The following is a 144,179-nucleotide window of genomic DNA, read 5'->3' as shown; positions in this document are numbered from 1 at the left end:
GTCGCTCTCAATTTCGAAGCGAAAACGAATGTATGGAGAAAATAATGAAATTGAATTTACCCGCATGCTTTGTCGTAGGCCGTTGTCTCATTTTCGGTTTCGTAATGTTCTAGTGGTTTAGAAAGTAGCATCGCTCGCTCGTCATTTTCGTCAGATTTTGGTAAACGAAAAAAACATTTTTTGACTCTGCTATGGAGTGATGCGCAGCTATGTTTGAATTTTTTACATGCACAAAAAGGTAAGCTTGGCCTGGCAGGCCCGGTGTACATGCAATATTTACTAGGAATACCACGGGTTTTATACATTAATATTTATCTGAAATTTTTTTTTTATGAGTTCAGCTTCATATTAGCAGGAATTTTTTTCATGTTTTGATTGATTTTATCTTTTTACCTTTTAGAAAAAATCTTGAAAGTTGTTGTTGATGATGTTGTTTATTATAGAGGATTTAACCCTAAGGGTCATTCTCCTCCGTTAAATAAAATATAAAATATAATACATTTGACCTAATTTTAAATCACTCATTGGCATTGACATTCTTTTAATTTATATACTGTCGAATAGGTGTGCTTCCTTCAAGAAACAGATTAAGGTTGTTTCTCGGACTTCGTCGTTACTCAACATCTCTCGTATGGACCCGGGAAGGCCGTATGTTCTTCGAAGTTCGTCGTAGATGGGGCAGGTGATTAGGATGTGGTCTATCGTCAGGCGGACCAGGCACGACTCACATTCTGGGGGATCGGCTGTTTCGGTGTAATGTCGGTGTGTGATACGAGAATGACCAACGCGTAGCCTGCTCAATACCTGTTGTTCTCTTCGGTTTTTCCGTTCGTTCCATTTTTCAGTTGAGCCTTTTATTTTCCGTGTAAATAGCTGACGGCATCCCAGCCATTTAGTTTGTCAAGTATCCCAGATAGTTCTGTCGATAAAGTTACGGACGTCTGGTCCGGGAATGTCTTTAACCCATCTAGGTCCATTTCTCCCCAGACTAGCGAGACGGTCGGCCTCCTCATTTTCGGGGATTCCACTGTGTGCCGGAATCCAGCAGAATGTGATGTTTCGATACAATTCCAGAGACTGTATCCAAGGGTGCTTCTTTTTTCCACTTTCAAGAGCGGCGAGGGCACTGGCGGAATCAGTGAAGATAACTGTTTGGTTGTCTAGGGGAGCCATACTAGCCCCCAAGTTTAGAGCAGCTGCTTCGGCAGAAAATATGGAGCACTGGTTCGGAAGTTGGCGGAATCGACTCTCCGATGGGGTAGTTACTCCTACACCCACTCCACTAGTCGCTCGAGATCCATCTGTATATATATGTATATAATCCTTGTACGAACTGTCTATGTGTTCTCTAAAAATTGCCAGCACTCTTTTTGGGTTATCACCTGCCCTGCATGCTTTTTTGATTTCCCAGTCGACTTTTGGTATTTTCTCATTCCACATCCTGTCTATTACGCGGTGCAAAGATTCCGCGACAGGAAGCTGTCTTTCGGTGTTTTTTTGAAAAATATTGTTGGCCAGATCTTGGGTCGAGTTTGAATTGTTTATGGTGCTTTCAAGGAAGCTTGTCAGTCGTTTACTGGCAGCCCTTGCAACCACGGCATCGAATGGTAGAATCCCAGATTCAGCACAAGCGGATAGAATCGGAGAGCTAGGAAGTAAACCGGCGGCATTCCGCGTAATATCGTTGTAGACAGGAGCTAGGATCTGCACTAAAGATGGGCTTGCACGACAGGTTAACTCGATTCCGTACAAAAGCTTAGTAGTAACGATACTGTTTCCAACTTTTAGGATTGTTCGGCGGTTGCTGGTTTGGTGACGGCTACTGATAGCTCGGACGAGCCGGCGTCTACCCTGCGTCTCTTCTTTGATCCGTCGGAAGTGTGGAACGAAGGACATCCTCCGGTCTAGTGTTATTCCCAGGATCTTTGGTTCCTTTCTGTATGGAATCTCTATATCATTTACAATAACTGGGCGGATCCACGGATGATGGCTTTCGTTGCATATGTGGGAAACGCAACATTTTTCAGTAGCCATGCTGAACCCGACTGATTCAGCCCATTTAGCGACGTGTCGAACTGCACTTTGCATTCGTATTCGTACTCGGGCTGGCGTCGCTCCTGTAACTAAAAGGACTATGTCATCTGCATATACGAATATATATATTCCTTTGGGAAGGCATGTGAACACAGAATTCATCGCTATCAAAAAAAGAGTTACTGCTAAGACGGACCCTTGCGGGACACCATTTTCTTCTTGGTAGACCCCGGATAGGATCCCACCGATTGCCACTTGGAAGCTTCGGTTGGTGAGGTATCCTTGTATGAATTTGATGAGATTCCCTGTAAAGCCCCATTCATGCAGCTGCTTCAGTACGCCTTCTCGCCATACCCGGTTGTATGCTTTGGATAGATCTAAAGCCGCGATATCCACGTGTTCTCTTGATCGCCTGGCGGCGTCGAGTGTTTCTCCGAGTGATGCCAAATAAGTACCAACTCCCTTTCCTTTCCGAAATGCGAATTGTCGATAGTCTATTAGATTTTTGTCTTCTAGAACTCCGACAAGGCGGCGGTTTACCATTCGCTCGAATACTTTTCCGGCACAGCTGGTTAGACTGATTGGACGGTAGTCGCTTGCTTTCCTGACTTTCGGTCCTGGTTTTGGTATTGGCACAACGATGCTTTTTCCCCATGTTGCTGGGAAGGAGCCCGAGGACCAGATCTTGTTGTATGAGTTCAGGAGGGCGGTTTTAACTCGCAGAGGGAGATGTTTCAACATAGGATATCCGATTTCATCTGGACCGGATGAGGTACCTCGTCCAGTGTCCAAAGCTAGCAATAGTTCCTCCATCGTAAATGGTTTATTATAGACCTTCAAATCTCCGTCGTCTTCGAATACGGCCGGACTCGCTTCACTCCTGGCCTTGATTACCTGGAAACTTTTACTGTAGTTTCTAGTCGCTGATAAGCTTTCAAAGTAGCGACCGATCTCGTCCGATATTCTAACGGGGTCGTCAGTCACGGAGTCATCGATCGCAACTGAATACCCGACGGTTCTACGCTTACCGCTAAGTGCGTTTACCCGACGCCATAGTTCCTGTACAGGGGTTTTACTGTCGATACCATCTATGAACTGTTCCCAACTTCGGTTTTTAGCTTCCCAAATCACTTTGCGACAGTTATTTCGGGCTGCTTGGAAAGCGCCCAAGAGTTCTGCTATTTTCGGATGATTTGGTGGTGTCTTTCTGAGCTTCCTCAGTGCTTTTCGACGTTCCTTGATAGCTGTTCGCGTTTCGGGGTTCCACCAGTGAACTGCGCGTCTGCCCGCTTTAGTGCTTGACCTCGGGATGCTTTCTTCTGCCGCACTAACTATTCTTTCTACCAACTCCTCTACGGAGTATTCTACATCTCGTGTGATTCGCTCCAAGCAGGAATCTTCGAATGCCTCCCAGTTCGCCTCCTGGTACTGCCATCTTCTCCTTCTCGTTGTGGTGGGTGGGGTGTCGTTGGTGGTTATCTCGATGGGGTGGTGGTCGCTACCCATTGGGTCAGGATAACTACTCCAGTTCAAGGCATTGATTAAATCGCTAGTGCAGAGCGTGACATCAATAGCCGTGGCAGTGGCTCCTCGGCAAAAGGTTCTGCTACCGTCGTTCATTACTATCAGTCCTTTCTCCTCCGCAACGTGCATTATTGATTTACCTCTGGCGTCATCACGATTGGATCCCCACGCCGTGTGATGTGCATTGAAGTCTCCTGCCAGAATGAAGGGGCGATGTAGTTGGTCGATTAAGTTTGATAGTTTGGTTTCAAAACCATCAACTCGATGGCTCGGTACGTAGATTGATATTACCGTTAATCGAAAGGTGCCTTCGATAATAGCCCCTATAGCAAGTAGAGGGGTATCTAGCTCAATGATCGTATACGGAGTATCAATGTGGATTCCCAAACCGATTGATTGGTATATGTTTCGACCGGATTTGAGAATCCATTTGTATTGCCCGCTGAGCCAGTTGTCTGGACATCGACCTGGTGCTAAATGTGTCTCCTGGATCGCCAATGTAGTTGGGGGGTTGTTTCGTGTGAGTATTTCCAGGTCGTTTATATTATTCGATAACCCGTTGATGTTCCACTGCAGGACGATTCTTCGCAGCGGGTTGGGGTTATTAGTGCTTGCAGGGAGGAAGCAACTGCTTTGACTGGTGGTCCTATTTCGGGATGCGGGCGCCGCTCGAGTTTCTGGGAATCTTCTGTTTGAAGGGTTGTCTATTGGTGATGAGCGCGATCGCTTTTTGTTGGCAGCAGCATCGGAACCTACGGGGGGCCTTTCGACGTGTCTGGATGAGTTGGAATGAAACGTTTTACGGTTATTTCGATGCGCTGGGTTGTAGTCATCGTCACCATTGTCGTAATTCGAATTGAAGTATAGGAGTGCCGCTTGTGGGTTCTCCCAAAAGATGCTGGAAGAAGTGGCGTGTGGTGTGGTGCTGCTATCGGTGCTAAAGTAAGGTTGGTAATGTTCTTCATACTTACTGCCGTTCGTCGAAAGCGCGGGCATCTCGCTAAAGTTGTAGCTGCAGCCTGCAACGGAGGTTGTTTCGTTTGTGCGACGATCACAACTGTAAGACGCGGTGTCTCCATTTTGTCTGCTAGCGTTGTCTGGAGCGCAATGTTGTTCTATTTGACTCATATTTTCGTTTTCCTTAGCATTGGTTGTCATGGTCAGCATGGGGTTCGTATCGGCCACACTGGGAGGTCCTCCATCAACGGGTTGGGGTATGGCGTCCCGGATGGATTCGCTCGCCAGTTGCGCTCCCATTAAAGGGAGTGAATGGGGTACTGCACTTTCCCCGCCTTCAAACCGATTGGTGTTATTGTTGATTTGGTTGAATGTTACGGGTGATTGTAAGTTGAATCAGTTTTGTGTTGCTGAGGAAGGAGTTTCGTTACATACTGTCTTCCTCGAGGTGCATAGTTTGGTCCACTGAAATGTTGTACGATTCTCGATCGTCGTCCGAGTCCTCAATGGTTACATTCTCATCAGAATTTAGTTGGCTATTGATAGGATCAATCTTAATGGTTTGCCTTTTTGGTGGCGGACTTTCGCCAGCTTGCATTACTGTATAGATGGCCGGGCAGATAGCATTATTTTCAGTTGTGGTTTTAAGATTTCGTGATCGTTTTGGATTATTTTGTAGTATGTCAGTGTTCATTGTGGAGTTCGCCGGAGAAGATCGTCTGGTATGGTTTCCTACCGCGGCACTATGTGATTTTTTCGCGGCTGATGTCATCGTGATGTTTGGTTTTGAGCTTCCTGTTGGTTGACTGGCCTGTGCGATAGTAGTATTTGTTGCTTGTTGTTGGCTGAGATTTGATTGCTTAGATCGAATGTGGTGTTCCAGTTTGGCGATATAGTCTTTCATCTTCTGTAGCTCTTTGTCCTTTTCATTGATCGCCTGAATAAGTTTATCCATTTGTTCGTCCTTCTTAGTCATCATCTTGAAGATAGCATCGATCTTGTTTTGCTCGCAGGACGGCTGAGCTGGTTGGGCTGCCGTTGATGCGTAGCTCTTGCTGCCCGCAGAAACTCGTTTTCTCGCTTCCAGGAAAGGTAGATTATGGTCGATCTTCACTTTTATCACCTCCGTCTCCTCCTTATACATAGGACATTGCCTGTCGCGTGGTCGATGGTCTCCTTTGCAATTATTGCAATATTCTGCATTTTCACATGGCTCGGCGTGATTGTCACTCGAACATTTACCGCACCGTGCTGGGCCAGGGCATCTTGCTTTTGTATGACCGTATTGGAAACATCCGTAACACAACATGGGATTCGGGTAATACGGTCGGGTTCTTACGCTTAATATACCAACCTTCACGGATTGCGGGTAGGTTGTCTTTCCAAACGTCAATATGATTGTTGGTGTGTTAACTTCTGTGCCATCTATTTTCCGTTTGATTCGGCGAATGGCCGTCACGCCCTGGCTAGACAGATGGTCTAGGACCTGTTTGTCTTCGACTTCAATCAGGTCAGCGGAAGAGACTACACATCTGGTAGAATTCAAAATTGGGTGCGGAATTACAGACACGGGAGTATTGTCGATTAGTTTCGTCATATTTAGCAGTTTGGTCACTTGCTCGGGCTTCCTTACCCGTAGAGTGTAACGAGTACCTTTCGCCTCGGACGAAGCACTCTCGATGGGTCCTGCGGCATCCTCCCCACTTTTACCGACGACAAAAGGATTCTTAGGTAGAACAGCATCGCCTGTTCCTTCCATCATCAGGATTGTTAGCGCACCAAATTCGTTTTGCTGGTCCATATATTCTGGTAGACGCCTACCCAATGGCGCGGGCGGGCCCCCGCTGAAGGAGGCCATCGCACTGTGCGGCCTTCCTTCTCTACCGGTTTGTCACCTTTACTCGCTTTCAGAAAGGATTCGACTTCAGATCCGTAGAAATGTGGGCAACAGTTGCCTACCCCAGACAGATTCTTTTTAGCAGTTTCGCTGCTTATTCCCAAGTCTCTTCACGTCACGTCAACGCGCGGTTGTTAACTAGTTCTCGGAGGGAACGCTCGGTTACCCACAGTCCGAGTTTTTTAAAATCGACTGATCACGTGATTTGTCAAATGAATGGAAACGCACGGTGGTCCACTTTTGAACACTATGGTAACGCACTGAAGTCCACTTTACAAGTCTGTTCTCCTGGTATGTAACCGAATAAGCAGTCACAATTTTATTTTTCTGTTTTCCCCGCGGTGGTCGCGGGGCGGGTCCACGACCCTCCCCAATCAGTGGTAAGTGTACACGCGTGTTATAGGATAGCTCAAGAACTGGTAATTCGTCCGGATGGCGGAGTACCACTTCGGGGGCGTAACACCCACGACAAATACTGGAGCACTTAACTGAGTACCAACTATTATATTCTATTAGCGTACACGGAGCGATGAGAGATACGTCTTTTCGACCCGAGTTTTGCTTTCGAACTGATCTTGAAAGTTTGAGCGAATTCTATATATTTCTTTTATAGGAAATGTAAAAATAGCTTACGATAATGACGTGTGCCATATTTTTTTGGGTAAATACTTTTATTTCACCCACTGTGGTCTACTTGACAATTATTTAGATACAACATAACCTAACTCTGTCGTTATTGTCTATTTTTGTTGTCTATTCTTTGTGTTATAGTTGCAATTATTCAAGTTGTAGAATCTAAAGGAACAAAAAATTGAAATGGCTATAAGACGATATGCCCATGTTTTCAATCGTCTCAAAGAATCTGAAATAATGGAAGAAATTCGAGCAAATTTAACAGCAACCGATTCCGTAACTGATTTACAAAGCGAGGAAGAAGATGTGAATGATCCGACGATGAATCTGATGGAGACTCGGAAGAAAAATCTAAATTTGCACTCCGGTTATGCATCATAAGAAATTAATAGCAACATTTATTGGTCGTGTTCAAACGAAATGGAGCTCAGAACCAATCGACAGTCGACGTGATCTTCCGAGTACTCCCCTTTTGGGAAAAAATTACCTTTTTATATCCATCGCCTTATACGCAGAAATCGGGATTTGCTGCGTGTTCGTACTCATCATCCTGTAATTCTGGAACCGGAAGTCGAATCAATTAGAAATTCAACAGCAGCCAATGGGAATGCTGTACCTTTCATTTCAAACCAAGTTTGTAAAAATCGGTAAAGAATTCGCTGAGAAATAGGTATGACATTATCTTAGGAACTTGGTACGTTCCCCCCGGGGCATCAAGAACCGCCATAGCTGGCCAATGTGGTCGAAGTGCCTTCGGTGGGTCATTAATGATCTAGACATGCAAAGCCAAGTAATGTTGCACATATTTGAATAAATATTGCATCATTTGGACATCATCAGTAGTATCAGTTTCTATGGAAATTTGCTGTGTGATTGTACTCTTCAACATGTAACTCCAGAACCGTCGGATCAATAAAAAAATCAATAGCGACCGATGGGAAGGTTGTACCTTTCATTTGATACTAAATTTGTACAAATCGGTCCAGCCACCTCTGAGAAAAATCGGTGAGATTGTTTGCCACATACATACATCCATACACACATACACTCACATACAGACATTTTACGATCTCGACGAATTGAGTCGAATGGTATTAGAGATTTGGCCCTGCGGGTCTCGGTTAAAAAGTCGAAATTTCGACCGATTGAATAACCTTTCTATATGAGAACGGCAAAAGGGAGCTTGAATTTATACGGGCCTGAAAGGCCCGGCTTGCCCTTTAATGTTAGGTTTTTAGCTTGCCTTCACAAGGGTTAAAATGGCACTTGGACAGTGTTTGCCAAAAGGAGTTAAACCAATTAACTCAAAATGGGTTTTCTCAATGAAAGAAGATGGAAGTACGATTGGTGGCAAAAGGGTGTTCACAGCGTCCTGGATTCGATTACTGTGAAACATTTGCATCAGTCGCCAAACTGGAGAGTGTTCGGTTAGCCCTAGCCCTTGCTAACCAGCATAAATTGCTACTACATCAAATGGATGTCAAAACTGCATTTCTACATGGGAAGTTAGAAGAAGAAATATATATATATATATATATATATATATATATGTATGTATATATATATATATATATATATATATATATATATATATATATATATATATATATATATATATATATATATATATATATATATATATATATATAGATATATAACTTCCACCAAACGTAAATGGGCAAAGACAAATTGTTCGTCTACACAAATATTTGTATGGATTGAAACAGGGCAAGCAGATCTTGGAATAAACATTTTGACGATGCAATGAAAATACTAGGTTTTGTCCCTCTCAAAAATGACAGCTGTATCTACAAGTCAAAATCTAGCGGCATTATAGTAATACTTAAGCTGACCAAATCTGTCGAAAAAATCCGTACACCATACTGCAACGAAGCGCGATCGCTCACCACGGTCAGCATGGTGTACAGATTTTTTCGGCAGAGTTGGTCAGCTTAGTAATACTATATGTAGGCGACATTTTACTACCTGCTAAAACATCGAAGTAATTACGTGGATTGAACAGAAACTTGGAAAGTTATTCCAAATGAAAGACATGTTAGAGGTTAAGCACTTCCTGGGAATGGAGATAAATCGTGATTTGGAAAACCAGACTATTGAAATTTCTCAAACTATATACATAGAGAGACTTCTTAGTAGATTTGGGATGGCTGATTGTAAACCAGTGGGGACACCATTGGATATCAACACGAAATGGTCAAAATCTGAGGCAAAAATCACTGAAGAGCCATACAGAGAACTGCTGGGATGCCTACAATATCTTTCACTAATTTCCAGACCTCATATTTGCTCTACGATTGGCACTGGTCAGGATTAAAACGAATATTGCGATATTTGAGGGGAACGAGCAACACAAAAATAATTTATTCATCAAATAGCGAATATCCTGCTTTAGTAGCATTTGCCCATGCAGATTTTGCAAATGATCCTGATGATAGGAAATCAGTTTCAGGATACGCATTTCTACTATACGGTAATCTTATTTCGTGGTCAACGAAACGACAACCGACGGTAAGCTTATCAACAAGTGAAGCAGAACTAATAGCACTTTGCGCTGCTACGAAAGAACAACAACTTCTCAATGAATTGGATGTAAACATAACACCATTCATCATAATAAAAGACAGCATCCCATGTATCAACATAGCACAGGAGCCAAGATCACATCAACGGATGAAACACTTAGATATCAAATACCTTTTCATCCGGGATCTCATCAAAAATGGTAGAGAAAAACTACAGTTCATCCCGAGCGTCGACCAACCTGCAGCTGCCTTCACTAAGGGGTTACCTAAAAATATACACAGAAGGTTATTCGGTGTATTGAATGTGCAAATTGCGGGGAAGTGTTGAAAAAGAATATTTCTCAGTGATATACGTACGAAATATTCTTTGTGTATAAACAATTTGCCATTCATACAGAACGGCACTTGACAGTAAGAACTGTCATACGGAATGTGCTATAAAAAGCTCTGAGACATCACCTGACAGAACGTCATGTGACAAAAGCTTCAAGTGGGAAACTTGCTTTTTTAAAAGCTTGTCGCTTGACATACCTTGTATATGATTGGTAAATGGTAAGTAATAACTGTGTTGGACAAATGGTCAATAAAAACCAGTATTTTATTTCTTGGTTGTCTTGCCAATTTGCATGCTGTTCCAAGCTATTGATAATATTCATTTGTGGGTCTCCGGTTACCGTTGGAGATTTACTCGATCATCTTATTAAACTTTATTTTGTAGTTAGTTAGGGTGCGAATTTAATGGTATGCTTAATATTTAATGGTATTGCTGTACTTTTTAAAGGGCTCTTTGAATAATACCAAAAATTCCAATCATTGACCAGTTCCTCCTCGTACTCGGGAAGCTATCTCAAGGTAGAATTTTAGCACTTTCAAACGCCTTTCGGATATCGTGAGTTCGGATTGTTTTTGAACTAATAACACTTGTCACAAGAGTTCACGTAGCAACTGTGCACTGCAATAGAGTGATACTGTTTTATTTTCTACAATTTTAAACTATATATACATGAATTCCTTATAACTAATGTTTACCTATCCTCTTTCAGCCTACTCTATCTATCTCTGCCTGTACACGTTTTATTTTCCTTTTCCCTTTTGTGGTGCGCTGATGAAAGCACCCGCATTATCCCTCTTTTCATGTTATGACACGTAGGCGTACCAGACAGACGATCGTATGAAAATTTCCTATATTGTTTTAACCGTTTCCCTCTCTACAGGCTTGGATAAGAAGTTTTATTGCCTTTTTTCCTTTCGTCTGTACAATATCAGTGCATGCGTCACAATCTTTATCGCTATGCACATTTTTGGAATAATAAATTTGGGATCCTTTGGCTAGACTGAAAGCAAATAAATAAATGTTGGGTGGTTCTGGCTTCTAGAATGATCATTATTTGCTATTCATAACATTCCCACCCTGATAAATCTATCCATAGATTTATAAAATTTCTAATTGAATTGTAATTGTACGTTAAGCCTCTTCCTTTGATATAACATTTCTAGTTCCATCATTATAGGCCACAGACCTAAATTGTCTACGTTGAATTGGAGTGTTCATTTCATTTAGTTGTATGCTTGCTTGTGTAGCGGGTTGATTTGTTCTAAAATATTTACAATAAATCTAGATACAGAGAATTATAATCATTAATAAAATTAAAATCATTGCAACCCATGAATACGGATGATATGTATGAAAGGTAGGGTTACTATCGTTAATATCTTTACATCTTCAATCTCGTCGTAAACTGTAGCTTTTTGTTCCTGAATGTTTTTGATTTTGATATTTTTATCGTATTGAATTATAGACTTTGGTTGAAAAAATGTTAATGTCCTTTATGATTCATTCCTCCTATTTGCAAATATTGTGTTGGTACTAGATATAATCTTACAATCTGAATCCATAGTTACAATTGCAACTTCATACGGCGGAGAAATTACTGCATTTGAACAGTGAATGATCATTTCTTTAGGATTATTCGTATAGTATAAAATAGTGTTAACCCTCGATAATTTAACAAGTGAAGAGTATCTTTTTGGTAACTTTTCCGTTGAACATTTTTCGTCAATTTTCAAGTGTTGTAAAGTTACTGCTATGCAATCTGGCTTACGTATAATTTCAGGTTGGCTTATCATAGAATGTGTTTCATTTACTTTCGTTAATTTTGCAGATGGATAAAAATATTCACCATTTGAATTAATAGCTATCATTGGATTTGTTGTTACGATTTTTGTTCGAGAGATGGTGTTTGGAATGGCTATCACATGAAATATATCAAAATTTTCGGTGCCAATGAGAATCGAATTCATCACAAGAATTATAGTATCATTTATCACTTTTGTTTCAAATTTAGTGGAGGACGGATGATTAAATAAAACGTAACCAACAGGTAGTGAGCTTGTAATATTTTCTTTAACTTTCTGAATTTCATTACTTGTTAGCGGAAATGTTCTAACCCTTCTATACTTATTGACTATCTCTTCAACCATTTCTTTTGCTAACATGGCTGCTTCCATTAATCTACCATGCAAGAGCTCTGAGTCATATATAGAATAACTGTGATCTAGAGAATGTATACCGTCATAAACTTTGTCTATTTGGCCTTTGAGTTGTTTGCTCATCGCTTGAATTTTGACATTAAAAATGTCTTACTCCACTATCTGGGGCTAGGTGTCATTCTAAAATCTAAACTATCTCCCATGTAACGAAACTATGTAAGGTTTGCACGCTTATAACTCCGATATTACTAGATGGATTTTAATCATTCATACACCAACCGATTCAGAAACACCTAACTTAAATATTGGTAATAATTTAATATCTCCCCAATAAAAGTAGACTTTTGGAAATTGGTAAAATTAAAAAGTTCACGAAAAACGGGAAAATTACCATTCGTGAGGCAGATTTCTCAGACACAGCCGTCAAAAGAGGGCAGCTTAGTGACTCAATGAAAGACGAAAAGTCATAAATAGAAGCGACGCATGTCCGTTTAAATCAGTTGTTGCTCTTGTCTCATACGAACAACATCGTCTCCGGGCGATGCAATAAGCGCTATCGATTTTCGGCAACGTTGGCATTTGCACACACTCGCACCTATGTGACTAAACCATATACGGTTAGTTTATAAATAGAGGTGACGCGTACCGTACCCGTTTGAATCAGTTTTTGTTCTTATGTCGAACGGGTAAGATCATGGCTGCAGCGTGTGGGCACTACAATAAGCGGTAGACACTATGCATTTTCGGCAGCGGTGGCCGTGTGCGGATTTTTCGGGTACCAGCACGGTGTCACAGAATGATTTGCAAAGTGGGTGGGTGGGGTGGTTTGGATTTAATTCAATACGGTGTGTGCTGCTTAAGAGTGTTGCGTTTGAAAAAAATATATTTATTTTTATGCATGCGTGTGCGTTGTAACTTGTTAATCCATGTTTACGGCGCATTGTAGCTGCCTAGGGTAAAGAGCCTATTGGTTTTCATATGTTTCATATTTTGGTTATATGTTTTTTATCAGTAAGGCATCTGACAACGTGCTTCTGTAGTTATTGCACTGTTCAGCAGCGTAGTATTTTATATAGGGGAGTACACTCAGGTTTTATTACGCGGTATTTTTTACGCGAATTTTGAAATTTCCGCGGTTTTCATTTACGCGTTTTTTTTTTTTAAATTTAGGCGGTTTTCATTTGCACGGCCTGTATCCCCTGCGTAAAAAAACCTGAGTGTAATTGAATCGGAAACAATCACATTCCCAGCAGAACTTTTTGTTTTCTAATTTCAAACACTTTTGTTTCGTACTGTACACAACGGAAAATTTTAAAACAGAACTTACCGTCCCAGCAGCAGTTGAAGCGGGTGTTCTTTTTCGATTCAAATTCAAGCCATGTCTTAATCGTTACTGGACTTAAAATTGTTTTCCCAGTTTATCCAGTCAGAGTATCTGTCCTGCCCTATGTAGTTAAAACACAATTCTAATTGCGTTTTAAAGTATACAACAAATAGAACGGTTAGGTATACTAATTTAAATTTTAAAATATATCTGTTTGAAATAATGCAACAAACCGCTGTACTGAAGATATAATTATGTCAGTCCTATTACCACATAAAACACCTATATAACATAAAACGCTGCAGAATTGGTTTAATAATACAATGTTTACACTACAGAGTTATAACACGTTTTAATAATTAGCAACAAGAGAAAATGTCACCAAGATAGCATAAAACCCGTTTTAACTGGTAGTGCGAACGTTGCATAACAATGTAATTTATCAAATAATTTCATTTTTTTCACCACTAATCGATCAAGAAATACTTAACCTTAAGATTGTTTACTTAAGTTCATTAATACATTATTGAAAATTTAAATGGAAAATGAAATTTCATATTTCATGAAGAATCTGTATATTTCCGTTGCTGGGCGTGGGCTTCCTCGTCACGGTTCTAAATATGGAACTTTTCTTTTAAATATATTTTCTGGACAGACCAGCCTATTTTTACTAGATGGATTAGCCAAATAATGCCAATCACCTAGTGAGATACTTGATTAATTCATAGATTACCGTTAAAAGACCTTCAATAAATTATGTTTTAATGGGGAGGGTATATAGCAAATTGTAACATAAAAAACAGGCGAGTGAGCAAGAACTTGAGTCGATATGTGTGATAGATAAAATACATTTGCACGCTCTTGAAAAAAGCTACATTTTTAATGTCACCGTGGTCGTGTCCTGTACACAACCCTTTAATTTTTTAGCGTATACCTTTTGTATTGATTCCGATACGTGATGAATTTTGTTGTCTTCTTGTGTCCTCATCGCCCCTATCGCTTCGTCGATATCGTCTCCTCCGAAGAATATGTCCTTAAGAAAACCAAAAATTCCCTTGCTTCGGCGCGATCTAGCTGATTGTTGTATTTCCTGGATTGCTTCGTCGCACTGATGTCCGATAGATATGGTCAGTTGATGTAAAGTTTGGTCCTTAGTTTGTTTCTCCATTTCCTTAAGCGCCATCGTAAGATTTTGGTGTATGTGATTAATTAACTCGACGTCTTTTGTTGGAGAAATTCCGGTGTTGATGTTGGTTTTCCACAAGCCTCGTTGTAGAAGGCATGTTCCTTCGTGATCGAAAATTAATCCTTCTTCTTCGATCGGTTTTATGTTGATCGCGTTAACAATAGATAATAGCGTGGTTGTTGCCAGCATAATTTTTCCTAACGAACTTAGTGATTTATTTCGGGCTCGTTTCCTTGAACTATATTTGTCTCTAGTGGCTTTAATCTCTTCTTCGTCTACCGTTTTTCGTTTACCCCAATTTGGAAATTTTCGATCTACTTTGGGCGATTCGCAATGTGATGCACGAAGAACAGTTGCCTTTTGAATCTTAGTATCCATTGTTTTCTCAGGCAATCCAGATACATCCAAAAGTGCAACTTTTACCGACGGTCTTTTCATCACACCTTTGGTAGTTTGAATTTCTACCGATCGTACTTGTCCATCGGTTGCAGTATTCACTTTAATGACTTTTCGTTTTAGCCAGGTATTTGGTGCTGCGTTATCATCGGTGATCAATACAATGTCGTCGATTTTAATAGGCTCGGTCTTGTTGGTCCATTTATTTCGTTTGATGAGAGTTGGTATATACTCGGTTTTCCAACGATCCCAAAACTGTTTTCCTGCGTGTTGGATTTGTTTGAACTGTTCTCTATCGAATTCTTTAGCATCTTAAGGAGTATGGTGGAACATATTCTCCGGAGCGTCCTAAAAGTGCATGAAAGGGAGTTAATACTTCATCATCAATATTTTCGACTGGTATGTGTGTTAGTGGTCTTGCGTTCAGGAAAAATTCAGCTTGTATTAATGCTGCTCTTAGTGTTTCCACTTTGGGAGTCCTTTTTCCCCATGATTCTACTAAAACCTTTAACGCTGATTTTATTGTCCTTATTAGCCTTTCCCAGACACCTCCGAAGTGTGGTGCGGCTGGAGGATTGAAGGTCCCTTTTATCTCCATTTTTGCTGCCTCTCCGTTTCCCATTCTAGTGTTGATATCAGATACCAATTTCTGCATCACGTTGTTTGCTCCAACAAAAAATTTTCCATTATCGCTATACAAATGAGATATTTTTCCACGTCGTTTTTGGAAACTCCTTAGGCAAACGATAAACGAATCAGTGCTCAACGTTTCTGCCATTTCAATGTGGACGGCCCTTGATAAAAGACAAGTGAAAATTACACCCCATCTCTTTTCGGTTGATCGTTTTACTGCTACGTCGAATGGACCAAAGTAATCCACTCCTGAGTTAGTGAAAGGATGAATGTATGGTTTGGTTCTGAAATCTGGTAATGCTGCCATCATAGGTGCAACGGATGTTGCTGACGAAATAATGCACTTTTGGCAACATTTTTTATGTTTTTTACGACTGCTCGTACATTAATTATCCAATACTTCTGCTGTAATGCGGCAATGATACTGTTTTCTCCCTGATGCAAATACTTTTCATGTACTGATCTCACAAGTAGTTTTGTTATGTGAGTTTTCTGGGGAAGAATCATGGGCATTCTAGTATCCAATTATAATTTCATTGCTTTCTCCAGACGTCCTTTAGATCTTATAACTCCAAACTCGTCTAAAAAGGGGTTTAGATTGCGAATATGGCTTTTGTTGCTAACTTTACCATCCAGTAATAAATCCTCCATTTCTTCGGGAAATCCTTGCCACTGCATTTTCAGCTGCTCTTCGGGTTTTAGTTGAAAGTCCTTTGATGAAATTGCTTTTGTCCTTGATCTACTCGGTGAATTTTTTCATTATGCAGAGGTGTTTCACTAATCTCCACCAGTTGGAGTAGTCTCGTTCTTCGATAAATCCTTGTTCATCGATTGGAATGAAGCGCCAAAAAGTCGTGTATTTCTTTATTTGATTTTGCAGGCCACTCAGCTTCATTTAATTTCAGTAATTCTGGTCCGTTTAGCCACATAGTTTGGTTTGTGGTTACTTTTGTTGCTGCATCAGCCGGATTTTTCTCGGAAGGTACCCATTTCCATTGATCCATTGTCGTTGTGTCTAAGATTTCTCCTATTCGGTGTGCAATAAATGGCTAGAACTTTGCATTGATCTTCTTAATCCATGATAGAACTGTCTGAGAGTCCGACCATAAGAATGTTTTTGATACCTTGAGTCGTAATTCCTGACTGATTGTATTTGTTAAACTAGTACCAAGTACAGCAGCTTGCAGATCTAGACGCGGTATTGATAATCCTTTTATCGGGGCAACTCTAGCCTTTCCGGCAATCAATATTATGCAAGTGCCATGTTGATTAGTGCTTCTCGCATATACTCCTGCCGCAAACGCTTTATCCGATGCATCTACAAATGTGTGAAGTTCTATTTCTTCTATGTTTCCATTTGTTATGCACCTTGGTATTGATAAATTTTCTGCTTCTTTTGTCTTTACTCATGTTTTCCATAGATCATGAAGGTGAGTTGGAATCATGTCATCCCATTTAGTAGTAGCTTTATGAAGCTCTCGCATTAGAATTCTTCCGTGGATCGCTAGGTGTGATATTAGTCCCAACGGATCGTAAATACTCATGATGCAGGCTAATACTTCTCTCATAGTTGGGTTTTCGTTTTTTAGCAGCTTATCTCCGTATTTGTTCCATTTTATTTGATATGCTAGGCAGTCATCCTTGGTGTTTCAATATATGCCGAGAACCTTTTCAGCAGCCGAATCCTTATCCTCCATTGATTTTACAGAAGATTTGTGTCTTCTCTCCGCTGGAATTGATTCTAATAGTTCCTTGTCGTTTGAGATGAAGTTGCGAATATAATATCCTGCATGCTGATGTATTTCGATCACTTGATGAATTACCTTTTTGCCTTTCTCATATAGAAAGGTTATGCAATCACTCTGAAAAACGTCAACCTAATCCCGGCCCGGAGGGCCGAGTGTCATGTCCCATTCGACTCAGTTCGTCGAGATCGGAAAAAGTCTGTACGTGTGTGTGTATGTATGTGCGTATGTGTCAAATAATGTCACTTTTTCTCAGAGATGGCTGGACCGATTTGCCCAAACTTAGTCTCAAATGAAAGGTGCAACCTTCCCATCGGCTGCTATTGACTTTTGGATCGATCGGAAGTCTGGTTCAGAATTACGGGTTTCAGAGTGCGGCCACACAGGAATTTCTCATATAAACTATAGGAAAAATTCAAAATAGAATTTTTATTTTTGATGCTTAATGTGTTCAAGGTGCATGAAACGTCGAGATTTGATGCAAACTCAAAAAAAAAATTTGACGACGATTCACTTTTTTGGATTTTGGCACATTTTTGCCTTTCTCATATAGAAAGGTTATGCAATCACTCTGAAAAACGTCAACTTAATCCCGTCCAAATTTTTTTTCGACTCGCATAAGGTTTCTGGATTTTAACAGGGGCGTAGTTTATGGCGTTTACGGAGAGGGGTTACACCCCCCTCTACTATTCACTCCCCTCCCTTAAAAATCTCCTTAAATCACCCCTCAGACCACCACCCCATCCAGCCCTCATACCCCTCCCTTTCAACCCCATCATCTTTAAACCACCACTATATCACAAAGCATACCAATTTAAGCTGGGGAGTCGTTCGTTCATGGGACTTTCGCCCTCCTCACATACCCACCCCCGCATGACAAAATGAGTTAGCAAGCAGATAACATTGATCTAATGCTGATTAGGCTAATGGAGTATGATATTTTTTTGTTTCAAGTGTTTCACCGTCGACACGTAGCTCATCAAGTTCGTGGCTGGCATGCCATTGTGTATAAGTGCAAAGTGTACTAAGAATGTAATGGACATTTCCACAATTATGTTGAACATAAAAAGCCTCCGTGCCATAGTTTAGAGAAATGAGAAAGGCACGATTGCACCGCTAGGTGGATTAAAACAGGTTTTTGCTTCATGGGTTGATGAAAAGCTATCGAGGTAATCATCAACGTAGTGTAGTTTTTTTATAGCTTTGGCAGCTTCTGGATATATGTTTCCAAATGCATCTGCATTTTTGTTCTTAACGTACTGGGCACAGAATGGGGAACACGTTGCTCCAAATGACATAACTTGTAAAACGTATACGTCAGCTTCTTGATCTTTTTTGCAGTCTCTCCAAAGAATCCGTTGTGAGTCTTGATCATTTTCTATGATCTTAACTCTGTGGAACATCTCTTGTATATCTCTACTGATTGCAGTTTTTCCTTCTCTGAAGCGTAAAGCTACTCCTTGAATCGGCTCATTTATATCTGGTCCTGATAAAAGTTCAGAGTTAAAGGATATTCCATTAATTTTTGCTGCTGCGTCAAACGCTAGACGGGGTTTTGCCTTGTTTGGATTTATAACTACGAAGTGAGGTAGGTAGAATGTCCTTGGTGATGTTTTTTTTTCTAATTTCAGTGGGCGAAAGTTTACGTATGTATCCTTTGGACTCGTAATCCTTGAAGGTTTGTATAGCCCAATCTTTGAGTACTGGTTCCTTTTCTAACTTGTTCTCCATTATCTCGAGACGTTTTTTGCTGTCGGATAACTCTCAGGAAAGGTGACGTCTGATTTCCAAAGAAGTCCAACTTCATATCTACCATTTGTATAATTTAGTGTTTTTCCACGACATGTATGGTGTGTCTTTCTACACCCGTCGATGGTACATTTTTGAGCTCGTCGGCAGTTTTTTAGAAAATGAGTTGCTCCAAGGCAACCCATGCATAACTTGTTGGTATTTACAACCTCAAAACGCTCTTTTGGAGTCATTTCTCTGAAAGGTTTATAATCAGTAATCCAAAGGTAATCACCTTTGCATTCTCCACATTTTGGTGTATTTAAATCCCTCAATGTTGCGACTGGTCCATTGGCTTGACGTTCCTCCATCCATTTTACCTATAGACCATATGGTAGTTTTCTTACTGTTTCTTCCACCAATCTTGGATCCTTCAGATAATCTTGTAAATTGATTACTTCTAGATTACTGGCGAGACTGTCGAGTGCCTCTGAGATTTCGACTATAGCAGTTTTGTTATCTTTTCTGATCCTTGTTAGATCCGCAATTAGCTCGTTATAGACAAGTTCTGGTCGACCAAAATTCTGTTATAATCTCGTTATGATTAGGTCAATGTTGTCTGCGTGCATTAACAAGTGACTAACACTTTTAGCAGCGCTTCCTCTTAAAGCTTGCTGGAGTCTGTTTAAATTATCCATATCGTTGAATCTTCCTTCTAACGTTGTGTCTTCGAATATTTTTTTAAATCTTGGCCATTTTTTTGGCGATCCATAAAAAGTTGGTAATTTTACCAACGTTTGTCTTTTGAGATAGTTTGTCAGTTCTTGGTTGTTCTGGTCTTGTGTTGGCTCAATTTTAATATTTCTGAGCGCATTGGCCATAATGATGATACATACACTTGGCGCAAATCCAAGTTTCTTCCTTGGTTGGCAACCGCTTTAGCTTCGCACATGTGATGTGATACCATCGATCACACTCATCACATGCTACAATGTCGTCTTTGCTGTCCTTTTCAGTGCAAATCCAATAATGGCCGTTTGGATTTATAATCAATTTGGACATTTTTCTTTTTCTTTTACTCCTCTCTGGAGTGCACCAATGTACTCTTTAAAGGGCTCTTTAAATAATACTAAAAATTCCAATCCTTGACAAGTTCCTCCTCGTACTCGGGAAGCTATCTCAAGGTAGAATTTTACCACTTTCAAATGCCTTTCGGATATTGTGAGTTCGGATTGTTTTTTAACTAATAACACTTGTTACAAGAGTTCACGTAGCAACTGTGTACTGCAATAGAGTGATACTGTTTTATTTTCTACAATTTTAAGTACATGAATTCCTTATAACTAATGTTTACCTATCCTCTTTCAGCCTACTTCATCTATCTCTGCCTGTACAAGTTTTATTTTCCTTTTCCCTTTTGTGGTGCGCTGATGAAAGCACCCGCGTTATCCCTCTTTTCATGTTATGACACGTAGGCATACCAGACAGACGATCGTATGGAAATTTCCTATATTGTTTTAACCGTTTCCCTATCTGTCAGCTTGGATAAGAAGTTTTATTGCCTTTTTCCTTTCGCCTGTACAATATCAGTGCATGCGTCACAATCTTTATGCACATTTTTGGAATAATAAATTTGGGATCCTTTGGCTAGACTGAAAGCAAATAAATAAATGTTGGGTGGTTCTGGTTTCTAGAATGATCATTATTTGCTCTTCGTAACAATTGCGTTGGATAAATTTTATGTAGGTTTTCATTTGTTGTTATATTTTTCTACGAGCATTTGTGCTCGTTCTTGGTAATACCCTTGAATTGGGTATTTTTTCTCATAACTTTGTTTGTATATTTGCCTTGTTTCTGGGCAGTCTGGATATAATACTAGAGGTAGTAAGAATTTTTTTCGCCAATTTTGGAACGATTCTGACTTTTCTGCAATTTTACTAACACGGTCTATTTCGTTAAAGTGTTCTACCATGCTCGAGATTTCTCTTTCGAGCTCTTCGTTAATTCTTTTCGTATTTTTTGTCATTGTCATTTTAATATTTTTGATCATGAGATATAATAATATATTAATCTAGTCGTGCTTTTTGTCATTTTAATAATTTAGTCATGAAATATAATATGATTCTAGTCCCTAGCTAATACATTAAAAAATTTAATTCTAGTGATGCACAGTACCTTACTCCTTGTAGCTGGTGTTGTTCATCGCTGTTTGATGTCTGCTTCCATTTCCTCTATTTGTCAGTCGCTACGCATCACTGGCACTAATCCTTCCTCGGAATAGATGAACGCCGATTGCAAGGAGCCGGAACTCCACTTATGCTTTCAACTTGATAAACACTTTATTTCAACGCGTGGAAAGCTTATTCACCATGTAAGGAATGGTTTCGGTCCTCTCAATCTAACAACTTGATAAACACTTCACTTCAAAGCGTGGAAAGCGTATTCACCATGTAGAGAATGTTTTTCGGTCCTCTCAGACGAAGTGCATAATTTTAATCGCTTCTGATGTTCACTTCACCTCACACTTCGATATGATTCTAACTTGGACACTCAAAGTTAAAACGTGATTGCTGTATTTATGCATGCCGTAATTTCAATTTGCTGAATTCACATCACGAAAGCATTCACCAGTAACACCAGTAGTTATTGATGAGCAGAAAACTCCTTCGAAGGTGAGCCTGTTAATTTCACACTTTCACTCCGTCGACGGCTAATAGCACGTATAAAATTACGCAGATTACAGTATCCAACATTTTACAATCACCCTCGGGAAAAATGACATTCTTCTCTATTGCCGATTTAAATTTTACTCTTCGTGCCACTGATTACGGTCTGCGGATTAAAGTTTTGCTCTTCGTGCTACTACGATCTTAATTTTTACGGTCGCCATGATAGATTAAGATGTTACTTGATATGCTGTTCAAACAATTCTGTTTTATTCAATTTAAAAGTCTTAAGAGCTAACCTATCTAACCTGACTTTACTATTCTATATACATAATGATGGGAGGAGTCAGTTACAATTCTAGTACATAATTGTGTACGGTAAGCGTAAGAGGGAAAAAAATTGCAGATGAGTAAGTATGGGAGCTTCGGTTCCATCGATTGCGACCGGCGCTTGTTTGTTACACAAAGCCTTTTATTTGTCGCCTAAGCATAATAATGACCTAGTGAGAGTGTTTCTATAACAAGTGGTGTGACCCAGAATGGTTTAACTGGAATGCGCCCATCTGGTTGCGCAAGTTGGATTTGAAAACGATCGTTCGAGTAATTTACGATCTGTGGGAAAATTTGAGTATGGCTTCGTTTCAAGTGGCCTGATTAAAGGATATGTTAGGTTTGGGTTTTATGACCTGTAACCTGAGAAGGATTCACATTGGTACATGTAGGGATTGGATTTTATGGCTTGTGATTTGAGAAGGATTTGTTTTGGTTCAAGGGCATTTTGACTGGTGATAATATTTTGTGAAGTTAATTTAGGGTTGGTTTTGTTCGTCTTAAAGTAAATCCGTTACAAGTGTTCGTTCAAGCCATCCGTGTAGACGATAGTTGAACGGTTAAAACGACCTGCTAGGAGCTCCTGAAAAGCAGGCCGAACAATTTCCGGGGGGTCTCCAGCTTTCACACGATTCTTTATGTCCCACACGATCTGGGGCTTGGGTTCGTACCATCTTCATGCAGCTAAACGCGTACGAGTGCAAATACAGTAATGTTTCGATCATACCACGGTCGGTCTGTATTTTAGCGTGATATATGTGAAGCGTGATATTTTCAAAACAAAACAAAAAATTTCATTCAAGTATTAACCCATGTTTTTCTATAAACAAAAAGTAATAAAAAGTTAAAGTTAGTCAAAAAGAATAAATCATGATGGGTAATGAGCCTATTTTGCCATGTTTCTATTATCACACTACCCATTTGAAGCCGTTGGTTAGAGCAGCGTATGCCATCTTTGTTCAACGCGTTGGGTCAAACGATATGGCTCTTTACCGTTTCATAAAGTTGTTGAACCTCCCAAAGCTAAACTTGAAGGAATCTGGCACGTTAAGGTTTTGGACAAATATCATGACTATTAAAATCAGTGTATTCGAAGAGGCTACGATTCAGTTCTCGTTGTTTCAACATCCATAGAAATAGTCCCATCTCCAATTGTTGATGTTGTCCTTTCAAAAGAAAAGGTAATCAATTCAAGAGAAAATGCATATCTCGGCATATCTACCATATCGTGCGTATTTTGGTTTTTCATTATTTTGTTAGATTTTCCTGCGGATAACTAACAATTAACCGATCAAAAAAAGAAGTAGATTTGTTCACCCAATACACCAGACGGCCCCTCAAGGACACTACAAATAGGAATTTAAAAATAAAATTGGAATCGGCCGAAAGATATTTCGGCACTCCTAGACATTACAACAACATTTTTGGTAAAAAATGATTTCAAGATAATTCACGTTTAAAGTTTCGCGCCACGCCTTCTGTTCATGTAAAGGGACAAGATGAACAGCGCTATAACTTTGCTTCTATTGCTTAGACCTCTATAAAAATTTCAGATACTTTTTTAAGAATCTATACTTTAAGATAAAAAAATAAAAAAGCTCGACTTTTTGACCGACCTCATCATATATAAACCCTTAACGAAATAGTCCGAAACCCAATAATATGCTCATTACCCTACATGTAAATAAGCAAATCAATTGTAAAAAAAGATGGGTAGGTAATGTCAGAGACCTAACCAAAGTGAAGTAGAATACATATAGGCTGTTAATTCGAATGCTGCAAGTTTTGCTACCTTCTGCATTAAAATCAGCTATTTCGATATTTGTTATGATGTATTGTGCCCCGTTGTTGTGGTGCATTTTATCCCTGCACAGGTGTATTTTGGCCTGCCCATTTTTCAAAGGGCATATTATAATGATTTTGAAAAATTGAATATTTTTCATGTTCCTGTATATTTTGCAAAGCGATTGTGATTTCAGTGTAACATGTTGGCTAAATGATATCATTAATTAAATTCTCCCAATTGATGGTCTTTAGCTAAGTTATAATTATATTTGCTTAGGGGTTATCCCATCTACCTCTACATACGCTTGCATTACATTCACATAAATCACTTGCGACGCGTTTGTACAAATGGAATCTTGATCATACCTTGAAAATTTCAAACGTGCACCCGAGACACATGCGTTGCAAAATTCAAATGTTAGGTTTGTTCCAATGTTTCGAGTGGGTAATAGACCTTTCTCGTCCGACCTAACCCCCTTTTTTCTTATTTTTATTCAAAAGACTACACATTTTTAAGAATATTTCCGCTGAAATGAGACTTTTTAGAGCTATCGTGATTTTTTAATGATTTTTTTAAATTTGAAAAATGCAAGAATGTTGAGTATTTTTTTCACCTTTGCAAGAATGGTGGGACTCAAAATATGTGTTTGGGCAGCACTGTTTTGTATATTTTTGCTTGGCTTCCTGGCAACGCGGCAAATGAAGTGGTGAGTCGCGGTACAAAGTTCATTGGTTATGTAAACAAACTAAAGTGAACCTCTCGGTGGAGAACGTTGCATGGTAATGCTTAACCTCACTTTTTTGACAGTTCAACGAGATTGTTTACATGATCTTGGAATTTTTGTTGATTCGATCATAGTATGAGAAACTTGGTTTGGTTCGCTGCCAAATGTTAACACTTTCCCAACAAGGTCGCTCAGCTGTATTTTTTAATTGATGTCGGCATCATACATTGTTCCGTTAAATTTAACATTTTTACTTTTCTTGTACATGATTCATTGAAGAAGCAAGGAATTTCTAGCCAAACATTTGAAAAAGGCCTACTGCCAAATGCAAACAAATCGAATTTTGATGTTCTCTATTAAAATCCTGGGACAGAACCTGTGGATAGATGTTTTCTTTTTCTTTTTTCTGTTCATTTTATCTCTTGTCTTGCATAGCCACTCTTTCTTCCTCACATATTTTAAATGAACTGGCTACATTTGACAGTCCCCCCTGACTGCATTTGACGGTTCCCTTTGGCTGCATTTGACAGCTCCCCCTGGCTACAATTGACATTAGGTTTTTTCGTATCCACACGTTCCGTCCCAGTTAAAAACTATCTACCTGGCCAGGTACATAAACATAACGCAACAATGGATTATGAAGAATTTTGATAATGATTTTATAACAAATTATAAAAGAGCCCGGCTGATATAAAAGTCCTAACTAGCAATACACTTATTATAAAATGATTATAAAGGATTATTGTAACTGATTCCAAAAGGATTATAAAGGCAGTGAAATACGTACTCAATGAATTAAGGGGTGTGTCTGATGTAAACAATATGCGCAATCAAACTAAATAAAACAGTATTCAATTTTTAAATAGAATTATAATGAATTCGACCAAAACTTCTTTTGCCTTTTTCTCATTTTCAAATGTTTGGGTAGAATTTAGATTATTTTATCGTTGTTGTGATCAATTTCGTTTGGTTTGTTTTGTTCACAATGTTAGTCGCAGAGCATTTTGGTGATCTATGGCAATTGATGACCTTTACACCTCATACTAGGTCCGCTCCTATTGCAGCTGTTTCGCCCTGTCCGGCACCGAGTCAACCGATGGTCCAACCTGCGCCGCACTCGTCTGTCGCTATGTCAATGGCAGGGACTTGGATTAAAGGCCAAAATTTCAGCTACGGTTGGTGGTGTTGCTGCAATCGGTTTGCCTTCGGCCACGTTGGACATTCGGCTAACGGGAATATTCAGCGATTCCGATTCGAAGGAAGCAGCGCCAGTTGCAGACTGCTTCGGTTCAGCAGAACGCTCCGGTATCGAACGAAGCTAACACTCCGACAGGACGAAGGTTTCAACGAGGGGCTCAGGCATAAATAGCAGAGTCCTTGCACTTCCTGCTTGTCGAGTGAACAATTCCGACGAAACCACTGCCGCTCTCGCCAAGTTTGATCACCGTAATAAGTGCGACGTCAGCGGTATAGTGCCAGGATTAGTCGAGAACAGTGCCAGGACTGACTTGCCAACAGCTACAAGATTAAATAGCAATGCGTTTTTAAAGTGACCATAGTATAACGTAGAGGCTTTAGCCAGATGATTTATTCAGCAGAATAAGATAGCAAAATTACCCAAAACATAAGACCTGGCTGCCGAAGTGAATACACACACATCATCACCTACAGAGGCAAGCGTGTTCAAGTTCCATTACAGCAAAAGTTTCGTCGATAGACGATTATCGCATTGTCGTTGATTTAGCCGGCAAATGCAAAACAGTGCTCGGCACTGACGATAAGGAGTAAGAAGGATTTGATAGGAGTGATAAGAATGCAGAGCATTATACATTCTGGAAGAATATCAGGGAGGAGAAATTATATGTAAATTTATATTATATCCCGAGTTGCCATCATTTTTGCACCGCAATAAAGCTTTCTGCAACTGCTGTCTTGTTCAAATTGGCAGGAAATAACTAGGCAGCGAATGATAAATTGAATAGTCAATTTATTTACATTTTCGGAAGGATAAGTAATTAGTATGTTGTGAATATATATGTGTCACCGGTGCCGTGTGTTATGGTGGTACCGGACGGAACCGTTGGTCAGCAAACCGTCCTTGTCGTACTGGACATAGATGCGATGTTTTTTCTCATCTGATAGCACTTGACATGTTTCGGAGATCTGTCTTAACGCTCTCTACTTAGCGCAGGATACGCGAAACCGCTGCTAGCTTTCGAAAGAAAATTCCTAGCTGCTGCTACTCTATCAGTCTTTCTCTCGACTGAGGACTACAATTTCGGTCGACTAAATTGTGCTATGAAAATTGTACTTCCTGGAATTTCACCTAACGAGATCAATTCATTGTGAGGAATTTCGCTGCGTTCCAATATTGCTTGCCTCTGTAGGTGATGATGTGTGTGTATTCACTTCGGCAGCCAGGTCTTATGTTTTGGGTAATTTTGCTATCTTATTCTGCTGAATAAATCATCTGGCTAAAGCCTCTACGTTATACTATGGTCACTTTAAAAACGCATTGCTATTTAATCTTGTAGCTGTTGGCAAGTCAGTCCTGGCACTGTTCTCGACTAATCCTGGCACTATACCGCTGACGTCGCACTTATTACGGTGATCAAACTTGGCGAGAGCGGCAGTGGTTTCGTCGGAATTGTTCACTCGACAAGCAGGAAGTGCAAGGACTCTGCCATTTATGCCTGAGCCCCTCGTTGAAACCTTCGTCCTGTCGGAGTGTTAGCTTCGTTCGATACCGGAGCGTATTGCTGAACCGAAGCAGTCTGCAACTGACGCTGCTTCCTTCGAATCGGAATCGCTGAATATTCCCGTTAGCCGAATGTCCAACGTGGCCGAAGGCAAACCGATTGCAGCAACACCACCAACCGTAGCTGAAATTTTGGCCTTTAATCCAAGTCCCTGCCATTGACATAGCGACAGACGAGTGCGGCGCAGGTTGGACCATCGGTTGACTCGGTGCCGGACAGGGCGAAACAGCTGCAATAGGAGCGGACCTAGTATGGGGTGTAAAGGTCATCAATTGCCATAGATCACCAAAATGCTCTGCGACTAACATTGTGAACAAAACAAACCAAACGAAATTGATCGCAACAACGATAAAATAGTTTTGGTCGAATTCATTATAATTCTATTTAAAAATTGAATACTGTTTTATTTAGTTTGATTGCGCATATTGTTTACATCAGACACACCCCTTAATTCATTGAGTACGTATTTCACTGCCTTTATAATCCTTTTGGAATCAGTTACAATAATCCTTTATAATCATTTTATAATAAGTGTATTGCTAGTTAGGACTTTTATATCAGCCGGGCTCTTTTATAATTTGTTATAAAATCATTATCAAAATTCTTCATAATCCATTGTTGCGTTATGTTTATGTACATGGCCAGGTAGATAGTTTTTAACTGGGACGGAACGTGTGGATACGAAAAAACCTAATGTCAATTGTAGCCAGGGGGAGCTGTCAAATGCAGCCAAAGGGAACCGTCAAATGCAGTCAGGGGGGACTGTCAAATGTAGCCAGTCCATTTAAAATATGTGAGGAAGAAAGAGTGGCTATGCAAGACAAGAGATAAAATGAACAGAAAAAAGAAAAAGAAAACATCTATCCACAGGTTCTGTCCCAGGATTTTAATAGAGAACATCAAAATTCGATTTGTTTGCATTTGGCAGTAGGCCTTTTTCAAATGTTTGGCTAGAAATTCCTTGCTTCTTCAATGAATCATGTACAAGAAAAGTAAAAATGTTAAATTTAACGGAACAATGTATGATGCCGACATCAATTAAAAAATACAGCTGAGCGACCTTGTTGGGAAAGTGTTAACATTTGGCAGCGAACCAAACCAAGTTTCTCATACTATGATCGAATCAACAAAAATTCCAAGATCATGTAAACAATCTCGTTGAACTGTCAAAAAAGTTAAGGTTAAGCATTACCATGCAACGTTCTCCACCGAGAGGTTCACTTTAGTTTGTTTACATAACCAATGAACTTTGTACCGCGACTCACCACTTCATTTGCCGCGTTGCCAGGAAGCCAAGCAAAAATATACAAAACAGTGCTGCCCAAACACATATTTTGAGTCCCACCATTCTTGCAAAGGTGAAAAAAATACTCAACATTCTTGCATTTTTCAAATTTAAAAAAATCATTAAAAAATCACGATAGCTCTAAAAAGTCTCATTTCAGCGGAAATATTCTTAAAAATGTGTAGTCTTTTGAATAAAAATAAGAAAAAAGGGGGTTAGGTCGGACGAGAAAGGTCTATTGCCACGTATGATAATAACCCAAAACGAATATAGTGCCAGGCAGTGATGCCACATGTTTTTTATGAAATGTCTGCAGAAGAATAATTAAAATGTCTGTAGATGGTTGTGTAAATCCTAGTTACACTAGAATATTAATTTAAAAATAGATTGAAATTAGAATACTATTGATGAAGGAATCACTCGTAGTCGAATACAGTTATTCTAGTACAATTTTGCTAAATACTATTACTCTTTTAAAAGTCTGTAGATTTCTTGCTACGTCTGTAGGAAGCTATAAAAAGTCTGTAGAATTTCGACATGTCTGTAAATCCCGTCATACATGCAGCAGTTATACAATTAAACTGTGTTTATAACAGCATATACATAGAAGATATGTAAAAAGTTATCCCAGTTTGCCCCGAGTATCAAATCAACGGCAGAAACATATTATATCGGTATCCAATAAGCCAACATTATCTCCTTCACACAACACAACAACCAATGCTATTAAAATCGTTATCGTTAATCATTCTACCGCTTGCCAAAAGAAAATTAACCAAATGATGATTTATCTGAGCCCGCCACGCATAATTTAAAGAGCAAGAGAGCTGGGTCTTTCGCACTCAACCACCCCCTCGCACGCGCCCACTTGCAATCCGCATATTGAACTCCGAAAAAAGAGCGTTCTGCTTTTTCTGCGATGTGCGCTGTTCATTGTATGCACGCCAAGCCTGTGCATCATTGGATGGAATGATGCCTGGCGGCAGTCATTGAATAACCGAAGAGTTTGAGCTGACACAAAACGTAGCAGCTACTACGAGGTCAGAAAGCAAACTAACGAATTTTCTCTTATGTGCCGTTTTTATACCTGGCGCAGTTCGTTTGATAAAAAAGAGGCAGTCCTAACAACGCTCGCTGCTTGGTTGAATTGTACGGACCAATCAGCGCAGATAATTACCACCTTTACAAATTACATTATTTTCGTTATCTATAATAGACGTACATTTTTCGGAATCAAATACAATATACGTGCACATATTTCCGATCAGATAGTGCAAAAAATAGCGATTTCGATCAGTACAACGGAAGTTAATCACATTTGAAAACTGGGAAAATATCTCAGCAGAATTTTTTGAAAAGGGACCCCCATATTGAAACGTTAGAAGTATTCTACTTCAAAAATCCTAAAAGTGCCAGGACACAACATGTGGCTTAATTGGATCAAAACTTAGTGTGCCTTGTCTGTTTTTCAAAATCCGTGATATAATCGAGACAAAACCGTGATATAATCGAGGGTGATATAAACTAGTATTGATATAAACGCATAGTGATATAATCGAAACATTACTGTATCTAGAAGAGGGATTCCGATCACCTCTGTCAGCGGCCTATACTTTGAAGAACGAGTAAATCAAATGGTAGGGTTCCTGCTTCTGCCATAATTGCTAGAATTGGACTCGTGACATATGCACCGGATGCAAACCTAATCATCCTGTTGTATGTAGGAGCGAGCGTTTGGATGTCGGCATCTCCTCCTCTGCTAACAAGTCCCATTCCGTAGGTAATAATTGCGGACCCGATTTGCAGTAAAGAAGCGTTGACTGCGGGGTAGCTTGGCACCGATCATCTTCAAGATACACAACCTGGATTCACACGTCTTCCTCGTCATTTTACAATGCGCTTTAATGTTGAGTGATCGATCGAGAGTAACACCGAGCGATCTCAGTGCGTTTGGGTTGGAACGGCTACACCATCTACCTTTATCGCTTGCATGGGTTCACGGCGTACGTTAGGACTGCAATAGAAGATGCTGGATTTCGTTGCAGATGTCGCAAATCCAACACTTCTCGACCATTTATCGACGGCTTTCACTGCGGCCTGAAGTTTTCGTAGGAGCGACTGGTCTTTCTTCACCCACACAAGAAACAGAATATCATCAGCGTACAGCAGCACTTGTACGGAATTCGGAACCACGCGGAAGATGGGTTAGATAGCCATGAGAAATAGTGTAACAGAGAGCACTGAGCCCTGCGGCATACCGTTTTCTAGCGGATGTGCTGGCGACAAATGCCCCTCTACGTTGACCTGTAACGTTCTTTCTGTCAGAAAACTTTTAACAATGTTTATCATCCTTCCGCGTATTTGCCATTTCTGCAGTGTTCGACGCTATCAGACAGTACTCGTCACTGTCGGGTAATGACCTCTCCAACTCCGCAAAGTACGTGTCAGTACCCTGACCAGATCTGAAGGCATGTTGTCGTTTGTCGAGAAGCTCGTTCGACTCTAGTTCGGTGGTTAACCGTTGGTTGACAATTCGCTGGAAAACCTTCGCCATACAACTAGATAATGTGATTGGACGAAATGAAGCTGGACCCGCATCATCCGAGCTTGGCTTTGTAATTGGTACGATGATTCCAGTTCGCCAACAACATGGCAGTTTTCACAGACAATGGCAGTCGCTGAAGCATTGGATAACCGATACAGTCCGGTACTGAAGAGCCACTTCGTCCTCTGTCGAGTGCCCACAGCAACTCATTCAGAGTGAAGTCCGAATTGTAAATATCATCGCTATCTGGCGAGAAGTTTATGCGGTTTCGTTCGGCCTTTTCTTTCTCTCTCTGGAACAACGACGAATAGCTGGAGGTTGCGGATCTTTCGCTGTAGTGTTGCGCCAATTCTTCAGCTATTTCTTCTGACTTATCCGTGTAACCACTGGACCGCTTGATGACTGTTGGGAGGTGTTGGCGTTTCCCTCTAAACGTGTTCACTGTCTGCCACATCTCCGACGTAGTTGTACTTGGAGATATCTTCGCGACGAAGTCTTCCCATGATCTTTTCTTGGCGTCATGGATAGACTTTCTCGCTGCTGCCCGTGATTCCTGAAAGCTTTTAAGTGCATCTGCTTTACGTGGGTCCTCTGCTGGTATACGCTTCAGTAGCCTAAGCTCTTTTCTCCGTTTTTTAATGGCTACTTTCATCTCCGGACACCACCACGGAACCGCTTTGGGATCGACTCTGCCGGTAGTGCGAGGAATCGCGGTGTTTGAGCTCTAATCAACCGGTTAACGAAATAGTCGATTGATATTTCGACGCCTGGTCGAATAGCGTTGGCAGTCAATCGCTTGTAGACATCATTAAGTGGACTTAAAGTGAATTCTACTTCACTCCGGTTATGTCTCTGGCATTACCCACCCATCTTTTTTTTAAATATTGCTCATAACGTCGGTTCTAGAAGTGATATCTGGATTCTTCTATTATGACAAAAATTGTCTTGATGAACTTTAAAAGTTGTCTGAAGACACCGTTTACGAGAAGAAAAAAATAAAAAAGTTGCAACAAAAAAACAGTTTTTGTTAGGCGCACCCTAAGTTGCTTAATTAAAATAGCTAGAAAACGAAAACCTTTTAAGATACAATTATGACGTCTTCGGCAAAGTTTCTTGGTATAAGTTCTTCTACAATATTTCTGAAGACTATAATATTCTCCACACATTCAGAAAACAATTTTTGAAACACCCCAACAATAAGAGCCACCCTAATACCATCTACATCTGGTGAAGGCTCATTATTTGTTCTGAAGACGTCGTAGCTCTAAAATATAAGGTTCAGCTACAAACATTTTTGTTTTCATAAATTGTGAATTCGGACCAATGTACACTGTTAGAAAGATTAAAAGTGATTTTAGATTTTACTGATGACGACGCAAGCAATAATAAGGTAGTGAGGAGTATATTTCTTATATTTTTATATTTTTTATTTTGTTTTTTATATTTTTATTTTTTTATTTTTATTTATTTTTTTCGAAACAACAGATTTGTTCATATCAGATATAATGAACAATATATCTCGTATAATATATTTTATTTATGGGTAACCAGAGATTTATGTTTGTCTATTTCAGGATTTCCAGCGAGAAATTTTAGCATTGCGAAATTCTTCGGGTAAAGAGTACATTGCTGCAAGTTATGAGGTAAGAACGTCTATAGGTAAGCAAACGAGAGAAAAATTAGAAAATATGCGTGCAAGTATCAAATAAATGTAAATGTAATAATCCTACCGTGTAAGACCCATCTACCGATCAATTAACAGCCATTTTTACTTTCAACGCCCATTAAAAATAATATTGAAATGTATTTCAACTATTTCAACTATATATATATATATATATATATATATATATATATATATATATATATATATATATATATATATATATATATATATATATATATATATATATATATATATATATATATATATATATATATATATATATATATATATATATATATATATATATATATATATATATATATATATATATATATATATATATATATATATATATATATATATATATATATATATATATATATATATATATATATATATATATATATATATATATATATATATATATATATATATATATATATATATATATATATATATATATATATATATATATATATATATATATATATATATATAGGGTAAGGTGGGGCAAATCCGACCGTTGGGTAAACCCGACCCCCCTCTGTTACCGAAAATCAGAAGCACTACGCGAACTAATATCAATGTTGTCGTGTAGAGCATCGAAGATAATCATAATGGTGGTATGACAGCATTTTATTAGTCTACATTGAAATGCTCATACGACAAAAAGTGTGTTTTTACAACTTTTGATTTGACTTTTGTGCTCCATTGACTACAGGATATTTCTGATTGTTAAAGTGATTACATAATAAATGTAAGTGGATTTAAATTCTTTGATTTAAGTCCTACAAAGTGCATAGATGAATTCAGTTCAACCTTTTTCATATATTTTTTAATTGCATCGTAATGAAAAATGACGCGGTGGGGCAAATCCGACCTCTAAATATTGGGGTAAATCCGACCGCTTTTTTGCTAAGAAAATTTTTATTTATTAAATTGAAATATATTTTTATTGTTATGTTTTATTATTTTTATGCAAAATGGTACATAATTACAAACGAAAGACACAAAAACTTGATGATTATAGTATTCGTCGAGCAATTGCTCCGATGCAAATGGGAATATCATTACGTGCTACTGCTCGTGATTTTAGCATTCCAAGATTGATATTGAACTCCATTTTCTTCAAGTTACAATTCAATAGCACAACATTCATTGATTTATCATTGAAAAACCATAAAATTTGAGTAATATCTGCACTAAATCAACCAAAAACATAGGGGGTCGGGTTTACCCCACTATTTTTGAAAACAACAAAAATGAACATTTTTGTAAAACGCTTGTATCTCAAGATATTCCGAAGATCCAAATAAAATGCTATGTACAGAAAGTTGCCTAGGAGTCTAACCTTTAATTTGGTATATAAAACGACTTGATCCGTTGTAAAATCAGCATTTTACAGCCAAAACCATTTACTAGGTCGGATTTGCCCCACCTTACCCTATATATATATATATATATATATATATATATATATATATATATATATATATATATATATATATATATATATATATATATATATATATATATATATATATATATATATATATATATATATATATATATATATATATATATATATATATATATATATATATATATATATATATATATATATATATATATATATATATATATATATATATATATATATATATATATATATATATATATATATATATAATTTGGGTAATAGATGTACTAAATCAACCAAAAACATAGGCGGTCGGGTTTACCCCACCAATTTTGAAAACAGCAAAAATGAACATTTTTGTAAAACGCTTTTATCTCCAATTTTTTTTAAAGATGCAAATAAAATGCTATATATAGAAAGTTGTCCAGAAGTCTACCCTTTAAGGCAGTACCGGAGCGAAAAAAATCGGATGGCGACCTTGTGCTGGTTAAACTCATTTTTCACAAAAACTATAGCAAATTTCTTCTCCAGAATCACTCATTCCCTAAGTTAGTATATTGTGCAATTTTTGAGATCTTTTCCGCATAGATTGGTTCAGTATAAGTCCTGGCGTGTTGTCGCGAAATTTGAACATCAATAGTCAAAATCCAAAATTCTGATTTTGTATGGCAAAACAGGACAGCGCTGTGTTTCGATCGCCCTAGCTAGTAAACGGCAGCTCAGATCCACACCAAAATGCTTCATTCCCTAATTGAGACATTGGGGAATCCGATAGAGTGAATATCACATCGATATATTGTTCCGAATTCAAGATTTGTTGTCGCGAAATTTTGTAATCAAAAGAAAAAATCTCTGCGGACATTGGCAACCATTATTTCAACAGATTTTGTTGCGAGCACCATGCGTGAATTACGATAAATTGGTCAAAGAAGTAGTCAACCAGAGCAAGCCATGCTTTTTATCGCTTATTTTAGTCATAACAATGCACGTGTATTTTTGATTGTATGCAATTAGTAGAAGGTGGGATATGGCATCCATTACTGACTTGAGAAACATTGATAAAATAAAGAAACAGAAAACATTTTGGCTTGGCCAATTGTACAGAATTAATTTTGGTGTGCATATTATGTCAGATTTCATGCGTGCTACATCGCAGAGTAACATTGCGCAGTTGTTTGTGTCGCATTGTTATGTACACAGAAAAAATGTTTTGTGATTTTCAATTTATTTTCATGCACATATTTGGAGCATGAATATGGGTCATTCCATGCGAAGTGATCAAGGCACGTGTAATCGACCTCCATGGATTTGAACAAAATTTAGAGGAATCTAGGGCCAATATATAAAAACCCAAATTTGTGTGATAATTGAATCATCCCTCGGGTCATGGTAGCACCCCCCGTTTTGGCAAATTGCCAAAACCCTTGATTTTCTTTTGATCATATCACCGGTTCCATTTACTCTAGAATCAAACCACAAGATGGCTTTTGAAGAAAATTGTTCAAGGAGTCTATAAAACATATTTTTTGCCGACAGTGTTGCCAACTATACAATTTTTTCAGTTAAATATTAAAAGTTAAGTTCATTTTTTTCGATACAAAGATTGTTTGTCTTTTCAGTCCGGCGCCACATCGAAATCGTACGGAAAAAAGCAATGGAACCTTTTTGTTGTGCTTGTACTCGCATTATTGACGAGGCAGATGAAATAGTTTGCAATGGCTTTTGTAAATCATATTTCCACCTCAAATGTGCTCACCAGTCAGCGGAAATTGGTGACGCTGTATCTGGATGTTCACAATTGTTTTGGATGTGCAAAGTTTGCACAAAAATGATGGCAAATGCTTGTTTTCGTCAAGTTTTTTTTTTATCGACGAACAACGTAATGCACTCAATGGTTGAGGAGCAAAACAAGGTGCTGGACGAACTGAGGAATGAAGTTTCACTGAACACCACGAAAATCAATACAATACTTCAGCGAACGCCCTTTCCCACCACACCACGTAGAACACAACTAAATCCAAATTCACGCAAGAGACCACGGCTGTTAATCCCGGATGAACCACCGTATCGTTCAAAGCTGATATTGATTTGCAGCTGAAAGATTTATCCCTATCCAAATCAACATGGCAGAAGGGAATTGTTTTCCGACCATTTGATTTCCAGCCCTCGTCGAACACAAGTAATATTTTTCGCTTCTTACCAGCACCAGCAGACACTAAATCACAATAAGCCATTCTTCGCACGTTCCTACTGTCACACAGAAAGTTCTACTGATGCTCAAAACTTACCAGCGGATTTACCCTGCATCCGCACACCTCCGTCTGCACATCAGTTTTCTGCTACCAACAGACGTGGTCCGAATCGTGAAAACAGTTACCTTCCAATCCCGCTTTATTAACAGAACACGCGCGGAATCCGGACTAAGACAAATAAGTTACTATTAAATATTTCTCAGTGCGATTATGACGTTATTGCCTTTACTGAAACTTGGCTGAATAACGACATTTCAAACTCTGAGCTAGCTCTGAACTATACTATTTACCGTTGTGATAGAAACTTCCAAACCAGCCAGCACAGACGAGGAGGGGGGGGGGTCCTGATAGCAATAAAAAACGGCCTTCAGACCTCTGCTATTTGTTTGGCTGACTGTGATCAATTGGAGCAAATTATCGTTCGCATCTCATCACCAAACTTTGATATGATAGTGTGCTGTATATATCTGCCGCCCAACAGTGAGCCCCTGTTGTACGAGCAACATGCAATAAGTGTGAAAAAATTAATTGAGCTTGCAGGTGATCGTGGTGTGGTTTTGACTGTTGGGGATTATAATCTCCCTCAATTACGCTGGATGTCGGATGAAAGTTTGAACTGTATGCTACCGGTAAATGCTTCGTCTGAACAGGAAATATCCCTGGTTGAGTTGGTTATGGCCGACGTAATGTCTCAAATAAACGATCTCAAAAACGTAAACGAGAGACTTCTTGACTTAGCGTTCATTAGTGACACTGATTGCGTTGAATTGTGTGAGACACCGTTACCATTGCTGAAGATCGACCAACATCACCGACCTTTTATCTTGCTATTTGAGCTTGACGTTGTTAAGCAAAACGCTCCTGGTATTGTTGTTGATTCCCTTGGCTTTGATTTTACCCGCTGTGATTTCGAGAGGCTCAACACATTGTTCGCCGAAGTTCATTGGGAGGAATTTCTTGTTGGTTGCAGTATTAATGAAGCTGTGACAAATATGTATGACAAAATGTATGCTATATTTCGTGATGTTGTTCCTGTGAAGCGACCTCGTCGTCCGCATGGTAAAAAGCTGCCTTGGTGGAATAACGAGCTACAGAATCTACGGAACCGTCTTCGCATGGTTAGGAAACGATACTTTCGCTGGAGAGATGATCGGCACAAAGCTGAGCTGCATGCCATTGAGAGCGAATATAACTCTTTGCTTGCGCATTGCTTTCGTTGCTATATTCATCGCACGGAGGAGAACTTGAAGCAGGACCCCAATTCATTTTGGTCATTTGTAAGAAGCCGTAAGCAGTCGTCCGAAATCCCACAACATGTTAGTTACAACGCAATTACAGCCGAATCCCCGATTGAATCGGCAAATCTATTCTCATCCTTTTTTCAAAGTGTGCAAAGTAATAACCGACCACCTTTGTCTGAAGCATATTTGAATAGTCTGCCGTTGTTCGATTTGAATATGTCGCTATTCAATTTCTCGCCGAGTGATGTGGAGCTGAAGTTGCAGTCTATTAATGAGTCTAAGGGTGCTGGTCCGGATGGCTTACCGCCTATCTTCTTCAAGAGCTGTGCTGTAACGTTGGTTGTTCCTACGAGTATAATTTTCAACAAGTCATTGTCCGAAGGAATTTTCCCGAGAGTCTGGAAGACAGCATCTATTACACCGATCCACAAGGCATCCACGATGTTGAAAATTATCGAGCCCTTTCAATTTTGAGCTGCTTACCGAAAATTTTTGAAAGCCTCGTTCACGATTTGCTGTACCCGAAGGTTCACCACACCATTTCCGAGTGGCAGCATGGATTTGTGAAAAAACGTTCGACGAGTACTAATCTTATGGCGTACGTTTCGTCACTTAATAGCGCGCTTGGAAAACGTCAGCAGGTTGATGCCGTTTACGTTGACTTTGCAAAAGCGTTCGATAGGGTGCTTCATTTGTTAATCGTGGCCAAATTTGAGCGCATGGGACTTCCTGAGTGATTGACACGGTGGATAATGTCATACCTCACCGAGCGTAGTGCATTTGTGCGCATAGATGAAACGAGATAATCTCCGTTTGTGATAGAGTCGGGTGTTGTTTATTTTATTGTTTATTTTAATCGTAAACGATTTATGCTCCGCTATACAGTCTCCTAAGTATATGTTTGCTGATGATCTGAAATTTTTCCGTGTAGTTGCGTCGGCAGTCGATTGCTGTGCTATTCAAGCCGATATTGATATGCTGCTAAATTGGTGTACTCATAACGGGATGGAAGTAAATGTGCAAAAGTGCAATGTGATATCGTTCTGTCGAAACAGGCACGTCCTGACATTTGATTATAGAATGGCAGAAAGCAGTATCAACCGAGTTAATACGATAAAGGACCTAGGCATTCTCATCGATAACAAACTAAATTTCGCGCAGCACATTGACTACAGGCAAGGCTTATGCCGTGCTGGGGTTCATTAAACGAAACACGCAGCAATTCAGCGATATTTATTGCCTAAAAGCGCTCTTTTATGCACTCGTGCGTATCATCCTGGAGTACGGCGTGCGTGTGTGGGCACCCTATCATGCTGTTCAAACACGCAGAAAAATGTATTGTAGTTAAAACAATGTTCTGGTTCAAGCTCAACAATAATTATTATTACCTCAGAGCTAATAGTATGTATTGTTTAAATCAATCAGTAATATTGTTATTTTTACAATAAAATCAGCATTTGAGGTTTCTTGGTTAAAATCACATTTTTGGTTGAATCAACAATATTATTATTGAAACGATCATCATTATGATATTGTTTTAATGACGTATACACGGTATGCTCTACAATATATTCTTGTTGAAATAACAATGTAATTAAATCAAAATATGTACTTTGCGGATTTATACTTATTTATTTTTCCGTATATATAAACACTAATTATATTTAGCATTTTAGTTTTATTTTCAAATAAACACAATTTATTTTTATTTATGTTGCAGCATTTTCCGAAACCCATAGAATCGGCTTAAAACAAAAGGGACAGCTCCTTCATTGTTCGCCAACGAGCCAGTAATAGGAAGTTGTACTATATGTTTCAAAGAAAATGTTACATTTAATATTAAAAAAGAAGTATTAAACTTACGGTTGACCGATTGGTGCCAGCAAATAGGTAATTCTAATTAATTATTCGCATTACAACATGTCTGTCTAAAGTTACTTCAATCTGAATAAAGCAAAAAATATACTACACGCTGATTTATTATTACGCAAGATCAAAATAAATCCAAATGTGGTTGAAATCCCAATTGTTTCCGCACATCAACGTCTGTAGAGCTGTCGGATTTTATGACGAGGGAAAACTGTTCGGTTCCGGTTCAGTAAGAACTCGTGGTCACATTAACTAAATTCAGTAGGTTTATTCAGTAGGACTCGCCACTTATTGTAAGCCCTACTGCTCAGTATAAAGCAAGAACTGTGTAATTCGACTGTAATCCATTGTAGGTATATTAGATAATTGTAAAGACTGTTTCTAGTGGTAGTAACGATACTAATTAACTATGGATAATGACTTTTGATACTAACTCGTTCTGGTAATAGTTTGAACTATATATAGGTTGCTACAACTATTAGATGAACACAACTGTACTGTCTCGGAAGTGAGAAACTTCTACAAAACTGACTGCAGTATGAGTGGTGAACGCAACAAACTGTTCCGTAACGCCTAAGCTAGATGGTTCAATATGCGATACCTAACTGTCCTGTACTACAGTGAAGTCTCACTTCCTCGAATTTATGCGATCCTAAAGCTGGCGCAAACATACCGCCCGCCTTGAAAGATGGATCTTTCAATGGATCCTGAGATGTACTATTGAATCCTACACTAAGATATGAAATACTGCTAATAAATTCACTTCTTATATGGTAATATATGGTAATATTATTGATTATGTTAACTCTGCTGCTGTTGAATACCTTTGCCCTTTGCTGTTGCTGCTTAATTGATTGCTGTGCTGTTATCATCTGACCAATGCGTTGCGTGTTGTGGCGGTCCGTGCACGTGTCCGTATGCTATCGTGTTGCTTGATGATCAGTGGTGTACCGTGGGCGTCGAGGACGGGAGACTTGAGTTCGACTCCGTCAACTGCTATGCAGCCGGCGTCGATAAAACAAGACCCGAGCGACTCAGCTGGTCCTGTGGTTGTCGTCATCATGTTGTTGATGTAGACTATCCGCATGCCATGTGAATAGAGACTGTTTGATGCTTTCTCCGATGACCCTTTTCATTGTCCTCCTCCACTTCTAGTAGTACCGATCCAAGTACGGAAGCTGTAGCGATGAAGTAACAATTATGTATGCCCTGGTGTGCTGATATGTCGCCGTCCGTTTCACATGGCAAGCCTTGACGCTATTTTAGATGTGCTCCTCTGCAGTGCTCCGTACTATATTATCTGCTGCAATCCTCTCGCCGATGAATTCCTCCGTTGACCATCTCCACCCCTCGTATTATTGATCCAGATGCCGAAACACTAGGTAACCATGCTTGTCGCTCTGACATACTGAATTTTCGTCATATGTAACAGTTCCTGTTTGGGAAAGCGGATCAGTTGCTGTTGCATTAATATCGATTAAAAATACTTAACATGGGATTAAGTTGGGATGGCAGTTCTAGTCGCTTCAACCAGAACCGCGCCATCCCTAATTGCGTTGTTGCTGGTACCTCGAAGCCACTTCTAGCATGTGGCTGTAGACTAGTAAATGGTGTGCTGTGTTTGGTGCCGGTCGATAACTAGGTCGTGGCCATCGGGTAGATGCGGTGGAGGGGTGGAGTGGTATTAGCCAGCTTCGCTGATACTGATTCGCATGAGGAGACTGTTGGCTGAGTGCACTGCTGAGTTACTGTCCTGATTTAGCAGGTGTGGTGATTAGTCTTCGAAGGAGTGATTACTGGACAGGTTGATATGGTGGGCTGAAAGATGCTTCGTAGTATTCAGCGGGCCTATGCCGCTGACAGGCTGACGTTGATTTCGATGATTCAGCGGGCTAGTGCCGCCGACTGGCTGATGACGTACTCAACGATAACGATGTACACTGGAACATAATATAGGGTGCTTTTTAGAGGAACAATAATGTAATGAAAAGACTTCCCTGAAACGGAGGCCCCATGGCCTCCGCGATCGCCCTTGGCGACGATGACTCCGTCGGTTGTGCTGGCTGCATATCCGGAGTGAGGGCCGGATTCTGCCCTGTGGTATATTCTGCTGTTGGAATGATTCCGCTCCTCGCAAATAAAATCTTATAGCATTTGCGATCGTTCCTTGGTGATGATGATATGTAATGAATATGTTGTATAATTTCCATCCAGTACGTTCTCCTTGTATTTTCTTAAACTGATTTGCTTGCGAACCCTGTCTGAATTGTATCTGCTGAATCTTGCGAGTTAAGCTGCTGGTATCTTCATGACGAAACTGTGCGCTGTGTATCAGTGTAGCCGACGAAGTGAACTGTATCCTCATCTAGTGTGTAGACTGAGGTGCTACCTGATCTGTCCCCGCTGCTGATAAGACTTGTCTCCCAAAGATGGGCAGACAGACGAGCAATCTCTCCCGTGATCGTCCGGAAAGAGACTGTGCTTGCTACGTTACAAGCTCGAATGACCTTCTGTCGCGCACCGCAGTAAAGTCATTGCCATTCCACTGAATGGACCTTAATGTTGCTCCCGAATATCGTAGGGGTGCCTGGCTGATTGTGAGCAGGCCTGGTTGATGTCATGAAGCTACAGCGAACGAAGACCGAATTCGCTGTTGAAGTTAAAGGGTCGTTTCCCTTCCTGAAGAATGATGTTGAAGTAACTGTGCAGTACCCCAATCCAGTAGATCCGCAAGCGACTGATCGGACAAGATGGAAAACTGTCTCTTCTTGGTTTGTCTCCGCACAATCAAATGGATGGATGCATGTAGGAAATCCGTGTCCGTCAGGTTCAGGTTCTGATGGAAGTTGTCTCAGACGAATGTGGTCAGCGGTAGAAAAAGTAAAGCGAATTTCGAAGAGGATTTAATTTCAGGTGCAGTGATCTTGCCTAAACTCAGCCGAACATATACCCGTGCAACTCACCTGACCAAGAAATTTGAACGACCTCCTCTTCGCGCCTTCCTTCGCTTCCAATAAGCAGATTGTTTTGATGGGTGGGTGGATTGCTAACAGGGCTCATTATTATGCATGAAATATAAAATAAGAATTCATTGATTTATTTAATTCAACCAAAAATTAACAGTGGCTTCGTGCCACTAAATGATAATGGTATTTTTGTTAATACTGTTCTTGACGACTTATGCATCGTGCATCAATGTGTGATGCTTGCGGCTGCATCGCAAGCACCGCGAATCCTGAGTGCAGGTTTTCATCTGGTGATCCGCGCTGAAGCAATTTACGCATATACGGCGACGGTTGACAAACTCCAGTCTCGTTGTTGACGATTGTTGTTTGAACTTCACACATCTACACAGAAAGTGTTGGTCCCCGCAGTAGTGGCATTTCGGCGGAATTATTTTGTCGCATTGTTCTGCCTTTACCTTCGCTGTCACTACTGTCTTAGAATAGTCTTCCTCCGCCTGCCGTGCCTGCTGAAGAAGCTGCAGAAATGCGTTCTCCACAAACTCGTCGTGTCCTGTACCGAGTCGAAGTGCGCTTTTGAACCACCATTTCCGTACCAAGGTCGACGATGCCTTCAACCAAACCGCTTCCTCAGAACCTGTCGGACCGGTGAGCTGACTAGCCACGGCCAGCAAATGAGTTGCCGCTGTTCTTAATGATATAGCACGATCCGAACAATGACTGTCCATCACGCACGTGGCAGATACTTTTAATAACGACAAATCAGCGCAGAAAAACAGTGGTAGTCGCACTCCGATTAAATTTCTCACGCGACAATTGAATCCCGCACAACGAACGATATTTCGACAAACGTTTCCAGTTATTAACCCACGCGAATCGACCGACGAACATAAATTGCAATGGCGTGAGCCAAACTGTGTACTTTCACCGATAGAATGACGAAAAAAGATGACGTTTTGTTTCGTTCGTGTCATATTGACATTTTTGCGCGGCGGAGACGGATTCTGGTTCTGATGCCAAGATGGTTGTTGGCACTTGAAAGGTGGGCGCGTTTTAATTTACGGTGATTTGTTATGTTGGGCAACTATAAGCATTCTATCGTGTACTTTGCAGTGCAATTCCAATTATTGATTTTTTCTAAGTATAATAAGGTACACAAGGATGGCAAATTTTGCCAATTGCACACGGTCGACACTGGTGTGGCACATATCTTTCCGATAGCTGCAAACCACTAGAATGTCGGTTTCACTATGCCATACTGTTTGTTCTTTATGATGGAAGATTTTCGCCCGATGGGCACACACACACATAGTGACGCGCTTTACCAGCCGATCATGATTTGCAATGGTTCTGTTCTGTTTTTATTGGTGCAAATACACTTTTCCATTAGCACATGGTGACGCGCGTCGTCACATAACCTGGCTTCTTTTCGCCAGCTGTTTATTTGTTCGCACAGCATTATTCTGTCCTGTTCAGGACTATCTTAATCATTGCATGAGATTTAACGACATTGTTCGACATTTTTCACGTTTCGCGACCGAAAGGAACGTGTTGAAATCCGACAGCGGATAAATCCGGCTCGAAGGACCAAAATGTTTCCGCACATCAACGTCTGTAGAGCTGTCGGATTTTATGACGAGAGAAAACTGTTCGGTTCACGGTTCAGTAAGAACTCGTGGTCACATTAACTAAATTCAGAAGGTTTATTCAGTAGGACTCGCCACTTATTGTAAGCCCTACTGCTCAGTATAAAGCAAGAACTGTGTAATTCGACTGTAATCCATTGTAGGTATATTAGATAATTGTAAAGACTGTTTCTAGTGGTAGTAACGATACTAATTAACTATGGATAATGACTTTTGATACTAACTCGTTCTGGTAATAGTTTGAACTATATATAGGTTGCTACAACTATTAGATGAACACAACTGTACTGTCCCGGAAGTGAGAAACTTCTAGAAAACTGACTGCAGTATGAGTGGTGAACGCAACAAACTGTTCCGTAACGCCTAAGCTAGATGGTTCATTATGCGATACCTAACTGTCCTGTACTACAGTGAAGTCTCACTTCCTCGAATTTATGCGATCCTAAAGCCGGCGCAAACAACAATAATATTGTAAAATTAACTATAAAACAATGTTTATTTAACAATCCAATTGTTTGATCCAACGATAGAATGTCGATCAGAATTAAAAGTGATAATTGTTGGTTTAATCGTACGAAATTTCGATGCGTGAATCAATCACATCGAACGAATTCAGCGTCACTTTGTTCGTTACGCTCTGCGGTTACTACCTTGGACTGATCCTATTCGTCTACCGCCCTATGAACATCGATGCAATCTTCTACGTTTGCCAACTCTTGCAAGTCGGAGGATAATGCTGCAACGGCTCTTTGTGTTCGATCTTCTGGGAAACAATATAGATAGCCCGGAGTTGCTGAGCCAGCTCCGATTCAACGTACCACATAGACCCACCAGACGAACTGATTGCTGTCGTAATTTTAATGATGTAGCTGACAAGTATGCTTTTAACATTACTAAAACTACCTTCAAACATAGAATTATTATTAATTAAGGAGCTGTCTGTACGAGAAAATCGAAGACCAGTATAAATAAGTAAATAAATAACTCAAAATCTATTGGACCAAACGTTGAGACATTTGCACTGTTGTTTTTCACTGCATTTCACAAGTAATTAAGGGAGTTGTTAATTTTTTGGGCGATTTTCGATTTTTCGTAGCACTTTGAAACCAAAGTCCGATTATTGCTAAAAGAAGGATTAACATGTTATTGTAAAATAATAATAATATTAAGCAGTTTGTAAAAAGCTCTTGTAGTTGCCTGTGCATTGATGTGAAGAAGAGAAACTGTGCAAAATTCAGAACGATTGGTCCAAGAAATTTTGAGATATGATTTACACCGCATTTCGTCGATGTGCCTCCTGAAGATTCACTGTCTGCATCCAGTATCAGGTTTAATTTGTAAATTTATAATTGTCAATTCATTATCAGATAGATCTCAGACTATAGGAAGACTGTAGGAATTGAAATTTTTTCAAATTAAATTTACTGGACTTTTGGTATTTCATCTTTGATTGGTTAATCGTGCTGATAATATTTGAATTCCTTCATATTCAACAAAGTGAGTTTGCCAAATTCTATATGCATGGTTAGTAGAGTAGTTGGGTAGGATGGTATAATAAGCCCCATCAGGCTAAAATGTCAGATTTCTATTCCATGGACGACATAATTATCTGAAGCAAATAAATAATTTTATATGGCATTTCAGGAATGGCATTTGCAGAACAGCAACTGATACAAACATTTCAAAAGATGTAAGATTCCACTCTTTTTCTATAAGCATTTGATTTAATTTGAAACAATCAGATTTGGCTGAACTGTCTGACTACTAAGTGTAATGTTAGAGAAGCTCTCTAAGTCCTTGGAGTGGCTAGCGCCTAACAATGCAACTCTATAACGTTCTCGATAGTATGCACCATTATTAGCAAAATAACGTTTTAGTCAATTGTGGATCTTAAATAATAAATTGTTTGAGCGGTTACACCACTGTAGAATTTTAAAACAATCGATTTTCTATTTATTAGTCAAAAATGTGCTTTAGGATGTAAAAAATGATATCCCAAAACATGGAAGATGAAAACAATTCATAAATATGTATACAATTTTTCAATTCTGCCGCAACGCCTCACTTAATGCGTAGAAAACTACGCATTTTCAATAAAAGTATATAAGCCATTAACTGGGAAAATAGTTCGTACCCATAAATAAATACAGTTCTTGTTAGGCAAACTGAGATGTTTTACCCTTTATTTTTCGTAGAACTGTTACAACAGAATGCGTAAAAATGCCCATTCATGAAAATCGCGCCAGAATGAAAAATACTGTCAATAGAATTATTTCTGAATTTAAATAAATATAAGATAACTTTCATTTCACATTATTGTCTCCTTAATTACTTAACAAAATAAAACCGCCAACTGGATATATTTTTGATGGCTGGATCTTTTGGCTGCTCTAAAAATGCGGAACTGGCGCATATTTGCAACATCCTCAGTAGTCTATACAGCCGTTGTTTTATGAGCATTGCCGAAGTGTTCCGTTTCCTACACGGACTCAGATGCAGGTCGATAATTTGCATGTTCCGCTACGAACCATAGTTTGCAGGTTAATTCGCTTAAAATAATTCTTAATGATTTTTCACTCATTATTAAGATCATATCCATTGACGTTACCTCATCGAGTAGTTGTGAAATGGATAAAAAGCACTCATTGTTAGAAGCAAAAAATACCCATTTTTTGACAGCTCGAACAACTTCCGAAAATGGGCAGGTTGAATGTGTAAAGTTTTTTTTTACCGTGTATATCTACTTGCATTTTCGATCTCCTCGTTCTTTCCATCTCTCTACACGCTTGATTCCAATTGCACATCAAACGGTTACAGTAGAGCACGTTTGGATAAATTGAATCGATTCGAATCGAAATTCAGATCAAAGTTGTTTTTGTGAATTAGAAACAGAACTGCTATAAGAATTGTTTTGATTCTTTTTGCTTATCGCTATGAGAATAAGTAGGACCCTTTAATTCTTAATATATTATAATTCGTTAATATAAATCAATAACATATTTTCAAGAATTATTGTCCATATATCTATCGTATATCACATCAATGAAAGTAAATGACGGAAGAAAATTATTGTTTTTGGGGGATAGATCCAAATAAATGATAATTGGATATAGATCCTAAAAATCAATATTTTATAAATTTTCTTACACTCGTGGTTAACAAATTGAATCTGAATGATAACAGCTTAGAAATTAGCTCCACAAATACCCTAATCTAAGATTAAATAATTGATTTTAAATATGTGCAATGTTCCAATAAGAATAAAATCACATAAAACATCGAAATACAAAATATTTTGAAATTTATTGCGAACACAATGGTGATCGATATATTTATTTCGATTTTTGGCATATGCATCAATAGTTCTGAACCACCGCAAAATGGGAAAAAACGAAGAAAAAAATACATTTAAATCAGTAACTTTGAAACACCTCATCGGAACATCATCACTTGTACCATTTTAGAAAGAATCTGAGAATTCAAATGGCTTTATTCTTACATTGGACAAAATAAGGGAAGTTTGGGTTTTGGGGTATTTAAACACCAAAATCACCTATTGTTTAATAAAAAACCTTATATCTATGATCCACGCTGGAAAACGTACATGAATTGTACTGATTATTACGTAAAAAAACTCAGGAATCTAATGAAAGTATTTCCATTTTTGGCAGAATACGGGGATGTCCCAAATTCCCGTATTCTGCCCAAGATGAAATTACTGCCATTTGATTTCTGAGTTTTTTTACTTAATAATCAGTAAAAACGTGAATCAGAGAAATAAACTGTTTTATAAAAAAATGTGATTTTGGGGCTCGAGTGTCCTGAAGCCCTAACTGCCCTTTTATATTCAAAATCAAACTACCTCAGTTAATTTACCGATTTTTTGCATTATAGATGATATTTTACATACGACTTCATACGCAAATAATAGCAATTCAGGTATTTATTAATGCAATAAGATTTCTAATGATATGATATTTTGCATACGACTTCGTTAGTAAATAATAGCGATTCAGGTATTTATTAATACAATAAGATTTCTGAATCAAAAGGTCCCAAATCCCAAACTTCCTGTATTTCACCAATAATGAAACAACTTTTGGATCAGTTACTGAGTGTTTCAACATTAAAAACATTGCATTGCATGTACATTTATTGAAGAATAGTCGAGATAATACCAAGAATAGTTGAAATACTGTAATACGACAAAATGTCCCAAAACCCCAACTTCCCGTATTCTGCCCAAGATGAAAATACTTTTATTAGCTTCCTGAGGTTTGTTTACGTAATAATCGGTACAATTCATGCATGATTTCCAGCGATATCAGGATCAGATATATAAGGTTTTTTATTAAAAACTACAAGGGACAATAGGGTTGTACGAATTGCAGACGTAGGACTGCAATACGTGAAATATTTAATTTCTTATTACATTTGGATTAATAATTAATCAAACATTTCTTTCTACAGTTCACTTCATGAATCACACCGTCTTGCTCATCAGGTCATTTTATTTACAATGAGCGATCGAATCCGATCAAAGAAATCAGACAGAAAACTGTGATGGAAAACCGAACTAATATCTGGAACTGCTTTAAAACATAAAAAAAATTTTTTTTGTGTGCGGTAAACAACCAGACCGATGCTTAAAAATCATGTTTTAGACAATACAGTCACAGTTCTTGTATAGGACAAGCTTTATAGTATTATAGTTGTAATTTTCCTAAAGTATACATAAATGTAGCGAATGCAAGGGAACATCTTAATCATATATCGAAGCAAAACATATACAAGAATCGAAAATAGTTTTATGGATGGACTTAGATGCATTTTTTGCAGCAATTTTTTGAGTAACAGTGCATCCGTTCATAAATAGGCTTTGTAGTACCTATGTATTGGTAGAATCAAAGTGGGTTGGGTTGAGTGGAAATGAATCTCGTGGAATCAATAAATTGATGAAACGTAAATAATAGACCTTCGTTGCACTTTCTTCTATCCATTCGCGTGAATTTGTTGCTAAGAATGTTTTCGTCTCCTTAGTCTGTCATGGAGACGACAACGCAAAAAAAACCGAAAGCTTTCGCTTCGCGCAACGAAAACTCAGATTTCTATCATACGCGCAATACTTGGATATACCTACACATTCGCCTCCCCCAGAAGTAATACCGAGAGCTAGTTCCTGGGGGGAACGGTGGCGGAGCCCAATGGAGTTTAGCCGGTATTAATGGCAGCGTCACCATTCGAGCCCGACTCGCCCCCAGTACACCCCATGTGGTAGCTTGGACACCTACCAATAGCACGTGTACTGAGTTAGTACGTAAACAGTTTTTAAACATTTTTTGAGTAACAGTGCATCCGTTCATAAATAGGCTTTGTAGTACCTATGTATTGGTAGAATCAAAGTGGGTTGGGTTGAGTGGAAATGAATCTCGTGGAATCAATAAATTGATGAAACGTAAATAATAGACCTTCGTTGCACTTTCTTCTATCCATTCGCGTGAATTTGTTGCTAAGAAAGTTTTCGTCTCCTTAGTCTGTCATGGAGACGACAACGCAAAAAAAAAAACCGAAAGCTTTCGCTTCGCGCAACGAAAACTCATATTTCTATCATACGCGCAATACTTGGATATACCTACACATTCGCCTCCCCCAGAAGTAATACCGAGAGCTAGTTCCTGGGGGGAACGGTGGCGGAGCCCAATGGAGTTTAGCCGGTATTAATGGCAGCGTCACCATTCGAGCCCGACTCGCCCCCAGTACACCCCATGTGGTAGCTTGGACACCTACCAATAGCACGTGTACTGAGTTAGTACGTAAACAGTCTTCTCCATTGTAAAAAAATAAACACATTCGCCTCAAACAATAAACCCAAGCGAACGGTGTACCGTGCTTGAATCAAAAGGCTGTGCCAGTCCATCGTGTCCGTACACGAATGGAAGATACGCACCAAGCAAAATGAGTCAACGCTGGTGATGATGGGTGGTGCGAAAGAGACAACTAGTACCACGACGCTAGCCTCTGCTACACTGGCTGTGGGAGCATGCAGTGCAGTGCTCTGCCTGCTGTCAAAGAGTTAACTGAGCTTGTCCGACCAAATGTGCTCTTTAAATAGTCGATGGTGACGTCATTCATAGAAGCGTTGCGCGTTAGGTACATAAATCTGTCGTGCCAGACTAGGAAAGCGCAGCCTTCTGTGTGCAAATGCGTGGTATTTTAACTATGTTGAACATTATTTAAAATTTTAATGCCATTATATCAAAAATAGATCAGAACGCAGCCATATAAATGACAGCATCGTTTGATTAAAGCTTACCAAATATTTAGGCCGGTTTAAAAGTTAGTCTGGTTTACAAACCTTTGTGCTTACGGCTATAAATGTTTTTGGTCTTGTTTCTGGCTATGGGAAATGATAAAAATCTTTCGTCCGCATTTAATTTTAAATATCGCTTTTGATAATAGCCCGATTTTAACAATCTATAGTTTGTTTGAAAGGTATTCTATAAGCTTTCTAAAAATATAAATTGTTTCGTTACGTCGTCAATTTCGGCAGCAAATTTCAAATAAACTGCGAAAAACGTGATTTTTGTACCTTCAAACATTCATATCTTGGAAACTAAACAGCAGAATCAAAAACCATTCGATAGTGTTCTGTCTGGGTGATAGGCCTTTTTTTAAATTGGTTTGGATAAGATCGGTTCAGCCATTGCTGAGAAACACGAATGAGAGTTTGTCCGTTACACACACAGATATTGTCGCAAATCGTCGAGCTGAGTCGATTGGTATGTAAGACTCGGCCCTCCGGGCCTCGGAAAAAGTCTTGAAAGTTTGAGCGAATTCCATACATTTCTTTTCTAAAAAATCTAAAAACATCTTATTTATTACACTCTGCTTTCTAGGTCCTGTGCTGCGGCGAGGATTGTTTATGGACTGGCATCTTCGTGATCTGGTGTCGAGGTGATTACATCGGGTTCCGTAGGCAGCAAACAAATTTTTACTACCGATGCCTTTGCTTGTTTGCAACGTAACAACACGGGTGAGATCGTCCTGCCCAGAGTGTAGGTTGACTATACGGGCCAATGGCCATTTCAATGGAGATTGGAACTGATCAAGAACAACCACCAGTTTTCCAGGTTTAAAGTCGTTGTTAGCAGAGTAGATGACAGACTCGCGCTGAAGCTCCTGCAAATATTCGGTTTGCCATCGATGCCAGAATTGTTGATGCAATGATTGCATCCTTTGATAGTGATCTAGTCGATTCTTTGGGATGCATTAAATGTCAGGATTCGAGATTGCATGCATCGTAGTGCTCATAACAAAACGGACAGGTGTTAATGCGCTTAGATCATTGGGGTCTTCGCTAAGGAGAATTAGAGGGCAGGGGTTCATACTGGCTTCAATTTGTGCCAGCACAGTGGACATGTCCTCGAAACTAGGGGCAGATCACTTGTGATGCATTTTTAAAAATCAGCGAAATTAAATGCATTTATTTCCATCAAAATAGAAATTCATAATGTATTTTGCGTTGCGTGCAATGTTTTTGCGTTGCGTGCAATGTTGTTTGCGTTGCGTGTAAGACGTCAAAACCCCACAGAAAAACTATCCCTACATTTAACAAAACGTCGAACAAAGTGGATCAGCGTAGGACGTTTGTTAAGCAAACTGATGCAAAAATGGAAATTAAATGCGTTTTTTTCAATTTGATGCAAATTTGTTATACATTCTTAGAGTGATCTGCCTCTAGCCTCGAAAGATAAGCGTGCATTCCCTAGTACACGATGCAAGTAGCCCTTTTGCTACCTTTTTGTTACCTTTACTGCCGCCTCCCATAAACCTCCAAAATGAGGAGCTTTCGGTGGGTTCATATGCCAGGTGATACCATGATGATGATGATGATGATCCCACCTCATACCCCCACAAAGGTGTGAGCTGAACGATTTATCTAGAAGATAATTAATATTTTAACTCATGACAAGACCAGTTAACAAAAAAAAAACGGACTGGTTCAATTTGCAGACATAACCTTTCCTTCAATTTAAATTGTATTGTATTGTCTTCGATTTAAAAAAGTTACATCGCACAGACTTAGACTAAACACTAACTTAATCCTATTTTTAATTTAAACGATTCTCTACTAATATTAAAATCAAACAAATGATAGACACTGTTGAAGAGTTGACAGCAAACATCCAAAAGATTATTCTGGCCGTACTGCGTGCGATGTGTTGAGCGTCGGAAAAAATCAATTCTCCGGAAAGATCTTCCCGGAACGTTGAGGTCGAGTTTTGCTAGAAGCGCATGTTGTCCGTCAGAAGGTCGAAAATGAAAAGTCGTTGCAGGTTTTGCCAGGGTAACCGACGAAGTGTAAACCTGATAAAGTTCTTCTGTACCCGTTCGATACGATCAATGTGTATGGTGTGATATGGAGCACAAATAGTAACGCCATATTCTAGAATACTGCGTACCAGTGTAATGTATAGTGTTTTTAGACAATACACATTATTAAAATCACGATTGTTGCGTTTGATGAGTCCAAGTACAGCGTAGGCTTTAGCTATAACGGAAGAGTAATGTGCGGTAAAGCGTAGCTTACAGTCGAGAATGACACCAAGGTCCTTGACGGATACAACTCGTTCTACGGGAGTAGAACACATTGAGTATTCGAACTTAATTGGAGTATGTACTCGTGTAAAAGTGATTGTACTGCATTTTTGAATATTCAAACTCATTCCATTTCTGTCGCTCCAGTCAATAATCTTATCGACGTCCATTTGCAATGCACAACAGTCTACCATAGTTGTTATGACACGGTAAATTTTCAGATCATCAGCATACATGACTTTAGAAGACGATAATTCACTGCAGAGGTCGTTCACAAAGAGTACAAATAGAAGAGGTCCGAGATGACTCCCTTGAGGAACGCCCGATGAAATGTGGAAAGGATCCGAGAGTGTAGTTCCAAGTCGCACCGAGGCGCTACGGTTCGCAAGATACGAGGAGATCCAATTAGTCAGCCAGTCCGGCAGTCCAGTCCGCCTTAGCTTTTCCACAGCAAACTGATGAGGAACACGGTCGAAAGCTTTCGAGAAGTCGATGTACACCGCATCGATCTGCTGTCGTTTTTCCAATTTATCAATTAGCGACGACACGTAGCTCATCAGATTTGTAGTTGTCGAGCGCTTTTTTACAAAACCATGCTGGTCCAAAGTGATGATGTGTTTTAACGCGGGGCAGATAAAATCTATCAACATACTGTCGAAGATTTTAGGGAGGCAGCTTAAGATTGAAATTCCTCTATAATTGGTGACATCATGTACGTTGCCTGTTTTGTGGATTGGAGTTATCAAAGCTTCCTTCCACTTCGTGGGGAAAACATTTTAAGCAAGAGAGTGATTGAATAATAGAGATGCTGGTAGCGCCAAAGATGAAGAGCAATTCTTGATGAAAGATGGTTGTAGCCCGTCGGACCCCGGGCCCTTGGAACTGTCAATCCCCCGAAGATTAATATGTACCTGATGTTCGGTGAATGATGTTGCAGGCAAATTTAGAGTGAACATTGGCAAACTAGTCAAGTACGATTCAGACAAAGGTGGTGAGTTATTACTTAGCACGTTTTGAAAGAATGACGAGAATAGATTTGCTGACTCCGCTGGTGACGTTGATGTCCTGTCTCGATAGTTGACGCATTCCGGAATTCCACTGGAGCACGTTTTGTTCCACAGGTAAGACCAAAACTGCTTTCGATTGTCCTTCATGTTGCATTCAATTCGGGAAACATATGAGCGAAAGTATGCTGCATTCACGAGCTCGAATTGGCGTTCTAATTCCCGCACGGACGTTTTGTCGGTTTCGCCTCTTGTTCTAAAAAATCGTTTTCGAGCCTTCCTGAGACGATTTCTATGATTTCGTAACAGCATTCCACCAAGGTCGTTTATTATCCGGGCGGCGCGTGCTTTTCCTCCTAGGCACAAGTTGTTGAAATATTGATTCCAGTTCGTGATAAAATCTATTCACAGATTCATCCAGAGTACCCTGCGTTAATATCTCAACCCAATTTATTCGTGAAATTTCAGTGTTTAATTCATCATAATCGCATAAATTAAAATCGTAGAATAAATCAACATCGTCATTCATAGACACGGAAAACACAGCGTCAACTTTCAACACAAACGGATTGCGGTGACGATCTAATTTTATTAACGGTGCGGGTGGCTCCAATACTTCGCATCCGCCAGTGTTACTAACAAACGCTAAATCAAGCAACCTGCCATTCTCGTTCGTCAAATAGTTCACTTGTTGTAGGCCAGAAGCGATCATGGTTTCGACTAACAAAATTTCATGTTCCGAGGAGGCATTTATTGGAATAAAACATCCAACTTCGTCATCGAAACTCCAACGTAACTGAGGTAAATTATAGTCGCCTAAAACCACCACCTTATCGTTGGTACCAATTTGATCGCACAGTCGATTGACACAGGCAGCATGCTGTTCATACAAAGCGAGATCAGAATTCGATGGTAGGTAAATCGCACATACAACGAGAGACACTGCCCCGTAATATATACGAGCTGCTACTTGTTCTAGACGGGCGGCTCCATCGACGGTCACAATATTGCTTCGATTTCTCTTTTTGATGCCTATCAATTCACCACCACTACGAAGGGCACGGCTGGTAGAGCAATTTCGATCGCACCGATATATTTCATACTCGTCGGTCAGTTCAGCATTGAGGATATCATCGTTAAGCCATGTTTCTGTTAATACTACTACGTCATAGTCAGAAACAGATAAGGCTCTAAAGATCTCTTGAGTCTTCGTACGTAATCCACGGACATTCTCATAGACAATCGTGAGTGAGCGCTTCGTATAATTAATCACATTATCGGTAGACGGGTCGGATTCAGAGCACTGTGATTTTAATTGCGAGTGTACCGTCTGATTAGTGTTAGCGATTAGTGAGAAACATGCAGTGAGCGGGGTAGTGCTGATTGTTGTTGTTTTTTCTATCTGCTGTTGTGATTGAAACCGAAACGTAGATCGCGTGTGAAAATCAAACTCACGGAAGATTATTCCCTTCTGCCAGGAGGATTTTAACAGGGAGACCGTTTTCGGTTGTAATCCAACTCCGACTTTGAACGACACGAAGGAAAGTTCTTCAAGATTTTTGCCCTTGGGAACTAACTTACGGACGTCAACAGTCTCGCTGGTGTTGAGGTTTTGCTGCACTAAATTTCGTATGTCTTCCTCTGTAGCCTTCGGGTCAAAACGAGACAGGTAAAGCCAAAACAATTCTTCGCCTGATTTTTTTTACTGCCAGTGGAATTTTCACGTTGGAATCGATGTCTTTGGTGCCTTCATTAACATTAGGAGAGGACTGATCACAATCGCCGTCCAAGCGGGGACGTTTTCGGGAGCTGCTGGAGCTACCCTTACGGCCGATTTTTCGTTTATGTGCTGCAAAATTTTATTTATTTTTGCGCTATTCTGCTCCATCTCATTCCTAAGCTCCAACAGTGCCTTATTGTGTTCAACACTAATGGCATCCATGGCATTGTTGGTTGATGAGATGGTTTGCCGGAAAGTAGCATTTTGCATCATTTTCGAACAGGCATTGCACATCCAGAAAAGATTGGAAGATTTTGTGATTGAATCACGTATGACAGTAGATTGTTTTACACACTTTAGATGGAATGAAGATCTACAAAATCCGCTGCATACGATTTCATCCACTTTATCCAATTCGCAAGTGCAAGCAAAACAAACCGAAGAGGCATCCATTGTTTGAACTTACTCAGGAAAAAGCAGAAATATATTTTCGTTGAATTCGTTTAATTTGTGGCTCGGGATAAGTGTACTCCGGATGTGACGGGCGTAGTACAGGTTGAGGTGTAGGATTAAAACGTCGAACGTAGTGAAACCGGTTTAAAACACAGAAAAACACTGATTAGAACACGGGTTAGTTACACAATCAACAATATAATTTACCTTGAGTCAAAGAATGAATCAAAAGAACGTAACCAGATATATTTCGAATATTCCATCGACAACCAGGGTCCATCAAGAAAATTTCCATTCCGGGAAGATACTTGATAGAATCGGGAATTGAACTCAATAGCTTCCATTTCTGATAATTCTCTGTAAGACTCCTCCCGCCTGACCAAGAAATCGGTGCTACCACCTGCTAAGGTGAGAAGTGACGAGCCTAGCGGCAGTGCAGAGTCCAGTCGAGTTATATCATCCACATCAGGACCCTTTATTGAAAGTTGCGTACCACCAACCCAAGGCAATCCAGGGATATTCCTTTCTGGGAATGGATTGATCAGGAATTGAACCCGATATCTTGTTATATCAGAAGAAGTCACCAAGCCCCCCACACAACGAACCAACTCCGTTATTGCCGCTATCGCAGCTATAACCGAGATTAACTCTATTGTTGAGCAAAGCCAGCTAAGCAACTCCATCATCAAATCAGACCCTGATCACAACAAAAGTCTAAAAGCTTCGATTCAACCCGATGAGCTTAGTACTGGTCACCATGTTCGATTTCAAGTTAGTCTCTATCTGCTTATCGCACGCGTGGCCCAGACTTCTGTAGACATCTCATTATTTTTAAAAACTTTAATAAACAAGTAACAAAAATCCATCATCATCATAGCGAATAGAATAACTTAGTGTGACCAAATGCAAACAATAGAAGAGAAAAAAATACAATCTTCGTGGTATTAGTATTAGCATAGTTCTTCAAATAACTCCAAAATATAAAAATCCAAAAAATCTGTCTGCAAAGCAGATTTTACGTGTGAAATACATAGTGTTTTGAACTCCGCCAATGTTGCCGCACGTTTAATATGTCTAGGCATCGAATTGAAAAAACTTATTTCTTTGTACAACTAGGAGTTCTGTGATCTACTAAATAAAAAGTTAGGTGTTCTTGCATCAGACGCGTTTCTAGTGTTGTACCTATGCACATCACTTCCTCTTTCAATTCGATCGCACAAATATCGAGGCAGCATTCCATTAATAATTTTAAAAATGAACACCATAGTCAAGTAATAAATTCTTTGCTTCACAGAGAGCCATTGTAATGCACCTAGCATGAAACTAGAGGAAGTGTATCTGTTACATTTTAAAATTAATCGCATGATTCTATTTTGCAATCGCTGTAACCTCAATATTTACCTACCTTACGGCACTCCAAGAAAAATTTTCGAGAGGACTAGATACAAAATCGTTAAAACTAGTTTTCTGAATTCTATCACATAAATAGTTTTCAAACCACTTATGTGCTATCCCTCCGATACCAAATCGCTCTAAAGTTTTCAAAAGTAAAGGTCTCGAAATTGTCTCAAAAGCGCGTTTCAGATCCAAAAATACAGCAAAAATAGTCTCTTTAACCTCGATTTTCTTTTTCCATTTTGCCAACACTAGATTAAAAGCGGTTTCTGTTGTGTCCCATAAATAAGAACGCGGAATATAGGAACAACTTATTCATTATTATTTTAATTTTATCACGAGATAACTCTTTCGTTCTAGAGCAATCGATCTAATCATCTTTTCTTTTTATTCATCGGAAAAAGGAAATCTCAGTTGGTAGGAGTGACTAGTCTGCTGTTACTTTTCGCTTAGCACCAATGTTAGATAACTGTAAGGTGGTGCTGTAGCATCTCCCTCTTTATGACATAACGTAGTGTTCAAATCTGGGAGGAAGTCAAATTGGTCGTCCTTCCTGCGGCAGCTTGATGTAACAGCTCCGCATCCTGTATCGGAATTAGCGGTTGATGTCCTTGGTACTCATTCGGCTGGCTTGAGTCAGCGTCAGGAAGGTCTGCCGTTGGATGAATGTTGAATTCATCTAACAGTACTGCCAACGGTAAGGTATCATTTTGCTTCGTCGATGACTCTTCGCTCTCGTTTGGCTGCACTGAGTCTTGCCGTGAACGAAGTTGATTGATATGAGATCTGATTAGTCCGTGACGTTGCCCATTCAGCCAGACGTTGTAAATCACCGTTCCAACCTTTTCAATAAGTTTTCCGGTTTCCCAGTACCAATCATTCCGTTTGTACACCTTGGCGTACACTAAATCACCAACGTTAAATTGTCTTGATTGCTGCTTCTCTGATTCCAAAGTGTTTGTTAACGAACTCGATGGTCGCAGCATGTCGAGTGCTGTTCTCATCTGCCTCCCGAACATTGCTTCACTGGGTGACTTTTGTCCGATGGCTCCGCATGGTGTTGAACGATACGTAGTCAAAAACACGTCTAAAGTTTGCTGGAGGGGTTCCCCCTTGTTAATCTTTTTCAGTGCACGTTTCATTGAATCAACGAACCGCTCCGCCTGACCATTGGATTGCGGATGATAGGGCGCGGTGAGCAAATGTACAATACCGTTTACCTTGCAGTACGTTTCAAATTCGTCGCAAGTAAATTGGGGAGCGTTATCAGAAACAATAGTCAATGGTAGCCCCAACCGTGCAAAAGTACTTCTAAGCGCCTGTATGGTAGCTTTGGCCGTAGTTGTGCTTGTTCGAGCGAGAGACTAAATGTTCAGTCAGGGAAACTTGATCATCCCCAATGTGATCCACACGTTGCGATCAGATCGTTCTCGCTTTCTCCCATAGGATCCTTTGGCCTGTTTCACTCCACGAGTGCAGGTAGTAAATGGTCGAGTGCGAATAGGCCTTCTGCTATCGTGCTTGACCCGGCAGCCGGCCAGCCGATCTATGTACTATCAGATCAGATCAAATAAACCACTGTGACGATAAGATCGTCTACCTTTCGCTCCGTGAAAATAAAATTAGTGTTTCGTTCGCGCAATGAAATTAGTGTTTTCAGTAGTGAAAAATTACTGTTTCAAAGTGTCCGAAGAACCCGGTATTACGCGCGCGCGAACATTGGTCCTTCGAGCCGGATAGTGAATCAGTGCAGTGGTTTTCGGACACTTTGCGAAACAGACAGAAAACGTGGTGAACAGTTCAGAAACAAAAGCGGTCAGTGAACTTTTAACAAGGGCTGTGACCCCAAAGCAAGACCACCAAAGTGTATTGAAAGCGGATTGAAACAGTGCGGGAAAAATAGCTTCGCCATTTTCGACGCCGGTCGACGTCATCGTACAGACGCTGTGGCGCCATCGCGAAGTGTACGGTTCTGCTACATCGGACGACATCGCAGAAATGGATCGGCCGCAGCAGATCATCGGACGGAGACAGCCAACGGAAAATACAGGGAGTAGAGTGCATGATTGTGGTGGCGTACTTGCATGTCTGGTGTCTGGTTCATGTTGGTTGGCTAGATTAATAAATTATTCAAGCGTTTATGCGAGTATTTTTCTTGGCACGTGTGTCCCTGATTTTTAGTTGGTCTCGGAATTTTCGCTGGATTTTCTTTGCTGGTTGCTTTCCACCTTGTTTTTCCCTGCTGTAACTGTCAATTTCGGTTCGCGTAGTAACAGTGTGGAACGTCGAGTCGATCGGTCAATTTACTTGGTGAAAGTGGAGAGTGCTGTGAAATATCCGTGATTAAAATTTGATAGTATAGTGTAGTGCAGTGAGTCAGAATGGCAACCGAGTTACGATCCCTGCGGAAACGGGAACATCAGCTTGTAAAATCCTTAGATGGTGTGCGTCATTTTGTCCAGCATTATGAAGTGGCCAGAGATGGCGGACAAGTCAGCCTGCGAATGCAAGGACTGGAGGAGGTCCACAAGGAATATTTCGCAGTTCGTAGTAAGCTTGAGTTGTTGGTTGAAGACGCTGAATTGACGAAACACGCCGATTCGGATCCAGATGTGAAGCAAGAGGCATTGGAACACCTGGACAATGAGAACGATCGAGTATTGCAGGAGTTTGAGGATCATTTTTATGCGCTTAAAGCATCGATGCTGACATTTTTGCCGAATTTCTTACCACCACTACAGTTGGGAGGACATCAATCATCGATTGCTGGAGATGATGGTTCTGGTACGCACCAAGTAGCGACATTTTCGAAGGTCTGAAATCCGTCTGCCGTCATTCAGTGGCAAAATTTTTGAGTGGGTAACCTTCCGCGATTTCTTTCAAAGTCTGATTCATAGCAATCCTCAGCTGACTGATATGGATAAGTTTACATATCTGAGGTCGTCGTTGTCTGGTGATGCAATGCAAGAAATCAGTTCAGTAGGATTGTCTGCCGCCAATTACTTTGTTGCGTGGGAAATATTGGAGAACCGATATGAGAACAAAAAACTCATCGTGAAGGCTCACCTGGATGCACTTTTCGCCATTGAAGGTCTCAAGAGGGAGAGCTACGATAAACTCAATTAACTCATTAACGACTTTGAGAAAAATCTCCAAATGTTGGACAAGATAGGTCAGAACACTTCGGAGTGGACCACCATTCTCGCTTATATGGTGTGTTCCAAGCTCGATTCCGTTACGCTACGCCAGTGGGAGACTCACAACTCGAAGGAGGTTCCCACGTATGCAGCCCTTCTCCGTTTTCTCCGCAACCACTGTGATGTTCTCCAATCAGTCGCTCCTGCAAAATCCCAGACCATCGATCATCGTTCTTCTAAATCAACCGTCTGTCACACTGTTGTAAAGACGTCGAACAGATGCACATTATGCAGTGAATCGTGGCATCCTCCTTCCCAGTGTGCTATGTTTCAACGAATGAAGGTTTCGGAGCGCATCGAAGCTGTTGCTAAGCACAGGTTGTGTCGTAACTGTCTGCGTCCTGGACACTATTCAAGTTCCTGTGAGAGAGGGGTCTGTCGTCATTGCCAACAGAAGCACCACTCCATGCTACATGGAGCACCCAAATCCTCCGTTCCACACTCGCAGCCGAATCCTCTGTCTCAAGACACGCAACCGAGACAGTTACAGACTAAGCAACACAATCCGAACCAACACATACACACTAATACTGCCAACTCGCAGCGCACAAACAACACACAGCCAACCACAACCACACCCACCACAAGTCAAAATTATGTTGCACTCCCCATCACACTAACACACAACATACTCCTGTCAACCGGTCTCGTGACAATCAAGGACCGTTTTGGCAGAACAACGCTCGCACGAGCCCTGCTAGATTCGTGTTCTCAGCACTGTCTAATGACAGCAAGTTTTGCGAACAAGCTGCAGTTTCATGAATCCCCTACATATTTGTCAGTTCAAGGAATCGGTTCATCTCGATCAGTTTCCACCAAATTGATCAGTGCAGAGATCAGTCCCAGATCCAGGATTATATCATCCTTCATCGCAGAAATGCAGTTCCATGTACTACCGAAATTGACTGTTCTTTTGCCTACGACGAGTTGCAATCCTGCCGAGTGGGATCTTCCAGATTCTACTCTGATAGCCGACCCCGGTTTCCACGAGCCTGGCCCAGTTGATTTGATCATAGGGGCGGAGTATTACATGGACTTGCTGAAGAATGAGCGACAGAGAGCAACACCGTCAGGACCGACTCTGCAGAATACGGTGTTTGGGTGGATACTTTCGGGACGCATTCCTAACAGTTCAAGCGGCGAACTATGCTCACTGGTTCACGTATGCTCGACAGCGGAGGTCGAAGAGCAGCTTACTAAATTTTGGAATTGGGAGATTCAAAGGCAACAGCACTTAAGCGGTTCGTGGGACTCGAACGGCGATTCGCAGCTAATCCGGTCCTGAAGACGGTATATTCTGAATTCATCCACGAATATCTAACTCTCGGGCATATGAAGGAGGTGATCGAGGATATCGACGGAGGCAAGAAGTATTATTTACCGCATCACGCTGTTCTGAAGCCGGACAGCACCACCACGAAACTCCGAGTAGTTTTCGACGCTTCCTGTCGTACATCAACAGGAATTTCATTGAACGACGGCTTGATGGTCGGTCCCGTTGTTCAGGAAGATCTCCTCAGCATCACGCTACGTTTTCGTACGCACCGATTTGCAATTGTTGCCGATATCGCCAAGATGTATCGAATGGTTCGAGTACAGGTAGCGGATCAATCCCTACAGCGAATCTTATGGAGAGATTCTATAGAAGAGCCAATCCGTATGTTCGAGCTAACCACAGTCACGTACGGAACCGCGTCTGCACCGTATCTGGCCACGAAATGTCTGCGAAGTTTGGCGGAAGAAGGAGCAGAAATGCATCCAGAAGCTGCTAAGGTGCTGAAGCAAGATTTCTACGTGGATGATATGCTCTCAGGTGTAGACGACGTAGAGGATGGAAAGAAGCTGATACAGCAGCTGGTCGAGCTTCTGGAGTCAGCTAGGTTTTCACTACGTAAGTGGAATTCTAACAACAGAGAGCTGCTACTAAATGTCCCTGAACACTTAAGGGACGACAGTTCGATTCTGGAGTTAGACTCGTCTAGCTCAACTATCAAGACGCTAGGACTTGTCTGGGAACCCAGTACCGATCGCTTTCGATTCACTACCCCGGTCTGGAGCTCTGCTGCGGTAATTTCCAAGCGCACAGTGCTGTCAGACGTCTCGCGATTGTTTGACCCCCTAGGGCTCGTGGGGCCAGTCATCATCCAAGCGAAAATCTTCATCCAAGAATTGTGGAAGCAGGAGTGTTCTTGGGATGAACCGCTGACTGCAGAGTTGCAAGAGTATTGGCACGAATATCGGAGAAACCTCGTCGGTTTGGATAGCCTCTCGGTCCCCCGGTGGGTTGAAAGCATTAGCAGCAGTGCAGAAGTGGAAATTCACGGATTCTGTGACGCATCTGAGCTAGCGTATGGAGCCTGCGTGTACATTAGAACAGTTACAGAGGCTGGGTCCGTAGCTGTGCGGCTGTTGACGTCCAAGTCGCGGGTTGCTCCGCTTGAAAACCTAAAAAAGAAGAAGAAAAAGCAGTCTATACCCCGCTTGGAATTATCGTCCGCGCTTTTGCTTGCTCATTTGTACGAAAAGGTCGTACAGAGTCTCCGCATTTCTGCAAAATCGTTCTTTTGGACAGACTCGATGATCGTTAAGTGCTGGTTATCATCGTCGCCGTCAAGATGGAAGCAGTTCGTCGCAAATCGAGTTTCTGAGATTCAGCACATCACGAAGGACGGCACTTGGAATCACGTCGCAGGTGTAGAAAATCCAGCAGACATAATCTCCCGTGGGATGACCCCAGCGCAGCTTCAGTACCAACATGCTTGGTTTGACGGACCACACTGGCTGTTATTGGAAGAAGCGTATCGACCTGAGACCAAGGAGATAAGGGAAGAAAACATCGAGTCAGCAGATTTGGAGGAAAAGACTACAACGTTGGTTCTCCAGTCAACCACTCCCAGTGAGATTTTCAAACTACGATCGTCACTGTCGGAGCTAGTTCGTATTACGGCTTACATTCGCCGTTTTCGGTTCAACGCTCAAGCAGTCAACCGCAACTGCAGAAGGCACAGTCCTATCACGGCATCAGAACTCGATGAGGTATTACAAATGCTAGTGCGGCTAGCTCAACAAGAAAGCTTTCCGCAGGAGCTTGCCGATTTGTCCAAGCAACCCCACGTGCGAGATTCGTCGCGCATTATTTCACTAAAGCCTTGAGAATCGGCTTTAGTGAAATAATGCGCGAAGGCATACTGTGCGTCGGCGGCCGGTTACTGCATGCAGCTGTGTTAGCGAATCGCAAGCATCCGTATATTCTTGACCCTCATCACCCGCTGACAAAAATCGTAGTAGTTTACTACCATCGAAAGCTATTCCATGCGGGACAGCAGCTGTTGATTTCGGCCATGCGATAGCAATTCTGGCCAGTGTACACCAGAAACCTGGTACGGCAGGTAATCCACGAGTGCGTCGCTTGCTTTCGAGTAAGGCCCAAGGCACAGGATCAGATCATGGCAGATCTTCCACCCGAGAGAGTAACTCCCTGTTCACCGTTTCGAAGAGTCGGAGTAGATTACTGCCGACCATTTTCTTTGATTTATCCGCATCGACGTTGCCAGCCTGTAAAATGTTTTGTCGCAGTTTACGTTTGCGTAGTCACCAAGGCAGTACACTTGGAGATAGTCGCAGACCTCACCACACAAGCGTTCCTAGCATCGTTGAAGCGATTTACATCTCGACGTGGTAGACCCGATTTGATTATGTGTGACAATGCTAAGAATTTCGTCGGTGCAAAACGGGAGCTGGATGAACTTCGCCGGCTGTTTCACAGCCAACAGTTCCAGAACGCTGTCACAAAGGACACAGCAGACGACCAAATAGAATTCCGGTTTATTCCAGCACGTTCACCAAACTTCGGTGGGCTATGGGAGTCGGCGGTAAAATCCTTCAAAACGCTATTCAAACGTACGATCGGCTTGCACACCCTAGTGTATGACGAAATGCAGACGGTTTTGGTTTAGATCGAGGCGATTTTGAATTCCCGACCGCTCACCCCAGTTAGCAACGACCCAGACGATTACGAAGCGCTAACACCGGGACATTTCTTGGTACAGCGACCTCTGACAGCAATTCCAGAGCCCGATCTCGAAGCGATACCTGAAAACCGACTATCTGCTTGGCAAAAAACACAGCGGTTCACGCAGCAGTTGTGGAAGAAATTGTCGACACAGTACTTGTCGAATCTTCACAACAGGACAAAGTGGACACGGCAAAGAGACAACATACGTGTAGGCACTATGGTTGTTCTCAAGGAAGAGAATCTACCTCCGTTAAAATGGCAACTAGCGCGAGTGACGGAGATTCAGCAGGGACCAGATCAAAACGTACGAGTCGTCAAGGTACAGACGAAGGATGGTAGTTATAAACGAGCGATCTCGAAGATCTGCGTGCTACCCATCCGCAATAACTTCATTTCATCAGCCGAGGAGAACTAGACTCCTCCAACGGCGGAGGCCAGGAGGCCTCCGCACACCAGTTAAGTTATGCATTTCTTGAACTTTCAAAAACCTAATTGAATTCTCTTTCTCAGTCATTATACATCCCTGAGCGTCTTGTAGACCCGTCGCTCCGAACGCTTATTCAAGCCGTTCATCTGAGAAAAGGTAACTGTGTTGTTTTCGGTGGTGGTTGTCATGCATGCCTTGTGCATCTGTTCGTGCAAAATGTTCCAGTTCGGTTGACCGTTCAACCACAGCAGCGGCGCTCGACGCCAGCTCGTGCTCACGGCCGCGCCACGTTAGAATTAATACTAACTCAAGTATTACGCTTGATTATTTCGAGGTACGACACCAGCAGAACCATTTCCGAAGGAAGAACTGCGCAATTCTACCTTCCCGCTCTACGCCGAGGTCGTCAACGAGCATGGCCAGCTCGCTTAGGCGGTTTCACCAACGTAGTAGCTTCGTCGCAATCATCGTAGATCAATCTGCCCAGGTCTACCGTCGAGATGCCAAGAGTTATCTTCAATCAGCACGAAAGATGGAGTTCATCGTCACCAAGGGGTGACCGCGGAGGCCATAGGGCCTCCGTTCCAGGGAAGTCATTTCGTTGTATCATTTTACCTTTTAAAAAGTACCCGTTTTTATCCCAGCATGTATCATCACCATCGACGATGACATCAGCCAGTCGGCGGCACAGATCCGCTGCACTTTCGAAGACGATTCCAGCCAGCCGGCGGCACAGGTCCGCTGTACCATCAAGGACGACATCAGCCAGTCGGCGGCTTAGTCGCTGAACCAACACAATCGTTAATTCATCCAATCGAGTCTACCAGTCCATCCGTCCATCAGTATCCATGAGAAAAGCTTCAAACGCATCCAACATCGACGATCAACCGTTCCAGTAACAGGAAATATACACATCCGCGAGCAAGCGGTGAAAATGATAACAGTAGTTCCAGCACAGCAAGATGTTCAATCCGTTGAGAAACAACAACACCAATGTCACCGTTAAAAATGCAGCAGTCAAAACACTAGATCGACATCCCGACACAGTACGAAGAAAATCAGCTAATTTACGGTGCAGTTGCAGTATATAGCCATCGTAAAAAGTAGGTCACTAGGACTTCATCAGCAATAGTATATAACCCGCATCGAAATTGGGTCACGGTCAACGTTCCCAGCAGTAGCAGTAAATTATAATTATATGTATATATAGTAGCAGTAGGAATCAAAACAAATCAGAAAAATTGAATTTATCTGGAAGTAGTTAGAATAGGAGGTAAATAGTTTGAAATCGTTGAGATTCCAAGGCGGCCGGCATACGTTCGAGCGAGAGACTAAATGTTCAGTCAGGGAAACTTGATCATCCCCAATATGATCCACACGTTGCGATCAGATCGTTCTCGCTTTCTCCCATAGGATCCTTTGGCCTGTTTCACTCCACGAGTGCAGGTAGTGCGAATAGGCCTTCTGTTATCGTGCTTGACCCGGCAGCCGGCCAGTCGATCTATGTACTATCAGATCAGATCAAATAAACCACTGTGACGATAAGATCGTCTACCTTTCGCTCCGTGAAAATAAAATTAGCTTTTCGTTCGCGCAATAAAATTAGTGTTTTCAGTAGTGAAAAATTACTGTTTCAACGTGTCCGAAGAACCCGGTATTACGCGCGCGCGAACAGTGCTCATTGGGTATATCCACGATGATTAACAACCAGAGACCATCGATTGGCCCCGCAAAATCTATATGCAGACACTGCCATGGTCCGGATGGAATTGGCCACGCTTCTGGAGTGGCATGAGCTGGAGATTTGGCTACAGACGCACAATTATTACACTGCTTTACGAAAGATTCAATCTGCCCGTCTATGCCAGGCCAGAAGACAAAACTTCGGGCTTATGACTTCATTCGAACAATGCCGGGATGTCCTTGGTGTAGTCGTTGAAGAATCCACTTCTGGCAGGGCTGGGGAACAACCACACGCTATACATCTATATACAAGAATACATCCTTGAACTACAGTCAGGCTTTCCTTCGGATTGTAAAATACCTTCAGGTCCGAATCATCTGTTCCGGATGACCACCCACTATCAATGCTCTGAAGTACCCGTTTGAGCACTTTGTCGTGTTTGCTAGCAGGTGCAATCATAGCGGATGTGATAGGAGTATTTTTGACTGAATCCTCCAGAACAGCTATAAGATCTTCCTCTAGTTTCACCGAAGCAATTATATAGTCTTCCTCCGGTTTCGCTGCCCAGTTAATCAGTCTCGAGAGAACACCTGCATACCCGAACATGGTTGTGCTGACAAATTCGATCTTGAAATCATAACATAGCATTGTCAACGCGAAACGCTGCAGTCTGTTTGACGTGTGTATTGGTATTCCCTTGTGCGAACCAAATATACGAAGGAGTGGTTGGTGGTCGGTTTCGAGGATAAAATGGCGTCCCAAGAGCATTCTATGAAATTTGGTTACGGCATAAACGAGCGCCAAAGGAGTTAATGACCTCGACGCGTGCTGAATCACCTTTTCGGTACCATCAGTAAATCGATGGCGAATGTTCGCTCCAATACCAGTGCTGGACGCATCTGCTGCAAAAACAATCTGCAATTGAGGATTATAGTGTGTAAGCATCAGATGTGTTTGTAACAATTCTTTAAAGCGCAAATACGAACGCTGACATTCGTCGGTCCACTCCCAATGTTTGTCTTTTTGGAGCAACTGGTCCAACGGTTTACGCAGGAAGTGCATTTCCCTGATGAACTTTGCATAATAATTTACGGCACCCAAGAAAGAACACAACTCTGACATTTTTAGGTGCTGGCATCTGAGTAATAGCTGCAATCTTTTCCGGATCTGTGCGAAGGACATCGCGATCGATGATGTGGTCTAGATACTTGACCCGAGCGACGCAAAATTTGCACTTCTCAAGCTTCAGTCGAAACCCAAACTCTTGGATTCTTTGAAGAGTATTGTTTAGATTACGATCGTGTTCAGCTCGAGTTTTACCGAAAACGATCACGTCGTCGAGAAGAGATTCCGGTCCTGGCAAATCACCAATCATGTTATCGATCACTTTTTGGAAGGCCCCTGGAGCCGACTTCACTCCTGAAGGAAGCCGCTTGTATTTGAAGAGCCCTTTGTGGGTGTTGATCGTCAAGAGCTTTTGTGAATCCTCTTCGACTTCCAGCTGCAGGTAGGCGTCCGATAAATCCAGCAAGCTGTTATACTGACTACCGCCCAGTTTCGCAAAAATCTCATCGGGTGTTGGTATGGGAAATTTAATTGCCTCTAACACTGCATTGAGCCCCGTGGAATTATCCGCGCATATGCGGACCACAGGATCGCCGTCTGCGTCACATTGTGCCTTCCGAACCGCAACGATGGGTGCAGCCCAGTTCGAGAAATCTATTTGTTCAATAACGTCAAGGTTCTGCAGTCTTTGTAGTTCCTTCTCAACCAGTTGTTGTGAGTGAAACGGCACTGGTCTTCTAGGTTTAAATACCAGTTTTACACCCGCTTGAAGAAACAGCTGTACCTTCGTCATTGTGCATCGTCCAAGACCTTCTTGAAAAACGGCTGGAAATGTTTGCTTTAGCTTATTGCTGTACGTGTCTGATTTCCTATCGGTTGCGGTTAGCTTGCAGAATGTCATACAGACCAAAGATATCCACGAGATCACTTCCGAGCACGTTGAATCCTTTCACTGACGTCACGTAGCACACCGACGATCTCGTCATTCCTCTCAACGTAATTTGACACTCAAATTCCGCAATTAGTGAAAGCGGTTTTCCTGATGCACTTTAAGAGCTGTGGAGCGTTTCTCTGGATCACCTAGCTGTTGTAACGATTCGTCCGAAATAATCATATAATCTGATCCGCAATCGATTTGCAACTCAATCAGAAACCCGTTAATACTAACTTCGATGTATTTGCGCTTTCCGATAACACCAGTTGTGTTGACCGCATAAACACTCTTCGTCTGAACATTTGGATCGAACTTCTTCTTATTCTTGGCCTTCTTTTTCTTTCCATTGGATTCCTGTGGTTGTACTGGAACTGCTGCAGAATTCTCAGGTTTGAAAAAGCATCCACAATAGCCATCTTTATGTCCCACTTTTCCGCAGCTACGGCAGGTGTGAGTGGAGTAGAAACAGTCAGCAACAAAATGCATTTGTCCGCACTGCCAGCACGGTCTTCGGGGAGTTTTAGTTGCATTCTGTTTTGACATTGAAAATGTCTTACTCCACTATCTGGGGCTACGTGTCATTCTAAAATCTAAACTATCTCCAATGCACGCTTATAACTCCGATATTACTAGATGGATTTTAATCATTCATACACCAACCGATTTAGAAACACCTAACTTAAATATTGGTAATAATTTAATATCTCCCCAATAAAAGTAGACTTTTGGAAATTGGTAAAATTAAAAAGTTCACGAAAAACGGGATAATTACCATTCGTGAGGCAAATTTCTCAGACACAGCCATCATTAGAGGGCACCTTAGTTGCTCAATCAAACACGATAAGTTTTCGTGACGAATGAAAAAAACACTTTTAAAGTCACGTTAATAAAAATAAAGTAAAAAAAAAACACGATAAGTCATAAATAGAAGCGACGCATGTCCGTTTAAATCAGTTGTTGCTAATATCCCATACGAGCAACATCGTCTCCGGGCGATGTAATAAGCGCTATCAATTTTCGGCAACGTTGACATTTGCACTCACTCGCACCTCAGTGACCAAACCATATACGGTTAGTTTATAAATAGAGGTGACGCGTACACGTTTGAATCAGTTTTTGTTCTTATGTCGAACGGGTAAGACCATGGCTGCAGCGTCTGGACGCTACACTAAGCGGTAGACGCTATGCATTTTCGACAGCGGCGTCCGTGTGCGGATTTTTCGGGTACCAGCACGGTGTCACAGAATGATTTGCAAAGTGGATAGGTGGGGGTGGTTTGGATTTACTTCAATACGGCAGGATGCGACTTATGTGTGCTGCTTGAGAGTGTGCGTTGAAAAAAATATTTATTTTTATGCATGCGTGTGCGTTATAATTTGTTGATCTATGTTTACGGCGCTTTGTAGCTGCGTAGGGTAAAGAGCCTATTGGCTTTCATATGTTTCATATTTAGGTTATATGTTTTTGAAGTAGAATATTTCTAACGTTTCAATATGGGGTCCCGTTTCAAAAATTTCAGTTAAGAAATTTTCCCAGGTTTGAAATGCGAATATCTTCCGTTCTACTAATCGAAATCGCAATATTTTTGCACTATCTGATCGGAAATTCGTGCACGTGTTTCGTATTAAATTTCGAAACTAGCTCGACTACTACAAATAAACCAAAACAAGGCTTTTTAGAAAATCCTTCGAAAACAGCGAGGAAAATTTGCAAGCACATCTCGCGCAGAGCCGTCAAAAAGGAGCATGTAAGCGTTTCATTACATACGGGAATGTTATATATACAGGTCACGCGAGCTTGTTTTGTATCAGTGGGTGCTCGCTTACCACACGAGTAACATGCTCGTCCGGACGGTACAATGAGCGGTATCATGTTTGCATTCCCTACCAAGCGTCATCGCAAGGTTCTTCGTGATAAAATCCAGGGAATCACCAAATTCGGCGTCTGGCTCGTCGTGGTGGTGTAAAATGCATTTCCGATTTAATCTACGAATGCTGATGGTGTGCAGGAAAATGTCATCCGAGATGCCGTGATCTACACTGAACACGCCAAGCGCAAAACCTCAATGAATGTCGTCTATACTCTGAAGCGGCAGGGACGCACTTTGTATGGATTTGGAAGTTGAAAAGGTAGAACTCACTTGTATCATTATAAAAAAGGCCCTTTTCAGGACCACCAAAATCATTTCTTTTTTTGCATTTTCTGTTTCTCCCTGGAGAGCAATTTGGGTTAAACCCTAAATTATGATTTATTTCAGTACGCAAATTGCAAATATGGTCAGAAACAAACTGGAGTGAACATTTATACTAGGCGCATTCAAAAAAGGTTTCAATTCTCAAACATTTTACCAAGGTGCCGTATTACATTATTCTCTTTATCCTGAGTGTTCGATAATCTCCGTATTGGAAACACAATTTCAATTTTGTTCTTGGGAAGCAGTACGGCTTGGATATTTGGCAACACACCGCCCTGAGCAATTGTCACTCCGGAGAGCAGTTTGTTCAACTTTTCGTTGTTACGAATCACCAGCTGCTGAAGACGTGGGATAATTCGTCTTTTTGTTGTCACGGGCAGCATTTCCTTCCAATTTAAACACTTAAGCAGCAAGGTATTCCATTACCGCTACTAAGTAAACGGCACTCCGACGCGTTCAATACAATTTTCTCTTGTGTATCGACCAACGAAGGGGAGGAGCTGCGAAGAATACATATTGAGGACAACACAAAAAAGGACGAGCTTACGTTGTGCTGTAATCAGGTATAAAAACTCAGCATGCCGTGGCTCACGCTCAGTTCGTTTGCAACATCAGCATGCAGCAGTTCGTTTGTAGCATCGTAACTGAAACTGTACATCTACATCTACAAGGTGCTGAAAGAGGTCCATCCAGATACCAGAGTCTCGTAGAGCATCATAAACAGATTTATTGGACATTTTCGAATGCATTGCAAACGAGGTCTCCCGCCCGACTCATTACAACAAGCGCTTGACAATGACCTCCCGCGAAATTCAAGCCGCCGTCCGTTTGCTGCTGTCAGAAGAGTTGGCCAAGCCGTCTCAGACGGCACCAAAGATGTTATCAAATACACCAGCTCCAACTAAATGCCGAGCACTGCCCAAACAAAAGGCCCTTTTCAGGGCCATCAATTTATCAACAAAGAATCGAATTGAAATTTTGTTATTACAAGCATCCGAAAGTGGCTTGCCAAGAGCGTTCGATGGCAAGTGAGCTACTTGTGAACAATATCGTCGATTTCATGTAGAATGACAGAAAATAAAGTTATCATTTGTGTGTTTGTTTACAGTTTAATGTTTACTAGGCGCATTCAAAAAAGATTTCAATTCTCAAACATTTTACCAAGGTGCCGTATTACATTACTCTTTTTACCCTGAGTGTTCGATAACCTCCGTATTGGAAACACAATTTCAAATTTGTTCTTTATCAAAAATATGTGGTCGACCAACAAAGGGGTGGAGCTACGAAGAACACATATTGAGGACAACACAAAAAAGGACGAGCTTACATCGTGCTGTAGTCAGGTATAAAAACTCAGCATGCTGTTGTTCACGATCAGTTCGTTTGCAGCATCAGCATGCAGCAGTTCGTTTGCAGCATCTCCTGCGAAATTCTAACCGCCGTCCGTTTGCTGCTGTCAGAAGAGTAGGCCAAGCACGCCGTCTCAGATGGCACCAAAACTGTTACCATATACACCAGCTCCAAGTAAATTCCGAACACTGCCCAAACAAAAGGCCCTTTTCAGGGCCATCAATTTATCGACAAAGAATCGAATTGAAGTTTTGTTATTACAAGCATCAGAAAGTGGCTTGCCAAGAGCGTTGGATAGTAAGTGCGCCGCTTGTGAACAATATCGTCGCTTTCAAGAAGAATGGCACAAAATAAAAAAGTTATTTGTGTGATTTGTAGACAGGTTAGTGTAATGATTCAATTTACAAAAACGTTTTCTAACGTTTCGATATAGGTGCTCCGTTTCAAAATTTTCGGCCAGAATGTTGCCTGTTTTTCTAAAAGTGAAAATCTGCTGTTGTACTGAATGAAAACCTTCGACTTTTGCGCTGATTGGAAATAGTTGTGACTAGTTGTGTAGAATGTACAATTACTGAAAATAACAGATTTTGTGAAACCAGTGGTTGGTCCGTACAATTTGATTCCAAGCGAGCCAGACTAGTTTTCGTTGGAAGGTCCATCTCTGACAATAGAAATAAACTATTTTATTTTGAATTCAACTACAACTTCCTTGAAAACAGCACAGCTAAAAAACTTTTTGGGGAAAACGCGCAAACCTAAATTTTCCACTATAATAAAAACTAGTGCCCCCGCCGCACAGCATCATGAAGATTGATAGTATTTCAAGCCAGGAGGGAGGTTGTAAGGCAAAGGAAAATTTCATTTATATCTTACTTTATAATTGGCTGGTCCTGAAAAGAACTTGTTGGTTTGTGGTTTATTTTGGGTCACAATTTAGGCCCGCTCGATTTCTGATAGCTGTGAATTTTTCGCAGGGCGACAGTTTCTGTTCGGTAGCGATGAGGCTTCTTAACGCCAACCGTGACTGGGACACTTTTACACGGCCTTCGTTGCCAACTGCTTGCGGGGAGCCTTTCCTCCGGTGGACTTACAAGCGGTTTATTTGGTACAGGCCATGTAGCGAAAAATGCTGATCTGCTACTTCTCTGATGCTGGTAGTAGGACGATGCACAGTGATTCCACTCCATACAGAAGTTGGCAATAACCCAAAAGGTGTACAAAAACATTTATTTGATAACTTTTTTCCATGATTTCAGGTCTCTGAATCGATTTCCAACATAATCTTATTCGAGAAATGTATGATTATAATCATGCTGAATGAGCAAACAATTGCAATAATCGCTATCTGTGGCAATCAGAAATTTTAATTCCGGTAGTCGATAACGATACGAAACTCACCAAAACAAATAGCTGTGGAATTTTTTTGAATGATTAGGAATCAATCTTTCATAAATATTAATGCAGTACAGTAATAACACGATATTATTAACTAACCGTAACTTCTTTGTTAATCGAATGGAAAAATTAATAAAATCGAAATATATATGATTTTTTTCAAACAATCAGTGAATAACTTCAAACTGGTTGGTTGCAGAAAATAGGAACCCCAATTTTCAATAAATGCAGATATTTTAATTTTGCAGAACCCTGCGATAACTTGTTGTCCCACAAAAAATATTTTTTCATAAGAAACTTTTTTGAAGGTACTTTACCTCGTACAGACTTCAAAGCAATTAAACTATTAATATATTTTGACGAAAAGATATTACAGGGTATAAATCAAGATATTCAATATATTCAAGAAATTCATTATATATTGAACATTATTGTCACAAAAATTAGTTTTATTTGGCTATTTGGCCTAGTTAAAACGCGAAATAAGAATAATTGTGTACCATATTCAAAATTATCTAAACCATCACTTTTAACATTTGCCATATTTCAAAACTGTTCCAAGCAATAAAAAAACTATTGAAATTCGAGATCAGCTTAGGCTAAGCTTTAAAAATTAATAAAAGATTATAGTAATATTCTTGATACCTACAGCTTATCACACAGTTACCAACCATAAAAAATGGGAATTTGGCGAAAAACGGATTTGGCGAAGATATTTTTTTTTCGAGAATGATGACGACTTTTCTTAAAAAACGGTTTTTGGGAGCTTTCATATTTGGACAAGTGTAAATAGTTAAAATTGAAATTGTGTAATTATAAACAGTCTCTGAAAATTTCAGATCGATTGGTTCAGCGGTATTTAGAATATTTTAGTCATCACGCGGTCACTTTTCGAAAAGTCGCCTCGAGATAATCACGTAGTGTAATTTATTCACATTTCAATGAAAACGTACCCGAACGTAGAGCACAGAAGACTATTATTTGTTTGATCCCGTTGATTTGAAACGCGGCACAACAATACTTAAAGTTTGAAACAGGTCTCCGGAAATACACTGTGATATAGCTTGCACCCATGTATACCCCATGAACTTCAGAGTGCTCAGTTCCCCATGAAAAGTTCACCAAACGCTATTGAGGATATGATACTCACAAATATATGAAATTTATTTTCGGTTTTTGGCCAAGCACAACATATATAAATCCTTAAGGTAAAATAGTAAAAGTATGTATTTATCGAGCAATTTTTGATGAAATGATCATCTGACTGTAATGCAACAGTCTGCGTTTTGGCTCATATAAATGTCGAATTTTGATTGCATTAATCGTAATTCTCAGCGGTCAGTAATCATAAAAAAACTCAACAAAACTACCGACTGTAAAAATGTTAATAGAAAATTTTCATTCTCAGCAAAGTTACAATCTAAACAATCTTTTTTGAAGACATTAATTCTCTACCTTGAATAGACTTCCAAATTTATCGCAATATTTATTAAAGTCTCCAAAATAAGTTTTCACAATATTTTAATACAACATAATGTTTCTGAATAAAGTATCCCTATATCACTAACCGTTTTCTTTGTGATAAATTCGTGTACAAACAAGCATTTCAATCACTTTTGAATAATAGAAAAATAATGAATTTGATAAATTATTTCGTATTAATCCCATTTCTGTACAGACTCCTAATAGTGTTACCCAAAAAGTGCCGAAATGTACTTAATGAAAGGAGAATGTGACTGCCATTCATGCGATTGATATTTCCCTCTGGATTCAATTATTGTATAGGAATAACAAATAAAAATATGCTAGTTTAGGATTAAACACATAATTGAGCTATTTTTGTAAATGACAAGTTTAAATGATTAAATTATAAACAAACTATGAAATTATAAAATAAAATAAAAATAAGAATGTGGAAAAGAATGGGATGGAAGTACCGGCAGGCTTTTTGGTACTTTATGTAACCACTTTTCCAAAAACTTACAAACAAACTTTCAAAAAGACGAATTTTGCGCTAAATCGTATTCAGAGTTGGCAGCTCTCAGATTTTAATGAAATTTTCTGCACATAAAGACTTTGTCACAAAAAGCCACTTTGCATACTTTGTTTTTCCAAAAATGATCTAGGCGGTATTTTGAAAAAACTTTTTTTTACCAATTTTTTTCAAATGGCTATAGTCAAAAAATGACAAGTCCTACAAAAAAATGTTAAACAAGTGATTTTCACAAAATTAGTCAAATAATAAAAAGATTGAAAAAATTCTTCATTGGCTCCTACACTGAAAAAAATCGATTTTAAAAATTTAAAGTCGGTTTGCAAATAAAAACCCATTTTTGATTTGGATAAAATTTTGTTCCAAGATAGGTAATTATGTTCCCTACTTACCGTCAAAAATTCAAGTTTGTCACTTTTAAGGAAAAAAGTTAATAAAAAAAAACTTTTCCTTGACCAAACTCGTCCGTCACACAGCAGCCATATTTTGTCAGCATCTTCTCGTAGAGCTTCCGTGCCCGAGTTTCAGCCGTCGATTGTTGCCGCTCATCGCGGTTTGGGAAGTTCTGTACCTTGTATGTATGTAGTCCAGCTCTCTTCTTTGCATTCTGGACGTAGCTCTGCGACATGCCGATCTTTTTAGCCAAATCACGGCTTGAGACATTGGGATTTGCTTTAATCATCCGCTTCACCTTTCCCTCCGTCTTTTTGTTCTCCGGTCCCGGTTTTCTTCCAGCTCCTTTGCCGTGGTCCAACGTCAACCGCTCCTGGAACCGCTTCAACACTCTGGAGACGGTTGAATGGTGAATGTTCAACATTTTTCCCAACTGCCGGTGCGAGAGATCAGATGCTCTTGGTAGACGAAGCGCGCTTGTGAGAAGATGTTGTCTAATTTAGCAACAAAGCATATTTTTATTCAGCGGTTAAGTACTTTTTCATTTTTCATAAGATCGAAATTTTTTTATTACTTTATCTGAAAGTACAACTCCTTGAGAATGTTTTCCCATATTTTTATAGAGATCCGAGAAATAGATCGAATGTTACAGTGCTTCCAAGCGCGCTTCGTCTACCAAGAGCAGTGGTAATTTGAAATTTTAAACTCGATTATCTCGAAATGTAGTTTTACTAAAAATGGTTTTTTCGCGATCACGATTGTCGAAAAACTACTGAATCAATTTTCTTATTTTTTCAGTTGATCGTAATAAATTTTTCGCGTACCTTGACGATTCTTTTTTCATTCATAAATTTTTGTTTCATGGATAAGAATTTTTTAATACAATTTTTAGAGCTTAAAACAGCGTTTTTACTAAAAATGTTCTCGAATGCAGGAAAAAGTTATTTTTTATTAATTTGAATCGTTTGATCAAGAACAGAAATTTTATATGATGTTTAAATTTATTGGTTTTTATGAAATTTATTCATGTAATCATTTTTATTCCTATCACTTATGAATTCATTTTAATCATTTTGTTTATTTTTTTCATTGTATATTTAAATTGTTCTTTAATTTTTTACATCATTATTTGTGTTATTCTTTTTAATTTATTTTGATGTAATTTCCTTGTTTTATTTAATTAATTTTATTAAATTTCCTCATATTATTCATTTTATTCATATTGCTAATTTTATTTGCTTAATTCATATCATTAGTTCTTTTTACTTCAATTATTTTATTCGATTAATTCATTTTATTTGTTATATAAATTTTATTCATAAATTCATTTGGTTGGTTCTACTCCTTATATTTATATGCTATTCATTTCCCTGTCTTCTAGCCGTGAGGTCGAATTTCGAGCATCGTTTTCCAGGATGTATTTATTGCGGTTTTTTTTATTTCACTGATCAAAAAAATTAACTGTTTCTTTTACCTAGAATCCCAAATAGCTCGTGTCTGGCCATAGTAACACTTTTTAAATCAAAACTCGTAAACACACGATATACTAAAAATTTTAGAACGGAACATGCCTACACAAACGAAAACACGACTTTATAGAAAACGCATAATAAAATAAAAGTTTAAATAGAATATTATTATTAAAACTTACGATTCAATCGGTTTTGCCAGGGTGATAGATATTCCATACATTTATAGATATTATATAGGTATAGATTACAAATATGTAAAACAAAAAAAAATTTTTGAAATCGCCCAACCAGAATTTGTTCATTTTATTCATTTAATACAATTTATTTATTTTATTCTATTCTTTTATTTCGTTCATTATATTCATGTAATTCATTACATTTTATTGTTCATTTTATTCACTTTATTCATTCTCACTGCTAGGTGCAATAAATGGTGTTTTTTTCGGTGTATTTTGTCAATAATTACCACTTACTATGCAATGATATTTACTCATTCGTCATTTCGATCAAACTTTTTTTATAATTCACAATGTTCTTAAATTGTTTTGATACGCCATTTTAAAAACTATGTCTGAAAAAAAAACATTTGAACGAAAAAAAAAGATTCTAGGGTGGAAACCAACATATTAATAAGGTTTAATATAAATTGAACATTGTCGATACAAAAAACCCATTTTATTCGTTAGTTGGCCTGGTTAATGTGAGAAGTACTGTTATGGGCCAAGTGCAAAATGATCAAAATATCACTTTTAACATTGGACGGTTTATTTCACAATAGTTCTTAATAATCAAAATAAGACATCAAAATTTGAGATAAGCTTGAATTATTTTCTGGAAATCAAAAAAAAAAAATTGCTATTATCAACTTCATACCACTTGATACCTAGCCCTTGCGTAGTTTCTACAGTCAACGGTGAAAAAATTAATCATAACTCTTTTGTCGCAGATTTGCGCAAGATCGCACTAAGATTTCCTTAAAGTACACAAAAATTGCCACAAATTAAAGTTGGAGTGATCCGTTTCTGCCTTTTTCTTCCTATTTAAAAACCTAGTTGTATTATTGCATTATAGCGCCATATGTTTTCCATGAAAGGAATGAAAAACATCTTTCAACACCCCTAGTTCAAAATGCTCTGGAGAGCTTATTTGTCATACGATAATCAAGAAAATTGGAAGTATGATGTCTGAAGTGCCGTAGAATTGGGAAAAAATAATATGGCATATGAATTAAATAAAAACTTTTTGGGGGTTTTTGCCATCGCGGCATCACTGTGCGATGGTCAAACGCTCGTTTTCTTGCCTTCATTCATAAAAATTCAACAATATTTTCAATGAATGTTGCAAATTGTCAACTTGATAGTTCCAAAAATACTCCAAATAAACTATGAATGTGCAAAAGACGACAAAATCGCGTAGAAATAGCTTATTCTAGAGCAGAATTTACCGGTCTAAAGTGTATGCTACCTCACTCCGGTTATGTCTCTGACATTACCCACCCATCTTTTTTTTATCAGAAAGGCATCTGACAACGTGCTTCTGTAGTTATTGCACTGTTCAGCAGCGTAGTATTTTATATAGGAGAGTACACTCAGGTTTTTACGCGGTTTTTTACGCGGATTTTGAAATTTACGCGGTTTTCATTTACGCGGCCTGTATCCCCCGCGTAAAAAAACCTGAGTGTAATTGCATCGGAAACAATCACATTCCCAGCAGAACTTTTTGTTTTCTAATTTCTAACACTTTTGTTTCGTATTGCACAAAACGGAAAATTTTAAAACAGAACTTACCGTCCCAGCAGCAATTCAAGCCATGTATTAAGCGTTACTGGACTTAAAATTGTTTTCCCAGTTTATGCAGTCAGAGTATCTGTCCTGCCCTATGTATTTAAAACACAGTTCTAATCGCGTTTTAAAGTATACAACAAATAGAACGGTTGGGTATACCAATTTAAATTTTAAAATAAATCTTTTAAATTATGAAACAAACCGCTGTACTGAAGATATAATTATGTCAGTCCTATTACCACATAAAACACCTATATAACATAAAACGTCACAGAATTGCACCATGGGCCACAAATCGATTTTTTTGGTCGAAAATCCAGAACATATAAACCGTTAGTACTAGACTTTCAGTGTCTTTGGAACAAATTCTCTACAATAAGTGCTCTTCATTTGAGGGGAAACAAAATTAGGGTGGCTCTCTCGATTTTTGAAATAAAAAAATATCTACTGAATGAAAAAAGATAGGAGAATATGATCTTCCAAAGAAATGTAGAGAAAACAATTTTGAGTAACCTTACTGAAAACGTCGAAGCTCTATCTTCAGCGGTTTTTATTTTACAGCGATTTCCCTTGTTCCGTTTAGGGTGGCTCTTAAAAATTCAGTTTTTTAAATATAACTTCTTTGAAGTTGATTTCTCGTGAACGTCGACTTCAGACAAAAGTTAGCTCTTACAAATGCGCACATTTCTTCTTCAGAGACCAACTCATTAACTTTTATATAAACAGATTTATTGACGTTTTTATTATCAAAATCCGACATTTTCTAAGCTAAATAACTCCGAAGGTGGCAAAAAGTGGCAATCAATATTATGACCATCTGATAGTACTGTAAAAACACTACAAAATAAAGGGTTCATTATTTGTCTCCTAGCTACTGTTCATGTGAAATGTTTGCTTATAAACTCCCTCTGTTATAGAGAATGTATGCGGTATTCATCTAAATTCGTACTTAAAATATATATTTATCATACATAGTCGCCGTTCTTATATACACACATATCCGGATCTGATGCAAATCGGTACACTCGGAAGATGTTATTCTAAACTTGTTTCGTGGAGTGAAATTATACATAAAACATGTGGTTTTCGAACTACGGTTTATAAAATGAATGTTTGGAGTATTTGCATGGCATACGTTTTATTCGTATGGCAAAAAAAAATTATTATGAATATATTACAATATATTGAAAACTCAGGTTTACCGTAAATGAGCACCCTTTGTTTAGCATTAATGATTTATTTGTCTTTTATTAATTATATTACCTCCTCTGCTTCAGCTCACTGTAATTTGCCCTAATAGTTTCCCAAAATACCATTTTTTGCCTTTGGAAATTAACAAAAAAAACCACGTGAATGTACGTTGGGGGACAAGCTGTTCAACTCTCATTAATAGTATTTTTTATTATTATCCAACGGATAGATTGGCAGTCTCCCCCTTCGAAGTTATTTTCCAAACGCGGCAAAAAAACTTTATCAATGATATCAATATAAATTGCTTATTTTCGGAAGTTATTCGAGCTGTCAACTATGGGTACTTTTTTGCTTCTAACAATGAGTACTTCTAATCCATTTCATAATAACTCGATAAACTTATGTCAATGTATATATTAATGCTAATAATGAATTACTTCAAGCGAGATAACCTACTTATTAAAAACGGCAGTTTAGACTATTTAGGAAGGTGCAAATATGCGATAATTCAACAATTTAGACTACCCTGGAAGATTCAGGGATTCTGTCAAGTGACAGTTTTTATGTTGATTTTAGGCTTTAGGATAGAGATTCTATCAGAATTCTTATACTTTTAACCGAGGGAAATAATGTAAAACTGGTGTTGTACAATTTTTTTAAATTCAGGAAAAAAAACTATTTTCAGTATTTTTCATTCTGGGACGATTTTCATTAATGGGTATTTTTTACGCATTTCGTTGTAAGTTTTCCACGAGAAATAATAGGTAAAACGTAACCAGGTTGACGTAGAAGCTCTTACCCATTAAGTGGGTTATTCCACTTTTATTCAAAATGGGCAGTTTTCTACGCATCAGTGTAGAAATTGTTGAAACGCAGAGAAAAAAATTTACCACTGAAAAAAATCAATATATTAGTTTTTACATTTCTTATAAAAGAAATGTATAGAATTCGCTCAAACTTTCAAGATTTTTCCGAGGCCCGGAGGGCCGAGTCTTATATACCAATCGACTCAGCTCGACGATTTGGGACAATGTCTGTGTGTGTGTGTCTGTGTGTGTATGTAACGGACAAATTCTCATTCGTCTGAGAAACACGAATGGCTGAACCGATCTTATCTAAACCAATTTTAAATGAAAGAACTAAAAAACAGTATGAACGCTATTAATTTGTTTTTGATTCTGATGTTTAGTTTTTAAGATATGAATGTTTGAATGCGTAAAAATGGAGTTTTTTGCAATTTTTTTAAATTATCTGCCGGAATTGACAATATAGATTAACAATTTATATGTTTTTAGACAGCTTAAACGAATACCTTTCGAACAAGCTATAGATTGTTGAAATCGGACTATTATCAAAAGAGATATTTAACATTAAATGCGGACGAAAGATTTCTATCATTTCCCATTGCCAGAAATATGACCAAAAACATGTAATCTATTATTAACGCCAAAACGGCCTATTTTAGGTCAATAGTATCTTCGGAGAATTTAATGGAGGTAATATGCTCTTTCTTTTGGTTTTCTGATTTTGCTGATTAATCCACCTATGAGTGAGATATTTTCACAAATTTTCTTGGAAGTGATTATAACGAAATGATGCCTTCAGCAAATTTGTAGCTCTTACTTTTGCGAATAATTTTACTGAAGACTTCAAATATCTATTTTGAATACTTTAAAAGTTATGGCTTGTTGTTTGTGGATTACTCTTCGTCGCCTATTTATTGTTCAATATAGTAATAATCCATTGAAATAAGCATTATTTCGATAAATCGAATTTTGTATTTCATTTTTCTATCTACAACCGCTAGAAATAATTACCGAACACTTCCAAGTTGTCTGGAAGGAACTTGATAACTTATCAGTGCAAAAATGTTCATTTGTGCGAACCTTCTGACTGCAATTTTTCTAACTTATGACCATCGGATCGATCTGAAACATATTGGAAAATGAAAAGCGAAATAAATAACTCCAAGCAACGGCGTAGCCAAGAGGAGGTTTTGGGGTTTAACACCATACAACCGCCCCCCCCCCCTCCACCCCACACACCCAAAAAAAATTATTGGATTGAAGTTGAAAATTTATTGATACAGACTGATATAATTCAATATTACAACAAAAATTATCTGATCCGTAGATTGATAACCTGTTGTTGTAAACATCATGAGGACTTTTGATAAATTGTCGGAATGGGGTCCTGATATGTAACTGATCCATTGGTCTTGATTTCACAGTTGTCTAATTGCGTCAATATCAAATTCCTGCCTGAAAACATTCCAATAGAAAATTCCAGAGTTCTGTAATCAATCATAATCCTCTGATTTATTTTCAAATTGATCTCGTTTTTGTAGAGATGTACTGTAATAAGGGTCTTTATTTAATAGGAAGCGAAGTTAAAATTGATTCAATGTCTATGAAACATAGAACTGCTCACCAAAAACATGCATAACTCACAACATTTGCTAAAAATGTTTTTATCTTTCTCATTCACTCTAAAATTTGCCAATCTAATCCCGACCCGGAGAGCCGAGTGTCATATGCCAATCGACTGAGTTTGTCGAGATCGGAAAATGTCTGTGTGTGTATGTGGAAAAAAAATGTGACCTCTGTTTCTCAGAGATGGCTGGATCGATTTGCACAAAGTTAGTCTCAAATGAAAGGTACAACCTTCCCATCGGCTGCTATTGTATCTTTTATTGATTGGACTTCCGGTTCCGGAGTTACGAGTTGAAGAGTGCAATCACACAGCAAATTCCTATACAATCTGAAAAGAAAAATTTTCAAAATCAAATTTGTATTTTTGATGCCAAATGACTTTAAAATGCATGAAACATTGAGATGTTTGACAAAAATTGACTTCTTTGGACTTTGGTACATTTTTGCCTTTCTCATATAGAAAGGTTATGCAATTACTCTAAATTTTAGAAAAGTAGTAAAAATCGTCAATCATACCGGCCCGGAGGGAGCATGCAGTGAGTGGTTGCTACTTTAAAATTAAAACTAGTTTAAAATTTCTTAACAAGTTGAAAATTTTCGGCAGGACCTGGACCTCCCGGATCTTTCTCCATGATCCGCCGCTGGTTTCAAGCGATGTTTCAGTATCACATAGTATCTCAAGATCGTGGCTGTCGATCCATTGTACGTATGTGCAAATCGTACTGAACATGTAATATTCATTTCCACCATTGTATTGAACATAACCAGCCATGGAATCGTAGTCTGGACAAATGAGAAAAGCAAAATTGCACCACTAGGTGGATTAAAACAAGTTTTTATTTTGGGAATGCGTCAAGTTGAGATGAAAACGTAATATGATTAATGACGAGGATAACACTTTTCGAATGTAGAGAGAAATTTAAGAAAAATGACGATTTCCATTCGACTCTAGCAGGTTCTGATCGATTTTGATGAGCATTTGATTTTTGTTGTATGACCAATTATATGTATAGGTAAAATGTTCAAAAACAGTAATTTAAGATCAAGATAGCATCATTTTCAAACCGCTAATTTCGGAGGTTTAGTATCTTCGATGAGTTTTACAAACGTTAAACAGCGCATCATTTGATAAAATAATGTTGACGGTCCAAGAAGTATTTATGGTGAATTTTCTCAGGTTAATATTCATGACTACAATAAAGTCTCAACAAATTCGCTAAAGACACGAACTCTGTTACTATTTTCTGAAAAATTAATTCTGTATAATTTCAAAATTTCGAAAATTACGGTTTCGGAATTATGCCGTTTGGACAGTATGATCGATTTTCACCAAACCCCCACCAAAACCGAATTTCTGGCTACGCCGCTGACTTCAAGTAAGTAGAAACAAAGTCGTTCTACACTCGTTCACAAGAAACTTCTTCGAATGCTGAATATCTATTATAATACATTGAAACTCCGATTTTATCGGCCAATTATGAACATACGTTTGATGGGCTCTAGCAGACGAACAAGGCTTAATTCGAGTAAATCTTTTCTTGAGCATGTTTTCCTTATCATGAAGATGGAAATATGCAAAAATAAAAAGTTCATCATAATCAGAAATAGTTATCAGACTACATCAAGGGACGGGAAGAATATTTTAACAGCCTCAGTTTATTATAAAGAAAAAAAAATTGCCCGATTTAGTCAATGTCCCCATTTTGTCAGCCTAAAATACACCATGAGATTGATAAAAATGGGTCTTTATTGTATGTATTATTCACTGTGTTTCACATTAATAGGTACATTTCATTTTTGGGGATTTTTTGATTCCATCGAACTACAACAATTTTTAGGTAGCTTTCAAGGGGTTATTTTATAGACTTCTTCCAAAATTTGGCGAACCTATTCCAATTCGTATACCAATTAATTGGTATACTTAAGGGTTTATATGTTGCAGATAGAGAAATTACTGAAATTTTCAGCTTTTTCCTACACAATATTACGAAAGCTTATTAAACAATTTTTCCTAATAAGTTTGTGAAAATTATAAACTATTTGAAATTTTTAATAGTTTTATTTTTTATTTAACCGTGATTTTTTAATAAATAGTGACCACCGCTTCACAACGTAGTCTATTTTTCATGGCTTGCGGTGAGCACGATCTCTCGAATTGCTGAACTGAAAATTATGGAATAGAAATTAATTTTTAGTATTCTTTACAGATTTAACTCGCCGCGCAGATAGCTCTGAATTAGACCCGCTGGTGCCCTAAGACGATTTCGCTAAATTTTCACAGCACTGTGCACCCAGTGCATTAACGCAAGTGACGGAAGGTTATCGAAAAGTTTCGTGAAAATGAAAATTCCAGTAATGATGATGATTTTCCCAAACAGTTCGTTTTCGAGAGGTTTTGATTTGTTTTTTGGCATTAGGATTAGCGATAATAATTCAAATCAAGGATACTACTGGGAAGTCACCTTTAGAAAAAGTCGATGTCGAAATAAAATTTGGAACACTTCAGAAATAGCGTGATATCAGGAGCTGCGAATTCATTTCAACGCTTTTTTGTGAAAAGGCCGATACTTACAAATGTAAACATAGGGCTTTTTTATACATGCGAATGAGGGCTTTGAAACGCAACAAATTAACCTAAAAATTTGGATTCCACGATATTGCTTTCTTAAACTACAGCAAAAAATACAACGGGCGAAACTGTATTTTTGTTTGTTTATTACAAGTTTCGCCCTCCACGCTCCATGCAAACATTTAGAGGCTAAACTGTTATTTTCGAATTTTTTTAGGATTATCAAGCTGATACCAGCTGTAAATAGTAACAATGGTCGCTATTGAAAAAAACACGGACGAAATCGGTGGTGCAGAACGGTAGTTATTGTAAAAAAACCTGTTTTAATCCACCTAGCGGTGCAATTGTGCCTTTCTCATTTCTCTAAACTATGGCACGGAGGCTTTTTATGTTCAACATAATTGTGGAAATGTCCATTACATTCTTAGTACACTTTGCACTTATACACAATGGCATGCCAGCCACGAACTTGATGAGCTACGTGTCGACGGTGAAACACTTGAAACAAAAAAATATCGTACTTCATTAGCCTAATCAGTATTAGATCAATGTCATCTGCTTGCTAACTCATTTTGTCATGCGGGGTGGGTATGTGAGGAGGGCGAAAGTTCCATGAACGATCGACTCCCCAGCATAAATTGTTATGCTTTGTGATATAGTGGTGGTTTAAAGATGATGGGGTTGAAAGGGAGGGGTATGATGGCTGGATGGGGTGGTGGTCTGAGGGGTGATTTAAGGAGATTTTTAAAGGAGGGGAGTGAACAGTAGAGGAGGCCCTCCGGCCGGGATTAGGTTGACGTTTTACAGAGTGATTGCATAACCTTTCTATATGAGAAAGGCAAAAATGTGCCAAAATCCAAAAAAGTGAATCATCGTCAATTTTTTTTCGAGTTTGCATCAAATCTCGACGTTTCATGCACCTTGAACACATTTAGCATCAAAAATAAAAATTCTATTTTTAATTTTTCCTATAGTTTATATGAGAAATTTCTGTGTGGCCGCACTCTGAAACCCGTAATTCCGAAACCAGAATTCCGATCGATCCAAAATTCAATAGCAGCCGATGGGAAGGTTGCACCTTTCATTTGAGACTAAGTTTGGGCAAATCGGTCCAGCCATCTCTGAGAAAAATGAGTGACATTATTTGACACATACGCACATACATACACACACATATATACACACATGCACACACACATACAGACTTTTTCCGATCTCGACGAACTGAGTCGAATGGGATATGACACTCGGCCCTCCGGGCCGGGATTAGGTTGACGGTTTTCAGAGTGATTGCATAACCTTTCTATATGAGAAAGGCAAAACGTAAGGGCGATACTTCAATGCTGATAGGTGGGACCGAAAAAGTAAACAATCGCCAAAGGGGCGATACTATCATTTTGTCAATTTCAATAGCAAAAACTAATTTTAATTTAATAATTTCAAATACTTTATGAAGTTTTGGGTTTCTATCACTGAATCATACAATCTAGGATGTAAAAAACACAATAGTTCTTAAATAGGAAATAAAACGAAGCCTGGAAATATTCACTGTTGATTTTCTTTGAATGGTATCACTGCTAGTATCGCCTTTTTCAAGAAAAAGCGTTGATTTCTTAGTTCTCAGACGCGTTGGAAATTTGAGTAAAGTATAAACTTCAAATCGATTCAAAAAAATTTCGATTTCTTTGGATCAGTACAATATATAACCCCTTTAGGAAAATTCAGTTTTCCCACCACAATTTAGATATTTTATTAACAGAGCATTAACAATAATTCGTTGGTATGTCTATTTTATGGGCCATTTTTTCGCTTTCCCATTGATTTGGTTTGAGATTTCTAGCACTGATGTTGTCCTATGCTGATTTGAGCGATTCTCTGAGTCCTGCCACTATCCCATGTAGTATGTGTTATCAAAAACATCGCGAAGCATCAAGTTCTAAATGTTCTCAAACGATATAATATCCGAAGAGAGTGATAAGAGTTATAAGAAATGTCTCATCACACTGTTAGGTGGATTAAAAACGTTTTTAAACTAATAAGTTGGTCTCCAAAGAAAAAATAGGCATTTATCAGAACAAAATTTCAAAATTTTTGGAAAATTTACTTCAAAAGTATTTTATTGAAACACTATTTTTTTAAAGGTCAGGCCAAACCAAATAATGGAAAATGCCATAAAATAAAAGCCTCTGACGATAGTTAAGGAATTGAGTAACAAAGTTACTCAAACATGATTATTTTTCAATTTTCAGTAGGGCTTTAACTTCTATTGTTATTGTTGAGGAGAAATTATTTTCATTCCAAAAATCAAGGAGACCACCCAGTTTTTTACACCAAAATGAAGCGCACTTATGGTGAAGAAATTCTTCTGAAGACACTGAATGTCTAGCACTTACGGGATATAAGAACTGGATTTTCAACAAAATTTCGATTTTTGGCCCATGGAACAAAGGTAGTTTATAAGCAAACACTTCACATGAACAGTAGCTAGGAGACAAACCACGTACCCCTTATTTTGTAAAGTTTTTAAAGTACTATCAGATGGTCATTACATTGATTGCCACTTTTTGCCACCTTCGGAGTTATTTAGCTTAGAAAATGTCGAATTTTGAGCATAAAATCATCAATAACTCTGTTTATATAAAAGTTAATGAGTTAGTCTCTGAAGAAGAAATGTGCGCATTTGGAAGAGCTAACTTTTGTCTGAAGTTGACATTCACGTGAAATCAACTTCAAAGAAGTTATATTAAAAAAACTGAATTTTCAAGAGCCACCCTAAACGGATCAAGGGAAATCGCTGTAAAATAAAAACCGTTGAAGATAGAGTTTCGACGGTTTCAGCAAAATTACTCAAAATTGCTTTCTCCAAATTTCTTTGGAAGATCATATTCTCCTATCTTTTTTCATTCAGGAGATACTTTTTTTATTTCAAAAATCGAGAGAGTCACCCTAATTTTGTTTTCCCTAAAATGAAAAGCACTTATTGTAGAGAATTTGTTCCAAAGACCCTGAAAGTCTAGTACTAACGGTTTATAAGTTCTGGATTTTCGACCAAAAAAATCGATTTGTGGCCCATGGTGAATTGGTTTAATAATACAATGTTTACACTACAGAGTTATAACACGTTATAATAAATAGCAACAAGGAAAATGTCACCAAGATAGCATAAAAACCCGTTTTAACTGGTAGGGCGAACGTTGCATAACAATGTAATGTTTCAAAACATTTCATTTGTTCAAGCACTAATCGATCAAGAAATACTTAACCTTATGATTGTTTACTTAAGTTCATTGGTACATTATTGAAAATTTAAATGGAAAATGAAATTTCATATTTCATGTAGAATCTGTATATTTCCGTTGGCGGGGGTAGGCTTCCTCATCACAGTTCTCAATATGGAATTTTTCTTTTGAATATTTTCTGGACAGATCAGCCAAATAATGCCAATCACCTAGTGAGATACTTGATTAATTGTAATAATAGATTACCGTTAAATGACCTTCAATAAATTATGTCTTAATGGAGAGCGTATATAGCAAATTGTAACATATGAAAACAGGCGAGTGAGATAAAACGTGAGTCGATATGTGTGATAGATAAAATTCATTTGCACGCTCTTGAAAAAAGCTATATTTTTAATGTCACCGTGGTCGTGTCCTGTACACAACCCTTTAATTTTTTTCTTCTCCGGTACCCAGTTTGCTGTCCGATTCCATTTAGTTTTGTTATTGCGTACCGCACTACAGAAAGCGGTCGAAGCAGCTTTCGGATTCTCAATAACAGCTATGTCGTGTTTTAGATTATCCACTTGCTGGCACTCCAATAACAGTTTTTTTTTATAGTCATTGGATCCGCTTCAGTTTCGCCTTCCATTTTGACCAGCAATCTCGCCCGCATGTCTTTATTTTTCTCAGAGTGTAATCCTGTGACAAATATCAAGCACTTGATCTGACAAAATCATCGCAGTCCCGTTTGCGTGTTTGTAGACACTGAAATCGACGAAAAAACACGGACGTCTGGTGCCCAAACATCTCCGTCAGCGTCTTTATTGTGTCTGCAAACGAAACTTCTCGTGGCGTTTTTGGTAAAATAAAATTAACATAGCGATCGTGATCCATTATATTCAATTTTTGCAGCAACAATCTTACACGGTCCACTTCTTCCAAGGCAGCGCCGCCCTTAGTGAAGACTTTCTGGTGTCGTGCGTACCATTTATCGAAAACAATTCCGTTCTGCGGATCGTATGAAAAGTCCTAAAGGGTTTTCGACAGTCTCTCCATAAGGAACTCAGTATCCCTCGGCTTGACAAGCTGTTCCAGAAGCGCTTTCTGTGCGTTGCTTTGCGCCTCCATGAACTAGCTCATCTGCGCGATGATGTTTTTGAGTTCTGCCTCCTTAGACATCGTGGATCACTGCTGATATTTACGTAAATCTTGAAAAATCATGGAAACGTCCCGAACTTACTTCGTACCGAACTGACTCGTCGCCAAAATTATAGGAACAACTTATTTATTATTATTTTAATTTTATCACGAGGTAGCTCTTTCGTTCTAGAGCAATCGATCTAATCATCTTTTCTTTTTATTCATCGGAAAAAGGAAATCTCAGTTGGTAGCAGTGACTAGTCTGCTGTCACTTTTCGCTTAGCACCAATGTTAGATAACCGTAATGTGGTGCTGTAGCAGTTTCGCTAGTGTTCCTCTCGGAATCCCGATTGCTCCGGAATGAGCAAATTATTATTATACAAATAACTCATCAGCTTACCCTTAACAACAAGTTCTAAAATTTTCTCAAATGTGTTTTTTTTACAATGGAGAAGACCTTTACGTCCTAGCCCAGTACACGTGCTATTGGTAGGGTCCAATCTACCACACTGGGTGCACTGGGGGCGTGTCGGGCTCGAATGGTGACCAGCCATTAATACCGACTAAACTCCATTGGGCTCCGCCATCATTCCTCCCAGGAACTACCTCTCGGTATTACTTCTGGGGGGATGGCTGTACTAAATGTACTCATTCACTCTCACTCACGCGTTCATACGTCCTGTATGAGGCTTACTTGGGTGCTCTCTCAATCGCACTTTGATTCACTCTCAAACACTCCCACATGAGGCTGACTTTTGTGCTCACCTTTTTCGTTCCTTGCGAGGCTGGCTTGTGTGCTCACCTTACTCATTCCTTGCTAGGCTTACTTTTGTGCTCGCCCCACCCATACCATGTGAGGCTGACTTGGGTGCTCACCCTATCACCTGATTCACTCTCAATCGTGCCACTTTATTGTACCTTTGTCACTCCCCCTGGTCCCATGTGGGACATTTTTCTTAGGCCCCACTTCTGACATACCATGCGAGGCTGACTTGTGTGCTCACCTTTTTCATTCCTTGCTAGGCTGACTTTTGTGCTAGCCTCTACCATACCATGTGAGGCTGACTTTTGTGCTCACCCTTAACATGCCGTGTAAGACTGACTTGGATGCTCACCCTTTCACTCCTCTGCCACGCCATGAGGTATCGATAGCTAAGTCCCAACATACTACGCTACGACCCTCCCGTCTTGGCATGAGGCAGTCCACTTATACGCCTATACACTCACTCTTCTGTCTTGCTTCGGGGTGGCTGGGTTTACCCCTTACGCGGTTGCCATTCGCTGCGCCAACCTGCCTCGGCATGAACAGACCATTCACTCCCTTTTTTGCGCTTGGCCTTTTTCGCTCCAGCTAACCAATCACTAGTTAGCCGTGCCCGTCGTCTGTTGCTCGGTTCGCCAGATTACCTGTAGCCTACTGGTAATCTGGATGGTAGCAGCCGAGACTGCGTTCCACTTCTCCACCGATTGACACATCCGCTGAATAAGGGTATCAGGTGTTGTGTCCCAGCCACAGGCGTCAAGCATTGCTCTTCTTTCGACGTCTAACCGATGACATACGAACAGTATGTGTTCGGCAGTTTCGTCTACACCTGGGTAGTCCGGGCAGACTGGGACCTCCGCGTGCCCGAACCTGTGGAGGTACTGTCGGAAACAGCCATGGCCTGACAGGAATTGTGTCAGGTGGAAGTGAACTTCCCCATGGGGTCTTCCCACCCAGCTCGATATGCTAGGTATCAGCCGGTGGGTCCACCTACCTTTCGAGGAGTTGTCCCACTCACGCTGCTATCTGGCGACCGAGGTCACCCTAGTGCGCTCGCGGGCTCCCCTATTTCCACGTAGCTCAAAGCACTCCTCATCTTCCCGAATGACCAGCCCGACTGGCATCATGCTCGCTATCACGCAGGATGCATCGTGTGATACCGTGCGGTAGGCAGATATCACTCTGAGGCACATCACGCGGTAGGTGCTCTCCAGTTTCTGTAGGTAACTGGTTACCCTCAGTGCTCTTGACCATGACGGACCGCCGTACCTGAGGATAGATACGGCAACGCCTGCCAGTAACCTACGTCTACTGGCGCACACCTTTGAGCTGTTGGACGTCATTCTCGATAGAGCCGCAACAGCAGTCGACGCTCTCTTGCATGTATAGTCGACATGGCTGCCGAAGGTCAGCTTGTCGTCTATAATGACTCCGAGAGACTTCAGACTTCGCTGTGAAGTTATCGCGACTTCTCCCACATGGATAACTGCATGTTGTGCCGACTTGCGGTTGTTGACGATAACTACCTCCGTCTTATGATGAGCGAGCTCCAGGCCTCTCGCGCTCATCCATTCCTCCACCGTGCTGATCGCGTGTTCTGCGGGTAGTTCTACCTCAGGAATTGGCTCCCCGTAGACCTCCAAGGTTACGTCGTCAGCAAAGCCGACGATCTTGACTCCAGGAGGGAACTTCAGTCTCAGAACCCCGTCATACATGAGGTTCCATAGCACCGGGCCTAGGATCGAGCCCTGCGGGACTCCGGCGGTAATCAGAACCCTTTTCTGACCGGCATCGGTCTCGTATAGCAGTACGTGGTTCTGGAAGTAACTTTCCAAGATCCGGTACAGACCCACCGGTAGGCTAAGCCGGTGTAACGAGAGCGCGATGGCATCCCAGCTTGCGCTGTTGAATGCGTTCTTCACGTCGAGTGTCACTAACGCACAGTATCGAATACCTCGCCTTTTTCGTTGGATCGCTATCTCGGCAGTATTTATCACTGAGTTGAGAGCGTCCACTGTGGACTTACCCTTCCGAAAGCCAAACTGGTTGCTTGACCGACCGTCCGTACCTTCCGCGTACGGGGTTAGCCTGTTGAGGATGATCCTCTCTAGCAGTTTGCCAGTCGTGTTGATCAGACAGATTGGTCTGTACGCCGATGGGTCGCCTGGCGGCTTCCCGGGCTTCGGCAACAGCACCAATTTCTGCCTTTTCCATCTATCGGGGAAACGGCACTCGTCAAGGCATCTCTGCATAGCTAGCCTGAACATGTTCGGGTTCGCTGTGATCGCTGCCTTGAGAGCGTTGTTTGGAACTCCATCCGGCCCTGGAGTTTTGTTCATTGCTAGGGATTTAGCCACTGCGAGTAGTTCTTCATTCGTCACTGGAGCCACCATTTCGACCGTGCCCGCACTGTCTCGTAGTGCAGGTGGCCAGGGGCTTGTGGCTCGAGACGGGAAGAGTACTTCGATAATCGTTGCCAACCGGTCCGGAGACCGTTCTGGGGGTGAGGTGCCCCCTTTGGTCTTGGCCATCACGATCATGTAGGCGTCACCCCACGGATTCGCGTTGGCACTCTCACACAGGTTGTCGTAACACGCTCTCTTGCTGCTTTTAATGGCCTTGTTAAGGGTCAATTTCGCAGCTCGAAACACTTCACGGCGGTTCTCTCTTGCATCCTCGGTGCGAGCTCTTTGCATCCTACGTCTAGCTCTGAGGTAGGCTGACCGTAGAGCTGCAATCTCGGCACTCCACCAGTATACCGGGCATCTACCGTTTCTTGGCAGTGTTTTTCTCGGCATAGTGGCGTCGCACGCGCGTGATAGAACAGCTAACAGCGCATCCTCGCTTAGACTGTCGGTGGTGGCCTCCAGTCCCAGGGCCGCTTTGAAAGCTTCGCTGTCGAAGTGATTGCACTTCCACCCGCGTACCTGGCAGGGATCTCCCGCCCTCGGATGCTGCACACCATAGTTGATCTTAAAGCGGATTGCTAAATGATCGCTATGGGTGTAGCCTTCGTCTACCCTCCATTCCATGCCTGGAGCCAGACTCGGGCTGGCAAATGTTAGGTCAATCCACGCCTCCACTCCGTTTCTACGGAATGTACTAGCGGAGCCATTATTAGCTAGCACAGTTCGATTTTCCCAAAGAAAAACAAATATCCTTCAACTGTTAAAAACTGATTGAGTGAAATCCGTCAAATCTACAGTTAATATTAATCGGCTGTGTTATTTCCGCAGGTTCACTGACCAGCTCAATAATTTGTTTGATCAGTTGGACACTGTTAACGAAATAACTGTTCAATTTTTCAGCTATTCTTTGTTCAGAGTGTTCTTCTACCCCGATAAAAGTTATGGACTGCGAGGTACTATATTTAGGTTTAATTAAATTCTTTAGGATTTTCCATAACTCTTTGCTGTTGTTTTGATGTTGATCGATCTTCCTTTGAATGTATTTACATTTGGTCTTCTTCATGGTCCGTGAATAAGTATTTCGCGCGTGCTTGTATCCATTCCAAAGACGTTCAATATTAGTTCTGCAAAATTTCTTGTACTTTTTATCCCTTTTACGTTTAAGGCGCAAAAGATCTAAAGAGTACCAGCTGTTCGAGTTATTTGAATTAACAAACTTTTGAGAAACTAAACTATTTGTACACTCTTTTAACACGTTTGTTAGAACAGCTGCCTTGTTATCACAATTCCCATTCAATTCCGTAAAATCCATGCTTCTAGAAACCAGTTGAGACATAGCTTGTTTCGAATATCTTTTTCAGCACTTGATTTAAATTATCCTCTTCACGGTTATGTTCATTCTCCAGCAAAATTGAAATCGTCTCATGGTCTGAAATTTAACAATCAGCCTCTACATACGAATGAACCCCGTCAAAATTGGAATACACGTGATCTATCAATGTTCTACTGTGTCTGTAAATTCTTGTAAACTCACTAACCATTTGCTTGAAATTGAAAAACTTAGCCAACTGCTTCAACTAATTCGAATTTTGATCATTGAGCCAATCAATATTGAAATCGCCCTAAATTACATTAAGTTTGCTTAAGTCAACGAAATTCTCCCACCAGTTTTCTAAAATTTCTAAAAACCGTCGATCGCTTGAACTAGGAGAATGGTATACTACTGCAACATTTCCCATCTGCACGCCTCTTTCAACTGATATACCCAAGAACCAATTATTATCAACTGCTTCGTTTAACCGAACGTTGAATTTAATCGATTCTTTGGCGTAAATAGCAACTCCACCGGTATGTCTGGAATGAGATAGGCAAAAAGCAACTTTATTACCCGGAATGCTATGCTGATCAAATGCATTAGCATTAACAATATGTGTTTCTGATATTAAAACCAACAATGGACGTTTGTTTTCTACAAGATGTCGCATTGCGACAATGTTTGTAGATAACCCAGCTATATTTAAATACAATGTTTCAGACAACCTCTCGTTTGTTAGTTGCTATTCACTTGACAAAACGTTGCTTTTTCAATTCTAGCAATCTCCGATATACTGAACACTGCTTACTAAATGCCGCATGATTTACGTCCAAATTAATTTTACGTTCATTATTCTTTTTCTATGTGCTCCATTACATCTGGAGCATGTTTCTTTATTCACTGGCAAGGTTGGATTGAATTTGCCCCGTCTCCTTCTCGTCATGTAGTAAACGATACAACTCCTGCAACTCGTTACGTGCACCCTGAAAGTTTTTTTTTCCGTTGTCCAAGTGTACGTGTGCTGGACGCCCGCGACGAGACATACATCTGCGAAAGGCTACTATATATGGGATAAGGTCCGAATCGAGCTCAATATGAACAGCTTTTGTTGAGAACCAGACAAATATGCTAATGTGGGCCTTTTGTGGAGCTGATCGTTTGTGTGGTGCTCGAAGATATATCAACCCCACATGGTCAACACCAGTAACTGTGAACGGCCTGCTTGGAGTTACTCGGGGTACGGGCAATTGTCCTGTTCGTTGTTGGAACGGGACGGGATTTGCTCTAGAGCATTGGAAGCAACTGTGTATTACGCTTCTCAACATTCGCCTTCCATGTATAGGCCAATATTCCTCACGCACACTAGCTAACGTAAGCTGGCCATTCCCCTAGAAACCAGGTCGGAGAGGTTTTCTTTACTAGCAATATGACTCCAATGAGAACCGTGTGTGGCGGTCTGTATTTCAGACACCCGGTTAGCCACAAATGTTTTCCAGGGGTGACATTCCGCATCTCGATTCGAGTGACTCGATTCGAAACGTTTTGAAGTCGTTTCGACTAAATTGCGGCATTACGTATCGCATTCGACCAAGCGTTCGAGCTTGTTAGATTGTGGTACTAGATTTCGACTGCTTGTTCGAGCGTCAAACTGTCAAATAAGAGTATACACAGAGATTTTTTTTTAATTCTGCTACGAATAAGTTTCATAAAACCAAGTTTGGTAAAATACAAGAATTGTTTTATTTATTTAGTTTTTAGTTGCTTGTTATCGGAATATATATGGATAAGTTACGCAAGTACAACATTTTTTTCTAGTATACAATAGGGGTGAGCACTTTGAAATAAAATCGATGTTGTCAAACATCGATCCAGATATAACCGATGTAATATGGAAATACGTTTTTTTTTCGTGACTAACGACTTACCTTTCAATATAGGGACCCCTTTTCAAAATTTCGGAAGAAAAATGATGCAAGATTTTGAACGCTTATATCGTTTGTTGTACTGAATGGATTTAATCAATTTCTTCGGCATTTTGTCGAAAATATTTGTACCAATGTTGTATTAAATTTTGGAACATGTAGGACATTCATTATCAGCGGAAAAATAGTGTTTTGAAAAATCTTCCGAAAACGACTCGGAAAAGTGAAAATTTTCAGCCCATCCCGCACAGAGCCGTCAATATGGTACAGCAACCGAACAATAAAATAATGAAAAGTTTATATATAGGTCCACTACATGTTTGTTCCTATGATTATTCGTATTGGGTTGCAGCAGTTCGTCGCTGTTGTGCTATCTTATGACAAACGCCATTTTGGGGTAAACTGAGTTGGATATGCCACATCACTTATCTAAAAAGTCTCTACAAAGTGGCGTTTTCAGAATTTTGATATTCTGCTTGGTTACTGAGATATAGCGAGAAACGTGCTGAGAAATTTTTCATTTTTTACTTCAAATGACTGTGTCTGGGGATTGGCTCGAGTTATCTTGATGCATCAGATGTTTTTATGTGTGAAACTATCTGATAAACTTAATGGCATAATCATTTTCAAATCAAAAATACACGAATCGTCAGAAAAATGCAGTTTAAGTTTTAAACTAAAAATACAGAATATTTGGCAACACTGTAACCAAAAATAACTATTTTTTCTAGATTCCCTGACTCATTTCCTTCAAAATGCATTTCACCGGATGTTTATGGACCAAATGAAGCCGAAGATATGAATAAAAATTGATGATTTTTTTCTATGGAAAATTTTTCATGTACGATTATGACATGTCATACAAATTTCGTCATCAATACACACCTATGACACGTGTGAGTACGACTTTTGTTTACATGTATAGTAAAAACTCGCAACATAGTCAATCGATCTTCGTAATATATGAGAGATTAATACAGAATAGATAGACGCATTAATTGTCTTCTTTGTATTGTTTATACCATTTATAAGTTTCAAGATATTCAATCTCAAACTTTAAAAATCGTTTTCCTCGAAATGTGCTAAATGGCGCTTGTCATAAGATCGCACAACAGCGACGAGTTGTCGGATGAAAGCCGGCATATTAGTTTTGGTTATGCCATTAGAAGCCGGACGGAAAGGAAAGGCTCATGCATGCCACGATAACGAGCGAGAAAGCGATAGTAGTGCATATTAGCGAAAGATTTACGTACATTTTGAACCTTAATAACTTTTTTCTACTAAACGGATTGCCAATCTTGTTTCATAAATCGAAAGGAAATCGTTCAACGCTTGCTACCGATACGTTGTTTGGTATATAAAATTTGTTTAAATAGTTCAAAAACTACTTTAAATGAGAATCAACATTAATGATAAAACCTATAAATAGGGGTGTTGCAGCTTTTCTCAAAGCCAAACGTGTGTAAGACGCAGTGCATAACAGGCGTGCGCGGTTGTGAGAAGCTACATCGGACGACCAATCAAATCGGCTACATCCGGAGAGAAGAAGAAAAACGTTGGTGGAGGTGGTGGCGGTGAGAAGGCCAAAAAGCCAAAGGCTAAGAAACGCAGCCACTGAAAAGGCGGTACTAACTGCCACTAAAAATGCCACCAAAACATCGAAGGCTGCAGCGAACAAGCCAAAGAAGGCCGCCAAACCTGCCAAGAAAGCTGCCCGAAGAAGATAAGTAAATTCACGCGTCTCTAATGTTGCCAACAGTCCTTTTCAGGACTAACAAAATACTTGTAAAGAATTAGTGGTGCCTATTTTCCGTTAGCGCTGTTAATTGTAAATGGATTTGTGTCATAGCTGTATGCAAACCGTCCTTAGGATGAATATATAATGCAAAAAGAATTTTATTAAAAAGTTCCTTTTATTAATTTGTACAATTGAAAATAATTATATAAGAAAATATTATTCAATTTAATCTACAAACCCGAAGGTTTTTGCAAATCCTTCCAAGAAAATCATTGAATGTGGCAACTCTGCCACTAAGCGAATGCTACACCAAACCGAATGATGAAAATATTTTCATTTATCGCACAAAAGGATGGCCTTCCATCTGCATTGAAAAGTCAATAAATAGGAACGCCTTGATGCAAAGCGTGCTCATTCGGTGTGAGCTGCGAAAGGGGAAAGATCGTATGTATGTACGCAGTAAAAACAGTCGTCGGCAAGGTTTGAATTGTTTCAAAAAATTCTCGTCTTGTATCAACATAGTTATCTACAAACCATCCTTATTAGGACGAATGCAAAATGGAAAAAGAATTTAATTAGAAAGTTTCTTTTATTAACTAGTATTAAGTTTGCGATTGTTTATTCTGTACTTTTACCAGTGAACCATAAAAAAATATTTTCAAATTAATCTACAAACCCGAAGGTTTTTGCAAATCCTTCCAAGAAAATCATTGAATGTGGTTTATCGCACAAAAGGATGGCCGTCCATCTGCATTGAAAAGTTTATAAATAGGAACGCCTTGATGCAAAGCGTGCTCATTCGGTGTGAGCTGCAAAAGGGGAAAGATCGTATGTACGTACGCAGTAGAAACAAATCGTCAAGGTTTGAATCGTTTCAAAAGATTCTCGTCTTGTATCACCATAGTTATCTACAAATCGTCCTTATTAGGCCGAATGCAAAATGGAAAAAGAATTTAATAAGAAAGTTTCTTTTGTTAACTAGTATTAAGTTGGCGCTTAATAATTCTGTACTTTTACCAAAGAATCATAAGAAAATGTTTTTCTAATCTACAAACCCGAAGGTTTTTGCAAATCCTTCCTAGAAAATCATTGAATCTGACAATTCTGCCACTAAGCGAAAGCTACACAAAAACGAATGATGAAAATATTTTCATTTATAGCACAAAAGGATGGCCTTCCATCTGCATTGAAAAGTCAATAAATAGGAACGCCTTGATGCAAAGCGTGCTCATTCGGTGTGAGCTGCGAAAGGGGAAAGATCATATGTATGTATGCAGTAGAAACAAATCGTCAACGTTTGAATCGTTTCAAAAGATTCTCGTCTTGTATCACCATAGTTATCTACAAATCGTCCTTATTAGGCCGAATGCAAAATGGAAAAAGAATTTAATTAGAAAGTTTCTTTTGTTAACTAGTATTAAGCTTGCGCTTGTTAATTCTGTACTTTTACCAGTGAATCATAAGAAAATGTTTTTCTAATCTACAAATCCGAAGGTTTTTGCAAATCCTTCCAAGAAAATCAGTGAATGTGGCAACTCTACCACTAAGCGAAAGCTACAGCAAAACGAATGATGAAAATATTTTCATTTATCGCACAAAAGGATGGCCTTCCACCTGCATTGAAAAGTTTATAAATAGGAACGCCTTGATGCAAAGCGTGCTCATTCGGTGTGAGCTGCGAAAGGGGAATGATCGTATGTATGTACGCAGTAGAAACAAATCGTCAAGGTTTGAATCGTTTCAAAAGATTCTCGTCTTGTATCACCATAGTTATCTACAAATCGTCCTTATTAGGTCGAATGCAAAATGAAAAAAGAATTTAATTAGAAAGTTTCTTTTATTAACTAGTATTAAGTTTGCGCTTGTTAATACTGTACTTTTACCAGTGAATCATAAGACAATATTTTTCTAATCTACAAACCTCAAGATTTATGCAAATCCTTCCAAGAAAATCAGTGAATGTGGCAACTCTACCACTAAGCGAAAGCTACACAAAAACGAATGATGAAAATATTTTCATTTATCGCACAAAAGGAGGGCCTTTCATCTGCATCGAAAAGTTTATAAATAGGAACGCCTTGATGCAAAGCGTGCTCATTTGGTGTGAGCTGCGAAAGGGGAATGATCATATGTGTGTACGCAGTAAAAACAATCGTCGACAAGGTTTGAATTGTTTCAAAAGATTCTCGTCTTGTATCAACATAGTTATCTACAAACCGTCCGTATTAGGACGAATGAAAAATGGAAAAAGATGGGTTGGTAATGTATATGACATAACAGGGGTGTCATGACCACACTTTGAAGTTATTTCAAATCTTGCAAAGCATAAATTGACATAATTTCAATGATTGTTCCTATATGAATGAAATGACAAATTTTCAGGTCAACGCGGAAATAACTTTGCAATTTATAGAACAATTTTATGTTTTTAATTATCATATATTAACTGTCATCTCTTCCAAACAATTTAACCCTCTGCTGCCAATCCCGTGGTTTTGCAGGGTTAAGGAGAATCATTGTAAAATGTCCAATACACGATTTTATGTTGTTACCTCCCTTAAAACACTTCAGAACACTCCCACCTGTCATACATATTGTCTGCTTGTTGAAATCATTATATGAAATTATTGTCCTGTATTCAATGCGGAGAACTCGGTAATAAAATTGTTTTGCTGAATATACTAACGAACGGGATCCCCAGGAAAATTTCGCTGAGCCCGGTGAATCGAACTTAATGCGTAAAATTTAGCCATTTGAAAGAGATACAAGCAGAGTTTTAAGAATAGAATCATCGTGGTTATGTCCGGGCATTACCCGCCCCTAGTTTTTCGCTAAGCGTGTTCATTTCTGTACGCTAGGAAAAAGATTCCGAATGTCGTTTCGAGAGATTTTTACATTGATATTTCAAAGCAAGAAAATATGAAATTTGTTCATTTCATTAATGAATGTCTCAATGAGCTTAGAATCCAGCGCATCCCCTATCAACGCAGACGCCAACAACAAAGGTTCTTTTCAGAACCACCATAATTATTTTAAAGAATAACTTGAAACATTCCCACATATTTCATTGAGTATCATTCGATTTGAATTACAAGTCAAACGAGTAGTCACGACACTCCGGTTATGTCCTAGACATTACCCACCCATCTTTTTCCTTTTATGTACGAAAAATAAATTTATCCTTTCCAAAAATATTTATACTGTATAAAACAATTGATAAAAGAACGAATCAATTCGTTTCATTCACGAAAAATATTTTACACATCGATGATAACTTTTATGCACTGTACGGGCCAATCAACGTCAGATTTACAAATAAAATTTTAGCTATTCTATGATTTTTCTTGCTCTCTTTAGCTAAAAATATTTGACAGGTATTTTTGTTATGGCTGAATATAATATTTACTTCAAGGTATGAGCTATCAAGTTTTGAAGTTAGAAAAATTGAACATGTTTCAATCGCTGATAGCTCGGAAAGTATTTGATGCATGAAAAATATATTAAAAATGAAAAGTTGCATTTTCACATGAGCTTGCCGGAAAAATTGAGAATTTTTTTTTAAGTTGGGTAATTTTTTTTGCTTATTTTTTCTTTAAATAATAAAAATCATGTTAAAAATATTGTATAAAAGTTTTGCGGTGGATCTCAAAATGTTTTGCGAGATATTACAATTATAACATTAAAAAGGGCAATTTTACATTAAACGCCATGTTATGGGCCAGCTTTAATTAAAATATCTCGTAAAGTAATAAGATTCTCATTATAATTATAAATGTTTTCATAGAATAAAAAACTTATTAGTCCAAGCTTGTTTATTCAATATGTTTCTAACATTTGCAGAATTCATAACATAAATAACAAAAAAAACTATGTCAGATTTTTATTGGTGAGCTCATTCGAAAACGCACTTTTTATTATTAATAATTTTTTCCTTACAACTAAGAGTTTACGAGTTATCAGTGGTTGAAAAATGGTCCAATTCATAAAATGCAAAAACTCATAACTTGAAAAAAAATCTATCGTCAATTATTTTGTGCTAAAAATGCAAGAAAAATAATTGGTAGGAATTATAATTGTGGTTGTAAATTTGACGTGAAATACAGTCGTGATTGACTGGTTGGACATTTTTTAACTGGACTGGTTTTTAGTTGGACCTCCGCTAGTTGGACCATTGTCCAACTAAAAAGCATCTGACCGCCAAAATCTCATGTAAAATTTACTTTGCAAATCAAGCTGATAATATTTAGAGATGTGAATAGATGCATTTACACTGCCAACATCTCCTTTGGAGAGTTTTTGACATTTGTCAGTCGGTCCAACTAGCGAATTAAATTCGTTAGTTAGACAAGGCTGTGGCCCAACCAACGAATCACGACTGTAACCCGTACATTAAATATGTAAAACTACTCAACTTTTCGTTCATCAAGATGCCATTTTTCAGTTCGTGAATTAGACGAAACGAACTATTTACAATTAACGAAAATGCTTCGTTGCAGAAAACGAGTAATGACTTTGTTCATCGTATGATAACTTTAATTCCATCTATGATTTTTTTTCAGTGTAAACAAAATTGTAGTTTTTTCCGATGAGCGTCAAATTTACAGAATAAAAATAGTAATAGTGGTAAATAAATTGACTCAGACATTGTAATAGACCTTTCTCGTCAAAAAATTTTATATGATAGGATGCTTCCTTTTTTATCCCCAATTCGTTACTGCTGATTGCCGCGATGATTTGGTACCTCTAACTATTGAAAAAATCAAAAATAGTGCAAGCTGCTCATTTAACCCCTTATTCTGAATACCTATCTTGCCTTGTTTCCCCGTATTTTTACACCATTTGGATGAATTTCCTGTGGGGAATACTAAAAGGATGCCAGATCTGCAGATTTTGCATTTTCACTGCAGATGTTTTGCAGATTACAAATATTTAGCAGAACAAAGCCTATGCCAGCCAAAACCTCACTTTTCTGACAGTTCAGTGTGCTTGTTTACCTAAGACTTGTTTACATGGACTTTTAAAATTTACATTACTTGAATACTTTCGATGCTCTTTGAAAGACTATCAACTCAAGAGGGATGAGGATTGGAACAATGGGAACCTGGTGCCACATTATGCAACCAATTCGAATCGACCTTTTCACACAAGCTTGAATACAATAAACCTTTCGTTTCGAGATGCGTAATGTCACCCCTGGTTCATACATTGACCAATCGGCGCTGGATGCAAAACCCGGTGGCATATGCTGAATGGTAAGATCAAGCATTGGGCTATAAAACGATTACTTTCTGGATGATGGATAAGGATTTGTACACATTTGTTTGTTTGCTCGTGGGTTAAGTCCTAACAAGATGATCCGATTTATTACTCATTTTTAGGTGATGAAGTTTACCTGAACTTTATAGGTAACGAATTCGGTCGATGATAAGTTGTTGAAATGATCGTTCAATGCCCATACCGAAAAACGTTTCCATTGGTCAGAATGCCTACCAGCGTATGATAGCTGCAAACATGAGGACAACAAGGTTATCGCTTTCGAATGGAACAATTATTAATTATTCGTGTTCAAGTTCTATTACAGCAAAAGTTTCGTCGATTGACGATTGTCGCATTGTCGTTGATTTAGCCGGCAAATGCAAAACAGTGCTCGGCACTGACGATAAGGAGTAAGAATGATTTGATAGGAGTGATAAGAATGCAGAGCATTATACATTCTGGAAGAATATCAGGGAGGAGAAATTATATGTAAATTTATATTATATCCCGAGTTGCCATCATTTTTGCACCGCAATAAAGCTTTCTGCAACTGCTGTCTTGTTCAAATTGGCAGGAAATAACTAGGCAGCGAATGATAAATTGAATAGTCAATTTATTTACTTTTTCGGAAGGATAAGTAATTAGTATGTTGTGAATATATATGTGTCACCGGTGCCGTGTGTTATGGTGGTACCAGACGGAACCGTTGGTCAGCAAACCGTCCTTGTCGTACTGGTCATAGATGCGATGTTTTTTTCTCATCTGATAGCAATGTTTCGGAGATCTGTCTTAACGCTCTCTACTTAGCGCAGGATACGCGAAACCGCTGCTAGCTTTCGAAAGAAAATTCCTAGCTGCTGCTACTCTATCAGTCTTTCTCTCGACTGAGGACTACAATTTCGGTCGACTAAATTGTGCTATGAAAATTGTACTTCCTGGAATTTCACCTAACGAGATCAATTCATTGTGAGGAATTTCGCTGCGTTCCAATATTGCTTGCCTCTGTAGGTGATGATGTGTGTGTATTCACTTCGGCAGCCAGGTCTTATGTTTTGGGTAATTTTGCTATCTTATTCTGCTGAATAAATCATCTGGCTAAAGCCTCTACGTTATACTATGGTCACTTTAAAAACGCATTGCTATTTAATCTTGTAGCTTTGGCAAGTCCTGGCACTGTTCTCGACTAATCCTGGCACTATACCGCTGACGTCGCACTTATTACGGTGATCAAACTTGGCGAGAGCGGCAGTGGTTTCGTCGGAATTGTTCACTCGACAAGCAGGAAGTGCAAGAACTCTGCTACTTATGCCTGAGCCCCTCGTTGAAACCTTCGTCCTGTCGGAGTGTTTGCTTCGCCCGATACCGGAGCGTATTGCTGAACCAAAGCAGTCTGCTACTCGCGCTTCGAATCGGAATCGCTGAATGTTCCCGTTAGCCGAATGTCCAACGTGGCCGAAGGCAAACCGATTGCAGCAACACCACCAACCGTAGCTGAAATTTTGGCCTTTAATCCAAGTCCCTGCCATTGACATAGCGACAGACGAGTGCGGCGCAGGTTGGACCATCGGTTGACTCGGTGCCGGACAGGGCGAAACAGCTGCAACAGGAGCGGACCTAGTATGGGGTGTAAAGGTCATCAATTGCCATAGATCACCAAAATGCTCTGCGACTAACATTGTGAACAAAACAAACCAAACGAAATTGATCGCAACAACGATAAAATAATCTAAATTCTACCCAAACATTTGAAAATGAGAAAAAGGCAAAAGAAGTTAAAAATTGAATACTGTTTTATTTAGTTTGATTGCGCATATTGTTTACATCAGACACACCCCTTAATTCATTGAGTACGTATTTCATTGCCTTTATAATCCTTTTGGAATCAGTTACAATAATCCTTTATAATCATTTTATAATAAGTGTATTGCTAGTTAGGACTTTTATATCAGCCGGGCTCTTTTATAATTTGTTATAAAATCATTATCAAAATTCTTCATAATCCATTGTTGCGTTATGTTTATGTACATGGCCAGATAGATAGTTTTTAACTGGGACGGAACGTGTGGATACGAAAAAACCTAATGTCAATTGTAGCCAGGGGGAGCTGTCAAATGCAGCCAAAGGGAACCGTCAAATGCAGTCAGGGGGGACTGTCAAATGTAACCAGTCCATTTAAAATATGTGAGGAAGAAAGAGTGGCTATGCAAGACAAGAGATAAAATGAACAGAAAAAAGAAAAAGAAAACATCTATCCACAGGTTCTGTCCCAGGATTTTAATAGAGAACATCAAAATTCGATTTGTTTGCATTTGGCAGTAGGCCTTTTTCAAATGTTTGGCTAGAAATTCCTTGCTTCTTCAATGAATCATGTACAAGAAAAGTAAAAATGTTAAATTTAACGGAACAATGTATGATGCCGACATCAATTAAAAAATACAGCTGAGCGACCTTGTTGGGAAAGTGTTAACATTTGGCAGCGAACCAAACCAAGTTTCTCATACTATGATCGAATCAACAAAAATTTCAAGATCATGTAAACAATCTCTTTGAACTGTCAAAAAAGTGAGGTTAAGCATTACCATGCAACGTTCTCCACCGAGAGGTTCACTTTAGTTTGTTTACATAACCAATGAACTTTGTACCGCAACTCACCACTTCATTTGCCGCGTTGCCAGGAAGCCAAGCAAAAATATACAAAACAGTGCTGCCCAAACACATATTTTGAGTCCCACCATTCTTGCAAAGGTGAAAAAAATACTCAACATTCTTGCATTTTTCAAATTTTAAAAAAAAACATTAAAAAATCACGATAGCTCTAAAAAGTCTCATTTCAGCGGAAATATTCTTAAAAATGTGTAGTCTTTTGAATAAAAATAAGAAAAAAGGGGGTTAGGTCGGACGAGAAAGGTCTATTCTCTCTCACTCACGCGAGAAGAGGCTTATCCGATGTCCAACTTTTCCGAGATAAGATGAGTCGCAATATTCTCCATCTCCACAAATAGCGTGAGAATAAATTTTCCGGATAAAGTTTATTTGATTTTTTCCTTCTCACAGGAGAATGTGATAATATTTTAATTTCGTTGAAATCAATGAAAGTGTCAAAATATAAACTTAATTTCAAAGGAAAGCGGCAAAGAAGTACGACAGACTTGTTTTTTCGTGTTTTGGAATTGCGACAGCAAGCCAGCGAGCACAAAAAGGATACCATGATAAACTCATTCGCTCATACTCCGGCGGTTTTCTTTATCCGGAGAAATAACACGTTGTATTTATCCGGAGAAGTTGTGTGAGTGCCAATAACTTTTCGTGTGAAAATGTGAGTTTTTATTGTCGCAGTAGCAAATTATCCGGACTCATTTACTCATATGAGCGATAAATGCAATGCCTGAGAAGGGTCAATTTAATTGACCCAAACATGTTCATAATATGGCATTATTTTAGTTTGATATAACTATATTCTTGAACTTCTTACCACAAAATTTTAATATATCTCGCTGTTTAAGTTGAAGCACCATAACATCGAAATGCCTAGCTGGTTGTGTCTCTTATTCGGACGTCAGTCGCATGATGGAATGTATTATCTGCAGAATGAGTTATACACACTTATTCTGAGATTAAATAACATTTAATACCTAATAAATAATTGTTTAAAACAACACAACTTCGAAACCACTTTTATCAAATCTTTTGGAAAATAATCATAGCGAGCAAACTGCCCTTTTCAATAAAAATGGCTAATTTTGCATTAAAATTTGGGTTTTCAGGGTTTTTAGTTGAAATAGTTAAAACAAAAATTCGGCATAATTTTTAATCGGTTGATGTATTCACATTTGTTAGTAATTCAATTTGATTCAAAGTTCTTTGCTATATAAAATAATATTCTGTATTTTCATGCATTTAATACAAATGACGATATAACACCTAATTCTGTTGGTGTATAAAACGTACATTATAACATTGAATTCAAGGCTATATTGTTATATTCAAAACAAAAGAAATATAGTCGGGAACAAATGCAACAATTAGAATATAAAATTATTTAAATCACCACTTTGAAATCAAGAATGATTGTAATTTATACATCTATCAAATAGCGATTAGACAAGTCAAGGTGTCTTCACTTTGCTCCATCGATTTGTTTCAACACATTTTAATACATTCGTTATCGAGCACTCAGTCGAGATAGAAGTCTTTTGTCATCGGTCCGTACACTCTATAGCGACAAATAGTGTTAATCCGCGTTCAAGGTTATTTGCACACACTACGCCTAGTTGAGGTTTCAGTATTTTTCCCTTCTTTTGTGTTTCTGTTTCTGAGTACCGTTAGCCGCTCAGTGAAGTGAAGCAGTGTTCTTCTAGTAAGCCGTCTGGATACCGTTACCTACACAAGCTAAGTATTAGTTTTCGTTTCCCCTTCTTGGTTGTCTTAATAACGTGCACTGGGCAATAGGCCCGTGCAAAAATGACTTCCCCTGACGGCGGTTCATCTCAAGGTGAGATGGACGTCGAAATAAAATCGGCTCCCCGGCTCAAGGTATATCCGAGCTCGGCCACCGGGCCATTTGTGATCTTCTTTCGGGCCAAAGAAAAAGAGTGTTTGAATCTGTTGCAGATTTCTCGAGTTCTGACGGATCGGTATTCGGCCGTGACAGGATAATATCGAAAATTCGCCCTGATAAGCTTCGGGTGGTGGTTAACAGTTCAACTCAGGCAAACGATATTGCTGGCTACGAGCCCTTTACGAGGGAGTACATTGTGTATATTCCAGCTAGCAGGGTTGAAGTCAGTGGGGTCGTTTCCGATTCGAGTCTGAATTGCGAGGACCTGCTAAAATATGGGACTGGCTGTTTCAAAGACCCCATGCTTAAGCCAGTGAAGATTCTGGAATGCAAACGTTTGCGTTCAGCATCAGTCGCAGCTGACGGGAAGAAAACATACATCACCTCAGACTCTTATCGGGTGACCTTCGCCGGCTCTGCCCTGCCCAATTACCTCCTCTTTGACAAGGTTCGTCTACCTGTTCGCCTCTTTGTGCCGCGGGTCATGAACTATACTAATTACAAACAATTGGGACACACAGCCTCCCATTGTAGCAATAAAGCCCGCTGTGGGAGATGCGGTGGGAATCATGCGGATGATTCCTGTGGTAGAGATGTCGAAAAGTGTCTCTACTGTGGGGGAAACCCACATGATCTCCCTTCATGTCCCGCGTACAAATAGCGCGAGGAAAATCTTAAGCGTTCCCTTCAGGGACGCTCTAAGCGATCTTTTGCAGAAATGCTTAAGATAGCTACGCCACCTGTCTCTACGAACATTTTTACCAACTTGTCTACTGACGAAGGCGACTGTGATGAACCCCAGGAGAGAACATCTTCTGCTGTGCCTAGAAGTAGTAGAAAAAGGAAGAACATTTCCTCTTCCAAGCTTCGTCGTAAAGGCCAGAAGATGTCTCTTCATGGTCCCCCTAAAATAACTACTCAAGGAAGTACTGGTGCAAAACCGAAGCAAGTCGCTCCCGGTCTCAGTAAACTGAGCTCAGAAAAGGAGTTCCCAGCACTTCCAGGAACATCAAAAACCCCAAGTGTTCCCATATCTCAGCCAGAGAAAGAAAACAGCGCTGGCTTAATAAATTTCTCTGACATTGTGGACCGTATTCTTACAGCGTTAAACATTTCTGACCCCCTTAAAAGTATCTTGATAAGCTTTCTCCCCGCAGTACAAACATTTTTGATGCAGTTCACTGCGAAATGGCCCCTCCTTTCAGCGATTGTATCCTTCGATGGCTAATTCATCGAACGAGGTCAAGGATTTAATCACTGTTCTACAGTGGAATTGCAGAAGCATTATCCCGAAAATCGATTCGTTTAAAATCTTACTAAATGATTTGAAATGCGATGCATTTGCCCTATGCGAGACATGGCTCACTTCAGAAATAACTCTACACTTCCACGATTTTAATATTATTCGCTTGGATCGAGAAGACTCTTACGGAGGAATACTTTTGGGGATCAAAAAGTGCTATTCTTTCAATCGGATCGATCTCCCCTCGACACCAGGCATTGAAGTTGTCGCTTGCCAAACCAGAATAAAAGGCAAAGACCTTTGCATTGCTTCCACCTACATCCTCCCTAGAGCCTTAGTTAGCCACCGACGGCTTTGCGATATTGCGGAACTCCTCCCCGCACCGAGGCTAGTTTTAGGTGACTTCAACTCCCACGGTACGGCATGGGGTTGCCTTCATGACGATAATCGATCTACCCTACTCCATGAGCTTTGCGACAACTTCAATATGACTATTTTGAATACGGGTGAAATGACACGGATTCCTGCCCCTCCAGCGCGACCGAGCGCCTTAGATCTGTCCCTCTGTTCGACATCGCTGCGGTTAGATTGCATGTGGAAGGTAGTCTCTGATCCCCACGGCAGCGACCATCTGCCAATCGTAATTAATATTGCTAACGGTTCAGGGCCACCGAATACAATCAATGTTTCGTATGACCTCACACGAAATATTGATTGGAAGAGCTACGCGTCCGCGATATCCGACAAAATCGAGTGCACTCAAGAGCTTCCTTCGGGTTCCTGGCTGGCTTGATTCTCGATACCGCGATTCAAGCTCAGACTAAACGCGTACCAGAAGCGAATTCACGCGGGCATCCTCCCAATCCATGGTGGGACAAAGAGTGCTCAGACGTGTACGCGGAGAAAGCCGCTGCGTATAAGACCTTCCGGGACGACGGGCTGCCAGCTAGCTACCGACAGTACGCGATGGCGGAAACGCGCATGAAGAGTTTGATAAAAGCCAAAAAACGTAGCTACTGGCGCCGGTTCGTCGACGGACTAACGAGAGAAACATCGATGAGCACTCTTTGGAGTACGGCCCGGCGCTTACGAAACCGAAACAGTACGAATGAGACGTGGAATATTCAAACCGTTGGATATTCGATTTTGCCAAGAAGGTTTGTCTGGATTCCGCCCCGGCACAGAAGATCTACCGCGCCGCGTCCCCTCACAATAACGCGAACGAAACACCGTTTTCGATGGTGGAGTTCTCACTTGCTCTCTTATCATGTAACAATAAAGCCCCGGGGCCAGACAGAATCAAATTTAACTTGTTAAAGAATCTGGCAGACTCTGCCAAGAGACGCTTGTTGAATTTATTTAATAAGTTTCTTGAGGGTAATATTGTCCCTCATGACTGGAGGCAAGTGAAGGTCATCGCCATTCAAAAACCAGGAAAACCAGCCTCAGACCACAACTCGTATCGACCGATTGCGATGCTGTCCCGTATCCGAAAGTTGTTCGAGAAAATTATCTTGTTTCGCCTCGATAATTGGGTTGAAGCAAATGGCTTACTGTCAGATACACAATTTGGTTTCCGCAAAGGCAAAGGGACGAACGATTGTCTTGCGTTGCTCTCAACAAAAATTCAAATGGCTTATGCTAGCAAAGAGCAGATGGCATCAGTTTTCCTAGATATAAAGGGGGCTTTTGATTCAGTTTCTATCAAAATTCTTTCTGAGAAGCTGCACCAGCATGGTCTTTCACCGACTCTAAACAACTTTTTGCTAAACTTGCTGTCTGAAAAACATATGCATTTTTCGCATGGTGATTTATCGATATCACGAATTAGCTACATGGGTCTTCCCCAGGGCTCATGTCTAAGCCCCCTTCTCTATAACTTTTACGTGAATGACATTGACGAATGTCTTGTCAATTCCTGCACGCTAAGGCAGCTTGCAGATGACGGTGTGGTCTCTATTACAGGTCCCGAAGCCGTCGATCTGCAAGGACCATTGCAAGATACCTTGGACAATTTGTCTGCTTGGGCCCTCCAGCTAGGTATCGAGTTCTCCACGGAGAAAACTGAGCTAGTCGTATTTTCAAGGAAGCGTGAACCAGCGCAGCTACAGCTTCGATTAATGGGTCAAATTATTGCTCAGGTTTCAACTTTCAAATATCTCGGGGTCTGGTTCGACTCTAAAGGAACCTGGGGATGTCACATTAGGTATCTGAAACAGAAGTGCCAGCAAAGGATCAACTTTCTCCGTACAATAACCGGAACATGGTGGGGTGCCCACCCAGGAGACCTGATCAGGCTGTACCAAACAACAATATTGTCGGTGATGGAGTACGGGAGTTTCTGTTTCCGCTCCGCTGCGAACATACATTTCATCAAACTAGAGCGAATCCAATATTGTTGTTTGCGTATTGCTTTGGGTTGCATGCACTCGACACATACGATGAGTTTAGAAGTGCTGGCGGGCGTCCTTCCGCTGAAAAATCGATTTTGGGAACTCTCATATCGATTGCTCATCCGATGCGATATCTTGAACCCGTTAGTAATTGCAAATTTCGAAAGGCTTGTCGAGCTCAATTCTCAAACCCAATTTATGTCCTTGTACCGTGTCAATCTCTTTCATGCTTCTGATTCAACTGTATTCTTCGACACATCCATGAAAGACGAGATTCGTGGAATCCCGGATCACATACGTCCGCAAGTGATCCCAAGCATCTTTCAAAGTAAATTTCGAGAAGTCGACTGCAACAAGATGTTTTACACCGACGGGTCAAGCCTCGACGGCTCCACTGGCTTCGGTATATTCAATCAAAACCTCATCGCCTCATTCAAACTCAATGATCCTGCTTCAGTTTACGTCGCAGAACTTGCTGCTACTCAGTATGCCCTTGGGATCATTGATACTTTGCCCACCGATCATTACTTTATTGTCTCGGATAGCCTCAGCTCAATCGAGGCTCTCCGTTCAATGAAACCTAGAAAGCACATTCCATATTTTCTGGGGAAAATCTGGGAGCGCCTGCGTGCTTTGTAAGATCGTACAAGATTACCTTAGTTTGGGTTCCCTCGCATTGCTCCATTCCAGGTAATGAAGAAGCGGACTCTTTAGCTAAGGCGGGCGCTTTACAAGGTGACATATATGAAAGACCAATTAGCTTCAGCGAATTTTTCAGTATCACTCATCAGAGAACCCTCGAAAGTTGGCAAACTTCATGGAGCAATGGTGAACTGGGAAGGTTGCTACATTCGATAATCCCTAAGGTATCGACGAAACCTTGGTTCGGGGGGATGGATGTGGGTCGGGATTTCATTCGCGTGATGTCTCGGCTCATGTCCAATCACTAAATGCTGGACGCACATCTCCGACGTATTGGGCTCGTGGATAGCGGTATCTGCGCTTGTAGCAACGGTTATCACGAAATCGAACATGTTGTCTGGGCATGCGCCGAGTACTGTTCTGCCAGATCTCAACTATTCGATTCCCTTCGGGCCCGAGGAAGATCACTCAATGTCCCGGTTCGAGATGTACTAGCAAGCCGCGATATTCTCTACATGTCCCTTATATACACGTTCCTCAAAACCATCAATATCCAAATTTAAATGCCCCTATCTTTTCTCTTATCATTCCCAGAAGTGCCCTCTTCCGCCTACCGTACCCCAACGATGGTTTGATACGACTCCAAGACGTGACAAAACATCTGTCGAATGAAACAACAACACGAGATCTACAGTACAACATAACACGCGCAACGCGGTGTGTTTGCGATCCGTATCTGAGCCGTACTACGAAATCGTCTGGAGGAACCCCTGCCGGCTCGAGGAAAACCGCCCGGCGTCCCAATACTTGATGCATCCGTTCGAATCTGTAATCCTGACCGTTGATTCCTGATGCCGGAAACTGAAAGTTTATATCCCCCCCTCCCCCCGTTCAGCCTTGTCCACCCTCTCTCCCATGTCTCTTACACAGATGAATGACTTCACCCCATTCTCCCCTTGAATATCTTCCCAAAACTTATGTGCCCCCTATCTTCTAGTTTTAGTTGATCAATCCGTTCGAATCTGTAATCCTGGCCGTTAATTCCTGATGGCGGAAACTGAAAGTTTATATCCCCCCCCCCGTTCAGCCTTGTCCACCCTCCCTCCCATGTCTCTGATACACAGATGTATGACTTCACCCCCTTCTCCCCTTGAATATCTTCCCAAAACTTATGTGCCCCCCTATCTTCTAGTTTTAGTTGATCAATATTTAATCTCGTTAAGAAATGCACAACAGTACCACTACTTTAAAATAGCCCTAATTAATTCCCCTTAATCTTGAACCACTCTCTCTAGTTATTTCTAGTTAATAAGCTTGTAAAATGTTCCGCTTAGTTAATAATTAATTTCTCTTACAATCTCCCTTCTAAAAAATCATAAAGTGAATTACTATACAAAGAACACACAAAATGACTCGTCCCCCAAATCTTACGAATATTATATTATACCCACTTTTATATTTATAAGTTAGCTGTAAAGTTTTTCTTTTTTTTAGTTTCATTATATAAAACAAAATAATATTGAAATGTGTAACCCCCTAGTTTTAAGAAATTCAAAATGTAAAACAATGAAAAAATGGCACCTTTAAGCTAACGCATACGTGCCTTATCAAATAAACAAATTTAAAAAAAAACACTTTTTAATTATTACTTAGTGTAGGATAATTTATTCTAGCGACTACCAGGTGTCGCCCAAAATTCTTCGCCCGAAAAATAGGTGGCAAACCAGCCGGTCGGTGCTCAGCTAATTTCGTCCGCGTTCCTTGTCACCTATTTTTTATTGAGTGTTTCATCGGCGGTGCTATCTTTAAAAATGAGCCGCCTTGGATATTCAACTGTTTTTTTTACTGTATTATTTTATTGCAAATGAGTAGAGGTTTTGAGTCTTTTATATTCGGGATTGCAGATATTTTGCCGCGTGTAAATTTTGGGTGTTCGTTGATGTGATGGCGCTGTAAGGGAACACGTATCTGCCGGTCGGCAAACTTTTCTTTGGACTGAGCAAACTAATTTTTATGTTTCTTTAGGGTTTGTTTTACCAACGGGGGAACTGATTCACAGAGCATTCAATGTGCTTTGGGAAAACACGTGGCCTTATTTGAGTGGAATGATGACTTCAATCATGTATAAGGTTTGAGCATTGACAATTCGCGAGAGGGATCGGGGACCGGTTGGCAATTACCTTCAGTAATGTCAGCACGAAGAATAAGTGTTTTGCTGTCATTTTCATTGCTTAGTTTTCTATTCTATCGCATGCCTCCATGCGAGTCTAAGTCTATTGATGACATTTGGTCCTTAGACCGGCGACGACTGCGAGCTATCAGCCTTCTGCCGATAGTAGCAGAATGAGAGTATGCGATATAACCGAGAAAACAATACCGTAAAAGTTGTTCGGGAATCAGCGCCAATAAGACTTTAATTTGACTAGTATCGATGATCGCGGGTCAAAACGTACTGAAAATTCGCCGCGTCTGTTTTAATGAATCTAATTTCAAGTTCCGTTATTGGTAACAAGCCCGTGCATCAGGTTAACGATCCTCTGTATTTCCCTTCAATGTTCGATATAATCGTTCGTATACGTGTATTTCACAAACAATCCGATATTAGCAATAGGAAATACTTTCGTTGATTTATAACATCTAGAGTTATCATAACTCTCTGTCTGTATAACGTTTTATCACTTGGTAGTTTGCAACCCAAAAAATATATCGTAGAGAAGGAATAGCGAAATTAGTCTAAATAATGTCGCAATAAATAGTGATCCGGCCCATTACACAGATAAGATTAGCTTTTCTAGGCAATACTCCCACGATCGGCTGTGTGGATGTGAAATTGCTTTTGTTTAGAAAACATAGGATACTCTCGGTAGATCTTATTTTTCGAGCGATCGTGTTCTCGAAAACTAACTGAACTACTACCTAATAAACTATGCTATACAGGTCGCATCGCTTGCTTGGAGCGAATCCTAGACCCTATTCCCTTCCAAACCACCAACTCCGCGATACCTGTGGAAGATTCTGATGAACCTTCTGTATAAGATTCCTCATTTTATTCAAACGATCGCCGGGTAAAATCAGCACCGACACGATAGAAACCACGAAAAAATTCGTTATGTGATTGAATATTATTAAAAAATATAAGCAGTGCTCCTTATAGCCGGCTATCCGGAGTTCAAGGTGCCTATTTTGCTAATCGTATTAATACAACAAATGATAAATTTCCCAAATTCTCGGCAGCCGGCTGCCCAGAGCAATTATTACATGATAACGCTATTGGCACACTTACTAACAACTCTCCCCATCCCGTGATACATGTGGAGATGTAAAGGATTCCTCGGTCTCTAGTAGCAACATGTATCGGACTAACATTTCTTCCTTTCCCAGAAGATCTGCATTCGGACGTGGCCGGCGTCGGTATTGATCAGCATGCAGGGATCAGAATAGATTGTACAATGTGGCTCATCATGTTATTCCCAAGCATGTTGTTCCAATGAACATTTTGCAACCTAATTTGGTTCTGGTCAGTAACGGAGTAGCAACTACGGGCGATCTCTTATGCTTATGCTTATGCTTATTACTTAGTGTAGGATAATTTATTATCAATATTCAGTACTACTTTTTCCCAAAAAAGTATATTCCTGATGGTGAAAATAGATGTAACATAGAGTAGCTCAAAGTACGTGGGAGCTTTTTACACCTTTTGGTAATTTTATATCCTCTATGTATTCCGATTGTTAACTAATTTAAAGAATGACATGAAATAAAAACAAAAATCATAATCTCGAACGACAGTCGACAGCAATAAAACTATCGAGCAAATACGTTCGACTCGAGTTGCTTTCGAGTTCGATTGTTATGGTTCCATAATGCCAACACTTCTCGATAATCTAGTACTTATTCCAGCGAACTCGAACGAAAATTTACTTTCGAGCTCGGGTCGAAATACATAATGCGAAACAACGTCGAGTCGATAGAATTTTGATCGAATGGAGATGCATAATGCCACCCCAGGTATTCGGTGGGGACTACAACCACTGAAGAACCACAGTAGAGTCAGACCAGAACCGTGATTCGCTAATTTCCAGTTTTTTTTATTCAATTCGTTTATTTGATAAAGTACGTTTGTGTTAGCTTAAAGGTGCCATTTTTTCTTTGTTTTACATTTTGAATTGTTTTAAACTAGGAGGCTACGCATTTAATATAATTTTGTTTTTATACAATGAAACTAAAGGAATTTTACAGCTAACTTATACATATATAAGAGGGGATAATAAAATATTCGTAAGATTAGGGGGGGGGGGGTCATTTTGTATGTTCTTTGTATAGCAATACACTTTATGATTTTTAGAATGGAGATTGTTGGAGCAATTAAATATTAACAAAGAGAAACATTTTACAAGCTTATTAACTAGGAGTGGTTCAATTTTATTTGGATTGGGGGGGGGGGGATTAATTAGGGCTATTACTGTTGGTACTGTTGGGCACTTCTTAACGAGATTAAATATTGATCAACTAAAACTAGAAGATAGGGGGACACCTAAATTTTGGGAAGATATTCAAGGGGGCGGGTGAGGTGAAGTCCTACATCTGTGTATCAGAGACATGAGAGAGAGAGTGGACAAGGCTAACAGAGTGGGGGGGATATAAACTTTCAGTTTCCGGCATCTTGAATCAACGGCCAGGATTACAGATTCGGACGGATGCATCATTTATTGGGACGCCCGGCGGTCTTCCTCGAGCTGGCAGGGGTTCCTCCAGACGATTTCGTAGTACGGCTCAGATGCGGATCGGAAACACACTGCGTTGCGCGTGTGATGTTGTACTGTATTTTTTTATTCATTTCCTTTATTTGATAGGCACAAATGCGTTAGCTTGGCGGGGCCAAATTCTTTTGTTTTTACATTTTGGATATCTTAAAACTTAGGTTACAATGATGAATTTTTTTTTACAAAAGAAAAGAAAGTTACAGCTTTCTTAAAACTAGAAATAAGATTCAAGATACAAGAGAGGACCAAAAGATTTTTTTATGAAAAATTTTAAAACAAGGGATTCAGTTTGATATACAAGAGGGGGAGTAATAGTATTTTACGAAATATTTTACGGTTATCTTAAAACTAACAATATAGTTTAGTACACAAAAGGGGGAACAAATATTTATGAAAATTTTTACAGATATCTTAAATCTAGTGGTACAATTCTATTTCCAAGATGGAGGACAAGAGTTTCAATAAAGAGTAAAAATTATAGCTATCCTAAAACTAGGAATACAGAATACTAATTTGATTTTTTTAAAAGAAAACTTATGCTTGGTCAAGATATTCCAGAGGGTGGCTTATTTCCACATCAGAGTAGCAGCAAGGACATGATGACAGGGAAAGAAGAGCAAAACTTGCAACTTTCGCTCAAACGGGGGGGGGGGGGGGAGGGGAGGGGATCAGCGAAACAAATTTGCGCCTCAGTCTAGTAAGTCGTCGAGTACCGGATTGGTGGATGGTATTCTTCGGACCCGCGGGGAATCCTTCAAAAGTCATCGGACCTCGAGTCGCTCTCGCTTCAGTTTCCTTCTATGCAGGCGTAGTGGTAAGGGCGACGGCGGTTACATAGTGGCACTCTGGAGCTGATCGGTTCCACAAGGCAGGAGGAAACTCTAAAAACGAGAAATAAAAAGAGAGGGGCTAAATTGGGATATTTATCGTTTTTATGAAAGTATAAATAAGGGACATATAGGGGAAATCACGAGTTGCCAGCATATCTCGGACTGGTACATTGGGTGGTCTACCTCGGGCCCGAAGGGAATCCTTTAACTGAGACCTGGCGTCACAATACCCGGCGCATACCCAGACAACGTGCTCAATGTCGTGATAGCCCTCGTCACAAGCGCACAGACTACTTTCCGCAAGCGCAATACGCCTCAAATGCGCATCCATGGTGTAGTGATTGGACATAAGTCGGAACATTACACGAATAAAATCCCGACCCACATCCATCCCCTCGAACCAAGGCTTCGTTGATACCTTTGGGATAATCGAATGTAGCCAACGTCTAAGTTCCCCATTGCTCCACGAGGTTTGCCAACTGTTGAGCGTCCTCTGACGACAAATACTAAAAAAATCGTTGAAGCAGATTGGTCTTTCGTATATGTCACCGTTTAATGAAACGGCCGACTCATTAGCCAAGGTGGGCTAATGAGTCGGCCGTTTCATTGCCCGGTATAGAGCAATGAGAGGGGACCCAAACAAAGGTAATCTGATAAGATTTTTCAGATAACGTACACAAGGACTCCTGTATCTTCCCCAGAAAATACGGGAATTGCTTTTTAGGCTTCACCGCACTAAGAGCCTCGATAGAGCTCAGGCTGTCCGAAACGATGAAGTAGTGATCTGTGGGCAGAGTGTCGATGATCCCAAGGGTGTACTGAATTGCAGCTAACTCTGCGACGTAAACTGAAGCAGGATCATTGAGCTTGAATGAAGCGGTGATAGTATTACTGAAGATACCGATGCCAGTGGACCCATCGAGATTTGATCCGTCAGTGTAAAACATTTTGTCGCAGTTGACTTCTTGGAATTTATTATAAAATATATTGGGGATCACTTGCGGGCGTATATGGTCCGGGATTCCACGAATCTCTTCCTTCATGGATGTGTCGAAGAATACAGTAGAATCAGAAGTATCTAGGAAACGGACACGGTTGGGATTGTACGAAGAAGGATTGATGCTCTGTGCCATGTAGTCGAAGTCCAAGGACATAAAACGGGTTTGCGAATTAAGCTCGACGAGCCTCTCGAAATTTTGAATCAATAACGGGTTCAGAATGTCGCATCGGATGAGCAATCGATATGAGAGTTCCCAAAATCGATTTTTTAGCGGGAAAACGCCCGCCAGCACTTCGAGACTCATCGTATGGGTCGAGTGCGTGCAACCCAAGGCAATGCGCAAGCAACGATACTAGATCCTCTCCAGTTTGATGAAGTGTATGTTCGCAGCGGAGCGGAAACAGAAACACCTGGGTACTCCATCACCGACAATATCGTTGTTTGGTACAGCCTGATTAGGTCGCCTGGGTGGGCACCCCACCATGTTCTAGTTATTGTCCGGAGAAAATTGATCCTTTGTTGGCATTTCTGTTTCAGATACCTAATGTGACATCCCCAGGTACCTTGAGAGTTTTTTTTATTCAATTCGTTTATTTGATAAAGTACGTTTGTGTTAGCTTAAAGGTGCCATTTTTTCTTTGTTTTACATTTTGAATTGTTTTAAACTAGGAGGCTACGCATTTAATATAATTTTGTTTTTATACAATGAAACTAAAGGAATTTTACAGCTAACTTATACATATATAAGAGGGGATAATAAAATATTCGTAAGATTAGGGGGGGGGTCATTTTGTATGTTCTTTGTATAGCAATACACTTTATGATTTTTAGAATGGAGATTGTTGGAGCAATTAAATATTAACAAAGAGAAACATTTTACAAGCTTATTAACTAGGAGTGGTTCAATTTTATTTGGATTGGGGGGGGGATTAATTAGGGCTATTACTGTTGGTACTGTTGGGCACTTCTTAACGAGATTAAATATTGATCAACTAAAACTAGAAGATAGGGGGACACCTAAATTTTGGGAAGATATTCAAGGGGGCGGGTGAGGTGAAGTCCTACATCTGTGTATCAGAGACATGAGAGAGAGAGTGGACAAGGCTAACAGAGTGGGGGGGATATAAACTTTCAGTTTCCGGCATCTTGAATCAACGGCCAGGATTACAGATTCGGACGGATGCATCATTTATTGGGACGCCCGGCGGTCTTCCTCGAGCTGGCAGGGGTTCCTCCAGACGATTTCGTAGTACGGCTCAGATGCGGATCGGAAACACACTGCGTTGCGCGTGTGATGTTGTACTGTATTTTTTTTATTCATTTCCTTTATTTGATAGGCACAAATGCGTTAGCTTGGCGGGGCCAAATTCTTTTGTTTTTACATTTTGGATATCTTAAAACTTAGGTTACAATGATGAATTTTTTTTTTACAAAAGAAAAGAACGTTACAGCTTTCTTAAAACTAGAAATAAGATTCAAGATACAAGAGAGGACCAAAAGATTTTTTTATGAAAAATTTTAAAACAAGGGATTCAGTTTGATATACAAGAGGGGGAGTAATAGTATTTTACGAAATATTTTACGGTTATCTTAAAACTAACAATATAGTTTAGTACACAAAAGGGGGAACAAATATTTATGAAAATTTTTACAGATATCTTAAATCTAGTGGTACAATTCTATTTCCAAGATGGAGGACAAGAGTTTCAATAAAGAGTAAAAATTATAGCTATCCTAAAACTAGGAATACAGAATACTAATTTGATTTTTTTAAAAGAAAACTTATGCTTGGTCAAGATATTCCAGAGGGTGGCTTATTTCCACATCAGAGTAGCAGCAAGGACATGATGACAGGGAAAGAAGAGCAAAACTTGCAACTTTCGCTCAAACGGGGGGGGGGGGGGGAGGGGAGGGGATCAGCGAAACAAATTTGCGCCTCAGTCTAGTAAGTCGTCGAGTACCGGATTGGTGGATGGTATTCTTCGGACCCGCGGGGAATCCTTCAAAAGTCATCGGACCTCGAGTCGCTCTCGCTTCAGTTTCCTTCTATGCAGGCGTAGTGGTAAGGGCGACGGCGGTTACATAGTGGCACTCTGGAGCTGATCGGTTCCACAAGGCAGGAGGAAACTCTAAAAACGAGAAATAAAAAGAGAGGGGCTAAATTGGGATATTTATCGTTTTTATGAAAGTATAAATAAGGGACATATAGGGGAAATCACGAGTTGCCAGCATATCTCGGACTGGTACATTGGGTGGTCTACCTCGGGCCCGAAGGGAATCCTTTAACTGAGACCTGGCGTCACAATACCCGGCGCATACCCAGACAACGTGCTCAATGTCGTGATAGCCCTCGTCACAAGCGCACAGACTACTTTCCGCAAGCGCAATACGCCTCAAATGCGCATCCATGGTGTAGTGATTGGACATAAGTCGGAACATTACACGAATAAAATCCCGACCCACATCCATCCCCTCGAACCAAGGCTTCGTTGATACCTTTGGGATAATCGAATGTAGCCAACGTCTAAGTTCCCCATTGCTCCACGAGGTTTGCCAACTGTTGAGCGTCCTCTGACGACAAATACTAAAAAAATCGTTGAAGCAGATTGGTCTTTCGTATATGTCACCGTTTAATGAAACGGCCGACTCATTAGCCAAGGTGGGCTAATGAGTCGGCCGTTTCATTGCCCGGTATAGAGCAATGAGAGGGGACCCAAACAAAGGTAATCTGATAAGATTTTTCAGATAACGTACACAAGGACTCCTGTATCTTCCCCAGAAAATACGGGAATTGCTTTTTAGGCTTCACCGCACTAAGAGCCTCGATAGAGCTCAGGCTGTCCGAAACGATGAAGTAGTGATCTGTGGGCAGAGTGTCGATGATCCCAAGGGTGTACTGAATTGCAGCTAACTCTGCGACGTAAACTGAAGCAGGATCATTGAGCTTGAATGAAGCGGTGATAGTATTACTGAAGATACCGATGCCAGTGGACCCATCGAGATTTGATCCGTCAGTGTAAAACATTTTGTCGCAGTTGACTTCTTGGAATTTATTATAAAATATATTGGGGATCACTTGCGGGCGTATATGGTCCGGGATTCCACGAATCTCTTCCTTCATGGATGTGTCGAAGAATACAGTAGAATCAGAAGTATCTAGGAAACGGACACGGTTGGGATTGTACGAAGAAGGATTGATGCTCTGTGCCATGTAGTCGAAGTCCAAGGACATAAAACGGGTTTGCGAATTAAGCTCGACGAGCCTCTCGAAATTTTGAATCAATAACGGGTTCAGAATGTCGCATCGGATGAGCAATCGATATGAGAGTTCCCAAAATCGATTTTTTAGCGGGAAAACGCCCGCCAGCACTTCGAGACTCATCGTATGGGTCGAGTGCGTGCAACCCAAGGCAATGCGCAAGCAACGATACTAGATCCTCTCCAGTTTGATGAAGTGTATGTTCGCAGCGGAGCGGAAACAGAAACACCTGGGTACTCCATCACCGACAATATCGTTGTTTGGTACAGCCTGATTAGGTCGCCTGGGTGGGCACCCCACCATGTTCTAGTTATTGTCCGGAGAAAATTGATCCTTTGTTGGCATTTCTGTTTCAGATACCTAATGTGACATCCCCAGGTACCTTGAGAGTCGAACCAGACCCCGAGATATTTAAATGTGAAGACCTGTTTGATCGTTTCACCCATTAATAGAAGCTGTAGTTGCGCCGGCTCGCGCTTCCTAGAAAAAACAACCAACTCAGTTTTCTCCGTGGAGAACTCGATACCCAGCTGAAGAGCCCAAGCAGACAAATTGTCCAAGGTATCTTGTAATGGTCTTTGCAAGTCGGCAGCTTTGGGCCCTGTAACAGAGACCACACCGTCGTCTGCAAGTTGCCTTAGAGTGCATGAATTGGCAAGACAATCGTCATGTCATTCACGTAAAAATTGTAGAGTAGGGGACTTAGACACGAGCCCTGGGGAAGACCCATGTAGCTAAATCGCAATGTTGTTAAATCGCCATGCGAAAAGTGCATGTACTTTTTAGACAACAGGTTTAGCAAAAAGTTATTTAAAATTGGTGAAAGACCATGCTGGTGCAGCTTCTCTGACAGAATATTGATAGAAACTGAATCAAAAGCCTCCTTAATATCCAAGAATACTGATGCCATCTGCTCTTTGTTAGCATAGGCCATTTGGATTTCTGTAGAAAGCAACGCAAGGCAATCGTTCGTCCCTTGGCCTTTGCGAAAGCCAAATTGTGTATCTGACAGTAAGCCATTTGCTTCAACCCAATTGTCAGGCAGATTCTTCAGCAAGTTGAATTTGATTCTGTCTAACCCTGGGGCGTTATTGTTGCATGATAAGAGAGCAAGTGAGAACTCCACCATCGAAAACGGTGTTTCGTTCGCGGTATTGTGAGGAGACGCGGTGCGGTACGTTTTCTGTACCGGGACAGAGTCCGGACAGATCTTCTTGGCGAAAGCAAATATCCAACGGTTTGAATATTCCACGTTCTCGTTATTACTGTTTCGGTTACGCATACGTCGAGCCGTTCCCCAAAGAGTGCTCATCGCTGTTTCTCTCGTTAACCCGTCGACGAGCCGGCGCCAATAACTGCGTTTTTTGGCTTTCATTAAAATCTTCATTCGCCTTTCTAGCGACGCGTATTGCTGATAGCTAGCGGGTAACCCGTCTTCCCGGAAGGCCTTATATGCAGTGGACTTCTCCGCGTACAGCTCTGAGCACTCTTTATCCCACCACAGGGTGGGAGACCGTCCATGGGTATTCGCGCTGGGTACTGGTTTAGTCTGAGCTTGATTCGCACTGTCGAGAATCAAGCCAGCCAAAAACCTGTACTCTTTCTTCGGAGGAAGCTCTTGGGTGGATTTGATTTTAACGGTTATCGCGGTCGCGTAACTCTTCCAATCAATGTTCCGTGTGAGGTCATACGAGACATTGATTGTTTCCGATGGTCTTGAACCGTTAGTAATTGAAATCACGATAGGCAAATGATCGCTACCGTGGGGATCAGGGATCATCTTCCACCTGCAATCTAACTGTAGCGATGTCGAGCAAAGCGATAAATCCAACGCGCTTGCGCGTGCTGGTGGTGTAGCAATCCGCGTCATTTCTCCCGTGTTTAAGATGGTCATGTTGAAATTGTCGCAAAGATCTTGGATTAATGTTGATCTATTATCATCGTGAAGACAACCCCATACCGTACCGTGCGAGTTAAAGTCTCCTAGAACTAGCCTCGGTGCCGGTTAGGATTCCGTGATATTACAAAGCGTTCGGTGCCTTACCGAGGCTCTAGGAGGAATGTAGATGGAAGCAATGCAAAGGTCTTTGCCTTTGATTAGAACTTGACAAGCGACAATTCCAATGCCTGGTGTCGAAGGGAGGTTAATTCGGTTGAAAGAATAGCGCTTTTTAATCCCCAAAAGTACTCCTCCGTAAGGGTTTTCTCGATCCAGACGAATTATATTAAAGTCGTGGAAGTTGATATTTATATCGGAAGTTAACCAAGTTTCACATGCGAACACATCACATTTTAAACTGTTTAGTAAACATTTGAAGGAATCGATTTTCGGGAGGATACTTCTGCAATTCCACTGTAGGACAGTGATCGAATCAGTTACCTCGTTTGATGACATAGCCATCGTAGGATACGATCGCTGCAAGGAGGGTCCATTTAGCAGTCAACTGCTTCAAAAATGGGAGAAAATGTATCAGAATGCTTTTAAGAGGATCAGTAACATTGAAAGTTGTCAAAATCATGTCTGTTTGAAAAAGGGTACACTTGGGGTTTCTAGTGTCTCTGAAAGTGGTGGATACTCTTTGTTAGAATTAAGATGTTCAAGTCCTGGAGCAATTTACTTCGGCATTAGGGCAGCGCTTCCGTTGAAATTATTAGACGTTGTTGGCGCACTCTCAGAGGAGCACATCTTGGGACCCTTACGAGGTAGTCTAGGGGAGGCAAGATTTTTCCTCTTCCTGGACTCCCCCGGGTTAACGAGAGATGTTCCCTCCTGAGGATCATCAGATTCTTGCTCAACGTTAGCCAAATCAGCAAAGGGATTTTCGGACAGGACAGATCGCGAAGCATTCTTTAGCATTTCTGCATAAAAGCACCTTGAACGTTCCTTAAGGGAGCGCTTAATTTTATCCCGGCGCTGCTTGTACACAGGGCAAGATTTAAGAGCATGCGAATGGCCCCCGCAGCAAATACACTTCTCAGTTTCTTTGCCGCAAAAGTCATCCTCATGCTCCCCCTCGCATTTGCCGCATCATTTCTTATTTCCATAATATGTGGCTGTGTGGCCCAACTGATTGCAATTGCTGCAGCTCATGACTTGCGGTACAAACAGGCGAACTGGTAGGCGAACCTTGTCAAGGAGGATGTAGTTGGGAAGAGAAGACCCGGCGAATGTCACCCGAAGCGAGCCTGATAGAGTAGGTAGTCTTACCTCCCTCGGTGTTTGCGGTATACAATTGTTTGCATTCCAAGATCTTAATCTGTTCAAGTGAGGGATTCTTAAAGCAGCCAACCCCGTGCTCCAACAGTTCTTCGATTAACCGGTTTCTCTCCGGTCCGAAAATATACCACCCATGGCCCAGAAGAACCTTCTGGGTACTGCTTTATACGGGGAGCAATGCGAGTGTTAGGGGGATCAGGGACTTCCATGATTACATCAGATGGTATTTCGCCCTCGGCCATTTAAGCACGAGGGCAGAGCGTTATATAAACGGGAATGTGTCTTATTATTTGATTACAAGGTAGAGAAAAAGTAGGGAAAAGGAAAGAAAGCAAATGAGGAAAAAAATCAAGCAAAAATTATCTGCAAACAACGTTGATTGTTCCGCAGCAGCGAAAACAATGTACTGGATTTACTGCCGGCACCAGCAGAACCGCAGCTAGCGAACGAACAAAGGATGACCTTCACTCGCTGAAATTTACACACCGAACACCACTGTGAAATATAACGATCCGTTCCGTTCAATGGTTGGGAGACGTATGAAGATAGTATCCTGCTAGCGGTTTGGTTCTTATCAATATTATATTGAAAATTAAAAAAAAAGAATCAACTCCGAGAATCTGACAAGACATCTTTTGACTACTGCCTCCAAGGATAACCATCGAGTGACAGATGGATGGAGCATTTTTAGAGGTTTTAGTTCTAATATTTCCTGAATCATATCGAACTCGTTTGCTCTTTTCGGACTGTTTGATACATAGCTATATATATCCCATAGAAGGTGCTCGAGATAGCCAGGCAGTTTTTCGCAGGCGTAGCTAGCACATAGCGCTAGCGAATGGCAAGTGCATTTGATGATTACTAAATCAGGACAATCGGTTTTCAGCAGCCGTTTCACAGAGTTTGACCCACCCATCATCACAGCTGCACCATCAGACGCAAAACCTTTTAATCGATTTTTGTAAGGAATGTCGTTCTTACGGTATTACTCAATGATAGCGTTGTAAATAGTTTTGTGATCAGCAGCTCCAAGCGATACGGCTGCGTAAAACACATTGCGTACTTCACAGTCAACTTTTCCGTCCACGTTGCAAATCCTTACCACCATTGCCAACGTTTTTGTGACTTTGATATCCACGATCAAAGAGAAACTACGCTACATTTTCCTCACCAGTTCGTCATGTTGCTCTTCTGCTAACACTCTACCAACAATTGCATAATTGCTTTTGTGAAAGTGAATATGGTAACTTGTGTGAAAGAGTGCGTAAACATCAATCGGTTAAATCGTGTGAAATACTTTACTTTTCGTCAAAAACTTTTTGTGGGCGCCTATTGCTAATCGAAATATCATAGTGTGTAGTCATACAGACTATTATTGTTCTGTGATTTTCAGATTTCATTTCGCTGCGGCTGGCTTTATAAGCTTTCCCGCAGTGGAACACGCAGTGTTATATTGTTCTTTGGTATTGTCCCGCTTCTCCAACTGTAGTTTAATATGCCTATAATGAGCGGCCTGTGTGCAAAGTGTACGAGCACGGTGAGTCTCGCCGAAGGCCTTGTTGTATGTCTTTTTTGCGGTGATAAATATCCGGGTTAACAAAGGCCATGGTAAATTGGGTAGCTGATAATGCAAGTCTTTGCTACAAGTGCGCGAAGTGTTTATCAGATCAGTCTTCTGGTGTGCAGGATGTCAGTTCGATATCCATTGAGTTGAATAAGAAGATGGAACAATTCGCTTCCATTTCTGAGTCTCTCACTGATGCCCGAAAAAAACATCGATGCACAGATAAACATCGCAGTAGAAAACGGAATAGAAAAACTGATCAGGTCTTTCAACAACTCTCTCGAGAGTAAATTGGCTAGCTTGGAAAACAGCGTTGCCAAAAAGTTGGAAGATTTGAAAAGTTGTTTAAATGAAAATGTTAAGCGTGAAATTGAATTAGTTGGAATGAACAGAAAGAGGAATTTTAGTAATAGGAAGGTTCATTCTGAATCTGACGGGTATCCCAGTAGAAAACGAAAAATTTTGACGAATAAAGAAGATGAACCGATGTTAATTGAAATAGACGATGATGGAAATAATGACGAGGTTTTTGATAAAAATAGTAGAATTACTTACGCGAATGTTTTGTCGGGAGCTACTGGGACGAATAAAATTAGAACTAGAAGTCAAACGAAACGTAAGGCTGGCCCGGTCATTGTAATTAAACCAGACGAGCCGTTGCAATCGAGTGACGACACGAGGAATGAATTAAAAAATGCACAAAATTAGCAACTTTAAAAACGGTAAAGATGGCTCGATTATTTTGGTGTGTGCAACTCGGGATAATATTGAATCGGTGAAAGAAAACATTATAAGCAATCTGGGTGAAAAAGTATAATGCTGTTATACCGATACCCGGTAAACCGAAGTTGAAAATAATGGGGATGAGTGATCGATACTCTGAGGAAGTTTTCGTTGACTTATTAAAGAATCAGAATGAGGGCATTCAGGTCGATTATGTTAAAGTTGTTGCCAATTTTGAAAATCCACGCTTCAAATATAACAAATACAATGTTATAATTGAAGTTGATAAGAACACTTATAGCGGCCTGATGTCAGCCCGTACGGTGAACATTGGTTGGGATAGGTGTTCTGTTTTAGAGGCCTTTAACGTGCTGCGCTGCTTCAACTGTGGAGAATTTGGTCATAAGAGTACGGGATGCGTTAATAAAGAAACATGCTCCAGATGTAATGGAGCACATAGAACATCTGATTGCTCGTCAACTGATTTTAAATGTGTAAATTGTATAAAAAAGAATAGTGAACGCAAAATGAATTTGGACTTAAACCATGCGGCATTTAGTAAGCAGTGTTCAGTATATCGGAGACTGCTAGAATCGAAAAAAGCAACGTTTTGTTGAGTGAATAGCAACTAACAAACGGGAGGCTGTCTGAAATATTATGTTTAAATATAGCTGGGTTGTCTACAAACTTTGTTGCAATGCGACATCTTGTAGAAAACAAACGTCCATTGTTGGTTTTTCTATCAGAAACACATATTGTTAATGCTGATGCGTTTGATCACTATAGCATTCCGGGTTATAAAGTTGCTTTTTGCCTATCTCATTCCAGACATACCGGTGGAGTTGCTATTTACGCCAAAGAATCGATTAAATTCAACGTTCGGTTAAACGAAGCAGTTGATAATAATTGGTTCTTGGGTATATCAGTTGAAAGAGGCATGCAGATGGGAAACTTTGCAGTAGTATACCATTCTCCTAGCTCTAGCGATCGACGATTTTTAGAAATTTTAGAAAACTGGTGGGAGAATTTCGTTGATTTAAGCAAACTTAATGTAATTTCGGGCGATTTCAACATTGATGGGCTCAACGATCAAAATTCGAATCAGTTGAAGCAGTTGGCTGAGTTTTTCAATTTCAAGCAAACGGTTAGTGAGTTTACAAGAATTTCCAGACACAGTAGAACATTGATAGATCACGTGTATTCCAATTTTGATGGGGTTTATTCGTATGTAGAGGCCGATTGTAAAATTTCAGATCATGAGACAATTTCAATTTTGCTGGAGAGTGAACCAAACCGTGAGGAGGATAAAGTTAAAATTAAGTGCTGGAAAAGATATTCGAAACAAGCCATGTCTCAACTGGTTTAGAGAAGCCTGGATTTTACGGAATTGAATGGAAATTTGGATAACAAGGCAGCTGTTAACTAATGTGTTAAAAGAGTGTACAAATAGTTTAGTTTCTTAAAAGTATGTTAATTTAAATAACTCGAACAGCTGGTACTCTTTAGATCTTTTGCGCTTGAAACGTAAAAGGGATAAAAAGTACAAGAAATTTTGCAGAACTAATAGTGAACGTCTTTGGAATGGGTACACACACGCGCGAAATATTTATTCACGAGCTTTGAAAAAGACCAAATGTGAGTACATTCAAAGGAACATCGATCAACATCAAAACAACAGCAAAGAGTTATGGAAAATCCTAAAGAATTTAATTAAACCTAAACCTAGTTCCTCGCAGTCCATAACTTTTAACGGGGTAGAAGAACAATCTGAGCAAATAATAGCTGAAAAATTGAACAGTTATTTCGTTAACAGTGTGCAACTGATCAATCAAAGTATTGAGCTGGTCAGTGAACCTGCGGAAATAACACAGCCGATTAATATTAACTGTAGATTTGATGGATTTCACCCAATCACTTTTGAACAATTGAAAGATATTTGTTTTACTTTGGGAAAATCGGCTGGTATCGATAATGAAAACGCAAAAGTGATACAGGATTGCTTTCATGTCATCGGGCAGAATCTGCTGGACCTTGTAAATGAATCGCTACAAACTGGGCACGTGCCGACAGTTTGGAAGGAATCACTTGTGATTCCTATTCCCAAAGTTACTGGGACGGATAAAGCCGAAGAGTACCGCCCCATTAACATGTTGCACACATTAGAGAAAATTTTAGAACTTGTTGTTAAGGGCCAGCTGATGAGTTATTTGAATAATAATAATTTGCTAATTCTAGAGCAATCGGGATATCGAGAGGGACACTCTTGCGAAACCGCTTTGAATCTAGTGTTAGCAAAATGGAACGAGAAAATCGAGGTTAAAGAGTCTATTTTTGCTGTATTTTTGGATCTGAAACGCGCTTTTGAGACAATTTCGAGACCGTTACTTTTGAAAACTTTAGAGCGATTTGGTGTCGGAGGGATAGCACATAAGTGGTTTGAACATTATTTATGATGATGATGATGATGATGATGATGATGGTCCCACCTCATACCCCCACAAAGGTGTGAGCTGAACGAGTTATCTAGAAGATAATTAATATTTTAAATCATGACAAGACCAGTTAACAAAAAAAACGGACTGGTTCAATTTACAGACATAGCCTTTCCTTCAAAAGAACGTAACCAGATATATTTCGAATATTCCATCAACAACCAGGGTCCATCAAGAAAATTTCCATTCCGGGAAGATACTTGATAGAATCGGGAATTGAACCCAATAGCTTCCATTTCTGATAATTCTCTGTAAGACTCCTCCCGCCTGACCAAGACATCGGTACTACCACCTGCTAAGGTGAGAAGTGACGAGCCTAGTGGCAGTGCAGAGTCTAATCGAGTTATATCATCCACATCAGGCCCCTTTATTGAAAGTTGCGTACCACTAACCCAAGGCAACCCAGGGATATTCCTTTCCGGGAATACCCTGGATTGATCAGGAATTGAACCCGATATCTTGTTTTATCAGAAGAAATCACCAAGCCCCCCACTCAACGAACCAACTCCGTTATTGCCGCTATGGCAGCAATAACCGAGATTAACTCTATTGTCGAGCAAAGCCAGCAAAGCAACTCCATCATCAAATCAGACCCTGATCACAACAAAAGTCTAAAAGCTTCAATTCAACCCGATGAGCTCTTAGTACTGGTCACCATGTTCGATTTCAAGTTAGTCTCTATCTGTTTATCGCGCGCGTGGCTCAGACTTCTGTAGACATCTCATTATTTTTAAAAACTATAATAAACAATTAACAAAAATCCATCATCATCATAGCGAATATAATAACTTAGTGTAACTAAATGCAAATAATAGAAGAGAAAAAAAAAATACAATCTTCGTGGTATTACATAGTTATTCAAATAACTCCAAAATATGAAAATTCAACAAATCTGTCTACAAAGCAGATTTTACGTGTGAAATACATAGTGTTTTGAACTCCGCTAATGTTGCCGCACGTTTAATATGTCTAGGCATCGAATTGAAAAAACTTATTCCTTTGTACAACAAGGAGTTCTGTGATCTACTAAATAAAAAGTTAGGTGTTCTTGCATCAGACGCGTTTCTAGTGTTGTACCTATGCACATCACTTCCTCTTTCAATTCGATCACACAAATATCGAGGTAGCATTCCATTAATAATTTTAAAAATGAACACCATTGTTAAGTAATAAATTCTTTGCTTCACAGAGAGCCATTGTAATGCGCTTAGCATGAAACTAGAGGAAGTGTATCTGTTACATTTTAAAATTAATCGCATGATTCTATTTTGCAATCGCTGTAACCTCAATATTTGTGTTTGATTGGCAAGAAACAAAATGGACGGGCAGAAGTCAATATGTGGTGAAACAATAGATTTATATAATAAAATTTTACTACTAATTGTTAAATCATTTTTCAGACGACACAATATACCATACTTTTTAGCAATCTTTTTGATGACATTGTCGATGTGAGACTTAAAGGTTAACTTATCATCAATGATTATTCCAAGATATTTTAATTCACTAACGCGATCAATAGTCTCACCATTTATTTTAACGTTAACGTCAGGCCTAGTATTAGCCGAAGAGATAATCATATATTTAGTTTTAGCAACATTTAACTTTAATTGTTTAAATTTTAACCAACGAGCAAGGGAATGCAAATCTTCGTTCAAATGCGCCACGGCTTCATCTATATCCTTAGCTGCAATGAACAGAACAGTGTCGTCAGCAAACAAATTTAGGTCACAAAATCGTAAAACTCGCCTAATGTCATTTATATACATAATAAATAAAATAGGACCCAAGACACTACCTTGCGGCACTCCAAGAGGATTGTCGAGAGGACTAGATACAAAATCGTTAAAACTAGTTTTCTGAGTTCTATCACATAGATAGTTTTCAAACCACTTATGTGCTATCCCTCCGATACCAAATCGCTCTAAAGTTTTCAAAAGTAAAGGTCTCGAAATTGTCTCAAAAGCGCGTTTCAGATCCAAAAATACAGCAAATATAGTCTCTTTAACCTCGATTTTCTCTTTCCATTTTGCTAACACTAGATTCAAAGCGGTTTCGCAAGAGTGTCCCTCTCGGTATCCCGATTGCTCCGGAATTAGCAAATTATTATTATTCAAATAACTCATCAGCTGGCCCTTAACAACAAGTTCTAAAATTTTCTCTAATGTGTGCAACATGTTAATGGGGCGGTACTCTTCGGCTTTATCCGTCCCAGTAACTTTGGGAATAGGAATCACAAGTGACTCCTTCCAAACTGTCGGCACGTGCCCAGTTTGTAGCGATTCATTTACAAGATCCAGCAGATCGTGTCCGATGACATGAAAGCAATCCTGTATCACTTTTGCATTGACATTATCGATACCAGCCGATTTTCCCAAAGAAAAACAAATATCTTTCAATTGTTCAAAAGTGATTGGGTGAAATCCGTCAAATCTACAGTTAGTATTAATCGGCTGTGTTATTTCCACAGGTTCACTGACCAGCTCAATACTTTGATTGATCAGTTGGACACTGTTAACGAAATAACTGTTCAATTTTTCAGCTATTATTTGTTCAGATTGTTCTTCTATCCCGTTAAAAGTTATGGACTGCGAGGAACTACGTTTAGGTTTAATTAAATTCTTTAGGATTTTCCATAACTCTTTGCTGTTGTTTTGATGTTGATCGATCTTCCTTTGAATATATTCACATTTGGTCTTCTTCAAGGCCCGTGAATAAATATTTCGCGCGTGTGTGTACCCATTCCAAAGACGTTCACTATTAGTTCTGCAACATTTCTTGTACTTTTTATCCCTTTTACGTTTAAGACGCAAAAGATCTAAAGAGTACCAGCTGTTCGATTTATTTGAATTAACAAACTTTTGAGAAACTAAACTATTTGTACACTCTTTTAACACGTTAGTTAGAACAGCTGCCTTGTTATCCAAATTTCCATTCAATTCCGTAAAATCCATGCTTCTCGAAACCAGTTGAGACATAGCTTGTTTCGAATATCTTTTCCAGCACTTGATTTTAACTTTATCCTCTTCATGGTTAGGTTCATTCTCCAGTAAAATTGAAATTGTCTCATGGTCTGAAATTTTACAATCGGCCTCTACATACGAATGAACCCCATCAAAATTGGAATACACGTGATCTATCAATGTTCTACTGTGTCTGGAAATTCTTGTAAACTCACTAACCGTTTGCTTGAAATTGAAAAACTCTGCCAACTGCTTCAACTGATTCGAATTTTGATCATTGAGCCAATCAATATTGAAATCGCCCGAAATTACATTAAGTTTACTTAAGTCAACGAAATTCTCCCACCAGTTTTCTAAAATTTCTAAAAACCGTCGATCGCTTGAACTAGGAGAATGGTATACTACTGCAAAATTTCCCATCTGCATGCCTCTTTCAACTGATATACCCAAGAACCAATTATTATCAACTGCTTCGTTTAACCGAACGTTGAATTTAATCGATTCTTTGGCGTAAATAGCAACTCCACCGGTATGTCTGGAATGAGATAGGCAAAAAGCAACTTTATAACCCGGAATGCTATACTGATCAAATGCATCAGCATCAACAATATGTGTTTCTGATATTAAAACCAACAATGGACGTTTGTTTTCTACAAGATGTCGCATTGCGACAAAGTTTGTAGATAACCCAGCTATATTTAAATACAATGTTTCAGACAACCTCTCGTTTGTTAGTTGCTATTCACTTGACCAAACGTTGCTTTTTTTCAATTCTAGCAGTCTCCGATATACTGAACACTGCTTACTAAATGCCGCATGATTTACGTCCAAATTCATTTTACGTTCATTATTCTTTTTAATACAATTAACGCATTTAAAATCCGTTGACGAGCATTCAGATGTTCTATGTGCTCCATTACATCTGGAGCATGTTTCTTTATTCACGCATCCCGTGCTCTTATGACCATATTCTCCACAGTTGAAGCAGCGCAGCACGTTAAAGGCCTCAAAAACAGAACACCTATCCCAACCAATGTTTACCGCACGGGCTGACATCAGGCTGCTATAAGTGTCCTTATCAACTTCAATTATAACATTGTATTTGTTATATTTGAAGCGTGGATTTTGGAAATTGGCAACAACTTTAACATATTCAAACGGAATACCCTCATTCTGACTCTTCAATAAGTCAATGAAGACTTCTTCAGAGTATCGATCACTCATCCCCATTATTTTTATCTTCGGTTTACCGGGTATCGGTATAACAGCATTATACTTTTCACCCAGATTGCTTACAATGTTTTCTTTCACCGACTCAATATTATCCCGAGTTGCACACTCCACAATAATCGAGCCATCTTTACCGTTTTTAAAGTTGCTAATTTTGTGCACCTTTGGATCTAATTTATTTTTTAATTCATTCCTCGTGTCGTCACTCGATTGCAACGGCTCGACTGGTTTAATCACAATGACCGGGCGAGCCTTACGTTTCGTTTGACTTCTAGTTCTAATTTTATTCGTCCCTGTAGCTCCCGATAAAACATTCGCATAAGTAATTCTACTATTTTTATCAAAAACCTCGTCATTATTTCCATCATCGTCTATTTCAATTAACATCGGTTCATCTTCTTTATTCGTCAAAATTTTTCGTTTTCTACTGGGATTCCCGTCCGATTCAGAATGAACCTTCGTATTACTAAAATTCCTCTTTCTGTTCATTCCAACTAATTCAATTTCACGCTTAACATTTTCATTAAAACAACTTTTAAAATCTTCCAACTTTTTGGCAACACTGTTTTCCAAGCCAGCCAATTTACTCGAGAGAGAGTTGTTGAAAGACCTGATCAGTTTTTCTATTCCGTTTTCTACTGCGATGTTTATCTGTGCATCGATGTTTTTTCGGGCATCAGTGAGAGATTCAGAAATGGAAGCGAATTGTTCCATTTTCTTATCCAACTCAATGATTATCGAACTGACATCCCGCACACCAGAAGACTGGGTTGATAAACATTTTGCACATTTGTAGCAAAGACTTGCATTATCAGCCACCCAATTTACCATGGCCTTTGTTAACCCGGAACATTTTTGATGGTATTTATCGCCGCAAAAAAGGCATAGTACAAGACCTTCGGCGAGACTCACCGTGCCCGTACACTTTGCACACAGGCCACTCATTATAGGCAAATTAAACAACAGCTGGAGAAGCGGGACAAAACAAAAAAATATAACACTGCGTCACCTCGCTGCTGGGAAACGTACAAAGCCAGCCGATGCAGCGAAATGAAATCCGAAAATCACAGAACAATAATAGTCTGTATGACTACACACTATACTTATCTGAATGATATTCCGATTAGCGATTAGCGCCCACAAAGTTTTCAACGAAAAGCAAAGTATTTCTCACAAATTTAAGCGATTGCTTCCTGCACTATGTACACACAAGTTACCATATTCACTTTCACAAAAGCATGTGATAGAACTCAGAAAACTAGTTTTTCTACGATTTTGTATCTAGTCCTCTCGGCAATCCTCTTGGAGTGCCGCAAGGTAGTGTCTTAGGTCCTATTTTATTTATTATGTATATAAATGACATGAGGCGAGTTTTACGATTTTGTGACTTAAATTTGTTTGCTGACGACACTGTTCTGTTCATTGCAGCTAAGGATATAGATGAAGCCGTGGCGCATTTGAACGAAGATTTGCATTCCCTTGCTCGTTGGTTAAAATTTAAACAATTAAAGTTAAATGTTGCTAAAACTAAATATATGATCATCTCTTCGGCTAGGCCTGACGTTAACGTTGAAATAAATGGTGAGACTATTGATCGCGTTAGTGAATTTAAATATCTTGGAATAATCATTGATGACAAGTTAACCTTTAAGTCTCACATCGACAATGTCAACAAAAAGATTGCTAAAAAGTATGGTATATTGTGTCGTCTGAAAAATGATTTAACAACTAGTAGTAAAATTTTATTATATAAATCTATTGTTTCACCACATATTGACTTCTGCCCATCCATTTTGTTTCTTGCCAATCAAACACAAATATTGAGGTTACAGCGATTGCAAAATAGAATCATGCGATTAATTTTAAAATGTAACAGATACACTTCCTCTAGTTTCGTGGTAAGCGCATTACAATGGCTCTCTGTGAAGCAAAGAATTTATTACTTAACAATGGTGTTCATTTTTAAAATTATTAATGGAATGCTGCCTCGATATTTGTGTGATCGAATTGAAAGAGGAAGTGATGTGCATAGGTACAACACTAGAAACGCGTCGGATGCAAGAACACCAAACTTTTTATTTAGTAGATCACAGAACTCCTTGTTTTACAAAGGAATAAGTTTTTTCAATTCGATGCCTAGGCATATTAAACGTGCAGCAACATTAGCGGAGTTCAAAACACTATGTATTTCACACGTAAAATCTGCTTTGTAGACAGATTTTTTGAATTTTTATATTTTGGAGTTATTTGAATAACTATGTAATACCACGAAGATTGTATTTTTTTTCTCTTCTATTATTTGCATTTAGTCACACTAAGTTATTATATTCGCTATGATGATGATGGATTTTTGGTACTTATTTATTAAAGTTATTAAAAAATAATGAGATGTCTACAAAAGTATGAGCCACGCGCGCGCTAAGCAGATAGAGACTAACTTGAAATCGAACATGGTGACCAGCACTAAAAGCTCATCAGGTTGAATCGAAGCTTTTAGACTTTTGTTGTAATCAGGGTCTGATTTGATGATGGAGTTGTGTTGACTTTGCTCGACAATAGAGTTAATTTCGGTTATTGCTGCGATAGTGGTAATAACGGAGTTAGCTCGTTGAGAATGGGGCTTGATGACTCCTTCTGATAATTACTAGATATCGGGTTCAATTCCTGATCAATCAAGGATGTTCTCGGATAGGAGTATCCCTTGATTGCCTTGGGTTAATGGTAGGAAACTTTCAATAAAGGGGTCTGATGTGGATGATATAACTCGACCGGTCTCTGCACTGCCACTAGGCTCGTCACTGCTCACCTTAGGGGCCGTACACAAATGACGTAGCTTTTTTCGGCGATTTTTGACCCCTCCCTCCCCCATCGTAGCATTTGGTCACAAAATTCTAACCTCCCCCTCGTAAATAACGTAGCATTTACCTACCCCCTACCCCTTGTCCCATGCAAAGCGTTTTTCAATTATTTTAAATACATGTCCTTTCAGAATGTTTGACAACTTTTATCAGCATTTTCATTATAACAGCAAAAAAAACGCGTGCAAAAAAGCCCATTTCATGACAAATATAGTGTTGATAGTTTTGTTTTGAATTTTATATGTCAAGGTGAGCATGAAGAAAAGTGCTCTCAGTTCACAATCCTGCAGCTGCCAATGATTCTAAGAAGCATACGTTCATTCAAATTACTAAATTTTGTTTGGTTGAATCCGAAGTGAAAATTTAATGCAGCTTCCAAACTAAGTCTACTAGTTAGAAACATTAGCTAACTAATGTAGCAAGTTAAATAAGCATACAAAATCTTTTCGTATTTTTGCGAACTTGTAATTCCGCGAATCGTAAAATTTATCTCATGAAAAACCGCATCAAAAGTAACTTGTTTGAATTTAAATTTATTTCTCTTGAAAAAGGAGGATCATTAAATTGTTTTCTCTAAACAATGGGTTTTAAACTTAATGCTACGTCGCGTAACTTCTGACCCTACCCTCCCCCTCGTCACACTTCGTCACAAATTTGGTATACCCTCCCTACCCCCCAAAATGCTACGTCATTTATGCATGACCCCTTAGCAGGTGGTAGTACCGATGTCTTGGTCAGGCGGGAGGAGTCTTACAGAGAATTATCGGAAATGGAAGCTATTGGGTTCAATTCCCGATTCTATCAAGTATCTTCCCGGAATGGAAATTTTCTTGATGGACCCTGGTTGATGGCGGAATATTCGAAATGTATCTGGTTACGTTCTTTTGAAGGAAAGGCTATGTCTGCAAATTGAACCAGTCCGTTTCTTTTTGTTAACTGGTTTTGTTATGGATCAAAATATTAATTATCTCTTAGATAAATCGTTCAGCTCACACCTTTGTGGGGGTATGAGGTGGGACCATCATCATCAACAATAGCGGTTGTCTTCGTCCTTCCAAGCTTCAGTTTAGCCAATACCTTGGAATTAGGGTCAATGGTTCGAAGAACTTCTGTCAGTTTTTCGATAGAGTTGAAAGCGATGTTATTTTCGACTGCCCAAGAAGCAGTTTTTAATTCTGCTTGCGTTGCCACAATTTCGTCAGAATCTTGAAAATTCATGAAACCATCCAGGGTGATATCATCGTGTTACAATACTACTTTTGAAGCCGACTCAATGTGGCGCTTAGTAGTAAGGTGCTTTTTCAAATTTGATTTCTCATCTCTCTTGATGCAAAGCTTATCGAGACATACTTTGCACCATGCAAAGGAATCATCTTTCTCGTATCTTACAAAGCATTGATACTCTTACTTAAGGGTCCATTCATTTTTATATTTTTGAATTTTTTCTGTGCCAGTTCTTAGTTTTTGGTGAGCCGGTCCAGAATCTTCGTTATCAGCGTTAAACTCGTCTGTGTCACTAAGTATCTCCGCATCGAATTGCTTTGCATTTTCCTCAGTATGCGAGGCGAATGGCCCATCATGCTGTTCACTCGGCTTCGAAATGTTCTTTACTAGAAAACATCAAAATATAATAATAATATCACTACAAACGTATCCAATTTACATTTTTCACCAGTTTGCCTTCTGGCAAAATAGTCAGTCAATGTTGTTTTGTGCGACATCACTTCACGTTTGTGGCTGTTCGGCTATCTATGGGAGCTGTCCATCAATGTCAGCTTCTTTCTCCGAACAGCCTAGATAAGCCGTGTAGTGTCGGTAGTGGTTGTTTCAACCGGCTAAGAATTACACTACGGACTACCGGTGGTAACACCAAACAGGGAACCCCAATTCCATAGTGTCATGCGACCAGTGCTATGGGTAAAATTGTTGAGGGGGTTTAAAATATTCTCAATGGCGAACGGAGCCTGGGAAGAGCCGGGCGAACTCCCCAGTAACTGGCTGTGGTCCACTAGGAGGTTGATAACTCTATTATCTTTCTCCGGACAAAACCAGCCTAGAGGCCGCGTGGCATCCGGCGGGTTGAATTATGTCAGTTTTGGAAATAACTGTCAAATTCATTCCCAAAGGTGGCCGCGTCACTTATGAGGAGGCAAAGAGCTTTAGACCGATCAGTCTGACCTCCTTCCTTCTCAAATAAGTGGAACGTTTAATCGACCACTACATTCGGGATGGTAGCTTGGGCGAGCACCCGCTGCATGCAATGCAACATGCATATCAGCGGGGGAAGTCTACTACCACCCTGTTACACAATGTTGTCTACAACATTGAAAAAGCTTTTTCACAAAAGCAATCAAGTTTAGGAGTTTTTCTCGATATTGAAGGTGCTTTTGACAACGTGTCTTTCGAATCCATTTTGGAAGCAGCACGAGATCATGGAGTACCTTCATATATCACGAACTGGATACACGCAATGCTTAGCAACCGACATCTGTGCTCATCGGTAAGACAAGTAGAGATGTGGAAACTGAGTGTCTGCGGATGTCCTCAAGGTGGTGTGCTGTCACCACTTCTATGGAACCTTGTCGCCGATAGTTTGTTGAGAAAACTAAATGAGCTTGGGTTTCCGACGTATGATTTCGCCGATGATTGTCATATGGTGATCACCGGTATTTGCATTGGCACACTTTTTGATTTGATGCAACAAGCCTGATGTGTTGTTGAGCGGTGGTGTCTTCATGTTGGACCATCAGTTAATCCAAATAAAACCTCAATGGTGCTTTTCACGCAACGAAGGATTACAACCGGAGCTCGTCCATTGCAGTTTTTTTGACTATGAAATTATTGTCGAAGATCAAGTTAAGTACGTTGGGGTAATTCTCGACTCAAAACTTAATTGGACAGCTCACATCGATTTCAGGATCAAGAAAGCTTGCATGGCCTTTGGCCAATGTAGACGGGCTTTCGGCAAATCTTGGGGACTCAAACCCAAGTACATTCAGTGGATCCACACAACAATTGTTAGACCAATACTGGCATACGGGTGCCTTGTTTGGTGGCAGAAGGGAGAAGTCATGACAATCCAATCAAAGTTAAACCATCTTCAGAGAATGGTCTTGATAGCGATGACTGGTGCGTTCTCGACAACACCTACTGCTGCTCTCGAGGCACTCTTGAACATAAAACCACTACATGTGTTTCTGAAACAAGAAGCACTTTCTTGTGCTTACCGTCTTAGGGTTACTGGGCTCTGGAACAGTAACCCAATAGATCGTGTAACTAGCCACACAAGACTGTGGCCCCAAATGGTTACTTGGGATGAATACACACTTGCTCCCAGTGACCTTACACTCACATGTAGTTTTCCTTCTAAAACTTTCAATGTGAGAATTCCTCTTCGTGAGGAATGGCTGTTTGGCTGGATGGAGCGACAACTTGAAGAATACGTAGTTCGTTATACGGACGGTTCTTTGTTGGAGGGCCGAGCCGGTGCTGGTGTCTATTGTCATGAGATGAGATTAAACCAATCTCATTCGCTTGGTAGACACTGTACCGTATTCCAAGCAGAAATCTTCTGTGTGGCGTACAATCCGCACTTCAACAGGGAATTTGCGGGAAAAGAATCTATTTTTGCTCTGACAGTCAGGCTGCCCTGAAAGCACTTAGTTCGGCAGATTCGAGATCGAAATTAGAAATCGCATGTCGAACTCAAATCGAAGAACTTAGCATTTCAAATGCTATCTACCTTCTAAGGGTACCCGGTCATTCCGGTATTACTGGAAATGAATGGACGGACGAATTGGCTAGAGCTGGCGCTGCGACTGATTTCGTTGGTCCAGAACCAGTTCTACCACTGTGAATAAGTTGGATAAAGCACAAGATTTGCTCTTGGGCTGCATTCGAACATGCCAACCATTGGCGTAGCTTGCAAACTTGCGTTCAAACAAAGGCTTTTCTGCCGGATGTGAGTCCGAAAATATCAAAAAAAAATTAAAGGGTTGTGTACAGGACACGACCACGGTGACATTAAAAATGTAGCTTTTTTCAAGAGCGTGCAAATGAATTTTATCTATCACACATATCAACTCACGCTCTTGTTCACTCGCCTGTTTTCATATGTTACAATTTGCTATATACCCTTCCCATCAAAACATAATTTATTGAAGGTCTTTTAACGGTAATCTATTAATTAATCAAGTATCTCACTAGGTGATTGGCATTATTTGGCTGATCCATCTAGTAAAAATAGGCTGGTCTGTCCAGAAAATATATTCAAAAGAAAAGTTCCATATTGAGAGCTTCGATGAGGAAGCCCACGCCCGCCAACGGAAATATACAGATTCTCCATGAAATATGAAATTTCATTTTCCATTTAAATTTTCAATAATGTACTAATGAACTTAAGTAAACAATCTTAAGGTTAAGTATTTCTTGATCGATTAGTGGTTGAACAAATGAAATTATTTGATAAATTACATTGTTATACAACGTTCGCACTACCAGTTAAAACGGGTTTTTATGCTATCTTGGTGACATTTTTCTTGTTGCTAATTATTAAAACGTGTTATAACTCTGTAGTGTAAACATTATATTATTAAACCAATTCTGCAGCGTTTTATGTTATATAGGTGTTTTATGTGGTAATAGGACTGACATAATTATATCTTCAGTACAGCGGTTTGTTTCATAATTTAAAACAGATTTATTTTAAAATTTAAATTGGTATACCCAACCGTTCTATTTGTTGTATACTTTAAAACGCAATTAGAACTGTGTTTTAAATACATAGGGTAGGACAGATATTCTGACTGGATAAACTGGGAAAACAATTTTAAGTCCAGTAACGCTTAAGACATGGCTTGAGTTTGAATCGAAAAAGAACACCCGCTTAAACTGCTGCTGGGACGGTAAGTTCTGTTTTAAAATTTTCCGTTGTGTGCAGTACGAAACAAAAGTGTTTGAAATTAGAAAACAAAAAGTTCTACTGGGAATGTGATTGTTTCCGATGCAATTACACTCAGATTTTTCACGCAGGGGATACAGGCTGTGTAAATGAAAACCGAGTAAATTTTAAAAAAAACGCGTTAATGAAAACCGCGTAAAGTTCAAAATCCGCGTAAAAAAACCTGAGTGCACTCTCCTATATAAAATACTACGCTGCTGAACAGTGCAATAACTACAGAAGCACGTTGTCAGATGCCTTACTGATAAAAAACATATAACCGAAATATGAAACATGAAAACCAATAGGCTCTTTACCCTACGCAGCTACAAAGCGCCATAAACATGGATTAACAAGTTACAACGCACACGCATGCATAAAAATAAATATATTTTTTTCAAACGCAACACTCTTAAGTAGCACACACCGTATTGAATTAAATCCAAACCACCCCACCCACCCACTTTGCAAATCATTCTGTGACACACTGACACCGTGCTGGTACCCGAAAAATCCGCACACGGCCACCGCTGCCGAAAATGCATAGCGTCTACCGCTTAGTGTAGTGCCTAGACGCTGCAGCCATGATCTTACCCGTTCGACATAAGAACAAAAACTGATTCAAACGGGTACGCGTCACCTCTATTTATAAACTAACCGTATATGGTTTAGTCACTTAGGTGCGAGTGTGTGCGAATGCCAACGTTGCTGAAAATCGATAGCGCTGCATCGCCCGGAGAAGATGTTGTTCGTATGGGATAAGAGCAACAACTGATTGAAACGGACATGCGTTGCTTCTATTTATGACTTTTCGTGTGTGATTAAGCCACTAACCTACCCTCTAATGACGGCTGTGTCTGAGAAACCTGCATCACGAATGGTAATTTTCCCGTTTTTCGTGAACTTTTTAATTTTACCAATTTTTAAAAGTCTACTTTTATTGGGGAGATATTAAATTATTACCAATATTTAAGTTAGGTGTTTCTGAATCGGTTGGTGTATGAATGATTAAAATCCATCTAGTAATATCGGAGTTATAAGCGTGCAAACCTTACATAGTTTCGTTACATGGGAGATAGTTTAGATTTTAGAATGACACCTAGCCCCAGATAGTGGAGTAAGACATTTTTAATGTCAAAATGTGTTGCATTTTCCCAAGCACAACTGCAGTATTCTGGTCAGGGCACTGACTGGACATTGCGAACTCAATTATCACATGGCTACTATTCAGCGCGCTGAGTATTATTCATGTGATCTTTGTGAATCCGATTACGGAACATCATATCATTTGAAATGCAATTGCCCTGTATTAATGCAATTGCGCATCCGGATTTTTGGTTCTCCATACAAAGATGAACCTATGTACAGAGAGCTGAAATTCCTAACCCAGTGTGGTAAAAAGCTATAGTTTTTTAGCCGTATTTGAATGACAATATCTCTTCGGGGGTGTTGTCGTTCTGTTATCTCAATATCCCCTCGGGGGTGTTGATATATCCGCTCACTATTTGAGTAGAGGTTCTAAATCCCTCCGGGGGTTGGAAGTTATCCCAGTGTGGTAAAGAGCTATAGTTTTTTAGCCGTATTTGAATGACAATATCTCTTCGGGGGTGTTGTCGTTCTGTTATCTCAATATCCCCTCGGGGGTGTTGATATATCCGCTCACTGTTTGAGTAGAGGTTCTAAATCCCTCCGGGGGTTGGAAGTTTTATTCCTGCTGTTGTGGCACCTGCAGATCCTTCAGCATCACTCCGGGGGTGCAGAATGCTCTGCTTTATTTGTTCTGTGTCGTTGTTTTCCTTACCCCTAACCTTACCACTTCCCCAATCCTTCCCATCAGGAAAATGATGAAAAGACGATTCTTGGCAAGGCACAAATCTCCGATCAACATGGGGAACGTGCCATTTGAGCCAGACGCTACTGATTCCTGATTCCTGATTCCTGAAGTATCTCCGCATCGAATTGCTTTGCATTTTCCTCAGTATGCGAGTCGAATGGCCCATCATGCTGTTCACTCGGCTTCGAAATGTTCTTTACAAGAAAACATCAAAATATAATAATAATATCACTACAAACGTATCCAATTTACATTTTTCACCAGTTTGCCTTCTGGCAAAATAGTCAGTCAATGTTGTTTTGCGCGACATCACTTCACGTTTGCACGACCATTCAGCAAAAAACCCAATATTTGTTTGAATGAATATATATTTGAATTTCAAAGGTAATGGAAAATAGAGT

General features: G+C 39.8%; 4 protein-coding genes and 1 pseudogene across 4 annotated transcripts; 2 read left to right on the top strand and 3 right to left on the bottom strand.

Annotated features, from left to right (window-relative positions):
* Positions 1-57,930: 57,930 nt before the first annotated feature.
* Positions 57,931-58,554, bottom strand: LOC131675844 (uncharacterized protein K02A2.6-like). Its single transcript, XM_058954983.1, has one exon. The coding sequence runs from the start codon at positions 58,552-58,554 to the stop codon at positions 57,931-57,933; it is 624 nt and encodes a 207-aa protein (XP_058810966.1).
* A 3,387-nt stretch (positions 58,555-61,941) lies between these two features.
* LOC131675843 (uncharacterized) lies at positions 61,942-63,762 on the top strand. Its single transcript, XM_058954982.1, has one exon. It carries the CDS (start codon positions 61,942-61,944, stop codon positions 63,760-63,762), a length of 1,821 nt encoding a protein of 606 aa, XP_058810965.1.
* Positions 63,763-64,055: 293 nt separating this feature from the next.
* Positions 64,056-64,565, top strand: LOC131675842 (uncharacterized). Its single transcript, XM_058954981.1, has one exon. It carries the CDS (start codon positions 64,056-64,058, stop codon positions 64,563-64,565), a length of 510 nt encoding a protein of 169 aa, XP_058810964.1.
* Positions 64,566-67,780: 3,215 nt separating this feature from the next.
* Positions 67,781-68,593, bottom strand: LOC131675841 (uncharacterized protein K02A2.6-like). Its single transcript, XM_058954980.1, has one exon. It carries the CDS (start codon positions 68,591-68,593, stop codon positions 67,781-67,783), a length of 813 nt encoding a protein of 270 aa, XP_058810963.1.
* A 228-nt stretch (positions 68,594-68,821) lies between these two features.
* LOC131675840 (uncharacterized) lies at positions 68,822-138,378 on the bottom strand (annotated as a pseudogene).
* Positions 138,379-144,179: the final 5,801 nt, after the last annotated feature.

The sequence above is a fragment of the Topomyia yanbarensis genome, chromosome 1, assembly GCF_030247195.1.
Source record: "Topomyia yanbarensis strain Yona2022 chromosome 1, ASM3024719v1, whole genome shotgun sequence".
NCBI lineage: Eukaryota > Metazoa > Arthropoda > Insecta > Diptera > Culicidae > Topomyia > Topomyia yanbarensis.
This window is presented reverse-complemented; position numbering and strand designations above follow the sequence as displayed.

Bases quoted from the DNA above. Each gene is read 5' to 3' on its own strand.
- LOC131675844 (XM_058954983.1), bottom strand. From the start codon at position 58,554: ATGAAACGTGCACTGAAAAAGATTAACAAGGGGGAACCCCTCCAGCAA.
- LOC131675843 (XM_058954982.1), top strand. From the start codon at position 61,942: ATGAAGGAGGTGATCGAGGATATCGACGGAGGCAAGAAGTATTATTTA.
- LOC131675842 (XM_058954981.1), top strand. From the start codon at position 64,056: ATGGCAGATCTTCCACCCGAGAGAGTAACTCCCTGTTCACCGTTTCGA.
- LOC131675841 (XM_058954980.1), bottom strand. From the start codon at position 68,593: ATGACGAAGGTACAGCTGTTTCTTCAAGCGGGTGTAAAACTGGTATTT.